At 34.7% G+C, this 144,179-nt stretch overlaps 1 protein-coding gene across 3 annotated transcripts; it reads left to right on the top strand.

Moving 5' to 3' along the window:
• Positions 1 to 63,639: 63,639 nt before the first annotated feature.
• toy (twin of eyeless) lies at positions 63,640 to 133,337 on the top strand. Of its 3 annotated transcripts, none has more exons than XM_036359234.2 (8): positions 63,640 to 65,316; positions 70,883 to 71,063; positions 99,081 to 99,306; positions 110,693 to 110,866; positions 111,648 to 111,730; positions 121,349 to 121,860; positions 121,985 to 122,193; positions 126,134 to 133,337. In XM_036359234.2, the coding sequence occupies exons 1-8, from the start codon at positions 65,066 to 65,068 to the stop codon at positions 126,244 to 126,246; spliced, it is 1,749 nt and encodes a 582-aa protein (XP_036215127.1). In that variant the 5' UTR covers positions 63,640 to 65,065; the 3' UTR covers positions 126,247 to 133,337. The 3 variants fall into 3 exon arrangements, with proteins under 3 accessions (XP_036215127.1, XP_036215129.1, XP_036215126.1); XM_036359236.2 differs by having other exon boundaries at positions 121,985 to 122,199; positions 126,152 to 133,337; XM_036359233.2 differs by having other exon boundaries at positions 121,985 to 122,199.
• Positions 133,338 to 144,179: the final 10,842 nt, after the last annotated feature.

Below are 144,179 nucleotides of genomic sequence, written 5' to 3'. Positions count from 1 at the left end.
AGTAAAAATTGAGATATCTTTATAAAGCATGTTTCTTGGTACCGTAAGACGGTTGGTATTGCAGATGGGCGTAATCGGACCAACGCCACGCCCAAAAAACGCCATTAATCAAATACAAATAAAATGCCATAACTAAGCTCCACAACACGATAAAAGACTCTTATTTGGTATACAGGATCACTTTTTGGAATTGCAGTTTAAAATTTTTTCAAAAGTGGGCGTGGTCCTGCCCTTTAATAGGTTTAATGTGCATATCTCCTAAACCGCTTAAGCTATAGTAACAAAATTCAATGGGAACAAATGTTTTTAGCATCTCTATCGACGGTGTGAAAATGGAAGAAATCGGGTGACAACCCCGCCCACTCCCATATAACGGTACTGTTAAAAACTACTAAAAACGCGATAAGTCAAGCACTAAACAAGCCAGAGACATTAAATTTTATCTCCACACTTTTAGGTGAAAGCCCATATCTTTGGATCTGCTTAACCGATTTCAACCAAATTCGGTATATAATATTCTTCTCATATTTCTATGTTATAGCACAAAAATGGGCGGATTACAACCACGCCTATATTCCATATAACATCATTTTAAATTCCATCTGATTTTTTCATTTTCCAGTATGCAAATAAAGCAACAATGATTATATCGGCGTAAAACTTTGCGGGAATGATACGTTTAAAGTGTGCCACCTTGTGACCAAAAATGATCAAAATTTAACCAAAACCAGAATGCTCAAGCCCCTAGGTACTGAATATATGAACCCCAGTGCCTATAGCTGACTTATTACCGAAAATATCGGTCAACATAGAACAAGGCGGCAAGATCCATAAAGAAATCTAAAACGAGTGTACCATTTGACTTTGCGAGGGTATAAAATATTCGGTTACATCCGAAATTACCCCCTCCTTACTTTTTTTTATTTTTTATTTTTTATATAATATTAACATCATAGTATGTCGCTCGAAACTAATTTATTCTAATGAAGATTGTGCGTCATTCAAATTTATCGCCGCCTGAATTCGTTCTCTGACTATTGAAACTATTACACGCTAGAAAAGAAGAAATACCCAACCCTAACCACCCAACCCTAACCACTTAAACCCTGAATCTTGGCACTAAATTGAACACCATAAATAACTGCAGAGAATAATTAATTTTATTATTAGTACTTAATTTAAGCAGTTAGGAGCCAGAGTCCTCACGATTTCTATGTAACTGTTTGCTTGAATAAGAAATGAGTTCTTAGATTCATTATACCCTGATCATGGTATATTAAATTTGCCACGAAGCTTGTAACACTAAAAAGGAAACGTTGGAGACCCTATAATATATATATATATATAAATGCTCAGCAAGACGAGCTGATTCGATTTAGCCATGTCCGTCTGTCTGTATATACGCGAACTAGTCCCTCAAATTTTGAGATATCGATCTAAAATTTTGCACACCTCCTTTTCTCCCCAAGAAGCTGCTCATTTGTTGAAACCACCGAAATCGAATCACTATATAATACACTCGCCAGAAAAATTATCCGTACACCTCGACATGAAAAAACAATAAACTGAGAAATTTGTGATCGAATAACTTATTATGTATAAAAATAGTATACAAAAGTTTTATTTAGTATTTTTACTACACATATAAGTTTGTTTTTTAGACATACACTTTAAAAAAAAATCCCAGAACAAAAACTAAACAAAGTTACTTAAATTCAACGGAAAAAGTATCCGTACATTTTGAAATTATAATTAAATATAGTGTATATGCTACCTCTCATACAAACACGCCGATCAAACTCAAGTACTCGTATCGAAAACTTTTTAATTTGCAAAGGAAGAAATTGCTAAGACCAGACAACTATAGCATATAGCTTCCATCCAAGCTAACCGATAAAAATTAAGAAAAAGAAAATAGGGTATAGCTTCGTTGCAGCCGGAGTTAATTTAAGTCAGGTCACTTTAACTACGACGGGCAAGATCACATACTTACATATTTGAGTTGCAGTAAGGTTCGTAAGTCTTGTCATCTGAGGCCAATGCAGATCAATATTCCTGAATAAAATAGAGCAATGTATTATTTGTCAAAAGGGACAATAATCCGTTCTATTCTTAGTTTATTGCACGTGTATAGATATATACATGCAAAGATCGCTCCTGGCTACTTAGTATGGAGCATACTCAAAATACTTAAGTATTAATTAACTATGAAACTTTTTAATAAATAATAAAAACAAATAGTTTAAGTTAGATAGCAATACGAGTATAAGTTCGTATAGTTATTATGGTGATCGAAGTTTCCTTTAGACTTAATCGAAGATCGCCTCGTACAGATTGTATTAGATTCATCATTTACTTCGGTCTTTTGTTGAGCTGTCTGGGTAAAAAGCAATTTCTTAAAGAAACAGGGCCAATAATAAAGATCGAGTACGCATTTTGTATGTTGAGCATTGTGACCGCTCTAATTTTGATGGTTACACGAATTCTGAAAATAGGAGATTGTTTATACAAAACGGCTCACATGAAACACAATATTTTGCAAGGGGAAAGTAAATGCTTTCAAAAAATAATTAGGATAAGGAACAAACAATACCGACACGTGGCAGCCAAGACCAATGCTACATTGTTTCTTTACCTATAGGTTTAATGTACACATAATACATAAATAGCAACAGATATGATACGTTACGAGCCGAAGAAACGCTAGTAATGTGTGCGCCATGGCTAGAGTAGACACAATACTTCTTATAAGTGTTTTGTTTTCCGAGGTTAAAATAATCCAAACTCCGCCTAAACCACTCTATTTATGTATGGGCACCTACCTAATCTGCAACCGAATTTGAGGCACCAATGCTCAAACGCACATATGTACATAGATTCAGGCTTATACATTTTAGATGCCATTTAGACATATCCTCTTCTGCTTGGCAAATATGCCGTTCAGGATTGCAGACTTAACAATGTACATACATATATCTCGTCATATTCTGAATTATTTGAGTGAAATGGACGAAATTATAAAAGACTTATATGATATGCCCGAAGATGTGCCTTCAATCAGAATATATGCTTATAGCAGAGGGAGAGCTCGTCTGATTTGCTATGCTATTTTGCGTTTCTAAATATAAAAATTATGTACACATATAAACATACATACTTATGTATGTTTGTATATGGACCAACCACAACAATAATACAACGTTTAATAACGGCAGTACGCCCTCCCGCTATTGTTCTGCATCACTGATTTTCTAAAAAACGTTTGTTAATTATATTCACTCATTCGTAGATATTCACAAACATGCAAAGTTGAACGCATTCGACCATAAAAAGCCTAGTCCCTGTTGAAAAGCGCAAATATGCGGGGTACTTCATCAGTCACTTTCAGCTACGCGCAAGCCTGATGCAGTGCTGATGTGTTAATTGTGAATGTGCCTGATGATGGAAATGGAATATTTATTCGTGTTGCTTAGCTGTAAACGCACGAAGGCTAATCCATTCGGATTGTCAAAAAATGTAAGCGTGTGTATGCAAATAGACATGTATATATAATGTAATGCGTAAATTAGAAAAAATGTACATGACGGAACTCTATAATGTTATATACGAGTTATCGGGTACCAAACGTATGCTACATCTCGCGGTTTTTAGAGTCCTTATTTTGCAATACCACAGTTGAAATTGATCGCTTTTTTAAACAACCTCATTTACAAAAACAAGAAAAATGGTTAACCTCGGCTGCAACGAAGCTTAATACCCTTCACAAATAAAGAAGTTTCCATATAAGAACATGATTTTGATCGTTCTGTTGTGTGGCATAAGCTTAGTAGTACGATCTGAAAAATTTCTTCAGTTATTAAAGCGTTGCCCTGAACAATAATACATGCCATAATTTGTGAAGACATCATCGTCAAAAAAAAGTCTTCCATACAAAGATAGGATTTTAATCGTTCATTTTGTATGACAGCTATATGCTATAGTGGTCCGATCTGAACAATTTTTTTGAGATTACCGTTGTCTTAAACGATAATATGTGCCGAATTTCGGGAAGATATCTTGCCATATAAAAAACTTTCCACACAATGGTAGCTATATGCTATAGTGATCCTTTATCGGCGGTTCCGACAAAAGAGCAGCTTCTTGAAAAGAAAAGGACGTGTGCGAAAATTGCAAAGCGATATCTCAAAAGCTGAAAGACTAATTCCCGTATATACAGACAGACGGACGGACATGGTTAAATTGATTCAGCTCGATTTACTGTTCATATATATACATATAAAAAATATATACACATATATATATTTTACAGGGTCTCCGACGTACACCGGCAACCTTGATACAGTATAAATGAGTTTCTTCAAAAACAGAATTTTTAACTTATTACAATCGCATATTTTCGCTTTAGGCATTGTCTTATTAAAATGGTTATTATACAGAATTATGTATATATATAATAAGTATATATAAAAATTCAAATCCCTCCATTTCTTCGATGTATATACTATAATATTGTATATCACATTAGAATTGGATTGGGACGCCTTTAATAACGTGTGGTCTGATACTCTTAAATGATTTTAGTTCGTTAGCTTATGTCATTAATATGAACGGATTTACACTATTTATGAAATTGTGAGATGGAAGGACAGTTAATGATAAAATTGCGAAACGTTATTTGTATTCACAGTGGCAATGCCGTCAGCACACAAGTACACACAAAATTCGAAAAAGAGCGGAGACATTTGTGCACACATGTAAGCTAGGAAAGACTTAATTATATATATAACAAATGTTTCCTTAATTTTTATTAATTCAAAATCATTGAAATGTAATAATGATAATCCTGAAAAACAATCAAAGGGCTACGCATGCATTGTTGGGAGGAATAAGAAATCCTATTGGCGACATTTTTTATTACTCATACATATGCATAAACCAACTATTCTATACACATGTACGCTTGTTCTTTCAAAATATGCTGTGAATGCAGTTTCGGATTTCTACATAAGTAAAGCACTCCGCGGGAATTGTGCGATACTACGAGTAAACTGTATCATGATTATATGTATGTTCAACATTGGATTAAGCTAGCGAAATAGTAAACATGTTAGAGAAAATTACAAGGGTGAGAATTGCTGCGCGATAAGGTGCTACGCTGTTGCTGACGGATTAAGGATTCAACAATGCCGCGTGTGCAAAACTTTCGTTTGTAGTTGACTTTGCCCGCCTGCTGATGCCTGAAGCAATGCAGTCAACTGTGAATATAAAATTAATTGCGGCCTGGCTTTTATTTCCACAAAATAAAATGCCGAACGCATTTTATATAGAAGGTTTGCAAGATGCAAGTTAAATTTTACACAGTTAAACAAGAATGTAAGGGAAGGCCAAGTGCGATCGGTTGCAACTACATACTTGATGCTATTTTTGTTATAATCTAGTTTCATTTAATATTTCATTTATTGATGACTTGAAGCTCAATCTTACGTATTTATCTATCAAACAAATTGTAAGCTCTAGTAAAAAGAATAACATTACTTTCCTTCTCAGACAGTTTTGTGATGGTTGGACCTAGTTTTGCTTGAGCACGTGTCTAAGATGGACAAAGCAAAGAAAAAATACGCCATATTTAACAATTTTTCTTCGATAAAGGTGGAAAAAGTGTTGCGACTAAAAAAATTCATAGTGTTTATGGTCTTGATACCGTAGCAGATAAATTCTCGCAATTTTGGTTTCGTCGATTCCATTCCGGTAATTTTGATGTCAAAGATGCATCACGCTCTGGAAAGCCACATGTGAAAAATATCGATAAAATAAGCGAAATCGTCGAGTCTGAACGTCTTGTTAGCACTACTCAAAAGCTAAACATTGCACAAAAATCCGTTTTAAATCGTTTAAATAAAACTAGATGCAAAGAGAACAACGATGTATAGGTGCCGCACGGGTTAAATATAAAAAAATTCATGGACCGAAATTCCATCTGCGAAGCGCAATAAAATGATTGCCGAGATATTTCAATCTCAGCCTAGCGAAAGCCCGGCAGTGGAGGAGAAAGTGCCGGGATGTTTCCATCTCGCCCTCCTCCATACAACTTTGGCAACTAGCATCGGGTAGTACTCTAAGCCGTACCGCATGAATGCCCATTGGACAGTGTCCAGTGAGAACTCCTTCCATAGTTGCTCAGGGCGAGAAGTCCCCGACCTCCTGCGATCCACTCTTGGCCAGAAGGATCTCGCGGTCGCACAGGAGTTGGTCGTCGACCAGCGTCTGCTGAGTGCACGCGAGGTACATTGATCCAAAGCTAGAATCTGCTCTTGCAAGCGATAACTTAAGTATGTTAAAAATTTAATGTAAAATAAGTTAAAGCGGCATTATACGACATACATACATGTGCGTAAGTGAAATTTACTCGTGTATGGGCCTGTGTGCATGGATATTATGATCCGAAACTCCTCTCTTTGTTTATTGAGAGAGACCATGAACTCGTGGTTTAATTTGGCAGCACTGAAAGTTCATGGTCTACTAAATTGTTTAGATCGGACCACAATAGCATATAACTCCTATAAAAACTGAACGATCGATATCAAGTTCTTGTACGGAAACTCTTTTCATTTGTGAAGGGTATTCTTGCTGCGACATTCGAATTTAACTATTCTTTACTTGTTAACTTTAATTTTGGAGTTGAAAGTTGTTATAACAATTAACCTTAATTTTTCAAAAATGTATTATTTAATTTGTACATGCCCTTCTAATACTCCCACTCTACACATTATTTGCTTCGAATAGCACTTTTATCGACTGTCTGCCAGCTTGTCTCTTGTTTTGCCTTTATCAACACACACACATGGCAGCAAACGCGTCAAAAGTTACTGCGGACATCACAACAAAGTTTCTAGTGTTGGCAGAAGGCTGGAGTAAGCGCACGAAGCAGCATCAATTGTGTTTCCCTTTTTCTTTTCCAATTCAATGCATAATTGTGCATGGATGTGTAAATATACGGATTTCTGTACGATTTCAAAGGTCCGGCTTAGCACGACCAAACTTGTTGTATGTTTGCTTAAGTATGTATTCTCAAGATTTGGTGGCTTCCTCGTACCTCGTCCTGCCATCCTATTGGGTATATATACTTTTCAATATTTCTTATAGAAATTGGAAAGCAGGGCAATATCAGACAATATTGAAGTTTAAAACAGTTGTTTACCTATTTGTTAAAATAATTGGACCCTTCAGGCTTCATATCAACATTGTAAATAGGTTCATCATCGTCCACTAAGATATCTAATATTTGGGTTTTCACATATCTGCAACATGTTTTTAACACTTAGTTCGGACCCCCTATTACATATTATACTTATATACTTTTATGCATGAATTCATACATAAGTATAGTTATATTGTATACATGTATAAAACATGCAAGTTCTTAATAGTAGGTGGGCCTTTCGATTTGTTGCACATGTAAAATTACTTTCCAATGGACGAGCTGAACTTTAAAACGCCTCAACAAATGCCAAATTTTGTTTTTACACCCTCAAAATTAATGTGTTTTGCCTTAAATCAGTTGCGTAGTCGTGCCTTATTGCACATATCCATATGTATACCTAAATTACTCGTATATATGCGCACGTCTATTCTCATACATAGCAGAATATTGTCCAATACGGAATTGGCACGAAAGTGTCTTCCAAAGCAAAATCAATTTGTGCTTATGATAAATTCAATTTAAAAATTTTTAATTTAAAAAAGTTCGTTGCTTCAATATGACCATAAAAATTATATTACTTCCAACTGACTTATTCCGTAATTCAGTTAGTGATGCTATCACTAAATGGATGCTGGTGAGGTAGTCGTCTCTTTAAAAGACGGATGACAATGGGGTTGCCAAAAAATTATGCTTGAAAGACGCACATGCATACATACCCATGACAATGCAATTTTACATATGCATATATAGTTATATATATTTTCTTGATTTTGGAATGTCCGGGAGATATACAAGTTCTAAAGATAATTTAATAACACTAATAATACATAGTTCGAAACTGAGAAAATACACTATGATTCAGACTCGTATTTTCTTTTCATTTTATTCTTCATATCATACATCAAATTGTTTGAAACCACTTCGTAAGATTTAAGTTCTGTGGACATCCTGGATAATGAAGATAACCACAACAATCCTTGTAAAAAAAAGATTCAGTTCAGTACTAATGCTTGTAAACTCAGTCAAGAATACGGATATTGATTCTTGCCGAAAGCAAAGGCATCAATGATATCTATTGAGAAGTTAACCAGAAACCTTTGAGTCCTCATAAGGAAATTATTCATATCCTTCATAATGGGTATATGAATTATTTAGATATCTCTCTTATTTTGAATCCAACCGAATGAAACGGGGTTCCAGTTTGCCGAAGTTGCAAACCGATTTATTCGATAACCTGCGCTTGCTTTCTCTCAAAATTATAAGGTGTCGTTTTCGTGTGGAGCCATAAGATGTAATCGTGTGTAGTGAGCGTACCCTTTTTATCTACAAAGGTCAATGGGTAAAGTCGTATTTGGGTCATCAAGGCCTAGGAAACTGAAAGGTACATTAATAAAGATCTAAAGTGTATGAAAAGATCTATATCTTGATTTCGATCGGCAAGTTTGTACGGCAGCTATAAGCTATAGTGGGCCGATATTGGTGTTTTCAACAAATTAACAGCTTTTTGGAGAGAAAAAGACGTTTGCAAAATTTCGGATCGATATCTTAAAAACTGAGGACTAGTTCGCGTATATATAGACAAACAGACGGACATGGCTAAATCAACTCAGCTTGTCATACTGATCATTTATATATATATTTTAAAGGGTCTCCGACGCTTCCTTCTAGGTGTTACAAACATCGTGACTAACTTCATATACCCTGTTCAGGGTATAATTATTCAGTTTATGTGATGGCACTGAATGCAATCGGATTATCTATATGAAGAATCAGTTGAGCATTATAACTAAACGTGATTAAATAATTCCACATTTGACATGTAGTTTCGTCATTCACACATGTTCATATATATCTGTACTTACACACACATACACTTGCCCATATGTCTGGATATATGCATAATGTGCACAAAGAAACGACTGGTGCATTGATTATTTATTTGGAACAGGAAATGAGTATTCTAGAATTGACCTGACCGACTGACGAAAGGGAACTATTGAAAACGGTTTGTAAAAATTTTTTCAAACAACTTTTTCTAATAGCGTTGGCATTGGAGGGTTTTTATTTCTACTTAGAAACAGAGGTTCACCCTTCAGAGTCGTATCTATCTAATATTCCGAATTTTTTGGGTCCGGAACGTTTTATAGGCTACTTTAGACATCCGCAGATTTGATCCGATGTGTTGTATTTTTACACTTTTAACACATGTATTTTGTGTTTGCACATACAATTGAATTAAAGTGGACATTTGCAATAGTTTGCACGTAAACTCATTTAAAAGAAATTTTCAAATACGCAAAAAGACTAGGTTTTTTTTTTTTTTTTCCGTCTCTCTTTATAACATTATTCTTCGTTGTCGAATTGTCAAATTTCGTCGTACTTTGCATTCGGTTCGAAACTGTGCTACGTATGTGAATTTCGGTTTTGAACGATTATAATCGTATGTGTAGAAAATAGTACACTAAGCAAAGTTTATAACATTATTCTTCGATGTCGAATTGTCAAATTTCGTCGTACTTTGCATTCGGTTCGAAACTGTGCTACGTATGTGAATTTCGGTTTTGAACGAGTATAATCGTATGTGTAGAAAATAGTACACAAAGCAAAGACCGCAATAAAGAGGTGTTAAGAAGAGTACACAAAGCGTGCGAATCGGATTTTGAACTGTGTGAAACTCGGCGAATAGACGTTACTCTATAATGGCGCCGAAATCCAGAAAGAAGAAGGCACAGGATGTATCTGACCTTGATCTTGATGAAGTATCAGCTCTAAAAATGGAAAATGAACTACTAAGACAGTTAAATTCAGAGCTACAGGAACGAAATAAATTACTGAACAACCTGGTGGAAAAAGGGAATTTATTAAGTGATGTAAGAATTTCATGTGCTGACATTGTTAAAGGACATACTAATATTAATGAAAGAGTACCTAAAATACTAGTTAAAGCTAAAAATAATGATAATGGTGAAACTCTGAAAAAAGTAAAAATGAAATTAACAAGTGATCTAACAATACCAATCAACAACGTTCGTAAAAATAATGATGGGCTTGTTTCTGTTAAATGTAAAAACACAAATGATATACAAAGAGTTAAATCGGTCTTAAGTGAAAAACTGGGTGGTGATTATTGTGTTGACTTGGAGCATCTTAATTTTCCTAAAATAAAGGTTTCTAATGTGGAAAATGAATTAAACAAAGAAGAATTATGCGAGGATATATGTAATAGGAATTTCCCAGATATTGATGGCGCTTTCAACATCATCGCGGACTACAGGAACAAAGCTGGAATCCGGTCATTGATACTCGAGCTAACCTCGGATTTAAATTATACATTGGTTATCAATGCTGCCAAGTATATGATTTTTTAAATTTTAATTTATGCTATAAATACGGAAGATCAAACCACAAACAGAAAAATTGTAAGAATGAGGTTAAATGTCTTAGGTGTGCGGGTGATCATTTAACTAACACCTGTAAAAGTACTAACATAAACTGTCTCAACTGCGTGTACTATAATGAAAAACATCGGAAAAACCGCCCAACTAATCATTGTGCTATGGATAGGTTAGGTTAGGTTAGGTTAGGAGGTCGATCCCAGAAGGGATCCCACTTGGACAGCTTAAGACGCCAGTCCGTTGTGATACCTACAAACTCCTATAATCCGGATCAAAAGACCCTTACAAGTCGACAAGACGTCTTGTGCTGACTACATACTTGTTAAGACGGCCAATATCCATTTCGGATAAGTATTCAGGTCCGCCAAACGTGTGATTTCCGAGATATTTCAATCGCAGCCTAGCGAATGCCGGACATTGGAGGAGAAAGTGCTGGGATGATTCCACCTCGGCCTCCTCCATACAACTTTGCCAACTGGCATCGGGAAGTACACCAAGCCGTACCGCATGAGTGCCCATTGGACAGTGTCCAGTGAGAACTCCTACAATAGCGGCGAGATGCACTTTGCTCAGGGCGAGAAGTTCCGCCGACCTCCTGCGATCCACTCTTCGCCAGAAGGATCTCGCGGTCGCACAGGACCTAGTCGTCGACCAGCGTCTGCTGAGTGCACGCGAGGTCCATTGATCCAACGTTAGAGCGCAAGACGCTAACGGAGATCCAACCCGATCCCATTCCGATGTGAGCGGGGCAAAGGTGCCCCCCCTGGCTAGCTCATCGGCTTTGCAGTTTCCAGCGATTCCGCTGTGACCAGGCACCCAAACGAGCCTGATGTTGAAATAGCCAGACGCTATCTCTAAAGAGGACAGACACTCCTTGACTAGCATTGATTGCACGGTACGCGCGCTCAAAGCTAGTATTGCTGCCGTACTATCAGAGTGAATGCTCACTTCTACTGCACTACGCCGCCTTAATAGCAGCCACTTCCGCCTGAAAAACACTACAGTGATCCGGTAGCCTGAAGCTAAGACTGACGGAGAGCCCCCCCTCCAACCTTCCCTCCTAGCCTCGATCCATCCGTAAAAAAGCTCACCGCGCCTCTTCTCCAACGGCTTCTTCCCATCCACATGTCCCTCGTTGGAATATGAGCGGAGAAGGAACCAAATATTGAGAAAATCAGATCCTTTACTTATGCCAATGTTTTTACAGATCATTATCCTATTTTTGTTGCTCTTGATTTGTTCCCTATAAAGTCTATGCTTAAAGAAACCTATTTCATTAACCACAATCTTATAAAAGTAAATAGTAGTTTACATGATTGGTCTCATATGCTCGATATAAAAGATCCAGAAGTTTTTTTTAAGCTTCTGATTGAAAATATAAAGAATATTATTGATGTTTCAAGATCCAAAGTAAATAAAACTAAAACCAATAACAAACCGAGGAGTAAATGGATAACTAAAGGTATTATAAAATCATGTAAAACAAAAGAAACTTTATACAGACTATGGAACTTGGATAGAAATAATGTAAAATTAAAATCTGAATATAACGCGTACTGTAAAATACTAAAGAGAGTTATAACACTTGCCAAAAATAACTACGAAAGTAAATATGTTAAAAAAAATATCCAAAGATAGTAAAAAAATGTGGCAATACGTTAACACGAAAATAGGTAAAACAAGTAAGGAAGGGCTAAGTTCGGATGTAACCGAACATTTTATACTCTCGCAAGGTCAAATGGTATACTCGTTTGAGATTTCTTTGTGGATTGACTGATATTTTCGGTAGAAGGTCAACTATAGGCACTGGGGTCCACATATTTAGTACTTAGGGGCTTGAACGGTTTTGGTTCGATTTAGAAAATTTTTGGTCACAAGGTGGCATACTTTAAACGTATTATTCACGCAAAGTTTTACGCCGATATAATCATTGTTGCTTGATTTGCATAGTGGAAAGTGAAAGAATCAAGTGGTATTTAAAATGGTGTCATATGGAAAATAGGCGTGGTTGTAATCCGATTTCGCCCATTTTCGCACTATGACATAGAAACATGAAAAGAACGTTATGCACCGAATTTGGTTGAAATTGGTTAAGCAGATCTCAAGATATGGGTTTTCACCTAAAAGTGGGCTGTGCCACGCCCACTGTCTAATTTTGAACGCGGTTCCTATAAAGTCATCTTATACCATCTCAGAGATAAAATTTAATGTCTCTGGCGTGTTTAGTGCTTGATTTATCGCGCTTTTAGTAGTTTTTAACAGTACCGTTATATGGGGAGTGGGCGGAGTTGCCACCCGATTTCAACTATTTTCACACCGTCAATAGAAGTGCTAAAAACATTTGCTTCCAGTGAATTTTGTTATTATAGCATTAGCGGTTTAGGAGATATGCACATTAAACCTATTAGAGGCGGGACCACGCCCACTTTTTAAAAAAAAATTTTAACTGCAGATGCCCCTCCCTAATGTGATCCTGTGTACCAAATAACAGTCTTGTATCTTATTGCGGAGCTTAGTTATGGCAAGTTATTTGTTTTTGATTAATGGCGTTTTGTGGGCGTGGCAGTGGTCCGATTACGCCCATCTGCAATACCAACCGTCTCACGGTACCATGAAACATGTCTACCAAGTTTCATAAAGATATCTCAATTTTTACTCAAGTTAGAGCTTGCACGGACGGACGGACAGACGGACAGACGGACAGACGGACGGACAGACGGACAGACAGTCACCCGGATTTCAACTCGTCTCTTCATCCTGATCATTTATATATACATAACCCTATATCTAACTCGATTAATTTTAGGTGATACAAACAACCGTTAGGTGAACAAAACTATTATACTCTGTAGCAACAGGTTGCGAGAGTATAAAAACTAAAGCAACGCCTATACTGGATTATCTAGTATGTAATGATGAAATCATATCCGATAACCAGGTTATTGCTGATGAGTATATAACTTTCTTTAGTAATATTGGAGTTGAATTAGCTAATAAAATTGATAAACTATCGATTGACATAAATAAAAATGTTAAGCATAACCCTAATAGTATGTTTCTTACTCCAACTAGTTATACTGAAATTGAAAAAATCATAAAAGAAATGAAAGATAAATCGGGTGGTGTAGACGGCATTAGCAGTAAGATTTTAAAAATTATAGCCAAAGATATTAGTATACCTTTAGAGCATATTTTCAATATATGTATAAATAAAGCTATTTGGCCCTCTATACTTAAAAAAGCTGATATTATACCTATACATAAATCCGGGGACAAACACTTAGCAAATAACTATCGGCCTATTTCTCTAATCTCAAACCTTGCTAAAATATTGGAGAAAATAATATATATCCGATTTTATGATTTCTGTAGGAAAAATAGTTTAATTTCTCCGAACCAATTTGGATTTATGAAAAGTAGAGGTACCAGTGATGCTTTAACTCTTACATCAGATTTTATTTATAAAAATATTGATAAAAATTTACCATCTGTCCTAGTCTTTCTAGACCTAGCAAAAGCGTTCGATACTGTAAATCACAAAATACTACTAGATAAGATCTGGAGGCTTGGGATTAGAGGAATACCTCACCAATTACTTAAAAACTACCTTTACGAAAGGGAACAATGTGTAAAAGTTAATAATTGTATTAGTACAACAACTAATGTAAAAGTTGGAGTGCCACAAGGCACAATATTGGGTCCTTTGCTGTTTATCATGTATATAAATGACATCTTCAATACTCTACCGGAAATGGCTCTCGTAGCCTATGCTGATGATACTGCAGTGTTTTGCTCTGGTAAAAATTGGAATGAAGTTAAAACACGACTGAATAGATGGTTGGAGATACTAAATAAATGGCTACGAAGTAATCAATTATCTCTTAACATAGACAAGTCAACATACATCACTTTTGGCAGTTATTGTGATAGTATACCTGTCAATTATATACTAAATATAAACAACAGAGCAAATATCTGGGTCTGTACTTTGATACACATATGAAATGGAATTTTCATGTGAACGAGCTGGCCAAAAAAGTCAGATACTTTGCTTTCCTCTTTTTCAAATTGAGTAAATGAGTTGACATAAAAATCTTAAAATTCTATATACTATGGACTTTTCGAAAGTGTAATCAATTACGGAATAATTGCCTGGGGTGGAGCCTACAAAAATGCTCTGCAGCCTATAACAAATATGCAAAACCGTTTATTAAAGTTCTTTGAAAACAATTATGAAACTAATTTGCCACTTGACATCAAGAAAACTTTTATTGTTAAGGCTATAATACAATACTATGAAAAGTGTAAACCAAAATATCTTACTAAACAAGTACAAACTAGAGCTAACACTATAACATTACCAAAAATTAAAAAGTCAATTAGCACTAAAAATGCATATTATATAGCAATTAAGTACTTTAACATGCTTCCTAATAAATTGAAGATTCTAACATGTAATAAAAAATCTCTTAACAAAAATCTAAAATCCTGGATAAATAACTTATCAATATAGTAAATTTTAGCTATATATTAAGTGATTAATTTTTGCTCTTTTTTGGTATAATTTATAATTTATATGTATAACTTTGTCACGCAATACTTAGTGTAATATACTATTATCCATGCTAGAATATTTATAATATTAGGAAATAAGCTGTTAAATATATTGTATTTGTAATGCCCTGGTTCTATGCACAGATGTTAAACATCTCTATAGACTTGTACCAGATGAAATAAATAAAAATAAATTTAAAAAAATACAGTAATAGGAAGCTTACGTTAAATAAAAACATTATTACTAGTCACTTGAGGATCTCAGCACTATTGCCACATCATTTTTAAGAAACCTTTAATTTTTAAAAAATCTAATTAGGCACTGATCCGCATTCAAACTTTCTGTATCACTGCTTTTATTTAATTTGATGCTTCTGATTTTATTCGTTAAACTGTTGGTAATACAGGTGGGTGAAGCCGGACAATTAAGACGCTCACAAAGTACCGTTGCCCGAAAAAAACATAAAGTGTAATAACTTGCTTGATTGGCCACAGAACATAAGACACTCAAATTTGTACAGGGGTGGGCATGGCATACAGGGAAAGGCATGTGTGGAACGAAGTATAATAATGAATTCATTGTATAGAGTCCACCGACAAGAACCACGTCATGTTAAAATGAAATAAAATACTCAAATTTGGTCAAAGTGGTTTCTGTTTTTTTTGGTATGCATATATATAGAGCTACACAAGCGTTGCTGGTTGATAGGCGTAAATCTTTAATTTAACATAAGCCCCGAAAAAATAATCTAGAGGCGTACAATCGCATGATCTTGGCGGCCATTTCTCGAAATTAACGTGTCGCCAAACTTTCCACGCAATATGTCAATGGTTAGACGTGAAACATGAGCGATGCACAATCTTGTTGGAAATAGATACCGCCCGCGTCAATTTCATCAAACACCGGGAAAAAGTCGGTAAACATCGCGTTATAATGGTCGCTATGATGATTTGATGGTAACAGCAATTCCGCCGATGCTGTTCCGATGATGTCGCCATACCACAACCCGCACTAAGCGGTTAATTTTTGGGGATGCAATTGCGTTTCCGGAACCACACGAAGATTTTGCTCACCCCAATAACGAAAATTCCGTTTGTTGACGAAGCCATTAATCCAGATATGGGCTACATCTGAGAAGAAGATTTTTCGATGAACGTGAATTTGTGAATTTTTCGCAGAACGTGAATTTGCGTAATAATCTTGGACAATTGCCAAGCGTTGAATTAAAGTGAAACGTGAAATGATGAAATGAAAAACCTTACTGAACGCACTGACAAAATTTTACATAAGTCCATTAACAAACCTGCCCGCCATGAGCTGTCAAATTCATACCATCCCTATTGGTAGACGCTGTTTGTATTACAAACTACCAAAGCTTTGTCAAGCTTGGTGGGAATACCATTATAACTATACTATTAAAACAAGCGAAATGGGAAATAACGACGTTCGCTTTGTTTTGCTATGTTTTGAATAACCTAAAATGCTTTTACTGTCTAACTAATCACACCAGGAAATTGAATTATACGATTAGAACCAATATGGTCTCATATTTATACCAGTAAAGAAATTTGACAATGGGCGTTTGCAATAAAGACTTTAGTAAGACATATGACCTTCTGTGGACTGTATAAGCATACCGATTCCCATAGCTCTGTTTGACTTTATACGCGATAATAACTTTGAGCAATTGCAAATCACTTTTCATAATCTGAATTGGTACACACTTTAATATGGCAAATATATCGCTAAGTACATAATGTAACGTAATTACATGACATATGGGATAAGTTTTTAAAATACATTTCACGGACCCTTTATATATCGAAAGATTTTATCGGAGGTGCCCCGATACTGTGCTGTTCTCGATATATGCTTAATGAGGATTTGTAAGGTCTTGGTATAAACTAAATAAATTGGAATATTTCCAGCTGTATATGCATATGCAAAACTTTGTTATAAATAAGTAAAAAGGTTAATTATAATAACCTTCAAAGGTGCCTTTTGTATTGCATAAAAGGGTATAAAAATATCTTTATTTTGATTTTGATCGATCAGTTTGAATAGTAGCTGTATGCTATAGAGGGCCAATCTGAAATTTTTTTTGGAGATTATAACGTTGTCTTGGAAAAATTTCGTGAGGATACCATTTAAAATTAAAAAGTTTTCCATACAGGGACTTGCGTTTGATCAATCAGTATGGCAGCTATTCCCTAGTGTGGTCCAATATCAGCGGTTACTACAAATGAGCAGCATATGGATACCTCGAAAACTGACTAGTTCGGTTATATACAGATGGCTAAATCGACTCAGTCCATCATGCTGACCATTTATATATTCTCTTTATATGGATATTTCCTTCTGGGTATTGCAAACTTCGTGGCAAACTTAATATATCCTGGTCAGGGTATCAAAAAAGGTCAGTCTTGGGTGCAATAAAACATTTAATTCAGAAATTAAAAAACCTTTATATTGAAAGATATTATGTTATGTAAAAGAATGCAATATTCATTATTGGACGAACTTGCGAATCGGCTACAACCATTTGTTGGTATCTTGTTAACTTATGTAGCTCCTAGACTTTTATAGCTTTTTTGACAAAAACTTTTTCTACCAAATTTTATTATGATAACTAAATTATTTACAGTATATACGGTATTAAGTCAATTAGAATAGCGAAAATCATTATATGTAGTATATGGGGGGTCAGCGGTAATTTATAGACGGATTTCACCCATTTTTGGCACTATACTACAGAATATCTATAAAACTATGTTCAATTAATTCTTAAATCTTACTATCTTATCAGGCAATAACATTCTATGTATACGATATAAAATCAACCCAAAGTTCGAAAATCGGAAGACAAAATTCGAACAAATGTGGAAGACATAGACTCATGTCATCTATTTTTAGCACGAAATCAAATGTTCATCTTATACTATGTTCGCACCGAATTGAAATCCTCTTGAAAACACAATTTGTGGATTGTGGAACCAAAGTCGTTCTGGCCGACATTGTGTCTTTTCGATGAGTTTTCATTGACAGTTCACACATCTACAAGTATTTGTTTACATTTGTTATGTACCCTACAAGAACAGTGACGGTCATCTGATGGGTAATATGACAGTCATAGCTGGAAAAATTGTGTAGGGTACGTTTAGGCCAATTATGGAATGTAAACAAATTGTCAACTGACATTTAGTGCTGGCAAAATATGTCTTCTAATAATATCGATTAAACTAGAGCAGTCACCGATTATAATAAGTGGAATGGAAGTTTTCAAGGGGTTTTCAGCGAAAACTGTGTTTTCGTTTGACAGATTTTGAATGAATGAAAACACAAGTTTTCGCGTGAAAACCTCTTTTGTCTATGAAAACACGAATTTTGTGTCGGTGCGAACATAGTATTGCATAAGTATGTACTGAATTACTTCAGTATTTTGTTGATTAACAACTCGTATTTGTATTTGTTAATAACAAGTGCTTCTGCCCAGTGATGGATTAGCGCCTAGGCTCGCGAGGTGCGGGCCGAGGGTGACATGATTTCGGGGTCGGACAAATTTTTAGACGTTAATATTTTAAAGCCGAAGAAATATACTAAACTTTTATTCTGAAAATTTGTTCTAATTTTTTTTATGTGAATCTATAGAAAATTTACCATGAACTATAATATAATTTCCATTGACTTCGTAATTCTTCGGTGCAATATTAATATTTCAATACATCAATCATAGTTTTTATCGAATATTATTATTTAAAAGAAATATATCGTATTAATAAGTTTTTTTGCTAAATGCTAGATACTTTTTTACTTTTGTATCATTGATGAGATTATTGTTGCATATTTAAAGCATTCGAAATCTTGTTTGAAAATAATTATAACCACTTAACTTTGAACGTGGAATGGAAATATGTACCCATGAACATTTGGTATTTATTTGACTTTCTCTAGTTGTGAGGTAAATCTCAATCAGTCAACGCAAAATAAATGTAGTTTGCTACGGACCCCTTCGAGAACTCTGGGCCCGGGAGGAATCACCTACCACATACCCACATATCAACATTAATGTTTATACGTGTTATAGTTGTGGAAATGCACAATTAAACGAGTCACTGACTATAAAGAATAAATCAAGTGTTTTATTAATTTAAGTTAACGATAATGGATGTTGGACTCTCTTAATTCGCAATAGATAAACAAAATATTTATTTAGAAACATTTTGAATGTTTTGAAGTTAGAGAATCTAAAAACAAGAAATAACGTTAACTTCGGTTGTGTGAAACTATAATTTCAAGAACTTGATTTTGATTGGTCAGTTTGTATGGCAGCTATATGTTATAGTGGTCTAAGTAATTACTACGGGTATTATATCGTTGCCTTGAACAACAATCTATATGAAATTTCATCTTCTAAGGACTTTATTTAGATCGTTCAGTTAGTATGGCAGCAATACGCTCGGCGGTTACGACAAATGAACAGCTCCTTGAGGATAAAAGGACATGTTCAAAATTTCAGATCGATATCTCAAAAATTGAGTAACTAGTTCACGTACAGACAGACGGACATGGCTAAATCGACTCAGCTCGTCACGCTGATCATTATATAAGTATATGCTTTGTAGGGTTACCGACGTTTCCTTCAAGATGTTACATGCTCGTGGCAAATTTAATATACCCTGTTCAGGGTATAAAAAGTGTGAGGAAAAGTCCCCAGTAATTAAAAGTTTCTAGTTGTGAGGTAAATCTCAAAATCCATATATGGTAGATAGGGTTAAGTATACCCTAATACTACCTATTATTGTTTAAATTATTATATTTTAAGAAAGTTATGATTGGCTTGTTATAACTTAATGTCCGATACATGAACTGCTATATAAAATAAAAAATGTTATTCTATATAGAATATTGCTATACGCAGCATCTGTATTATGCTTTTTTGCTCAATTAGTTTTCGAAAAATTTAATTAGAAAATTAAATATATTTTAATTAATGAAATTTTTCCTAAACTTATTTCAAAAACGACTGTATTTTAAACATTTGTTTAATTTTATTGCATTAAATTTCCTTAAGAAACAATTCTTAACCCTCTTAAATTTATTACACATTTGTGATTTCAGCTTAAGTTCCCGAGATTTCCGAGAATTATAGAAAACTAATCAGTTCAGTTGACTAAATTTGTTGGAATTGTTCATCGGTTACTGTAGTTATCAGCATACAAACGAAATTAGTGGATTTTTATGTCTAAACATTTGTTTGGAGAAATTTTTTATTTTATTGTTTTGTTGTATGGACCATACTACACTTACTTATATTCATAAGGTAAGATTTTTTTGTTGAATGGCGCGATACTTTAAAAATTGCATGTATATTTCTTTTCCACCAAATTGGTTACATCATTAACATTTCTGTGACAAATTAAAATTATAGACTATATGCGCAAGAACCACCCTCTCTAAATGTTGCAAGCCATCACGGTTATTTTCACAGCACATGCATGTGAGCATGTCACAGTTCTTGCAATGAGATTTTAAACAAAGCAAACAAAATTTATACTGTCAAAAGTAATACAACCATGCCGAATGGGTTTGAGACTTTCCACACTTGTCGCTTTATTCTTTATAGATACAGGAGGGTTGCGTTCGATTCCTTTATTAGCCTGCCAAAAATTTATGAACTTAAGTCTATCGTTACTGAGTTCAAAAATTCCTTTTCAAAAACTTAACATGCAATAACACAAAAATTAAATATAAATATGTATATAAAACAAGTAAGGAGGTTCTCAGTTCGGGTGTAACCGAATATTTTATACTTTCGCAACATGCAAGGGAAATTACGTCAGGTGTTGGAAAAATTGTATATTAAAGGAAGTATTGATCCGAGTCAACAAATTTTTGACACAAAAACATACTATTATCGAGAGTTTCATTTATTTTTTTTATTACATGAATTTCAATTACATATCTTACACATTGATCGATATTTTCGGTAAAAAGTCAACTATAAGCATTGGGGTCCACATATTCAGTACCTAGGGGCTTGAACCGTTTTGGTTCGATTTAGACAATTTTTGGTCACAAGGTGGCATACTTTAAACGTATTATTCACGCAAATTTAAAATGGTGTTATATGGGAAATAGACGTGGTTGTAATCCGATTTCGCCCATTTTCGCACTATAACATAGAAATATGAGAAAAATGTTTTGCACCGAATTTGGTTGAAATTCGTTAAGCAGATCCCAAGATATGGGGTTTCACCTAAAAGTGAGCGGTGCCACGCCCACTGTCTTATTTTGAACGCGCTTGCTATAAAGTTATCTCATACTATCCCAGAAATAAAATTTAATGTCTCTGGCGTGTTTAGGGCTTGATTTATCGCGATTTTAGTAGTCTATTTTCACACCGTCAATAGAAGTGATAAAAATATTTGTTCTCAGTGAATTTTGTTATTTTAGCTTTGGCGGCTTAGGAGATATGCACATTAAACCTATTAGGGGGCGAGACTACGCCCATACGCCCATGCTTCAGCCTAATGTGATCTTTTATACTAAATAACAGTCTTGTACCTTATTGTGTAGCTTAGTTATGGCAATTTATTTGTCTGCATCTGCAATACCAACCGTCTTACGGTACCAAGAAACATGTGTACCAAGTTTCATAAAGATATCTAAATTTTTACTCAAGTTACAGCTTGCACGGACGGATGGACAGACAGTCACCCGGATTTCAACTCGTCTCTTCATCCTGATCATTTATATATGTATGTATTGTATATATAACCCTATATCTAACTCGATTAGTTTAAGGTGATACAAACAACCGTTAGGTGAACAAAACTATTATACTCTGTAGCAACATGTTGCAAGAGTATAAAAATTAAATACACATTTTCACTGACTGGAGAAATTCTTATAAAAACCAACTAATGCTTCAAAACTTTATCAAACTATAATGGTATAATTCGTTCTCTGGCTAAAATGAATTGAGAAGTAGATTTCGTTAAAGAGATTCTTTGTATTAAAGCTGTACTTACAGTTATCAATATCGGCATTGCCGCTTTAATCTTTTAACATACATTTTGCAAGTGAAGAATGACTAAGTTTTGGTGAAGCCGAGTATCCTATACTCTAATATTTTGGGGAAATAAGCGCGGTTGTAGGACAATTTACAAAAAGTAAAAAATGTATACAAGAACTTGATTGTGACCGTTCAGTTTGTATGGCAGCTATATGCTTTAGTTGTCGGATATCGGCGGTTCCGACAAATCTGCAGCGTCTTGAGGAGTAAAGGTGTGTGCAAAATTTAGATCGAGATCTCAAAAACTGAGGGACTAGTTTGCGTACCATATATATAGGCGGACACACAGACAGACATGCTTAAATCGACTGAGTTTATCACGCTGATCATTTATATGTACATCTTATAGGGTCTCCGTCGAGTGTTACAAACTTCTGGGTGTTACAAATTTTGCGGCAAACTTAATATAAACTATTCAGGGTATATTAAATGCTCCGATGGTATTTAAATGGAATATTAAAAGTTGGGAACGCGCACTTCTGAGAATTAATATTAATTTCTCAAACTTTGGAGACCTTTTTTATCTTTTTGAAAGTTTTTAGCCTGTTTTTGATATAAAAAAGTCGCCTAAAAATATCTTAATTGATTAAATAAATATGCACTTTTAATTCTTTTTTGCGCGAAGTTTATTTTGGAAGAACTTGGACGCACCGATTATGCTACACATAAGGTCGCTTGTTCCACATAACAACCAACTTTTAGTATTTTGTTTTGGCGTTTATCCGAAATTAATTTATGGCTCTAAGCTTGGTATTCTCATTACAGGTTATCGCATAAAGCTGAATCTTCATTTCAACTTGCGCTTACGTATGGTTTTATCCTGTATTGATGTTCTTTAATCAATGCGCACATCAGATGGAGAGACAGACAGCGGTTCTTTTGTTGACACTGGCATCAGCATGCTGTCTACGGTCAAATAAACTATTCAAAATTGTTTGCTCATGCCGTCTGTTAGCCAACTTTTACTGTAATGCTTTAAAATCAATGTGATCGTCTCATTGATAATAAAAATAATTTCATACGAAGTTATTACACGCATTAACAACGTCAGCGCCATTAGAGTTGTATCGAAAGCAACAGTGACTGATGCGGTTAATCTGTCCATCAACGTCACCACTAGATCATTGCCTATTGAAAACAGTGCATGTACGAGTAGCATACTTATATTAGCATTGAGGGTATACATATGTACGTTACTTATACTCGTATAACCGTTTCCGATAGTTAGATATTATTATGGATGTAAATATGAAGTCAAATGTGCATATGTATCGACACACTTTTTTGTGTATACATATGTAGAATCGATTATAGATTTGATTTTTTTACACAAATTTGTTAATGTTATATAAGCGTAAATTTACGACTGTTTGTGAGTGAACAAACTCATTGACAACAAAACTATCTAGTAATTAAGAAATTTCATTAACACAGAGCTGTTCCTGACGTTATAGTAACCCAACCACACTTTGGCGATAGGTACGATCAATCATATTGCCTTTGACAACCACAGTCAACAGCAATGAAGTGACACCGTGAACGGCATCAAAATCGCCTTCAACATCGCCATCGACAGTCGCATTGTCGGTGTTAAGCAGCTGATTGCTATTGATATGCTGCAAAGCGACTTCGACGAACTAAAGGAAACGTGTAGCCGCCGGCAAGTGCATACAGAATCATATTCAAATTCATGTACAAATATTTGAAAAATATGAACAGTAACGCAGTGAAAAGTCGACGACGAAACGAAAAATATTCTTCTACTCAACCCATACAAATATGTACATACATAAGTAGCAAATTGAATGTGCGGGATAGTATCGACAGTTTTTGAAAAATGCCTCATGCAGGTGATACAAATTAGAGACAAAATCGTAAAACATGTGTAATGAAAACATCTGTTTTTACAATAATTTTACCACGGGTGACGCGTTGGAGCACAAATGTAATACTTTACACACAGTACATGATTCATGGGTTACAAAGAGTATATGCAAATATATTTAATAAGTACATATGTATAAGCATGGAAATGTACAAGTGTTACATATGTAGTTATTAACTTTACTATACTCTGAACGACAGCACATTTTATAGCGTCTCCGACGATTCCTTCTGGATGTTATAAACTTCATGGCAAACTTAATATACCCTGTTCAGTGTATAATGCTACAATTGATTCAAAGTGGTTGATGCCCGAATTTGCACATGAGCACATTATGTCGTTATATATAAACAAGTAGGGAAGTACTAAGATCGGGTGTAACCTAAAATTTTATGCTTCATAATTTGCAACTTGAAAGCCTGCGAAATATTTTCGGGTGTTGGCAAAACTTAAGGTATATTTAAGAATTGTTGTGTAAGAACTTAACATGCATTATCCGTAGAATCCGAATGGTTTACAATAAAATTTTGTATCTTTTAGGTCGTAGACTTACTTAGTTGCATAAACAAGTTTTGCTTGTCCGAAATATTTATATGAAAGAAATAAACCCACTTAATTTTTTAACATACAATTATCTCACATTTTGATCGACGGTTTAAAGTCAGTTGGAAAGTCAAAATGAATGGAAAGTTAAAGCACGTATACAAGGGCTATGGGAAGATCTGGACTGATTTTATTTCCTTTTATCAATACTCAAGTATACCCAGGAACATGTTTCGAAGCAATTTTAAGATTCGGCATAAAGCCTGCTAGAACAACCAAAATCATTATATATAGTATATGGTATTCGGGGTAATTCGTGTACCAAAATCAAACATTTTTAGAAATAAACTGAATATTTTATGTTCATTTAATTTTGTTAGGGCATCTGAAATATTGACAGATATATTCACAATAAATTCAATCGGAAGTTTGAAATTTGTAGATTAGGTACTTGGATGTTAGGGGTAGTATTGGCCTGATTTTTACTTTATTATTAGAGAAGTACGCTCTCTGAATTTATTTTCTTCGTCAAATAAAATTTTTTGTATGAGAGCTGTATGCTATGGTGGTTCGATCTGAACAAAGATTGTAGGCTGAGTTGATTTAGCAATGTTTGTCTGACTGTCCGACTGTCTGTATATAAGCAACTAGGCCCTCAGTATTCGAGAGATCAATCTGAAATTTTCTACATGCCTCTTCAAGAAGCTGCTCATTTGTGAGAACCGCCGATATCGGACCACCATAGGATATAGTTTCCATACAAACTGACCGATCAAAAGCAAGTTTTATAGCTTCGGTGCAACGTTTTTTCTAGTTTTTTGGTAATTTCCTCTCGGCTCAAGACGTAGGAGTTTTTGTTTGTTTAATATTAATGTTGTCATTTTTTTTCGTTGGCTGATATGCAATTAACTGGAAACGCGCGACGGGGTGCATATCAAAATTGCCACTAGCTGTGCCAGTTGCTCCTTGCAGCGCCCAATGCGCTATTACGTAGTCACATTGCTATGTGAGTACTGCAGTTAATTTTAAATAATTCTAAATTCGAGAACCACTTTGGATTTTTTATTTCGATATTTTAGCTAAGAATTTTTTTCTAATGAAATGTTTATGTATTCTTTCCTTTAAAACTTTAGTGATTTTCTTTAGTTTAAAACTTTAGTGATTTTCTAAATTTCAAGTTTCGTATCAATAAATTTAATAAAAATTTATTCCGCTTAATAGCAAATTTATATATTGTACATATACCCAATTAAAGTAAACATTTTAGACGGTTGCGCTGAAGAAATACATCTTTTTATTGGCAAATTATAGTTTGAAATCGTTATAAAATGTTGTTAGCTAAGTTCAAATCATATTTTCTGAAACTATGCTAAGCAGAATGAACATGTTTACACCTAGCTTCCTTGATTTGAGGGTGATTTAATCACGTCTGATTGAGCATCAATGGCGGTTGACTGTTAATTAAATTCTGATATCTATACTTTTATTAGAAAATTTTTTGTAATATAAACTAACCAAATTAGTTGGCATTCTGTACATTTCAGGATAGGATGAGATTCCAAAATTGTTTTGAAAAATGAAACTGTGGGGCAGTCCTTGGGCAGATAAAAATTGGAATCCATCTCTATTGACTAGACATCACTGTTAGGGAAGCCGTAACCAAAGCTTAACTCTTTCAAGACTACTAAGACAATGTATCATAACAATTTACAAACCTCTGTATTTATATTAGATTTAAAGTGATCGCCAATGTAAGTTAATCCAAAGGCAGATTGTAGTGTATATTTCACAATGTAAACAAAAAAATAACGGCAAAGATCAGCATGTATATGCAACTTGAATTGAAATTCGACAGTGCGATCGTAAATTTTGATAATAGCGCACTTGTAAGCTTCAAAGTGCACACTATTATTGTTCAGTGAGAAAAATAGTAAATTTATTAAAAAATGTATCTTTGGAGCGTTAAGCACTGACACAATATAAGTTATACATGACTTTATAAATATAATATAATACTTTAAATCCCAAAACGTTTTTTGGGGTTATATAATCCCAATAATATAATTTCATATATCGAAAAGGCAACTACATCTAATCTACACAATGTTAAGCGTATTTTGCTTGATAACTTGGACTTAGGTGACGATTTTGAAGACTTTCGAAGTTTTATTAGACATTACTGACGACTGCACTGAGTTTCAAATGTTTATCAAGCTGTTTCAATATATGAAAGCCAGTTCGAGGTAAATGACAAGGCATTTTGGCAGTTCGTTAGATAGATTCAAAGAATTGCTTTTTGTTTCAAATTGTCATGGGTCAAGTTTTGAAAAGGTTCAACCCAAAACAAATGATTGGACTAAAAAGCTTATTGATTGTCCGAAAAATATCAGTGATTATAACAAACTAACGGATGCAGTCGATCTTTCTGACCATTGGACAGGACTCTACGATTTCGATCGCAAATCTCAAAAGTGCTGGAGAAAGATCTTCTAAAAACTTTTAACGATTGCGGTAACCAATTCATGGATCATCTATAATTAACATAATATTATTAAGCTGTCTCTAAAAAATGTTTGGTGTCTTTGGCGGAAAACATGGTTTTCGAGAGCTGAAGGAGAATCACAAATCAACGACGGCGTCATGGAAGTAGAATTTCTAGGCGCCTGACATTCTCTGCAGATACTGCACGCGATTCACATCGTTTAGGCAGGAAAACTTCCAAAAATAATTTGTTCGGGATGCAATACATCATGGTGTTTCGAATACTTTGCACATTTTCACAAATTAAAGAAATAAATATTTCATTATAATCAAGAAATAAATAAACATTGATCTAAAATTCAACTTGATCCTAACATTCATCTTTACGACTTAAACACTTAGGAGGATAAAATGACCCAGGATAAAAGGACGATTTTAGCATTTTCAAGTATACACATTTTTTATGCAAAAAATTGCTATAATTATTTTGGATTTTTAAATAAAACTCCGTCCGGAAAGGGTTAAGACTGTCTCTATACACATGAAAATAAAATTCAAATAAAAAAAATTATATACATATGTTTTTATGCCTATTGGGCATTTCGGATATACATACATACATTTTGTTGAGTAAATTTTGTTGAACAGCTAGTGGATATCCACACAAGTGCACTAGTAAAAGAAGCGTATACGACAGATCAACAGCTTTCAGTTTAAAATCAATTTTAATAAGAAGCCCAAAATGACATAGAACTAAGGCGTGAATGATATTCATAAATTTAAATCTTCCACAGGTACATACAATAAAGTGCGGAATTAAGCTAAGGCCAACTACATAGTAATGTCATGAATTGGACAGGTTAACATTAATTAATGATTTTTTCCCTAGAATCAGCACATCTAATGTACACTTAAAGCTGTTCGCTGTGTGTATGAATTTTAACAAATTTTTTAATAGATACCATACCATGTTTGATCGACCTTTTCTCGACAATCAAAGCCATTTCATCTATAGATCGAAAAACACATGATAAAATAACAAGTAAAGAAGATTTAAGTTCGGGTGTAACCGACCATTTTATACTCTCGCAAGTTTATAACAAGATCCAATTTCATTTATATTCAGCGGTAAACTACATTTTTTTAAGAAAACTCGTCCAACTAATCCCATCAAACATCACCCATATTGACCGACATCAACCGTTAAAAGTATGGCGGAAAGTCGGAAATTAGTTTTTATTTTTTTATTTTAAGTAAAAGATCAGCCACAGGCACGCTCCAAAGAAACTCTTTGTTCAAAGTTTTATTCCGATATCTTTCTTGATACTTTATTTCTACACTGTAAAGTGAAAGAAATAGATGGAATTTAAAATTGTGATTTAAGGGAAGAAGGCGTGGTTTTTGTCTGATTTCACCCATTTTCATAATATAACTGGTGGAAATTCGTTAATTAGTTTTTGAGATATAGGATTTCACCTAAAGGCGGGGGGCGGTGCCACGCCCTCCGTTTAATATTTATACCGGCTCGTACGAAACCTTTTCATATAATTTTATTTGTGAAATTTAATATCTGTGATTTATTTATTTAGTTAGTTATCGCACTTTTTGTTGTTTTCAACAAAACCGTTGTATGGGGAGGTTACCATTCGATTTCACCTATTCCCACACTGTAGTAGAAGGTGTTAAAAAGATTTAGTCTCTGAAAATTTGGTTAACATAGTTTGAGAGGTTTGGGAGATATATATGTACATTAAACCTATTAAGAGGCGGGAACATGCTTACTTTTTATATAGGTGCCCCTCCCTAATATGATTCGTTGTACAGTTTTCTATATATTTGTGGCATAGTTATGGCACTTTATATATTAATGGCATTTGGTAGGCGTGGCGATGACCCGATTCCGCCCATCTACAATACCGAACATTTTATGATGCTAAGAAACACGTGTCCCAAGTTTTATTAAGCAATCTTCATTTTTATTCATGTTACTGTTTGCACTGACGGACGGACAAACACTCCCTCGGAATCCAACTCCTCTCGTCATCCTGAACATTAAACATGCATAACTTCATATCTATCTCGATTAGTTTGAGGTGTTACAAACAACCGTTAGGTGAGCAAAACTATAACATAATACTCTGTAGCAACATGTTGCGAGAGTATTAAAAAATTATATGTCGCAACTAAATACGCAACGGTGTCCAAAAACACTTAATACACGTATTTTATCGAATTAATCCGAATTAAAAAAAAAAGAGTTTCAGTTTAAATTGCCACGAACGGGCGGACCGACAGAAAGACAATTATCCGGATTTCAACACGTCTCGTCATCCTGTCATTTATATAAGTATATATACATATGTATCCACCTATCTCGATTAGTTTTAGCTGATTAGTTATAGCTGTTACATTATTTTTTACCTAACTATTATACTCTATAGCAACATTGCGAGAGTATAAAAATTGTGCAAATTTTGAGACTCAGCGACTACTTTTTTTCAAAGTTTGGTGTTGTTAGCAATTAAAAATTTATAATATGAAAATAATATATTTGGTCCGTCACTTTTATTAAAGGACGCCTCCATTGCCATAGGTTAACCATACATAATACATATGTACATGTATATTTGCGTGGCATTATGAGGTAAACAGGCGTATCAAATATCTCATTTTCGGAGGATAAATTCACACGTGTGGGACGTGTTTGCGTTTGCCATAGCTTAAACGACGCTCAATTGATCAGCGTAGAATCGAAAGCAAATAAAATCAGCAGCTTTGTGCTCCGATTAGATACGTACAAACATAACCTGTTCATGCTTATGGGGAATGTGAACCATGTAAACATATGTAAGAGCAGTTAATACGTTGATGACTATAGTAAATGTAAAACTACTCGAAGCTTGAGTTAATAACCTTGCTGTGCTTCATGTTGTGTTTTGTTGTACTAATAATATAAGTTAAAAAATCTTCATAGAATACATTGAAACATTCAAAGAATATGTTATATATCAACTTGTTTTTTTGTTTACATATGAGAACTTTCTTCAACTTGTTTAAGTGAATGAGACATACTTTAAACGTATGCATGTGTGTGTTGCACTTTTAGATGCCGTGTGATTTAAATTTAGTTCCATTCGACAAACGGTTATCCAAATAATGCAGGCAACCTAGTGATAATGAGTTTAGGGTGCCTTTCCTGTAAACTCAACCCAGGAATAAGCGCAGAGTTTATAAGGGAGTAAAAGTTGCTAAGGATTGCAGGACCCATAGCTCAATATAGCAGGATTGATAGCTCAATATTTTCTGATTTTCTGAGCCGGATAGTAACCTCTTAGGCATAGTAAGAGAAGCCATCCATTGAGGTGAGTGTCGCCTCCGGAATTTTGTATGTTCTCGTGAATACAACTAGATGAGACATACATGAATTGATGGTCAAACATATTTAGTCGCCCCCAAGTACATGCACTCTTGAATTAGCTCATATACTGTATTATCATTCAGCTTAATAATGGAATCAGTATATTCACCCGTCCGACTCCTATCTTCCTTTAATTTCTCCTGCATATTATTTATCTTCATAATCCAGAGTATATGGGAAAGAGGTCAGCCTTGCAGAGTGTCCTTAATTACCATTCCTACGACAATCGAGTCTACGTAACCGGAACGGACCGACAAGGACTGTCAACTTAGCATTCCTCTAAATTACTTCAGGAATATTTTCGTCCGCTACAACAACAACAAAAATAGTGCCCTGATGTATCCTTACACGTGCGTATTCACTATTCAACTCTTTTGTGATGGTTCTGTGGTTATTAAATGTCATAGTCGCTTTTATCAGCACTGGATGTCCTTCAATCTTCACTTTTACTAAAAGTATATTGAGCCTTTGCGAGCGCTTCGTATTTTAACCTGACTCCAAGCTTTACCTCTGTGTCCGAATATCAGTAAGAAATACTTTAGAAAACTATTGAATCAATTTATTTCAAGATATCTCCCACTCCAACCAATATGTACGGTGAAAAGTTAGTTTTTATAACAAGGTTTTAAGCACGTGAGGACCAAGGTAAAGGGCCCTAATTGTATTGAGATATCACCACATCTAACCGAATTTTATTAACATGTCCACATATTTTCATCTAGATTAAAAAACTTTTGAAAATCATAAGTATGTGTTCAAAAATCATGTAAGAATCGTGTGACCCCAAACCCACATGATTTTGTAATTATAAATATACAAAATTCATGGACCGTGAAGCGCCATCAATCCCCAACCTCCTTACATGGTCGACAGCAAATGTCCCAAACGATATCCACGGAAATTAACGGCAGAGACCGTCACTGACAACGATGGTTGTCCACTGTATCGCCGTCGATCACCAAGTAAGTAACAAAACGTTCAAGACTCATTGCAAAGTTAAGTATTGCAATTCAGTAAAGTCTATAAAACACATTTGCAAATATGTCACGAAAGGCAGCGATATGGCGGAAGGTCAACGAGTATATTTCACTGCTTTGAATATTGTTCAACGTGTTGAAACACCTCCAGCGACAACAATGACCAGTTTATTTGCGATCTGCCAAAGCGATCCGTTTGCTCGAACTTTACGTTGCTTTACTCGGAGTCGCCACATTTTTATACTCTCGCAACCTGTTGCTACAGAGTATAATAGTTTTGTTCACCTAACGGTTGTTTGTATCACCTAAAACTAATCGAGCTAGATATAGGGTTATATATATATAAATGATCAGGATGAAGAAACGAATTGAAATCCGGGTGACTGTCTGTCCGTCCGTCCGTGCAAGCTTTAACTTGTGTAAAAATTAAGATATCTCTATGAAACTTGGTACACATGTTTCTTGGTACCGTAGACCGGTTGGTATTGCAGATGGGCGTAATCGGACCACTGCCACGCCCACAAAACGCCATTAATCAAAAACAAATAAATTACCATAACTAACCTCCGCAATAAGATACAAGACTGTTTTTTGGTACACAGGATCACATTAGGGAGGGGCATCTGCAATTAAATTTTTTTTTTAAGTGGGCGTGGTCCCGCCCTTAATAGGTTTAATGTGCATATCGCCTAAACCGCTAAAGCTATAATAACAAAATTCACTGAACGCAATTTTTTTAAAACCTCTACCTACAGTGTAAAAATAGTTGAAATCGGGTGGCAACTCTGCCCACTCCCCATATAACGGTACTGTTAAAAAATACTAAAAGCGCGATAAACCAAGCACTAAACACGCCAGAGACATTAAATTTTATCTTTGGGATGGTATGAGATGACTTTATAGGAACCGTGTTCAAAATTAGTCAGTGGGCGTGGCACCGCCCACTTTTAGGTGAAAACCCATATCTTGGGATCTGCTTACCCGATTTCAACCAAATTCGGTGCATAACGTTCTTTTCATAATTTTATGTTATAGAGCGGAAATAGGCTATCGGACTACAACCACGCCTATTTCCCATATAACACCATTTTCAATTCCATCTGATTCTTTCACTTTCCACTATGCATATCAAGCAACAATGATTATATCGGGGTAAAACTTTGCGTGAATAATACGTTTAAAGTATGCCACCTTGTGACCAAAAATTCTCTAAATCGAACCAAAAATGTTCAAGCCCCTAAGTACTAAATATGTGGACCCCAGTGCCTATAGTAGACCTTCTACGGAAAATATCAGTCAATCCACAAAGAAATCTCAAACGAGTATACCATTTGACTTTGCGAGAGTATAAAATGTTCGGTTACATCCGAACTTAGCCCTTCCCTACTTAGCCCTTCCGACGGAAGCAAGGTGATGCGGGTCCTGATTATCCAGATGCTCTAAGTCGTATGTATAAAATTTATTCAAGGAATGATAAATGTTTCTATTTGCGGTTGTTGCTGGTAAATTTGCGTGGGCCAACATCATTTGAGACAATATGAACTGTTAATGGTATAATATTCCCAACATATCGTGCTGCATGTGAAGAAAAAAAAAAAACGATATCTATTGGGATACGACAATCGCTGATGCCATAATCTCCGTAACTCTAAGTCAGATACACACATTATTTTCTATCATCATTTGGGCATGCTTTCCATCGAAGCCATCTAACCTGTTGCACAAATAAAAGGATATTTAAGAAATATTAGTCAGATATTTCACATCAAATTCGTGTCAGCTCCAGAAATCACGATGTTGAGATGAAGACTCATGGGCGGTAGTTTATTAGTCACGTTAGGAATGAAAATGCCAAATCGTGAAATGATTGACGCATTCAAGCGAGAATTGGAACTAGAACTTGGATATAATCACCAGAAATTAGATTTAGTAATTTCAACGAATGAACCCCTCTGGAATCCACAACAAAAGGAATTCATGATACATTAATGAAGTCAATTGATGATGGAAATTGTGGTTTGTATTTCCTGGATGCCCCTGGTGGAATTGAAAAGACATTCCTCATGTCAGTAGTTTTAGCCAATGTTCGTGCGAAATCCAACATTGCAATTGAAGTTGCTTCTTGAAGGATGTTAGAAGGCTGCCATACGGCTCATTCAGCATTAAAATTGTCGTTATATCTTCAAATTATTGAAGAAGCAACATGTAATATTGCAAAAAATCCAGAAATCAGCAATCATCATCTGGGACGAACGCACAATGGCACATAAACTTGCACGAAAGAACATGAGAACCGAACATTGAAGGATGACTCGAGATGTTTTGGAAGAGCAATGATTTTACTGTCTGGGGACTTACGCCAATACATCTGCTGAAGATTTGTCTGAGCAATTGCTGACTATCGGTAATGGTCGAATACCTGTCGACGAACCGAGCGGATTGATTTCATTTGCTCATAATTTCTGTAACTTTGTCTCAACGAAAGATGAAGTTATCAACCAAATATTCCCAAACATCATTACATACTACAAAAATAACGAATGGTTGAGTGAGCGAGCAATTTTAGCAGCGAAGAATAAACATGTAAGCTTTATAATTCAGAATGAACTCATTGGAACAATGCATTCATTCAAACCTATTGACTGTATAACTGGCTTAACTACACACAGCTTGGTGGGTTGATGAACAATGTGATGCACCAAATACATGAACAATAAAGAATCATTAAAATACTTAATTTTTTTATTTGTATTTCCTAATAAAAAATTGAACTTAATAAAATCCAAAATCTACTTATTTATTTCCTTTAAGGCGGAAAAGAGTTCGCCGGGTCTTCTAGTTATTTAATAAAATGGGCACTGTTGCTTTTTGAGTTTGGGGATATTAATTTTACGTATTTTTTTCTATAGGGAATTTTGTGTTTGGGTAATAAATTTTTGGGGGTTTCGAGCCTCTCCCAACCGTAAATTTATATAGATTAGTATTACTTATTGTAAACAACCGATAGATAAACAATGCTATTACACGCTGAGTAAAATGTTGTGAGAGTAAAAAATTGTATTTACAATTGCATATGGTATTATACTACCTAAACATAATAAAAGAAATGTTGTATAAAATAGTTGAATGCGTTGACAGTGCGGGTTGTATTATAATTGAAGCGAAAGTAAAGAATAACAAGATTTTTTTCGGAATTCCAAATAGAATTTTCACTTTCAGAGAAAAATGGCTGGACTGTGAATTTCATCACCGTTAAATGGCGGAGCGAACGTGCACACGTGTGTCAGCTACGACCTTTGCGGAAATCACGATTTCCTTGTCTGATTCTAAAGCAATTCGACTACAAAAAAAAGGACATCAAAGCCGAAAGGGCGCAGCGGCAAAGGTATATGTATTATTGACGAATTGAAGCGTTTTGAAACTTCTACATAGGAAGTGATGTGATTCAACCATTCAACACCAACAACCGTCACTTACACCGCCATTATTCCCACCTTCCATCGACATAATCATAAGCAGCATCATCGCAACGAGGGACGATTTAACCTGCTGCACTATAGCCAACAACACCAGCAACTTGCCATGTGGCACGTTTTTAGGATTTGTTTAGACTTCAATGGCTTTGGCATCGAAAGTTCCCCAGCTATCATTTAGGAATATTTGTATGTTGTTGCCGCTAGACGCTTGCTGAAACATGTCTAGCGCACTAGTGCGCAGTGATTTTATTTTTTACTGGTTGCAATAAAATAAGTTAGGCGCTATGAGGTTTAGCTAAGAGCGTAATGATATTAGTATCACACTATTTTAGTAACTTACATTATATAAAAGGGGTGTGGTAAGAACTTGAAAATATATAACTAATTTTAACTATATTTCTTAAGATTTTTACACAAAGCTAAACAATTTGTAGTAAAAATTGTATGTCGTAATGTTGGCGCATCGTTGTCGATGCGGACATTTGGCAGCCATTCATTTCTTTTATCCAATAACCAAATCGAGAATCCCATGCCGGCAATATCAAAGGGAATAGCTGACGGTTTGAAAATATTTTTGCGTGTGACAAAAATTTAACGGAGAATTCGTTAGACATAATGGAGCGAATCAGATTTTCTTTGCTGGACTATGCGGAAAATAAGCAATAGTATTTATGCTATAAGAAATGTACTGTGAATAGTATTATGACTTCAGTGCAGCCGAAGTTAGCGTTTTTGCTTGTTATATGTGTATTAAAATCTGTCTTGAGATATCGAAACCCGTCAGACACACATCACTTGTCGGTTAGCATTTCTCTGCTAGGTAATATCCAGAGGTCTGCTATTCAGAATAACAATAAAATAATAAGTCCTTTATAACATATAATATGTACATTCATCATTCACGAATAAAACGCAGCGAATACGACATGCGTATAATCGGCAATAACAACTCAATTTTAAGCGTTCAAATCAAGGGTGGGAGAGGATTTGAAGCAACACGCAGTGTATTGGCACTTTTTGTTAATTTCCTGTTGTACAGGCGTTTATGAATTTGCCACATGCCGCATACACCCGCCACCCAGCAGTCTAATTATCCGACATCTCTTGATATTCCCCAGTCTCATTGTTGGTATTGTTTATATCTGCGACGCACGCACTCGTTGGAAACAGATCAGCAGCATGCCGCAGTGCGTTGGCGATTATAGGACAGCTAGCTGATTTAGCTATTTAAAATAATATTTCCGTATCCGGTCGGTAATATAAGACGCATGCTGCATGCGAACGTGTGCTCGCACCCCCTACTGTTTTTTACATTTCATATAGCAATTCGCACCCACCCACACAAATGCTACTTTAAACTAAAACTTCTTAAATTTTCAAAATTAATGTAAATGTATTATATCATATGTAAGTATATGACAACAGGCAACTTTTTATCATAGTATATTCTCAAAATAGTGTACCTTTTTGTAGTACGAAAATCCCTTTTGCACCTTGTACACCGAAAAAGGAGATTTCTGTTCTTCTAAGCAAATTTTCATCCAATTGTGAATAGTTAGCTTTTTTCACCATTGTTACAGTGTGATATAGTTTAAGCCCAACAACAGGGCATGGTGCGTCCATTTGCTACGAATTTTGACGAATGATATGGTACTTATGAGTTTGTAGACATTATAGACGGATGCTTATGAAGACAAAATCTGTAACTGCGGCTCATCAGTATCAATTTTCCCAGTACACCTACAATGTATTTTATAGCACAACTGGTCTCATACAAGCGTATCGCACAGTGTATTAAAATAATGTTACTACTAAAAGAGACAAAAGAGCACTACTCTTAACTATCGGTATGCTAAAAGAACTATGTCAACGCAGCTATTTTACTATGCGAATGACTAATGAAGATTCAACTAAGGCTTATGATTAATAACACTCATAATTATTATACTTTTGAATATAAATATTAATTTAAAAATTATTCACCCACTGTACATTTGCGCAGGCTTTGCGCTGGCTGAAGAGGGTACGTCAACTTCGCGGCAATCGTCAACGCTGCCGTCGCCACTGACTATCGGGCATTCCACTCCCTTTTGGCTATTGTATAAGTTAGTTGAAGCGTGATCACTCTTAATTGAAAGCACGTGATCAATTTCGAAAGAGTTTATTAGGAAATTTGTGGACTTAACAATTTGGTACAGAATCGCATCGATGAGCAGCACACTCAGTACTAAAGTGGGTCGTAGTACAGCAACAAAGGACCTGCAATGAAACGTGGCACAAACACTAAACTAAATCGGCCAAACGCGCAGTCACAATCGATATCGGCACTCAATAACAACATCTCCTTCAAACGCCTCACTGCCATGCATGTTGAGAGTAGTTACGGCAGGAGAAGCACCGCACCAGCCAAACCCGCTTGCGTATCTATAACTTTTATTGACTGCATAATATGTAGATATGTATGTATTAAAATACTATAAAATTATCCCAAACCAGTAAATTAGCGAATAAAACAATTTGCTTTATAACAGTTTGTATTGAACATAAGTAAAAATAACAAGTAAGGAAGGGCTAAGTTCGGATGTAACCGAACATTTTATACTCTCGCAAAGTCAAATGGTATACTCGTTTTAGATTTCTTTGTGGATCTTGCCGCTTTGTTCTATGTTGACCGATATTTTCGGTAAAAAGTCAACTATAGGCACTGGGGTCCACATATTCAGTACCTAGGGGCTTGAACAGTTTTAGTTCAATTTAAAGAATTTTTGGTCACAAGGTGGCATACTTTAAACGTATTATTCACGCAAAGTTTTACCCCGATACAATCATTGTTGCTTGATTGCATACTGGAAAGTGAAAGAATCAAATGGAATTTAAAATGGTGTTATATGGGAAATAGGCGTGGTTGTAGTGCGATTTCGCCCATTTTCATCTCATCTCACTATTACATAGAAATATGAAAAGAATGTTATGTACCAAATTTGGTTGAAATGGGTTAACCTAAAAGTGGGCGGTGCCACGGCCACTGACTAATTTTGAACGCCTTCGAACTTCCTATAAAGTCATCTCATACCATCCTAGAGATAAAAATAAATGTCTCTGACTTGTTTAGTACTTGGTTTATTGCGCTTTTAGTATTTTTTAAAAGTACCGTTATATGGGGAGTGGGGGGAGTGTCACCCGATTTCAACTATTTTCACACTGTAGGTAGAGGTTTTAAAAAAATTGCGTTCAGTGAATTTTGTTATTATAGCTTTAGCGGTTTAGGCGATATGCACATTAAACCTATTAAGGGCGGGACCACGCCCACTTAAAAAAAAAATTTAATTGCAGATGCCCCTCCCTAATGTGATCCTGTGTACTAAATAACAGTCTTGTATCTTATTGCGGAGCTTAGTTATGGCAGTGGTCGTATTACGCCCATCTGCAACACCAACCGTCTTACGGTACCAAGAAACATGTGTACGAAGTTTCATAAAGATATCTCAACTTTTACTCAAGTTACAGCTTGCACGGACGGACGGACAGACAGCCACCCGGATTTCAACTCGTCTCTTCATCCATATACCTATGTATATATAACTTTATATCTATCTCGAACAGTTTTAGGTGATACAAACAACCGTAAGGTGAACAAAACTATTATACTCTCTCTGTAGCAACAAGTTGCGAGAGTATAACAAGACAAAACGGAAGAATACCCTTCAAAAATAAAGAAGTTTCCATACAAGAACTTGATTTTAATCGGTCAGTTCGTAGGCAGCTATAAGATACATATATTGGTACGATCTGAAATTTTTTTTGGAGATTGTAATATTCTATGCCAAATTTCGATATCTTGTCAAATGAACACGTTTTGCATACAAAGGCTAGATTTTGATTGATCAGTTTGTATGGCAGTAATATGCTATAGTTGTATAATATCGGCAGTTCCGATAAATAAGCAACTTTTAAGTGAAAACAGGATGTGTGCGAAATTTTAGATCGTTACCTTAAAAACAGAGGGAATAGTTCGCGTATATACAGATAGCCATACAGACAAATGTCGAACGCAGCTTGTCATGCTGATCATTTATATACATACATACATATGTATATGCATTATACGGTCTCCGACGTTTGCTTTTGGGTGTTACAAACTTTGTGGGAAACATAAAATTATACTTTGGTCATAAAAAAGACCTAAAGGGCACTTGGCATTAAACCATTTGTTGACATTATAATTTTCAAAAAGAACTAAATCTAGCGCTTAAAGCACTAAGTTGGCAACTAATATATGTGTATGCGCATTGATGTATGTGTTAGTAAATTTCCAAATATTTAATATTAGGGTATAGTGCGCAAACACTTTGGCATGTAAATGGTATTTAAGCAGCGTGCCACGCTCCGCGATTGATATCAAGAATTTATGAATTATCGCTTTTTGTTGATTGGTGCTACCGCCGTTCTTGTGGTAGGAGGTGACAAAGGCGTGGCATTTGCATTCAGCGTGCTGCTGTTGCTCATACAGTGAGTATCCCGTGGTGAGCACGAGGCGACGACAGGGAATTTTTGCAAATTGCTTGCAATTATATTTGAGCAGAACAAAATTTGTTGCCGTCGCCAACAAGAATGCCGCTGGACCAGGCATTCTAACCACTGGTTGTGGCGCAACAACCGCGATTTGTTCGTTTAACCCTCTCCACAATTAAAACTCAACGGTGTGCACGTGCGCCAACTCAAACGCGTCAAGTTGAATGGATGAAGCAAACGACTCAATGACTGCCCCCAACAATATAACGATATGGGCGAATTCATTTCTACTATATAAATGTTATAGAGATCCCCAGGGTCATTATTGACCGGAGTCACTATGATATTTAATGATATGACAATGCAGTGTCAACTTGACATATAATGCGAATGTTAGGTTTACACTTCATGCGAAAAATTTTCCCTTATATCATAAAAAGTTATAAAAAAAACTTTAATTTGAGTTTGATCGGTCAGTTTCTATGGCAACGGCGGGTCCGACAAATGAGCAGCTTCTTAGAGAGAAAAGGACATGTACAACTTTCAGTTCAATATCTCAAAAACTGAGTTCCTCAGTTAGCGAGTCACGGTGATAATTTATGGGTTTATTGTGTTTAGGGTATAATTAAATTACTGTGATTTGAGTTCTTTTGTGTAATGGTCCTAGCGCTTTTCCTTGCGTTCATGTCGTTCTCAAAGACCAAGTTATTTGTGAGTTTTCTGTGAACCATACGCCCATTTTATGCAAAGGAGCCTGCAGTCGACGGTATATATAGCCAATGCTGTGTAACCTTTCAGTTGTTACATTATATGTACAAGTATGTATATTGCAAACAAGCAGGCTTACTTTTCATTTTGATAGTATAATTAGCTGTTTAATCTTATCAGGCTCTTACCGCTTGATCTAGTTTTTCTTGGCGCTGGACAAGACTTTAAAGCTACTTAATACCTTTATCCTTCCATCCTCTCCACTTTCCGCAGCTTTCTGTTGGTGGTATGTGTAACGATTGCATAAAATGGTTGCAAAACTATCGCTCTCGTGGGCGCCACTTATCTAGCTCCACAGTCTGCCAACTCATTCACATTTAAGCCTTTGTAACTTGGTACTCAGATGAGATTGACGCGATTGCTTGCTAAAAAACAGTAAGCCGTGTCATACTATCAGTAACCATTTGGACGAAATGCTGGTTGATCTCTGCGCACGAACTACGGAAAAGTAATGCTTCAGAAATGGTCGAAAACTTCACAGAGATAAGGAGGTCTGGGTTCAGGGATCTACTTCTACCTTTAATACCTTATAATGTTTTAATGTCATGAGTGTACCAGACTAAAGTTACAAAAAAATTGCATTCTTCCAATAAAAGCAACAACATAACTAGCTTAGGGGAAATACCCACTGCGTTTATGCACATGCATTCGTACTCTCATGAATATTTAATAAAATGAGCAAACAAGTATATGTCTGCATAGTCTTTACATATGTAAATATGAATTGCTCTTACATGGGCTTTATAATTACGAAATGGCTTAATTTGTGTAATCCGCCAGTTGGCTTGCAAATGCGCAGCGGGTTACCATAGACATCTTTAATAGTACAAACAGAAACAATAACAACTACTTCTACTTTCGCAACAACTGAGGGTGCCTGCAGAGTAGACGATCAAAGTCGAGCCGAACGCAAAACTTATTCCGATCAGCCCTGATCGAATTTAGGTACCTCAGAGTGTTTGCGAGAATCTGCAGCGAATTTCGCGCGTACTTTGCTATTATACTGTTCTGTTCTGTTTCTTTTTCGTAACAGTTAATTTTAACTGCAAAGGATTAAGTCGAATATCACTTTATTTTTAACAAAATATGTAATTAATTGTTAAATGTTTTGTGAAAAAAAATATGACAATTATTACTTGAAAATATTAATAATGGGTATTTAATATATTCTGATGAATTAGGGAATTTCCGTTAAAAGTTTTCCTTTGAAAATATTAATAGCTGGTATTCTAAATATTGTTCTACCATGTTCATTGTAGTTCCTCGTAAGCAAAATATGAGACCACCATACAAATGAACTATGTAACACGCGAGTCGGTTCCGAAAAACGCTTCAAAACTGGTTTTCTTGAATTGATCAGCTCTACGCTCGGCTTCCTCTTTGCGGCGCCTGTACGATTTCGTATGAAAATGTACGTGCACAGTTTTAAAACTCATTTACCGCATTTGTCAGCTTTGCGCACGGCTCGGCTCGGCTTTGAGTGGCCACTCTGCAGGCACCCTAAGGCCCCCGCTAATCTCTCTTCTTCCCAGCTGCATATGTAAGATATGCAAGCTCGTATTCGTATGTACTTAATTAAATTGAAATAATAACGAGGTTAGTAGTTATATACGAATTTACATACATTTAAAATTTTTGTTAGGAAATTTGCACGACACGATAATGCACCGATTCACACTACCCGGGGTTTAAGGTCTGGAATTGAAGGAAAAAAGTCGAATAAATGCAGTGGCCGCCATACTCCCCATACATCCATATAATCGAACAGGTGTTGGAATAGTTGGCATGCAAAGTATTCTTGTCTGGCCGACTATTTTCGCCTAAATAGAAATTAGTTAATATTAAAAGTGCTTGCTCAATAATTTCTTTAAATTAGATTTTAAATTGTACGAGGCGCTACCCAATCGGATCCTTGAGATCATTCTCAACAAGGCGGGATCGACTAATTATTAAAATAACACACAAATGATTTAATTGATTAATATAACGGCTGTTTTTTCGAGGTCTAGAACTTTAAGTTGGCAATACTGTTTATTCTCAGTTTGGTTTGGCAATTCATCATGAATAGACTCACGTCTGAACAACGCTTGCAAATAGTGCAATTTTATTTCCAAAATAATGGTTACATATGTATATGTTTAAAAATATGATCCTGTCTAAAAATGTTAAATAATACTGAAAAAAGGGGTATGTGCTAACCTGATGACCTAATGTAAATTGTTAATTTTTCTGTTGATTTCGGAAAAAAAATATTAAAAACAAGTAAGGAAGTTCTAAGTTTGGGTGTAACCGAACATTTTATACTCCCGCAACTTGCAAGGATCAAAACACGGGAAATTACTTCAGGAGTTGGCAAAATTTAATATTAAAGGAAGTATTGATCTGATTCAACCCATTTTTGGCAAAAAATATACTCTTAGCAAGAGTTTCATTTATTTACTTAATTATATGAATTTAAATTATATATCTAACACATTGACCGATATTTTCGGTAAAAAGTCAACATATTCAGTACCTAGGGGTTTGAACTGTTTTGGTTCGATTTGGGGAATTTTTGGTCACAAGGTGGCACACTTTAAAAGCATTATTCACGCAATGTTTTATCCCGATACAATCATTATTGGTTGATTTTCATAGTGGAAAGTGAAAGAATCAGATCGAATTTAAAATAGTGTTATATGGGAAATTGGTGTGATTATAGGCGCACTATAACATAGAAATATGAGAAGAATGTTATGTACCGAATTTGGTTGAAATCGGTTAAGCAGATCCCAATACATGGGTTTTCACCTAATAGTGGGCGGTGCCACGCCCATTGTCTAATTTTGAACCCGCTTCCTATAAAGTCACCTCATGCCATCCCAGAAATAAAATTTAATGTCTCTGGCGTGTTTAGGGCTTGATTTATCGCGTTTTTAGTAGCTTTTAACAGTATCGTTATATGGAGAGTAGGTGAGATTGCCACCCGATTTCCCATTTTCACACCGTCTATAGAAGTGCTAAAAGCATTGGTTCTGACAAAATTTTGTTATTATAGCTTTAGCGGTTTAGGCGATATGCACATTAAACCTATTAGATGCGGGACCACACCCACTTTTAAAAAAAAAATTAAAATGGAGATGCCTCTTCCTAATGTTATCCTGTATACCAAATAACAGTCTTGTATCTTATTGCGGAGCTTAGTTATGGCAATTTTTTTCGTTTTGATTAATGGCGTTTTGTGGGCTTGGCAGTGGTGTACCAAGTTTCATAAAGATATCTCAACTTTTACTCAAGTTACAGCTTGCACGGACGGACGGACAGACAGTCACCCGGATTTCAACTCGTCTCTTCATCCTGATCATTTATATATGTATGTATTGTATATATAACCCTATATCTAACTCGATTAGTTTTACGTGATACAATCAACCGTTAGGTGAACAAAACTATTATACTCTGTAGCAACATGTTGCGAGAGTATGAATATAGAAAAAACAGGTTAAACACTAATGGTTGTTTTATTTAGTAGAAAACTGATTCGCTAATAATTTTAGAATTATAGCTTCTTTAGTTTTGATAGAAATTAACTAAAACTTTTTAATCCTGAGGCCTGCTAACTTGATGAAGCGCAGTGTATAATACATTGTTTTACTATAAACAAATTAAGAATTTTGCGGGCTAGTGGCAAGTATGAAGAGCGTTATCATCGGAAAAACCAAGTTGTTGCGCAAGTATTATAAATATTATATAGAAGTATATTATATATTTGAATTGTGTGCGATTAGCTGCAGTTGCTCAGCTGTATCACACGGTAATACTGACCTGAAACGCGCCCGCGCCCGATTACGAGAAAACGTACTTATAAGCCTATCTGAAATGCATTCTCACGCTGGTGCTGCTGCATCAGATACTCCACCGATGAAAGGCGACAATGTGCCGCACCCTGAGGTTACAACTACTCAAAGCGTTATGCATACAAGTTTACAAATAAGCGTGCGCAATTTCGGCAAATTAAAGTTTGTACCCCTGTGCATTCACGAATGCGTACATATACATACATACATCGTATGCACGTGCATGGATTGCCGTTGCTAACTAGCATGAAGCTATTGATGAAGTGTATTAAGAACAGATTTAAACGCCTTGCCACGTTGCCACGCAGCCATGTGTCATTAGCCACTTAAGTGGCAAAGAATCGCCTAATTTATTTTTTAAATCACAATGACGCTTCGCTTTTTCCCGACAAGTCGTGAATGTGAGATTATGCGAGTACCGCCGTACCGTATTATGGGTACCGACGTTACTATTGGTCACCTTTAATATTAAATTCCAAGAAAACAGGTGTACATTAAGAAATGAATGTACATCTGTACATATATCAGAACATGTTATTAATATCTCATTAATCGTCGTCACCAGCGTAAGTGATGCGATATCTGACTAATAGGTATCTTTTGTATCTCTTGGTATAGTATGTTGTAAATTAAAGTTAAATTAAGTGATAAAGGGTATCATAATATAATCAATATTATTGGGGTGGGCTTTAGTTTAGCATCCCACGATTTCAGGGTTAAGAGGGGTATGGTTGGATAGAGGAGATTCTCCAGATCACGAATATATATAATTATTTCCGCCGGAAACTTATAGTTTTCGAGATATTTGCATTTTAAGTTCAAAATTTCATAAATTTCATTTTACAATTTCTCGATTTATGGTTATCTTTTCTTTTATATTATGCACTTATTATACACTAACTTTTCACTTCAATGTTTCTACATATTTATTTTATATTAAATATTTAAGTATTTGCTTTAAATAAGCATTTAATTTTTACACAATTTTTGTAATATGAACAATAACAAATGGGTTCCATGTTGTCAGATAATAAGTGTTGCCATATCTTCCATAATCCATTGGCCAGAAAGGAGTTTGACGCGATTGAATTATGAACACCCCGGTGTTGGACCGACCAGGGTTATTTTTTTGAAGCGCGGCCGAAGGCCGCCAGTGCAGAAAGAAGTTTGACGCGATTGAATTATGAACACCCCGGTGTTGGACCGACCAGGGTTATTTTTTTGAAGCGCGGCCGAAGGCCGCCAGTACGGAAAGAAGTTTGACGCGATTGAATTATGAACACCCCGGTGTTGGACCGACCGGGGTTATTTTTTTGAAGCGCGGCCGAAGGCCGCCAGTGCAAATAAAAAATCTTAACAAAAAAAAAGTAATGTTAAAGAGAATATATCACTCTCTATAAACTTCAATTTTTATTAAGGATAATTATAATGTGAAGATTTTGAAAATTTGATATATGAATACATATGGCTTAAAAATATAGTAAATCAGCATAATGATCCATTTGTGAAATTATCAGATGCAATAAAACATACGTTTAAGCCATAAAACCTTTTTCTTTTATTAAAAGGGAAAATTAAGTTCATAATATTTTGTAGAGGGTGATTAGGTTTTTTTATTAATTTTGATTGCTTTCATCCGTTTGGATATGGAAACACTTATTATCTGACAACATGGAACCCAATTGTTATTGTTCATATTACGAAAATTGTGTAAAAATTAAATGCTTATTTAAAGCAAATACTTAAATATTTAATATAAAATAAATGTGTAGAAACATTGTAGTGAAGTGTTAGTGTGTAATAAGTGCATAATATAAAAGAAAAGATAACCATAAATCGAGAAATTGTAAAACGAAATTTTTGAAATTTTCAACTTAAAATGCAAATATCTCGAAAACTATAAGTTTCCGGCGGCAATCTGGAGAATCTCCTCTATCCAACCATACCCCTCTTAACCCTGAAATCGTGGGATGCTAAACTAAAGTTTTCCCTCTTATTGAATGGTGATAGAAAAATCTTCATGGTAACTATATACATATATATGTATATAATAATTTTATATATTTATGTAACAAGTAACCAAAAATTTGCTTTCTAAAACAACAAAAAAGTTATCTAGTTAACATTTTTTTATTCTGTAATTATTAGTTATTTAGTACATCGGGCTTTCAAATAGGCATGATATGATTTCTAAGTATCGTTTCGGCCTTTTTTAATATGTCATGATTTTGCTTCATTGTATTCAGTACAATACAGTTTACAATTTCATCATGAAATGTTATACGCAAAAACAACGTTTACAAGTTATTAAATTTTGTTATCAAAATAATCGTTCTCCAATTGCAACTTTTCGTGCGCTTTTGTAATTTTATGGTCGTAATAATCGTCCACCTGTGCTCGGTAAATAAACAAAACTGTCGATTCTGGTGCAAGGAAAATCCACAAATTCAAATATTCATGAACAACCATTACATTCACCTTAATTGACAGTTTGGTGTGGTTTTTGGTCTGGTGGAATCATCGGTCCGTAGTTCTTTCCAAACGAAGGTGGCGGCACCGTTAATGTCAATGGAAGAAGTTGATATTGACAACATCTGGTTCCAACAACACGTGCAATAACCGAATTATTGCGAAAAAAGTTTAGAGATTCGATACTTTTAAGAAATTGTCACATTGAATGGCTTCCACAAAGTTGTGATTTAACACCATTAGACTACTTATTGCGAAGTTATTTGAAGTTGTTGGTCTTTAGCAATAAATGAGACTCTTTCCAAGCTTTAAAAGTCAATAATCTTTAGATGTTATAATCGTAACTTAATTGTATTGACTGTATGATTGTGATTAAATAAAAAACATTTGAATTTCCTTATAAATTAGTGTATTTTAATTAAGAAAAATCATATAACTCTTATTGGAGAACCCTATATTTTATTTATAATAATTCTTTGATCGAATCGACTCTCATGAACGTTTGGTGAACCAAAGCTAGAGCTGGTATAACCAGAGTCGCCGAGGGAAAAACCGGGCCCAGGGGTAAAAAGATGGGGCCCCCTCTTAACAGGAATGTTTCTAATACTCTAAAAATTTTATTAACTATCTTCCCACTTACTACTTCAATGTTTTTGAAGAATAAGTCAAATACGACGTTGTGTTTTATGCTTTCATGACAAATTTGTTTCATACGATTTTTAAAATGTATAACGTATAAATCAGTTAATGCATAGACTTACAGTTAAAAATATTTTTTCAGACTATACCGAAATATATGAAAATAGGGAAAGCAAGACTTGACAGTTAATAGGAAGACATTTATTTAACGCTCTAATTAATGAAAAAACGGTTTTTTGGAAATCTGTTGACTATCATGATTAAATTTCTGAACATGCAGTTTAAAATCCTCCAGTCTTCAATTATTTAGAACTTAGAAGTGAGCTTTTCGAGCTTTGGCGGATTAAACGAATGTTCACCAATTGAAACAGAAACGGGTAAAGCGCAAAATATTCTCAAAACGATACAAATATTTGGAAAAAATCTTCATAATTTTTGAGCACTAATGGTATTCAATATGTTGTACGGAGTAAGACGGGTTTCAAAATTTGCATCGTAAACGTGTTTGAGGTCAATAGCTTAATTGGACAATTCATCAGATACATCAACGAAATATTTTTTTGTAAAATTTTTTGCATGAACTGGCATAGAAATGAGACCGACTCGTTTATGTCACTTACTGCGGCGAATCTTCTCTTTATTTCTCAGATAACACTGTCAAATGTGACGTAGTGTTTTTTTAACTTCTCGCTAAGAAAATGGAAAATTTTCTAAAAATCGGGAAGATATTGGTTTCACCCCATTTTGCAAAAATCGAGTTCTCAACAGATCTCGACGTTTTGAGGGTCGAGGAAGCTTCCCCGAACATTTCTACGATGATGTCCGTATGTCTGTATGTATGTGTGGATGTATGTGTGTGTGTGTGGATGTATGTGACCCTCTTATAAATTTAAACGGCTCAACCGATTTGAATAAACTAAACGGCATTCCAAAGGGTTTTATTGCACTTGAATTTCGTGTGAGTTTGGACCCAATCGGACCAGTAGACTTTGAGAAATCTCAAAAATAAAAATTTTGAAAAATCGTTTTTTCGAATTTCTTCCAAACGACTTGACCGATCGACACCAAAAACTAATCAGTTCTAAACCTTGAAAAAACACATCGTTTGCCGCAAACCGGGTCGAAATCGGTTGATTTACTTGCGAAAAATTTCGAAGAGCTCAAAAGCAGTGAAAAAAGCGAAATTTGAACGTTAGCGTATGAAATTAGAGGGAAGTTGCAGGGATGGCCTTTGGGCCAACCGTTTTCCACATTTTTTTAATTCAATTTCTTCATTACTACAATTTCATTCACTTCTTCATGTATGTAGATCGTTTTCGTAATTTTTCACGTCTTCAGCGTCGATGGTGGCGTTGATCTCTTCAAGTATATTTCATTGATTGACTGAAGGATTTTAAACCATATAGAGGCCATCAAAACGAACTCAAATTTGCTCATATATTTCATAATTGCCTTATCGTTTCGACGAGTTTCTGTCGTAAGATTGAGTTTTAACTTTTTCCAAAGCGTTTATCAATCCGGAAAGATTTCTCGCCAATGGCTTGACACCGACGATTCTGGCAGACTTCCTTGTTTTGGAAAACCGTGAAGTGTATTGGGTATTTTGGATGCCAGAATATTTTTTACGTTGGGTGTGATTTCGCGCTCCTTCAAACATTCCAAAGGAAGTTTGTAGTTTTGCAATACTTTGCAAATTAAAGCGGCAATAGCTTTGTCGTTTTTTCGTGACAATCTACAAAAGCGAGAAAACGTTCCCCTATATAGTAGACTTTTTTTTCAGCATCGAGGCGAATGTAACTCAAAATAAATGTAGTTTGCAACGGGCTTCGAGAACTCAGGGTTCGGGGAAAATCACGCCCAAAAACCGGAAAATTTATGCCAAAAACCGGAAAATTTATGCCAAATTTCGTGAAGTTATTTCGACAAATAAAAAAGTTTTCCCCTTATTGGGGAGAAATGGACGAACACAAAATTTCAGATTTATATCTCAACTGTGGGACTAGTTTGCGTATATATAAACGGACCGACAGACGGACATTGCTAATCAGTCCATCACGCTGATTATTTATACAAGTACATATATATATTTTATACAAAAATCGTATGATACCAAGAAAGCTGGCAAAGCAAATTTTTATAAATTAGCTATCTTTAACAAAAGTGGTGAATATAGTGGTTTAGACATATCTGGAAATATCAACTCCAAATATAATATATCTTGCTTTCATACATCTTTATTTGTGTTAATTGATATTGCGATATTTATCCGTTCCATTCTTACAATTTTTGCAACCAATATTGTTCAAAAGTAAAAATTACCTGGCTCACATTTTGATTGTCTTTAATGACTTTACTAGATACAGCGAAACTCATAATAGTATGAAATGTGTAAAACAAAATCAATACTTGATGTACATAGGTTTGTGTTGAATGGAAGGCAGAAATAGCATCTGAATTTTAATGAGCGGGGCATAGCGTCTTTGTAAAAAATACAACCTTTAAGTAACTAACAACAGTGAGCAAAAAATGGTGCAGCCAAAGGAAGAATCAAACAGTCGACCACACCCAAACAATGTGACAGCCGGATAAAGACCGGTTCGAATGAAGAGAAATTTAATTTGATGAAAAAAGTACCCTGACCCACATGATCGTTGTAATGTCCGTCTGTGGAATTATAGTTTTTATTTTCTACTTTAAAGCCACAATTGCAGTTTACGAAGGCCTGCGTTTAAGGAAAAAGGAAGGTAATGCACGGATTGACTATTGAGAAATATACTCTTTGTACACGCACAGATACAAGTATTCATGCACGGGTGTAACATACATTTATTTATAATAGCCGAATGGAATGGTTCCGATCGTGTGTGAAATAATTCAAAAAAAGATGATATATTATAGTAGTGGTTTCCTTAATTTGAAGGCCCTAGTTAAAATCTTTATGAACACATTTTTTAAATTTATTATTCGGTAGTGTGGAAAAAATACGAATTTTGCTGTAGCTCGCGTTTTCTTCTTCTAAATTAGTGGGGTAAAGTGAAGGTACTGGCAAAACAAATGGATGTAATATTAAATTTTGTTCGTCATTTCATTGAAAATATCAACAATTTAGTAACAATTAATGGTATTGTGGGTTCTCAGTGTATAATTACACATTTTAATATTTACTTGATTCGCATCAAACACTAATAAAAATTTCCTAATACATATGTATCTAAGCATTTGAAAATTTGCAGGTATGAATATCCTTAGCGGTTCAAAAGTCTTACATTCTGCAGATGACATGGCGCCAAAAAAGCAAAAGACCGAGAAAAAAAAATCGCCTCGTTCCAATTACGAAGTCACGATTGTCGTCAAATCGTGAAACTAACTGTCAATACCATATAGCATATCTATGTTAACCCTCCGGGTTGTTATTGTAGCAGTAAAGTCTGGATCTGCATGCCCAGACACAAATTAAACTTGTATCTTTATACTTATAATATATCCCATAGGGTATATCCATTTATTATACATACATATAACACACAAACTTGATGAGTTCCCTTAATATTGAATAGGTATATTCTCCCAACATTATCAATAAGCTCTGAACAGATTATTGGAATGAAAGGCGTCTGAATGGTTCTCCTGGTATACTTGAAGTTATCTCTATGTATTTAATGCTTACATATGCGAGTTTGTATGTGTGTATGCATGTGTAAATGTATAAATACTGGAGGTATTATATACAAGCAAACAAGAGAAAGTATAGACACCCTCCAAATGTTCATTGGTACGCACATATATATATTTGAAATATTTTGTGTGATTTGATGAGTTTAAATCAATATGAGCGTAAAACACAAACACTGAAACCGAATTACTCAGAGTAACAACAGAAAATACAACATAGGGCAACTTAAGCCTACTTAACACTTTTGGTAATAATGCCATTGAGTATCGGATCTCAGCAATGGATCACAAATGGATCGGATTTGATCAGTGTTTGCGGTGCGCTGCGGCATTCATTGTGGTAAAAATGCGTTTATTGTCTTTAAGTAACGTACCTATATTAATTCAATGACATAAAAGGGTGCCGATTAAATTTAAGTAAAATAGAAATATTGCAATGTTTCAGCTAAGGTTTCTCTTGAGATGTTTATATACAAACACACAAATGTATCTGAGTACAGTGAAGGCAAGAAAATTTACTAGTTTATATTTGTCTGAAATCTGAAATGAAAACCAATACTAAACGAGATTTATAAAGATTTATAACGGGTGTTTTTTTAGAGGTATATAACTTTAAATTGCAATAAAACAACGATGGATTATTCCATTGACATGAATTTTATTTATCCGAAAGATAATCTTGTGGCATTACATTTTAAATATAATATGATTTCTCGCATATGACCGCCACGGCTGGCTCGGATGTAGTCCAATCTGGACGTCCAATTTTCGATGACTTTTTCCAGCATTTGTGGCCGTATATCGGCAATACCACGGCGAATATTGTCTTCCAAATGCTTAAGCGTTTGTGGCTTATGCGCAATATACCAATGACTTTACATAACTTCACAGAAAGTAGTCTAGCGGTGTTAAATCACAAGATCTTGGAAGCCAATTCACAGGTCCAAAACGTGAAATTAGGCGGTCACCAAACGTGTCTTTCCATAAGTCGATTGTGGCACGAGCTGTGTAACATGTTACGGTGCCTTGTTGGAACCAAAGCTCCTGAACATCATGGTTGTTCAATTCAGGAATGAAAAAGTTAATAATCATGGCTCTATACCGATCACCATTGACTGTAACGTTCTGGCCATCATCGTTTTTGAAGAAGTACGAATCAATGATTCCACCAGCCCATAAAGCGCACCAAACAGTCAGTAACGGTATTTCGACATACACTTGAGGATTAGCTTCACTCCAAATGCGGCAGTTTTGTTTGTTGACGCAGCCATTCAACCAGAAGTGCGCTCGACCATAAAATGAGCGTAGTGCGCGATATGTATTCCGCACAGAACCATTATTTTCGAAATAAAATTGCACTATTTGCAAGCGTTGTTCAGGCGTAAGTCTATTCATGATAAATTGCCAAACCAAACTGAGAATAAATCACTTGGCAGTTGTTAAATCGGTCGCCATCTTGAACAGTAATGCCAACTTAAAGTTCTATACCTCGAAAAAACACCCGTTATAAGTATGTTATATACCATAATTGTTTAATTCCGGATGTCTGTCCGCCCTACCGTCTTTTCCTTGGCACTCTGGGGAGGTTGACATTGCAGATTAGCGAAAGCGGTCCATCAGCACGCTCACAAAATACCGTTAAGCTAAAAACTATATAGTGATGGTACAAAGGTTCATAGTAATAACCCAACGATTACCCTCCTCCTGCCCGAGTCATGAAAGGCAAGAGAGTTTTTTAAACGTCGTGATCTAAAACTGTACAGCTACAGAAACAAAAATTTCAACAGCTAAGAATTTAAAATTACGTTGCAGTAAATTGTTACGATTTTATATATTACGAGAAACCATTACAGTCTTTTTAATTTTGAAAAGTGAGTCAGATACATCAAATGTGCAGGAACGAGAAAGATGGGCAAATTAAGTAAGCGTCGCTTCGCTTCCTAATAAGTTTTGAAGGTATGCCAAAACAAATAAAATCTGTGCCGTAATTCTTATAGCCCCCATATACCTAATATAAGGACTTTTAAATATCCGCTTTAACAAGTTTTTTACGAGTGCACCGTATGTAACCGTCTATATATACGGTATTTCAGCTAAATTAAGTGAATGTATAATCTTGCATATACTACAGTTTACTGCCGAAAATGAGTGCATTCAATCCCTGAATTACTCCAGTCCCCATATACTACAGATAACGATTTTCAATATTCCAGTAGGCTTTTCGCCGACAGTATCTGTGTGTGTGTGAAATTTGATTATAAAACTGTTTGGAAAATGAAGTTCGAAAATCTTTAAGTTTTGGCCCGGTTTTACCTATTTTTGACACAAAGACGCGCTATTATCAGAAAAAGTGTTTCTTTAAATATCAGTAACATCTCAGACATATTTTATATATTTTATGTAAAATTTCAGTTATGTGTACTGAGGTTAACATATACAGTACCTGGGTCCTTGATAAGTTATGGTCCGATTTCGATAATTTTTAGACGTAAGATGCCATGCTCCAAAGAAACTCATTGTACAAAGTTTTATTCCGGTACTTGATTTCTATACTGTAAAGAAAGAAATCAGATGGAATTCAAAATTGTCATAGTATATAGGAAGTAAGCGTGGTTGTTGTATTATTTCGTTAGAATAATATTATACACTGAAGTTGGTGGAAAGTGGTTGAGTATTTCTTGAGATATAGGATTTCACCTAAAGCTGAACGGTGCCACGTCTATCGTCCAATTTTTATACCGACTCCTTAGAGTCTTTCCCTACTATTTTATTTGTGAAATTTAATGTCTCTGACTTGTTTAGCTAGTGAGTTATGGAACTTTTAGTAGTTTCCAACTGAACCGTTATATGGGGAGTGGGCAGGGTTATCCGATTGCACCAATTTTTACACTGTCGATGGTGTTGAAAAGATTTTCTTTGTGAAAATTTGGTTGCTATTTGGTAGTTTGAGGGGCTCCTAAAAGGAATAATATATATCCCATACATTAAAAATTTTAGGAGGTTGGACCATGCCCACTTTTTTAAGAGGTGCCCTCCCTAATACCATTCGTTGTACCAAATAACAGTTTCGTATTTAAATTTGCGGCTTAGTTATTGCACTTTATAAATTTATTTTTATTAATGACGTTTTGTGAGCGTGGCAGTTATCCGATTCTTCAAGACATTTTAATCTTCAAGTTTACTTGTACGGTCACCTGGATTTCAACTCATCTGTTAGCCTGTGATTTATATAAATGTATATATCTGTCTTAATTATGGTTAGATGTTACAAACAGTTAGGTCAATAAAACTATTATACTCTGTATAGCGAGAGTATTAAGATTATGTGTAATGTTTTTGTCCGGGATGAAGTCATAAACTACTGAACGAGTTAATTTCCGAGTGACTGTCTGACTGTCCGTCCGTGAAAGCTATAACTTCCTTGGCACCCAAGGGGTGGTATTGCAGATGGGCGGAATCGGACCATTGGCACACCCACAAATTTCCGCTAATCTAAAATGTATGAGGTGCTCTAACTAAGCTCCAAATTAAGGGAAAATACCGTTATTTGGTACAAGGTATCAAAGTAGAAAGGGGCCTTTGTATGACTTCAATGAATCGTAAAAACAAATAGTGGTTATAATACAGCTCCACTCCTTTTTAACAATAAACAATCGTTGGCTATATCAATGTTTGCTCATTTGCCCATAATTCCGCTCCAGGACAAATATCGCTAAATTCAGTATTCAGTTATAAAAATCCGTAAGAAAATAGAAAAGTTCTTAAAAATATTAACTCCTTTGTATGCGTAGTTGGAATCAATTGGCATCGCGAGAAAATCACACCGTGTCTCAATCTAAGAGCCAACTTCTTTGTTATTCACGTTACAGCCGTTCAATGCAACCCAAACCTTTAGGCAATAAATGCCCATGCAATATTACGAATAAGGGTTCCATTCATAGTCAGTGATTGCTAAGCACACATACATTTATATGTACATATTGTTGGGCGTGTGTAAGTAAGTATGTAGGTACTGTGTGTGTTTGGTGGTCGAACTACACATCAGTATCCACCTTTTGTTGTTACTGGTCTTCGCATTTACAACTGTATCAAGAGATATACATGTACTTAGCATATACACATGTAGAGGTTATTTGTATGCGTGTATGCATTATATAGGCATGCAGGAAAACTCAATGATGGATACACAGATGCTATTATACTGACTTTGTTTTTACCCTTCAACTTTTATTTGCATTGTGTAGATATTATTATGTTTTATAAATACTTATATTCACATACATATATACATATATACGTGTATATAATTACCCGTACACAGTGAACGTTTAAAGGTTTATTTATTTACTATATTGTACATATTGTTATGATTTGAACAAAAAACGACTGCACGACAGCGAAATTTTCTTGTTGGCATATGTCGACTTGAAGCCAGCTTCTTGGACATTTTGAAGACGTCAGCGACATATTAAACAGCTGATGTACAGAATTTCGTTGTTGCCGTATGTTAATAACACCTTTCACTTCAATGAAATTTAAATACAGGGTGGCTCACGAATCGTGCTACAAAAACAAACCGTAATAACTCTTTTTCTGTGTGAGTAATTGACTTAGTTTCTTTTCTTTAATTTGGCAGATTATTATTTCGGTTTTTTAAAAACGAATGCTTGGGATACCGAAAAGAGGGTTTGGATAGGAAGGGAAATTCAGACGGGATTTTGGCGGTACTTCCCCGAGTAGATGGACCATATGGTAAACATGTTTGCCGAGCTTGGAAGTATCGCAAGAAGACCATACCATCGAGATCCGTATGTTCGTGTTCAAGAAACAATTGCGGCTGTTGCAACATCAATTCAGGCAAATCAAAGAGTTTCGACTCGCAACTTATCGGCGCAACATGGAGTTAGCAGACGGTCATTACAACTGATGACTTAAACCTGTTTTGTACAAAGTTCAAATAACAAGCCGGTTAAACGCTCTAGATTTGCCTATTCGCCTGGAATTTGCCAAAAAATTATTGTAATGGCCGAAGAAGACAATAACTTGATAAATTGCCTGTTTATGTCTGATGAGGCCCATTTTGATCTAATCGGAAATGTAAACAAGCAAAATTGCCGTATATGGAGTGAATCAAATCCAGAAATAACCCACGAGATGAAACTTCACCCAGAACGAGTCACTGTATGGTGCGCAGGTTTATTAAGATGTATTTTCGGGCCATACTTCTTTGAAGAAAACGGTGTAACAGTAACTATCAATGGGCACCGTTATTTAAAGATCTTGAATAAGTTATTTTACCCAGAACTGCGCCGAAGACGTATCTCTTTCAATAGCGCGTGGTTCCAGCAAGACAAAGCAACTGCACACATAGACCGGTTATTGCGGAGCTCCAGCGAAAATTTTAAATCAAATTAGTATCAAGAAACTCCACCTTCCGCTGGCCCCCAAGGTCACCTGACCTGTCTGCACCAGACTTTTTTTATGGGGTTGTGTCAAGCACGAGATGTGCTGACTGAATTGAAGCATTGAAGCAATCCATTAAATCGATAACTGAGGCAATCCCGACTTCAACCCTTCAGGGCGCAATCAATAATTTTTTAATTTGCTGTCGCATTTGCGTGGCTGAGCATGGAGGCCATTTACTGTCCCTTATTCAGACAATTTGCTATACAATACAAGAAAAAGATGTATTTTGCTTAAAGTGAAATTTTGTGTGCAAAAAAAAAAAGGTAAGTAGTTCGATTTATTGTTTTAAATTATTAATTCTTATTACAAATGATATATCATAGCTATTTTCTGCTTCTGTTGGTAAAATAACATTTACTTGTTAGAGCTTTGATTAACTTTACATTTCACATATTAGTGGCAACACTACTACTACAGCTACCCATTGTCGTCGGCAAAATTTGAAATGGTTTTAATTTAGCGACAGCGACAACTGTAACCTTGCTGCCGTGAAGTCGTGCTGCTGTCTAAATAACTTGACAGATGATGCCCGTCGCTTGCCGTCATCTATGTGTTCAGCGTTTAAGGGATAATGTTTGCGCACTCTTTGAATTTTCTGTATTCAGTTAAGCCACTGTTTTTATCTAACAATTATTTGCACCCCTATTGCGGAAGGCTAGTTAATTATAGTTGCCGTTATGCTTGCATTGGATACTATAACATAATTGTTATTTGCGGATGATACACAAGCCAGTCTTCTTGAAAACGCAGATAACAACACGGATTATTGGCAGCATTGCGTGAATTTTTTACAGAAATCGTAAAATGAAATAAAAATAAATCAAAAGCAATGACGTTCATTACAATTTAAAATAGTTACGTTTAGTAGAATTTCATTAATTTCTACCATCGTTAATCGAAAACAATTAAAGTGCTGTAACTAAACTCTAAGTTAAGATTCAATACTGTGATTTAGTACAAGAAATAGAAAGGGGCATTTGTGGTTAAAAAGACTTAATAAGATGTTCGTGGCCTCGCCTTCCAATAGGTTTAATGTGCATATCTCTCAAATAACTAAATCTAGTTTAACCAAAGCTCTTTACACTATGTAAAAATGGATGATTTCAGCTGATAAGAATTCCCACTCACCACATAACGGTTTTGTTAAGAACTACCAAAAGGAATATTAAATTTTATATCCAAGACGACAGCTTTATAGGAGGCGGTATAATAATTGGACAATGGGCATGGCACCGCTCACCCTTGGATGAAATACTATATCCTAGGATCTACTCGACCAATACCAAAGAAGTTTGGTGCGTTTTTCATATACAATATTACAATTTTCAATTCCATATGGTTTTTTCACTTTGTCACATTGTCGACATATTGTCCGATATATGTTTTCAAGTCCTCAGATACCGAATATGTGGACCTCAATTCCTATAGCTGATTTTTTACCGAATATACTGATAACAGTCTTAGATATATCTTAGAAATTCATCATTTCCTGATAACAGTGTGCCCTTGTGTTAAAAAATTGCTAAATTCAGGTCGATACTTATCCTAGCGCCCACATAACAAATATAAGAATTTCAAACGTCGGCTTTATACCGTAATCAGGCAATGTGTAAGATATTTTAGCAAAATTAAGTAATCGTATAATTGTGGATGGACAATACTTTAATGAGTAAAAGGTGTGAAATCGGTTCACGAACTATATTTGGGTATATGGTATACTGTGTGTAGCTTCTTCAAGAACTAAGTTTTCGAGAAAATTTTCATTATTGAAGATTTTTTAAGGAAATATTACTTGAAATAATAAAATATTCTCAACGCCAATAGAATTTTTTTGCCGATTTAAAAGCCGTCGTTCTACTTACAGGATAAAAAGGAGAATACACCAATTTTTTGTGTTTATGCTTATGGGATAGGCGTCAAGTCATTATAAAATTTAATTTTTTTATGAAATAATATAATATAAGTATTTTTAGAACTTGTGACTATAAAATTATCATTTGTCACGGTAAAACTTGGTACTTGAGATTCTGGTAAGTTTTACAGTTAAAAACGTTCGTAAATAAATAAAAAAATTAAGTATACACATTTTCTTTAAAGGTATTTATTGCAGCCAAACACCAAAATTTGCAAAATATTGTATGCAAGTGCTTCTGAACACTTTCCTGATTTTGTCATTTCAACCCACCAGAATCAGGGCTGACAGCATTCGATAATTAACACAAAATGGCAAGAGACGACTCAATTACCTACAGTACTTAGTCGCTTTTCACTCGTAAAGTACATTTTGGTATTCTGTTACCGGACTATTATATTAGCACAGGTGCGGAATTAGCCGAGTCATGAAAGGTAAGAGCGTTTTTTGAGTGTCGTGTTTTTAAAATGGTTCAGCCACAGAAATTTCAACAGCTAAGATTTTAAAAGTTACAATAAATTGTTACGATTTTATTTATTAAGAAAAAATAATATAGTCTTTTTAATTTTGACAAGTGAGCCAGATAAATCAAAGGTGCCGGAATGAGAATTTAAAGTCATGACATATGCGACGGAAAGGTTTGCTTTGTTCACAATTTTACCCACAAGATTTTAACGGTAAGGGACTAAACTGAGTCGAAAAGTGAGCCGGAATATTAAATTTAGCTTCAGACAAGATAAAAAAACTGCAAACTGTTCCATTCAGAATTCCCCCAAGCCCGGAGTTTTCGCAGAGGCCCGTATTTTCGCTAAAAGCCAACTTAATTTTGTGACTTACAGTTTGAAGGCTGTACTTAAGCTGAGTTGAAATATTCAATTTGCAAACAACTTTGCATAGCTTTCAGAGCCCGTATGCCGTACAAGCAGCTGGAAATTTCCCAAATTTGTAAGAAAAACTGAGTTTCTGTCACGGTATTATCGTATCCGTAGAATCTTCAGCAACACTCAAATGAAATACTTGTATCAATGAGAAAAAAACGGGTCTGTTAAAAAATTACAGTCCATGCTAATAAATCTTGTAGTGTGCTAATAATAAATAAGTAGGAAATGTGTGTTAAATAATGTTATAAAGAGGCAATCGATACAAGATCGCGCGATTTGAAGAAATGGATGAAAATTGTGGTAAAGAAGAAATTGCGGTAAAGAAGAAATTATATTCAAAAGAAACACTTTCTATGTCATACTTGTCAGCGTTATCTGTGGAATAAAGAGACGAGTCGCCGCAGTGAGTGATATAAAATAATCGTTCTGAACTCAACGCAACTGAAAAGTTGTCCAATGAAGCTATTCACTTCAGACTCGTTTACAATGCAAATAGGAAACCCGTCTTACTCCATGCAACTTATTGAATGCCATTAATTAAATTAGGAAGACTTTTCCCAAATATATGCCTTCTTTAAGAATATTTTACATTTTACCCGTTCTGTTTTAAGTGGTGAACGTTCGTTTAATGCTTTGACAATTTTTATCGATCATACTCGTTACAGGGAAAGATTTCGGGACTAGCTACACTGCGCCTAAAAGTAGAATTAGCCAAAAAGTTGGATTTCCAGACTATTATCGACGCATTCGATGCCGCTAAAGCTCGAAAAGCTCATTTCTAAGTTCTAAATAATTTAATATTGGAGAAGTTTAAGCAGCTTATTCAAAAACTTATTCATAATAGTCAACAGATTTCAAAAGAACCGTTCTTTCATTAATTAGATCGATAAATACATATTTGAATGAGATCTTTCTGTTTTCTTGTTAACTGTCTAGTTTTGCTATCCCTACAAGTATATTCATATATTCCGGTATAATCTGAAAAAGTACTTTTGACTGAAAATCTATGTATGGACTGATTTATACATTATTGATTTTCAAAATCGTACAAAATAAATTTGTTCCACCCAACATCAACAAGAAAGCAAACTTAATACAGATGTGATGAGAGCAAACATTACATCATATTTGATATTCTTTAAAAACATTGAAGTAGTAAATAAGAAGATAAATAATATATTATAATTTATCAAGTATTAGAAGTATTTACTCCTGAGTCCGGTTTTTTTCATAGCGGCTCTGGCCATTAAAATGCTCCCCCCTTCTGTCATGGATTTTTCCCTTGCCCCGGGACCACTTTCGCATTACTTCGGCGCATGGTTTCCAAAATGGACCTATTGCAGATCCGTTTTTTCTCTTCCTGCCTCCACGGATGCCTACGCTGACTGACAGTTTTCGTCGCTTGTTATCAACTCTCGCAACTTGTTGCTACAGAGTATAATAGTATTGTTCACCTAACGGTTGTTTTTATCACCTAAAACTAATCGAGTTAGATATAGAGTTATATGTATATAAATGATCAGGATGAAGAGACGAGTTGAAATCCGGGTGACTGTCTGTCCGTCCGTCCGACCGTGCAAGCTGTAACTTGAGTAAAAATTGAGATATCTTTATGAAACTTGGTACACATGTTTCTTGGTACCGTAAGTGGTTGGTATTGCAGATGGGCGTAATTGGACCACAAAACGCCATTAATCAAAACAAAAAAAATTGCCATAACTAAGCTCCGCAATAAAATACAAGACTGTTATTTAGTACACAGGATAACATTAAGGAGAGGCATCTGTAGTTAAAAAAAAAATTTTTAAATGGGCGTGGTCCCGCCCCTAATAGGTTTAATGTACATATCTCCTTAACTGCTAAAGCTATAATAACAAAATTCACTGATACATGGAACCAATTTGTTATTGTTCATATAACGAAAATTGTGTAAGAATAAAATGCTTATTTAAAGCAAATACTTAAATATTTAATATAAAATAAATATGTAGAAACATTGAAGTGAAGTGTTAGTGTATAATAAGTGCATAATATAAAAGAAAAGTTAACCATAAATCGAGAAATTGTAAAATAAAATTTGTGAAATTTTCAACTTAAAATGCAAATATCTCGAAAACTATAAGTTTCCGGCGACAATAATTCGTGATCAGGAGAATCTCCTCTATCCAGCCATACCCCTCTTGACCCTGAAATCGTGGGATGCTAAACTAAAGCCGACCCGAAAATAGAATAGGAACCACCCTCAAGCAACTGTAAAAATGTTTGAAGTTACTACAAATTTACAATTTAAGTGAAAATGAAACGATGCTAAATAATCATCGTATAACACCGTTCAATTTGGTTTTTTAATGCATATTTATGTGGTTTAGTTTTTTAATAAATTTATTTAGAAACTTATTTTTATTATCAATGAACAGATTTTCACTTGTACAGAGAAAGAAATTTGCACCCTAGTGTAATATATAATCTTAAGTAAAGCGTCCTTTACGTTGCCCAACATTCATATATACATACATACATATATATATATATATATATTATATATGTTATATATATATATATTCGAATGATGTATAAAACCACTCACATTAGTCGAAAACATCTGAGTCCTCAGACCACTGACGGTTGCGGCCAACAGCCATCTCCTAACAAGTCAGATTTCGCGTTCGGCTATCGACTCTTTGGCTCTCATGGCCATTCGGTGAGTTATTCATTTTCTGTTTCATGCGTGCTTATATTGGTGCAGTTTTTTTTTAAGATTTTAGTTTTATATATTTCACTCTCTTCCTCGCATATATCGTCTACCTTTTCCGTCCACGACAATTCGAAATATCTGTCTTTCTTTCTGTTAGATTTTTGTTGGGGCTGCAACCGAAATGCTTTTTATGTTTGTTTCATTTTTCCTCCCTTTTTGTTCTGATACGTGTGTATAAGTGTATATGGCTGTTCGATACGTGAGAGGTACACGTTTATGTATCTTAATACTTTAGTGTTTACAGTTAGTACGGCAGCTGTTGACTTGTTATCAACGTTGTGTGTTTTATTGTGGCGGTAACGAATTACCCAGCAGCCATCAAGCTCATTTTGTATATTTCTTTCTTTTCGAACATTTTTATGACGTTGGTCCTCTGGTTGGCTAACATTTGCGCACATTAACAAACGTACATACATACATTTATATATTTATGTATATAATGCGTATAAGGGGTCTACCGACTAAAATTTTTAAATTAAATGTAATATAAACTACGTATATGTATGTTTATAAATCGTATTTTGATTTAGTATATTAAAATATGGTTTTCCGTAAATTCTACATATGTTAAGAAGACTTTTATGTACAATATATATTTACAATTCGTATGGTAGGTAATATTTCGCTACATAATTTTAGTAATTTAAATTAACAGTAGTAGGATTGACCTAATAGCAATAGTAGTGCTTAGTTGATAGTAAAAAGCAATAGTTTACATACATATATATGTATGGATATTGCGGAGTGGATTTGATTTGTATTATTTCATTATGTGTACAAAGTGTGGTCTAATTTATTACAGTGTGGGTACATTTGTTCCTTAACTCTGCTTTTACGGATGAATTTATAAACCCGTAACTTTCGCTCGCTTTGGTTATAGATATGTGCATATTGGTGACAATAAATGTTTCACAAATCGAAGTCATGAATTCAAGTTTCAAAAAAAATTTGTTGTTGGTTTGCGTTTAAATTCAACTGGCAATAACGGTCACACGAATCGAGGTTTCAACGAAATTTTTTTTGTTGAATTGCGTTTGAACTCAAAAACGGACAATCAAGGTTTTACGAATCGAGGTTTCTATGAAAATTCTGTTGTTCGATTGCGTTCTGTTTCTTCAAAATAGTTACCTGAAATTCGTGTATTTAGCAATAATTTTGGATGTGAGTTTAAACAGTCGGCTCGATCTCTATGTAAACGGAGCAGATCATGGCTGAAATGTTAATTTTCAAATGTTACAATATACCCATAATTAATTTATACCCTTATTATTAAAATTGTATGTACCCCATAACTTATGTAACTGGATGTGCGCATATTCCTATTTGATATTCTTAATGTGTTTTCATCCAATTTAAAATTGTTTAAAGTTTTGCTGACGCATTCAGCTAAGACGTCTGCGTTATTAAGGCATATATATAAGAGTATTTTAAATACGAAAGTAGAAGTTACAACAAATGTGCAACGTAATTAAAAATATTTGGCAGCTCTGTACACATTTGCAAAGGTGGTCGGGACTAACTGTGCTAGAGAGGTTCGCGCTTTGTTACTAACATATCAGATTTTCAAATTGTTTACGGATACATATGTATATGTATGTGTTTGAGTTTGTACAACCATGCATATACATATGTATGAACATACGTGCACTTGTATTTTGCCAACTCATATGACTGAGTTTGCTGCGTGGCAGTTGTTGTCGCCGCAGTCACTGAAGCAACTGCCGAGGTTTCAGTCATTTCGCTTCGTTTGATGCGGCTTTCATTGTAGCATCGGGCTTGGCCACACGATTTTTGAAGCGCATTGCTGTCGTCTGTTGAACGATTTCGGTCCCAAAAGCGTTCACAAATAGTAAACAAGCGCACATTTTTCTATACTTACAATATATACATAGGTCCATATTTGTATACACTTATGTAATTATGTACATGCTTTGTTGAGTGCGTCCATACTACATAGTTCGTGTGCTCCGACCTCGTCATCTTATCGTTTATGCACGTTCGTGCTTGTTGATTTGTTGGTTCTTCGGTTCGTTGGTTTGTTGGTGTATTTTTTCGCTTGAGAGCTCATTAACGTTTCGCTTCGCTAAGTGCGCTGTATCGCCTGGGAGACAGCAACGCGTCAACCCAAGTAAACCGAACATCGCCAAGGGAAGTTGAGCCAAACCAAGCCAAACAGCCAAAATCAAAATTCATTAAGCTGTGAAAAAGTCTCGAACTTATATTTTTTGCTAATGTTTTTCTTCACCCGTGTCTATGCGCGCGTGTCATAGCTGCGCGTACAGGTGTTTGGCTGTGTGTAAGCCAATGAAATAATGTATCTGATTATCTAAAACCACTAAAATATCACACTTGGAAATTAGTGAATTATATATATATTATAAAAAATTCCATTGAAAAAAGCAAATAATCAAGAAAAACGTGACAAATAGTTAAATTTAAAGTTCAAAATAAAGTAAAAGTGAAATTTTTAAAATTTTGCTGGACACAACGAGAAAAATTATACTTAATCAGTTTATCTAAAAGCGAAATTTTTGTGCAAAAAAATACCCACCGTTATATATATTTATATAATATAAATTATATGTATATATGATATATTTAAAAAAGGATCAACGCCTGAAGAAATCTTGCCATCGAAAATCTCACAGAGTAATTAATTGCGCTCCAACAAATACAGCTACGGCATTTCCCATATATCAACCTTAAACAGTATGTGTAATAATAAATAAAACATAATAAAATTTGTATACCTATTTTTAAAATTGCCGCATCATAATAACAACAATTGAACTCTATTCTAAATATTTGTAAATTCAATGAATGATAAAAAATTCATAACGGGTATGTTGCAAACTTAGCTAATAAAAGTAAAACAAAAAGTGTTGAAATTATAATTTATATTGATATCTTAAACAATACATCGAACTAAAACGTGTTGGAATGTATAATATAGATCATAATTAAAAATTAAAGTTATACGTACGCTCATTTCTCCTTTGCTACAAAAAATGTGTTAATGACAAACATGACCAATTATTTTCAACAACAATAAGCAAACTCGCTTTAAATGTGCGGTTCTTAACGACATTTTTATTGTTATTCACACTCATAACCCACGATATAAGTATAGTCAAAAATAAAAACTTCCGATGATGATGCTAACTACAGAACACCTCATGCATGGCCATGCATCTTCGGTCAGTCAGAGCGCACTTTTTGGCTGCTCGACGGCAGGGCATAGCGGCATTAATCAGCTTGGTGGCGTCTATGTCAACGGACGACCGCTGCCAGATTCGACGCGCCAGAAGATCGTCGAGTTAGCGCATTCAGGTGCGCGTCCCTGTGATATATCGCGCATTCTGCAAGTGTCCAACGGATGTGTTAGCAAAATTCTAGGCAGGTAAGAGCGCCAACTAACAAACTGCCTTGACCAATGACATAAAAAGATATGCGTGTATATATATATATATATATACGTTAAACCCCACAGATAAAAGATTAATAACAAATATTAATTTATTTATAAATAATATTAATTATCTAATTTAATCATAAAATTTTGTAAACTCACAAGTTTAAGTTATTATCTAATAAGTTAAGAAATAAATGAGCATTAAATTGATTTAAATACTTTGAACGAATTGTCCAATTTAATGCATAACTGTAATATTTTCGTAGTAGCATAAACATTATGTAGTCAATTATGAGGTTTAATATATAGTTGTAGACAGATATGTACCTCATATTCATACACACATATGCAAGGCCCGATCTAGCTACCTATAATATTCACGTCAGTCTATTGGGCCTTCTGAAGAAGTACCTATACGAAAGTTGATGAGTTTTTTTATGTTAGTCTTTACAATGTATGTCTTTATAAGGAATTTCACAGAAATTGATATATTTTTTTATCGACATAGTTATGGACCTTTCAACTTTATCATCATCATCAACCTATTGCGACTCACTGCTGCGTATGGGCCTCTTTTCCCTTGTGCTATTTTCCCTGTTTCGGGCTAATGTTGTATATTTATTTCTAATGTTGCCCTTTAGCTAAAGGAACAATAAAAATTTTTCACCAAAATCGTTTCAGAAGTTAAAAAGATTAGGCTGTTTAATTGTTTATTATAGTCAATCAGTTCATATAATTTAAGTTAAGGCTCATACGGTACGTATAAAAAAGGCACAACAAAAGATTTGTTTTAAAATTTAATACTGATAAATAAACAATTATGTTACTACAAAACAAATCAGTCACAATTCATCAATAAAATTAAACAGTTTTTCAGAGAATATTTAATCCTACCTCGTAATTATAGTACTTTTCTACGCACTTTTCGTTCTGCAAAATCTTTAATAACATCTGATAAACTTATACTGTCGCAAATCTTGTGTTGTATTGAAATCTACTACTTCAAAAATATCGAACAAAAAGTTTAAAGATAGGAAAAAGTAAATTCCCTCATATTTTGCCGCCCTGGGCAAATACCCGGCTTGCCCTCCTTAGATCGGGCCCCGCACATATGTACACAGTGTTTAAGGAGGGAGTAGGAATTATTCGTGTTAAACAAGACCCATATTTATATGTTTATTTTTGATGAAACAGTTAAAATATACTTTTAAAAACCGATTGTTAATTTAGTATGCCTTTTGTAGAATATTCTGTTAAATTTTCATGACGAAATATTAACAAATACGGCACCGGCAGCAAATTCTCTGCAGCGTCTCGGAAAAAAATTAAATTGCAGTGCCCCTCATAACTCATTACTGGATCATCAAAAACTCAAAATTATATCGTAAAAATTTCGAAATTAAAACTTTTCACTTTTTGGGAACACTTTGAAAGAAAAAACGCCATTTTTTGCGAAAAAATTTCAAAACGATCCGCTATTTTGTTCATTAGTTTTGAAGTTATGATACTTTGAAAACGTAACTTGTGGAGACAACGCTTTAAAGTTTTGATATCTGATGTCGACTTGAAATTTAGGCACACAATTTTTGAGATATTATGCATTCATTTATAATAAAAAGATAAAATTAAAAGCCTTATTCTTCCCCTCCTTAAAGTCTGGATCTCGTTTAATTAGCACGACAAAAATCAAATTTCCCCCCAAAAAGTCTTTGTAAACGTTTCTGCAATGTAACATATGTTTATTATCATGGTCTGCACAAAGTATATGAGGTTTGCCACGAAGTTTTTAACACCCAGAAGGAAACGTTGAAGACCCTATAAAAAATGTATATAAATGATCATCATGACGAGTTGAGTCGATTTAACCATGGCCGTTTTTCTGTTTGTCTGTCGTATATACGCGAACTAGTCCCTCAGTTTTAGAGATATCGATATCGTTAAAATTTTGCGCATGTCCTTTTCTACTCAAGAAGCTGCTCATTTATCGGAACCGATATCGGAAAACTATAGCATATAGCTGCCATACAAACTGACCGATCAAACTCAAATCCTCATATGGAAAACTTTTTTATTTGGCATAGTATATATGTAGCTGTCATATAATATAAAATAAGCGATCGAGCTCAAGTCCTTGTATGAAAAATTATCCGAAAAAAATGTTCAAATCGGACATTTATAGCATATAAACACCTGCCATACAAACTGATAGATCAGAATCAAGTTAATGTTACCATTTTATGCTATAACAAGTAAGGAAGGGATGTAACCGAACATTTTATACACTCGCAAAGTGAAATGGTATACTCGTTTGAGATTTCTTTGTGGATTGGCTGATATTTTCGGTAGAAGGTCAACTATAGGCACTGGGGTCCACATATTAGGACTTAGGGGCTTCAACAGTTTTGGTTCGATTAAGACAATTTTTGGTCACAAGGTGGCATACATTAAACGTATTATTCACGCAAAGTTTTACCCCGATATAATCATTGTTGCTTGATATGCACAGTGGAAAGTGAGAGAATCAGATGGAATTGAAAATGGTGTTATATGGGAAATAGGCGTGGCTGTAGTCCGATTTCGCCCATTTTCGCAATATAACATAGAAATATGAAAAGAACGTTATGCACCGAATTTGGTTGAAATGGGTTAAGCAGATCCCAAGATATGGGTTTTCACCTAAAAGTGGGCTGTGCCACACCCACTGACTAATTTTGAACGCGGTTCCTATAAAGTCATATCATACTATTCCAGAGATAAAATTTAATGTCTCTGGCGTGTTTAGTGCTTGATTTATCGCGCTTTTAGTAGTTTTTAACAGTACCGTTATATGGGGAGTGGGCGGAGTTGCCACCCGATTTCAACTATTTTCTCACCGTCAATAGAAGTGCTAAAAACATTTGCTTTTAGTGAATTTTGTTATTATAGCATTAGCGGTTTAGAAGATATGCACATTAAACCTATTAGAGGCGGGACCACGCCCACTTAAAAAAAAAAAATTTAACTGCAGATGCCCCTCCCTAATGTGATCCTGTGTACCAAATAACAGTCTTGTATCTTATTGCGGAGCTTAGTTATGGCAATTTATTTGTTTTTGATTAATGGCGTTTTGTGGGCGTGGCAGTGGTCTGATTACGCCCATCTGCAATACCAACCGTCTCACGGTACCAAGAAACATGTCTACCAAGTTCCATAAAGATATCTCAATTTTTACTCATGTTAGAGCTTGCACGGACGGACAGACGGACGGACGGACAGACAGTCACCCGGATTTTAACTCGTCTCTTCATCCTGATCATTTATATATAAATAACCCTATATCTAACTCGATTAGTTTTAGGTGATACAAACAACCGTTAGGTGAACAAAACTATTATACTCTGTAGCAACAGGTTGCGAGAGTATAAAAAATGCAGCTGTGAAGGGTATTATAGCTTCAGTGTAGCCTAGTTTAACGTTGTTTTCTTGTTTTTAAATAATTCATGCTTATTTGCCTCACGAAATTATGTAAAAAACTATATTTCGCAAAGAAATATGTGTAATATATTTTATACAAATAGCAATCTAAAGTAATGAAATTAGATATTTTATTGGTAGCCCTACATTATTAAGGCACAAGCGAGTTGATCATTGGAGCTACTATGTTAACATAATTTTTATTATGTATTAAATATTATATTATTATATTAAGTACCAAAATTAAGTACTTTTATTAAGTATAAATAAATATTATAAATGCAAATTATGAAATTTTGAGATGTAGCTCTTCATGAACACAATAACTCAGTATTTTTTATTAAACTAATATAATGTATCTAATAACAACCTAAACAAATTATATTTTTAGTTATAACACTATTGAAGTAAATGGACGGTATATAATACCTTCGTAAAAGAGTTATATGTGCAATACATCAACTTCAATTTAAAGTATCGAGAACACATTATTTATTTTGATAGTATATATTTTTATTTATGGCTTCATAGGATGTAGTAAACAAAAACAAAATTAAAATTATATTTGCATTTTTTTTCATTACATAAGTTCCATAGAAAATAATTATATGTGCAAATTCATCTATTTGTGTTCTGGCAGCTGTACAGGCGACAAATAAATTTAGTTTTTACCTAAAGTAAAAAAATTGGAGAAGAAGAAAATTAAAGGTATTAAATCTAGTGCATAGAAATATAATTTATTACAATTAATTTTAATTATATAGTAAGAATGCCACGTGGTATACAACTTTCGGATAGGTAGCGGGGTAGGATAATTGGAATGAATGAAGCCGGCATAAAAATTGGTCTAAATGCTGCTTTAGTGAACCGACATCGTAATACGGTTGCACATTTTTTGAAAGATCCTCAAAACTATCGTGTCATCTAGCGAACTGGTCAGTTACCAGTTGATTTGCGCACCAAGAGACGCATTCATCACTTACCAACTAGCGAAGGACTGAGTTGCAGGCAGATACAAGTAGAATTTGGCCTACCAATCACTAGACAGCGTGTTCAGCAAATTATGAAACATGAAATGGCACTTAACTTTGAATCAAAACTAACCCAGACGCGAATGAAGAAGCGACATAAAAATGGCCGTGTTTTATTATGCGACAAATAAAGGTTTTGGAAGCACGAGTTTGAAAACCTAATTTTTACTGATGAGAAAATATTAAATTCGGATGGTCCAGATGGTCATCACAAATATTGACGATATTCACGGCATCCAAGAGAGACTTGCCTTAAGCGAAACCATGGTGGGGGATCTTTAATGGTATGGGCTGCCTTTAGCGCTAAAAGTATATCTCATATGTGCTTTTAACGAGTAAAGTGAATGCCGAAGTATACATTGATCTATTAGATAGTTCGCTCATTCCTTTTGTTGAGAACTTTCATGACAAAAATTGGATATTTCAGCAAGACAACACCTCCATTCTTGTGGCTCGCGCTACAAAAGACTTTTTTCAGTCCCGGAATATCCAATTATTGGATTGGCCAGCTTTGAGTCCTGATCTCAACCCAATAGAGGATCTTCGGGGTATACTTTCTGCTAAAGTATATGCACATGCCATGCAGTATGATACTATGAAGCAGTTAAAAAGTGCCAAACCTAGTAGAGTCCATGCCACGAAAACTGTGTTTGGTAAAAGTACATAAAGGTAATACTATTAGGTACTGAAAATATTTAACATTTCAATGACTTAAAGTTAGTTTTATCATATACTTGCTATAATAATATTTTATATTAATTGCAAGGAGATCTCTATGGAACTATCTTCTATGAAACTTAAGTAATATATAAGTATAATGTTTGACATAAAAAATGCAAATATAATTTGAATTTTGTTTTGGTTTACTACATCCTATGAAGCCATAAATAAAAATATATACTATCAAAATATATAATGTGTTTTCGATACTTTAAATTGAAGATGATGTATTGCACATATAATTCTTTTACGAAGGTAAATAGAATTCACAAAGATTGAAGTGTACTCAGTATACTTTTAAAATATTTTCCTTACAAAGACCTTTTGACTGTTAACATTTTTGTTTACAGATATTACGAGACGGGATCCATTAAGCCGCGGGCGATAGGGGGTTCCAAACCACGTGTTGCTACAACGCCTGTGGTACAAAAAATCGCGGATTACAAACGAGAATGTCCGAGCATTTTCGCGTGGGAAATAAGAGATCGATTATTGTCGGAGCAAGTTTGCAATAGTGATAATATACCAAGCGTAAGTATATATTGAAACAATTTGCCCTTTTTTTTTAACGACTACTGCAGTCACTATATAGAGGTGATAGTAAGATAAAAAAAACTCTCAGAGTCCCACACAAATATCTAAATTTTTAACAATTGTGAGACACTTATTAAATTGTTATATAATGAACCAACCTTTTTACACAGTTGAGACTTTGTAAATTTTAATGCTTTTAATGCTAATTATTTTGGTTAAAAATATATGCAACAATACACAATTATACATATGCATTCATTATAAATAGGCAGAAAAAATATGCCATGGAGGAAAGAGACCATTGAAATTAAAATTTGAGAGTACCTCTGCAAACCGAGTAATTCTGATTGCTTATTTTCTCTCAGACAGCTGTTACTCTCGGTACTGTTGTCATTGCATGGAATTTTGTCTGTTATCGCCCATTGGCTGTTGTGTGATGAACCAATCACGAATGTCTGCACATGAGAGAGTACCAAAACATCCGTTGCAACATGTCGTCCTGTACTTACATTACTAAACGCCATTGTATTGTAACACCACACACCAACTTATTAAAAGAGAAGTATTTTGTTTCGGCAAATACTAAACTATAATGTTGAATAATAGATATATGTACAATATGTACATACATACATATCTACATATACCAACCAAGGTTTTTTTTACGAGGAGGAAGCATCGAAACCCAGAAACCCGTGTCAGTGTGGAACTTTAATCCAAACTAAACCACCTACCGTCATGTACCGATCCCCCCGGTGCCACCGTCAAGTATTACGTCGGGAGGATGTTTGAGCAATGCTCACATGATTGTAATAATCTGAATGCATTCAGTTACAAGTTGCAGTTACTTAATCACACCTCTGTTGGTCCCTGATCCCGCCCCGTCCAATGTTTGTAGCCAAACCCTTTCCATATTCTTTTTACTTTTGGTATGCGTTTGTTTGGTCCACGTTCTAGTGGTTCGTTTAGTTTTGGAGTTGTCTTCTTCTCTACTGTTGTCGGGCTCTTTCAGTTTTTAGGAATTTGGCGGCTATTTCGCACACTGCATTCCACTTGTCTTTTGAATCAACCATTTGGTCTAGTAAAATTTCTGGGGTTGGGTCTATACCGAATGCACTCTTAAGGTATCACCTATCGTGCTCGTATTGCAGGAAATGGAACAACGTATGCTCCACATTCTGAATTGTCTCGCCTCCGCAAATATCGCATATATAATCATTTTCGTGCTTGAATCGTTTCAAATATGCTTTGAAACATCTATACCCTGTAAGAATTTTGGTTAAGTAAAAATCTACCTCGCCGTGTGGTTTTTTTAGCCATGAGTCCATGTTGGGAATAAGTCGGAACGTCCAACATCCATTTCGACTGACTTCCCTCCGCCTTTGCCACCTCTTCAACGTCTCTGCTCGAGCATTTTTTCTTAGGGTGCCTGCAGAGTGGCGTTGAAACGGTACATATATTATATATTAAAAAAATTAGCGGTTGACGTCTAAAATCTTAATACAAGTGGTGATATTCGCCAAATTTATTCCGTTTTGTATTTATCGATGTTTCCCAAACTTTTTTTTAATATTTAGCACAGAGCTGGAAGCAAAATATTCTTTATCTGAGAACCTCATTTCTTTTTGTATCACTGGCATAAGCACAAATAAAATTTCCAGATAAAAAAGCTAATATATACCAGCATTATAGAAAAGTACGCGCGAAAATCAGCGCTAAATCTCGCATCCACTCCGCGGTATCTTAAATTGATCAGCGCTGATCAAAATCAGCTTTACGCTCGGTTCGGCTCTCAGCGTCCACTCTTCAGGCACCCTTAGGGTTCTGGGTGGTAAGGCCGTTAATCTCTTTGGCTAAGAGGTCTAATGGGTGCAAGCCCGCGATTACAAGGGCAGCATCTTCCGACACCGTACGAAACGCGGAGCATACTCTGAGTGCGCAAATGGCAAATGTCAGGAGCCTTCTCCTATTTTGCTTTGGTCCTCGGTTGTTAAGCATCATTCGGGTTGAAGCTCGACATGCTTTTGAAGCTTTTTCTTTAATGCTGAATGTAGCAGTCTCCCGGATTTTCCTGCCAGTAATAAGTACGGCTTCCGTTTTGCTCTCTGCCAACAGAGGTGATTTGAGGCTTTTGCATTAAAAGATATTTCACAAGTTTTAGCTAAGAACAAGATATAGTAGAGTAACAAATTATTATTGCATTAAACATATAAAAATTCACAATACTAGTGAAAGTTAGAAAATAAACTGAACTTAGAAGAAAATCCAAATCAGTTTTTCTTAATACGAGAATTGTCTTTAACACTAGAACTACGAAGATTTACCATATACCTATTTCAAATAGCTCTCTCTCTCTCTCTGAAAATTAAAAGAGTAAGAACAAAATAATCTATAATATTATTCTATACACAAATTCAATAACAATCAAGACATTATCGTGAAATATTAAATAGGAATAAAGAGGAAATGGTGTAAATAAATAATGCAACCGGTCATTTTGAACGGTTCGTAGTTCTAGTGTTAATATTTTATGATTATAGAACAAAAACAAATATTAATCATCTAAAATCGCTTTATTGTTTTGCAAAATATTCTCCATTAAGATCTACATATATATTTTTGCATTAGTTCGAACCAATTGTTGAAGCCTTTTTGCTACTCTGATTGAGGTATCTCCAAAACATGCATTCTAAACGCATTACCCGCCTTCAGGTGTAGAAAAACGTTGACATCTTAGTTTATTTTTTACGTACGGGAAAAAGTCATTCGGTGCCCATTCAAAACTATACGGTGGATGACTCATCAAATAGATGATTTGAGTGCTCAAAATGCAGTTGTTTCAGTCGATGAGTGAGAGCTCGCATCGTTGTGATGAAGAGTGATCCGTCTTCGGCGGTTGGTTTTCCTGATTTCTTGAAAGTCAACTGGCAAACAAATGCTTGTGTATCACTCAGAATTTACTGCTTTGCGTTGTTCTAGTGGTATGGTTGCGACATGTTCAGTTTTTCCAAAAAAACAGGCAACCATTTGCTTCGAAATGCTTTGTGCGTGAAAAACTTTTGTTGGATTCGGCTCATCTGGAAACATCCATAAAGTCGACTGCTGTTTACTTTCGGGTTCATACGGGTAAATAAATCGGAGCACCGCTATCGTACTTTTTTAACATTTCTTTCGACCAATCGACACGACTCAGTTTTTGAGTGACTGACAAATTGTGTGGGATCCAACGTGATAAAATTTTTTTTACAGTCAAATTTTCATGTAATATTGAATCTTTGCCGGTCCCACTAATGCCTATAGTTGTCTCAATCTCACGATAGGTCACAAGACGATCTTGCAATATCAGTTTGCGCACAAAATCAGTTGTTTCCGAAACAACAACTGATTTTGGACGACCTTCACGAAATTCGTCATGAAGTGATCTACGACCTCGATTAAATTCACCATTCCATCGATAAGCACTGGTCCTTAATGAAGCTTCATCGGCAAAATTGAATTGAGTTCATCGATGCTCTGTTGCTGAGTTAATTCACATCGAAAGTTGTAAAAAATAATAGTGCGAAAGTGTTCGCGATTGAATTCCATTTTTTGGCCGAGATGAAAATTTTAAGTTACTGTAAATAACACAAATAGCGCTCGTATGCCAAAACGTTCTGAGTATGTATAACATCAAAAATGTCAAACTTTACGATAAAGTTGTGAATTTCCAGATTGCAACAAGAGGGTTGCCAAATCCTGAAATATAAAAGGCAACCTACGTAATTTTAAATAATAAGACTTATTTTCAAAAAACTGAAAAACACTTTTTTAATATTTTTTATAACAACAACATAACCCTAGAGTGTTTTTTATAACCTCAATATTCTAATGAGGAAACATCATATCTTCACAGTTTGTGTCTAAAAATATTCGCATTCTATAAATAATGTACATCCCTTAATATATGTACATCGAAAGCTTCAAAAATTGTGAGCACCGAATTTTATTTCTGTATCAGTATTTCGAATCAGCAAAATTAATTTGCGAAACGTAAAATATGTAATTGACAAACCAAAACGCTGTTAATTACAATTAGATATCGAAGCAGTTATGGATTGGCGATGAATTTAAACAACACGATCAAACAAAAGAACAATATACAGCTCGCCGAACATTACAAAATAAAACAAGAGCGTTCGTTTGGAGTTGTAGTTAAAAATCTTAATTTTTCTACACCAATCGAAACAATTAAAAGTGAAATTGAAGAGTTAGGTTTTTGCGTAAGGAATATTAGCAATATCAGATGTCGTATTACCAGAGAACGTAAATGAATAGAGAAGGACCAAATGTTAAATGAAATCTTTTTGAGTACTAATTTGTAATTCCAGATGAGGGAACATCGAAAAATATAACTGCGAAAAAGAAAAATACACCACGCAATGTGCGAAATGCTATAAATAGACACAACGAATATTCCTAAATGAAAAATCGTTGCGCATACCTATTTAGATTTATGTTTTCAATTTCTATGATATAACAAATTTATAATTATGAAAAGCCTTCTTAATTAAAAATCTGTATTACCGGTAAAAACCCCAGAATTCATAATAAAATAAACATTTAATAGGCAATTTTTCCAACTCATGTATGTGCGTTGCGTGAGCAATTGCTTATTGAGCAAAGGATAACAATAAAACGATGGCTAAGCGGCCGCGTTTCCACTTTGAGGTGGCTGAGGTCGTAAGCGGGAAGGGGTTAAGCACTATCCGAATACGAGCCTATACGTTAGAATCCTAAAACTCATGAAACTGTAATTTTATTTAATTTTTTATTGTATATATTAATTGGAATCTATGCATATCTCAATTGAATTACTTTATTGGCATATTTTACTTCCTGAGATAATTAAAATATTTCAGGAAAATATGTTCATATGTTTAGGTTTATTGAATATTTCCTTATTATGCGTATTTACACAAATGTGATAATCACACATACATTCTTAAATACACGTACGCTGATGCTTGCTTCTTCTTGCCCCGCACAAGCAATGACTTTTGTCCATACTTTTTGCTTTTTGCGTGAAGCAAGTTGAACGATCGCAAGCAAGAAGGGGTCAGGGGCGCACTGCCACATAATTATTTCATATAGTTTTTATTAATCGATTTTATTTTAAAAACGATTATAAGTATGAATTTATGTGTATTTATATGTTTACGTTTATTATTATTATATTACGAAAAAAAGTCATAAATGCATCAGTATTTTTCAATACTCATTAAGCAACATATTAATATACTAGCTTTTGCCCGCGACTTCGTCCACGTGGAATAGTGACTTCCGGCAGATTTTTGGTTCTTCCCACATAGTTCCCGTTCTTGCGGGATTTTCGGAATGGTCAAGTTCCCGCAGAATTTTCAGGATAAAACCTATGTTTTTTTTCGAGTTCCAAACTATATCTGTACAATTTTTAAAGTAAATTTAATTATTTTAAAGAACTTCTGCATATACTACATTTTTTGTTTTATTATCTTGTGTCAGAAGAACATATTGATTTTCGCCACAACCCGATCTTGATAACGCGACATATAACTGGCCGTGCGAAAAACAGTCTTGGCGTAAATCGATCCCCACGTGTTTGAATGTTTGCCCCTGTGATTTATTTATTGTGACTGCGAAAGATAATTTAAGCGGAAATTGTATTCTTTTAAAATTGAAAGGTAAGTCGGTGGGTATCATTGGGATGCGGGGTATGAGGACTGTTTGACCAACTGCTGGACCAGTCAAAACTATTGCAACGATGACGTTATTGCGCAGAAATTTTACTTGAAGTCGGGCCCCGTTGCATAAATTTTGTGGTTTGAGATTTCTTAGTAAAATTATTGGGGCACCTATTTTTAACTTAAGAGAATGTGGGGGAAGGCCGTTTGGGTTCAAGGAATTGAGGAACTCCTGTGGGTAATGAACTACATCTTCTTGATCCATCACGGTATCAATGGATGTGTAGGTTACAATATCTCCTGGGAGTTTACTCAAAATGATATCATTTATTTCGTCAACGCTACTATTTCTTGCCGCCAATATTGCTCTTTGACACATCCATTTTTTCTATTTGGCTGATGTCAGGGTATACCTTAGTTACTAATTCCTCGATGTTACCCACTTTTACTCCTAAATCGCAATCAATTTCAATTTTATTATTAGAATGAGGTATTTTCCCGTCTCCTACAGAAAGTAATTTTGAAGGGAAAGTTATACTACCTCCCCCCAAATGTGCTCTCATGTTTGTCGATAATTTTAAAATATTTACAAATTTCCATTATGGAGAACTTTTAAGGCAAGCCTTCACAATGTCTGCTCTAGTTCCCCTTACTATTACCGGTAAAGTTTGGCGAAAGTCCCCAGCAAACATAACAGTAATCCCACCCATGATTTTATCACAGCTTCTAAGATCTCTAAGAGTTCTGTCTAGAGCTTCTACGTGAGCTCTATGTATCATGGTACATTCGTCCCAGATTATTAGACTGACGTCTTGTAAAATTTTCCCCATAAGGTTGCAGCAATACCTGACGACGATACTGCCAAGGCTAGCTTTCCTAGAGACCTTACTTTTGCTAATATAAGATTAGTGATAAACGTCTAGCCGGTCCCACCGGGAGCATCCAAAAAGAAAATTCTTCCCTCATTAAAACGAACACTTTTCATGACACAATTATACGTTGTCATCTGGTCATTAACTAATCTTGGTTCATTTTGTGTGATATACTCATTTAATTCATTTAGTTTTCGCAACGCTACTTCTAACGGGTCCAGAAGAGAATTATTTCTTTTTGCTGCAGGAAGCCCAAAGTCGGTTAGGGATTTATCTGAAATCTCATGAATTTTATCTTCAATTATGATTAGTCCATCATTGTATATATCATCATTATATGCTAATGTCATATCCTGATTCTCATTACGCATTCTGTTTAATATATCTTCACATAAAGCATCACGAAATTTATTCCATAAGTCTAAGGGGTCAGATGGTTGGCAAAATATAAGGATAGTGGTAAATAATTCTCTTAATTTTGTAGCTGGCTCGGATATGATAGCATCGGACATGGTATTTTGCCAATGTTCATCTACCTCCAGTAAGCCTAATTCCTTGCAAGCGCCTTGGTACGTTTGGAAAATAACACCATTCACGGTTCTTAGATGTTGAAATGACATTGGACCGCGAACATATTGCAATAACATTCTTAAATAAAAACATTCAGTTTGAGTTGGATGAATGTTATAAACACGGCCTAAAGTTGTGTCTTTTTTTACACCGGGATATCCCTCAACATCTTGCCCGCGTCTTCTTCTAGAAAATTAATTTCTTTGCCACACGTAATACTGGGGAACTTCGTGATATAAAAGGGTTTTTGCAAAATCGTCGCTTTTGCAGAGATCAAAGAACGCTGTAAGTGTCGTTGATGAAGGATTGTTCACACGATTTTGGAGATTTTTATTATTATAAAAATATACTCTTTGTCCATTTTCCAAATGAACGGCTAAATGAACTACTGCCGGAAAACGTTCATGAATAGAAAATTGGAAAATTCTCCAAAACGCCTCCGAGGAACTTATATAGCGACCATTTAGATATTTTTCTACTTCATCGTTATTACTTTGTAACGAAAATGTGGCTTGATCAGAACCTTTATGAATATACTTACAGATGTATTTAATAGCTTTGACCGATTGACAAAACTCTACGTTAATGTGTGCATTGAAAATTCGTGATAGCAGTGGATTATAGGGACCCAACGACTATCCACGCTCATTTCTGTACCTTTTACACGAATTATAGCTGTGTTTCCACCATTATCTGGAGACCTGCGTCTGTAGGTTGGATAACCGTCATTCCCCGTTTGTGTTTCCGAAATAAAATGCCTAGGGAACTTTTTAGATTCTTTCTTTCATACATGGTGATGTAGGATTATGAAATCCGCAAGGACCATGTATCATATTTTTTATGACAATATTATGAAGAATCGGATTTTGTTGTATGTCAGGTATTTCAGCCGATATTATTGCATCTCTAGAATCTGGTTGAACTTTGTTAGCCAGCTACAATAAAATGTGGGCGTGAGGTAAACCTCTTTTTTGCCATTCTACACTGTAAACAAAGGCTTTCAATGGGCCAAAAATATTTTTCTTCGTTAATAGGTCTATCATTTTCTTGAGTTTTAAATGAAATACCTTAGAAATTAAATCATGTCTATCATAAGAATGTTGATTGGGCAATAACTCACTTTTTTTCTGGCCATTCGGGGTTACATGTAAATGTAATGAAGAGGTCAGGTCTTCCAAATTTCCTGACATATGTCATGGCATCTTGACTTTTTTCATTCATGAATCTGGGGGATCCTGTAAATGATGACGGCAATATAACGTGCTGGCCAATATTAGAAGCGTTTATATGACCATCATTTACGACGGCATCTCTTAAATGAATGTACTCTTCTGCTCTAAATTTTTTTTGATTTCTTTTGATGAAGTCTAGCCTCTCAGAGATCATTTTTGCCACCATATCAACACAATAATCCTTTGAAATAATGTATACTGTTAAAGTCATTTATTCTCACCATGAATCTAAATGCATAAAACTGTATACATGAAACAGTTTTAGATGTAGCCGTAGTATTCTGCTGTGGAATATTAATACAGTATCCGTCGTTTCCAAAGGGAAACAGTAAGGGATATTGAAGCGGGTCATAAGATCTATGAATTTCAGAAACTCGTTGAAGTCGACCGTCTCTCGCAGTCAATACAATATCACGGAGACCTTTGTCTTCATCTATCATAAGAACAGCTACCACAATTTCGTTTCAAAGAACAAGATTACTAAAAATTTTTTAGAAAACTTGGCTGTAAATTTGTTGCTGGTGGAGATTATAATGCGAAACACCCTAGGTGGGGATCAAGGTTGGCTAATCCCAAAGGAAGGAAACTATATAAATGAAGCAACTGCAGAGTTTTTAAAAAGTCTGGATCCTAACACGAAGGATTATGAATACAGCCTTTGGAGAGCCACCAAATATTTAAAACGACCTCCAGAACGAAATGTTGCCATACGTAATCATAATCGAGAATGGTGTAAACCGCCAAAGCAAAGGTTTAGGCATTTGCACAACATTGGCAGTCAACATTTAAACCAAACTCAAATCTTACGCCTGTAGATAATGAACAATCAATCATAATTAATTTAACTACAAAGAGTTTATTTTATAGTAGTAGCAGATCAAACAATCAATCATAATTAATTACTTTAAAATAAAATTATAATAAAACAAGTTAGGAAATACTAAGTTCGGATGTAACCGAATACTTTATACTCTCGCAAAGTCAGAAGGTATACCCGTTTGAGATTTATTTCTATATATTGCTTGATTTGCATAGTGGAAAGTGAAAGAATCAGATGGAATTTAAAATGGGGTTTTATGAGAAATAGGCGTGGTTGTAATCCGATTTCGCCCATTTTCGCACAATAACATAGAAATATGAGAAGAATGTAATGCATCGAATTTTGAAAGTGGATAAGCAGATCCCAAGATATGAGTTTTCACCTAAAAGTGGGCGGTGCCACGCCCACTGTCTAATTTTGAACGCGCTTCCTATAAAGTCATCTCATACCATCCCAGAAATAAAATTTAATGCCTCTGGCGTGTTTAGTGCTTGATTTATCGTTCTTCTAGTAGTTTTTAACAGTACCGTTATATGGGGAGTGAGTTGTCATCCGATTTCTCCCATTGTCGATAGAAGTGCCAAAAACATTTGTTCCCAATGCATTTTGTTACTATAGCTTTAGCGGTTTAGGAGATATGCACATTAAACCTATTAGGGGACAGGACCACGCCCACTTTTGAAAAAACTTTAAACTGCAAATTCCTATCCTTAAAGTGATCCTGTATACCAAATAACAGTATTGTATCTTATTGCGGAGCTTAGTTATTGCAATTTATTTGTTTTTGATTACCTTGGTTGATTGCAATACCAACCGTCTTACGGGACCACGAAACATGTGTACCAAGTTTCATAAAGATACCTCAATTTTTACTCAAGTTACAGCTTGCACGGGCGGACGGACAGACAGTCACCCGGATTTCAACTCGTATATTCATCCTGATCATTTATATATACATAACCCTATATCTAACTCGATTAGTTTTAGGTGATACAATACAAACAACCGGTAGGTGAACAAAAATAGTATACTCTGTAGCAACATGTTGCGAGGGTATGATTAAAGTTATTAAGAGAATAATTCAATTCATTGTAAAAACATGTGGTGCCTTTTACTATATTTTCCTAACTTTTTACTAGATTTTTATAACTCTCCTCTCATAAAAAGTTGCAAATAGAATGATTGTCACAGTAAATATATCAAGCACCCCATGAAGTAAATGGAGTGAAATTTATCTTCTGATTATTTTGAGTTGTCGACAACTTATTACTTAGCCACGTTTGCCTGCAAATTGCTGAAAATCTACCACCGGAAATTGCATCGAAATTGTCAACAACACTTGTGCTAAAATGTTGCGTGAAATTTACCAACAATAACTTCTACTCAACGATTTATAGTTAAGTTGTCCTCAAATAGTAAGAAATTTACCGCCGACAGTATTTCTTGATATACAACAGGCATTTGTCCGAGTGTGGCATCCAGGTATGCTATGTAAAATAAAGAAACTGCTTCATGCTCCATATATTAAAATCATATTTAAACAATCGACACTTTGCTGATGATATAGCTATAATTGCATCTAAAGATACTGCGGCAGAAGTATCTCAAGTTATGCAAAATAAAATAGTTAAAACGAAGCGATGGCTTAGGAAGTGGAAAATGAAGGTTAATACTGCGAAGTCGAAACATGTCACACTTGCTCTGAGAAGAGGAGACTGTCCGGCAGTATTTTTAAATAATACACAAATTCCTCATTGTGATTCTGCAAAATATTTTGGACTTCACATAAATCGAAGATTAACCTAGAAAAGTCTTGTTAAAAGCATGACAAGAAAACTCAATATAAAAACCAAAAAAACGTATTGGCTGCCTGGGAGAACATCGCAGCTTAGTTTGGAGAACAGATTTCGGCTTTAAAAGGCTATTTTAAAGCTTGTATGGACATATGCTATCCAATTGTGGGGTACCGCAAGCCAATCAAATATTGAAACTCTTCAACGATATCAGCCCAAACCGCTTAGACTTATTTTTAACGCGCCCTGGTTTGTGGCCAATCGAAATTCAAAAAGTTTTAAACATTCCATAGGTTAAAGATGAAATTCGCAGAATAAGCACAAAGTATGTTGAGAGACTACATGATCATACAAATATTCCGGCTTTAGCCCTACGAGATAATATTGATACAGCCTGAGGACTTAAAAAAATCACATGTTAGGGGTACCTTTTAGAAAATAAGTTTTGTATAAGTTAAATTAATTTATTTACTTCGTTTTTTTTACTTTATAATATGTGACGTACTTTATATTATGAGATGTACTTTATATTATGAGATGTATTTATTTGTCTGACGTTCCGTCAGAGAATGTTAATGAATAGAGAAGGCGCAAATGTTAGCTGTACTAAAGTTAGAGAATGTTAATGAATAGAGAAGGAGCAAATGTTAGCTGTTCTAAAATGTTAATTACGATGAATGAACATCGAAAACGCGCAAGTTCGAAAATAAAATTTCACCACAACTATCAGGGTACGAAACGAACTACACCACTCTATAAGCAAAATGTATACACATACATATGCACAGATGTTCTTTGATATGCGCATAAACAAAAATTGAAATAATAAAAATGAAAGTAATTGACTTCCGACAAGAAAATATAAATAATGAGGGAAATAATATGAAAGTAATTGACTTCCGACAAGAAAATATAAATAATGAAGGAAATAATATGAAAATAGAATTAAAATATCATTTAATAAAAAAGAGTTATAAAAATAAAAAAAAGAGTATATAAAAATATGTGATGGGATATGAACTTAGGCAAAATATTTTACATTGCCATAAAGAAGTGTGCTAAACAACCAGCACCACAGACGATATTCGAGTAATTTTGTCTAATCTGTGAACTCAAACAGCTATTGCTGTTTACTTGCTTCAAATATTCATATGTCTATATGTGAATATTCTTGATATTGCCTTCCTTCATTCGCATGTCCAAATATATTTGCATATATGTACACATATGTACATATGTATGTCCCTCAATATGCCTTTCGCAAAAAATCAAACATTCGCGCAAGTGACAAAAAAACGTAGACGCCATCATCGGCCAATAATATTCAAGCGAACTCGCGGCATATTTTCTAAGTATTTCATATTACAACGACAACAAACTCATTCATAAGGAACGTGCGTCTGCTTCAAAGCAAAGTGCGTTCGTTCATAACTCTGCACCGCGCTATTTTTTCTGTGCGCCTGGTAAACCACATTTAGTTTTCATATAGAATTCCTACGCAAATGCGAAATTAAGTTTATAAAATAAAATTAATGAATGAAATTGAATTTGAATGGTTTCAGTAAAACGAGAAAAATTCATTCATTTGACAATTCGACAGCCACCACTGAAAATCCTACCTATCCCCCCGCGTTTTATGTTGCCCACAAGCTGCTTCCTCACGACGATGCTTAAAATCAGAAATTGAAGAATTTGTCTGATGTTCCCTTCAGAAAGGAGAATTGACAACATGACCTATTAGCGAGTTAAAATAATATTTTAATTTTTTTTATATTATGCACTTTGTATGGCATCAAATTATAAAATTTATATAAAATTGCCATTCATAAGAGATTTTTAACTACTTCTATATATTCTAAGCACACTGCATATAGTACTTTTATATGTTTACTTATTATCATTGTTTCATAGTTTCTTAATTTAGCCCATTTTATCTAAACACGACGTTATGGAAATGCAAGCCAATTGGTAATCGTAGTATTTCAAAAGAGCGTAAGTCAATTTTCAATAGCAAAGCGCTGCAAAAAGGACAAACGAGACAACATAGCCGACCGACATTGTCGTAAAATTCTGGATTGAAACAAATTTTGTCAACTCCGCGACGATGCGCAAAATTTGGCGTCAATATGTATGTGAGCTCGTTTGTATATATGTAAATATGTATATTTGTCGACAAAGTCGTCTTTTCGTTTTTTTCAACAACACAATGTCCGCGCGAACTCGCCGGTATTTCGCTGGTTGCACCCATACACAGAGGCGTTTCAACTGAGGACCCCTAGTAATTATTATGTTGCTTAATTTGTATTAAAAACAAGTAAGGAAAGGCTAAAATCAAGTGTAACCGAACATTTTATACTCTCGCAAAGTTAAATGGTATATTCGCTTAAGACTTCTTTATATATTTTAATAATTAGAAGTAGGAACTGTTGCCTTAGTTATTTACTTTTCACTCACAGTGAAAATAATTTGAGCAATTTGTAAACTAAATTTACTCAAATTATGAGAAATCGTTCTTGTGCTTTTTGTATACGCTTATAATTGATTTTATATAGAATGCATTACAACTGTATTGAGAAGTATAAAAAGAAATCGTTTTTGGACAATGAATAACATTTTTTATTTATTATATCGATATTATTATACATGTTTAGCTTAAAAATAATAAATATTAACAACTTTAAAAATGATATAATATTATTATATTAACTTGTATATAATATTTACAGTATTAAACATAAATTTTTGTAGAGATTCTTATACATATATCCAAATTATATTTCTTTTTTTCTTATACTATTAAATTTCTATCATATATTTATACAATAATGTCATATATAACAACAAATTATGTATATAATTTAAATTTTCTTAATTAGATTATTTACATATTTTTCTTATAATTGTCTTAAAAACGACTGTCAAAATTCCTATACCATTCCAATTCGATTATATTTGGAAAAAAAAATGAAGAACTATTGCACTAAGTCTGAAAACCTTAGTTCGAAATTGAGACACAAATACTGTGATGATAGCTGTGTACTGTCTCAAAAGTAATTGCATTTACACCCAATCAATTTGTGTACCGGCGGGTGTAGTTGAATATTCTGCACCAAGCAGGGAACTAAAGTTTTTTTCTTGGAGCAGATTTGTTATTGCAGTCCCTGTAGACATTAAACAAATGTTAAAATCTCCAACATTAGCACATTTTGATTGCTTAACTCAGAAGTAAGGACTTCCTGAAGTTCTACAATTGATTGTCTGACAGAGAAAGCTGAATTTCTATATAGAACCAGAGTATTAATATTAAAAACATTTAAACAGAACCGCTTCTAAAACTTTGCGGCCTGAATAAATTTTCTTTACAGCCTTTGATTCTATAGAGCAAGCAATACTAGGCTTTGCATTTATTATAATGCCCCGTTTATTTCTGTTGGATGTTTCCGTGCTATCTATCCTCAGCTCGTTAATTGGAGTAAATCCTGGTATATCAAAACTTTCGCAAGGATAACTCCAAGTTTCTACAAATCATAAAATATATGAAGATAGCATCAAACAGTCGCTTTTTATATCATTAATGTGAGTGTGAAGACTCTGAACATTATGGAATAACATTTGATGTCCTGATGTTCGGGAAATCATAAAATTGAAACTTGTTGTCAAAGCTTTATTTGTGTTCAATTCCCTCAGTTCCCTAAAAACGGGATCCGATTCAGAAAATTTGTTAGGAGGAATAAAATTTCCTATGATGAATAGACCTTCTGCAGAAGTAGCTCGACTACAAGCGACATATATTGAAGCTCTAGGCATTCTGGGTCGAGTATGAACTACAACTTTATGAATAGTTATTCCCTCAGCCGGAACAACTGGAAACTGATTTCTTTCAATTGAAATTTGTTCATTTCTTTTATATTGAAAAGATTTTAAAACTTTTTCAATTGGTGTCCAAGAACTTTCTAGAGGATGAGGCTTGTTTGATCGTGCTATCAAACCAACAGAAGGTTCCAAAAATTTAATCCACAGAATTGTTGAAAAATAACAATGGAAATCAATTTGCATAAGTTGTCCAGCTGCCCCATTAACCAAGCCATCACACGTGTTTTTTTCATTGTAATCATATATTTAACGGATGTTTTTAGTGTCAATTTATAGGGCAGTTCCTGCGTTTCAGAAGTTTTGAAAAGTTTAACCTTTTCCAAAATATTCTCATTTTCACTTATACCAATTCCTTTAACTGAGTCTTTTGCAGTTGAAAGGATAGCTTCAGTTGGAATTCGACTGAGCTTAAGGGCATTGAAATTATTTGTCTCTTCATTAGACCAAAATAAATGTATGGCATCATCGGGAACTTCTTCGAAATTAACTACTCGAGTTTCAATGAGTGATATGTCCTCATTTGTCATAGTACCAGATGCCTAATGATTTAATGCAATTGCAAAGACCTGATCCTCCCTTTGTCTCATTATCTGTGTTAATTCAAAGTATTTAAATAACTCCCACAAAGGGGAACCAACTAAAGTGCTGTATGCATCATTGGGATTAGGATAGAATATCCACCTATCTCCAACAGGTGAGAGTTGCTTCAAATCACCAAACACTATGATCGGTATACCACTGTTTTGAAAATTTGTTTTAATCTCGTATCAACAGAGCTAAACATACGAGCACCTACTAGCGATATTTCATCAATTATGATTAATTTTAAATCGATAAATCTGGAATACAATGAATTAACTGTGTCATTGCTAAGTGGCCTCAACTCTCTATTCAACTGATTAACAGGTAAAGAGAATATTGAATGAAGGGTCATTCCACCTATTCCGAATGCTGCTTTAACCGTAGATGCGCAAAGAAGAACTTTTAAGGAACTTGGATTGGATCCAGGTGTGAATTGTAATGATGGTTAAGAGCTTGATATATTGCAGATATCAAACGACTCTTTCCTACACCTGCACCGCCGCCAATGAACTCATAAAATGGGAGATTTGTTTTTAGGTGGTGCATCAAATGTGTCAAATAGGTTCTTTGCTTAGTATTTAGACTTTGAACTAAAGAAAATAATTCCTCAACTGGAATTAAAGGGGGTATTTAATAAGTCTAATATTGCAATCAGATTCAGTGCCATTATCTGTTGAATCTTCACCATGCAAGTCCAGCAAATTTATATTTGGGTTTATTTCTGGAAGTGCCAACACTCTGAACTCATTTTCCACGATAGGTAGTTCATTTTGAGCACCTTCGTCCAAGTCTATTTCATTATAAAGACTTTCTAGAACATTTTCAAGTTCTCTTTGCTCAAAACCATCATATTTTCTTTGATTTTCCTCAATCATAATACGATGTGTTATGCAAGTCTGCTCATTATCGTTTTCAATGAGATCTTGCTGTTCATTCCGCCAAGAATAACAAAGCATTTACATTTCGCGGAAATACTCAACTCTGGCCAAATCTGGGTTAAACCTTCTATACCATATAAAACAAGGTTTGGTACGATTTTTCACAAAACCGCTTTACGTCTTTACGTCTTTACGAGGCACGACAACCCCGCTTTCTGGTAAATTATCGTTTTCCCTCTCTTCTTCTTCATGATCACTATCTTGTGCTCTTCTACTAGATTTAAAATATTTATACCTAGATGCGAAATCAGCTAAACAAAGAGTTTCTAACTGATCGGATCTTTGAACATAACGGTCTAAAATACCGGCTACGAATATTTCAGTCGAACCTGAAGAAAGGTTCTGAAGTTCTGCTCTAGGTTTCACCACTCGAACACGTTCCTCAGGTCGAGAGGTATTTATAAATATTTCTGCATTACTTGCTTCCGAAAGATGGAGCCCAATGCAGCAATATACTGCTTCTTGTACAGATATTTCTGTGCCTGATATAAATTTGTGACCTATATGTTTAAGTTTTTGCTCAATAGTATAATTTCCAGCATTTACCTCTGATATAGCTTCATTTCAGAGCCTAGAAACTCCCCTGTTAGACTTTTTAATATAATTAATTATATATGACCAGCAAGCATATGCATCCAGTATATATTGGATATCCATATTTGCTCTATGGAGTTCCAAAATCAGAGGATTACAAGCGTTTATAAAACGATCCTGTAATTTTCTTTGCAGAAAAATTTTGGGTTTTGTTAAACTTGATCTAAGGGCTAACAAATAGTCATCAAAAGACATATTTATTCTACTATCCGACAGGAAATGTTCAAAATCTCTTGAATTAGAAATGTCTTCTGTAGTCATATTTGAATTCAAAAGGTTTTGAATTTTGAAAAAGTTTTCCTTGTGTCTTTCTGAGTTTTGACTTGTTTCTGTAAGAGGTAACAGTATTTGTGTTGAAGGCATTGGTGGATGTGGTATACCAAAACGAGAAAACTGTTGTCCTCTTATTTCCCTAGCAAAAGACCGACCGGGGTTATGCTTTTGATAAACCAAATAATTTTTTAAGTGGCTAACCGAACCATCTGTAGAAATATAATTGTCAATAAAACTAATGATATCAGGGAATGTCTGAGGATCTTGAAGGTTGATCCTGGGAGCATTATTAAGCCAATACATGCCATGTACATGCGGGGAACTTCTCTGTTAAAACTCCACTTTCCAGTAGAAATTTGTGACAAAATGCTATCAAAAAATGCCGGCATTATCTTTAAAAAGCTTAAGAATTTGTCGATAGCGGTAGTCCAAATATCTAGCACAAGTAACCGCGTCTGAACGAATTAAGCGGAATTTATCTTGGGTTGTTAAACTGTTGGCTTCCTCTTTCGAAATATCTTTAGAATCAACAGTTTTAGAAAGGATGACCAAAAGCTCAACCCACTGAGATTCTGCAGCCGATAAAGTGATAAAGAAGGTTGGAAGCCCAAATTGGCGAATTATAGCGATTGCCTTTTTCTTCTCAGCTTCCCAGTGCGCAGGTGAGGATCTAACGCCTTTCAAAACCTTGTAACCATCATCGTGTTGAATCAGGTTTTGAACAAAGTTTTCGTTTAATAGATTTTGGGCCGTAACTCGGTTGCGACCTGAAAACTTTCTAAGGCAAATGGATGTACTATTCTTAATTTGTAGCAGTTCTAATTTTTTGTAATCATAGAACAACTTTGGAATGGTACACGCTCTTCTGTCAAAACGGCGAATTTCAGAACGTATTATCTTGCTATACGTTTCAGAGCATGTACGCTTCTGCCCAACGTATATTGTTCCAAATGACAACTCTTCTGAATTATTATCTTAAACCTTTTGAGAGATGTCACAATATTGTTAACAGAAATTGGTATATTAACAACAGCACCTTTGAGCAAACTCTGACCTTGATATCCTAACGGACGGATTGTCATAAAAGGCAATCTAGGCATTATGAGACGTTCTTCAATTGGGGTTAAACCTTTCAAACAATCCGGTATTTCAGGAAAGTCTAGACCGTTAGCTAAACATATTTTTGGAACGTTCTTTTTAACAATCGCATTTTTGCATGTAGCACAAAAATTGTAATTTCCATCTTCTGAATGAAATTTTTGCATTAAAAAGAAGGCGGATGCAGCATTCGGGTGACTTTGCGCAATAGTTTCGAAATTTAATTTGCGAACTTGGTGTGAAAACCATAAGCCGCCGCAGCAAATACATATTTCAGTAGGGCTCTTATTTATATTTTGGAAATAAATGTTTTTGAAATCTGTTAAATTGCCACTATTATCAGTTTCTATAACATTATTTTCTCTTGTTAATCGGATTCGTTGGGACTGAATTTGGTTTTCAATTTGAGTATTGAGTGGGTTATCTCTACGAAGGCGAACTTGACCTTGTCTAAGACGTCTCTGATCCAAAATTTCTTCCCTCATACCCCTCCTACTAAGCTGTCGACGTTGTGTTTCTCTATCACGCTCCTCTCTCCTTATTTCAGGATTTCTTCTTGCATGTTCCCTTTGCATTTGATCACGAATGCGCTCTAAATTCCTATACTCAGGATTTCTTGCGCGAAGTTCTCTATGATCCCTAGTGTTCCTACTTTGTTCATCATAACGTACCTCAGGATTTTCTCGACGAGTCTATGACCTCGAGTATTTCTTATTTGCTCTTCAGAGCGAATTTGGGGATCTTGCCGCCTTGTTCTATGTTGAACAGTATTTGCAACTTGCTCAACAGATCGAACCTCGGGGTCTTCACGCCGTGACCTATTACCTCGAGTATCTTTTATTTGCTCTTCAGAGCGAATTTGCGGATCTTGCCGCCTTGTTCTATGTTGAACAGTATTTAAATTTTGTTCAAAAGACCGTACCTCGAGATTTTCCCGCCTGGTTCTATGTTGATTTGTATTGATAATTTGTTCGGACAGACGTACATCGGAATCTAATCTACGATTAGCGTGACTTACAGTATTTTGTGACTGATCACTATCTCTTTATAAAGAGTTTGCACGAAGAACTCTCATACGTCTTCTATTCTGAAGAGGACTCAGTAATATAGATTTTCTACTTAATCTAGGCATAATTAATTAATAATAAATGGATTAATATATGAAATACTTATAGATAATACTTATGTAATTCAGTCCGTCCGGGTGTTAAAAGTTGGATTCTAGGTGCTGCTCTCTTTCATAGCAATTCCTTGTAAGTCCTTGCTATGACTCCTTTCGTGTTCCGTGTATACGTACTATGGTATACTGGTGCACATATGTATAGGTGTTTGCTCGCCACTGTATATAATACGGTTTTGCTCGTCACTGTATATAATAATACTTTAAACACTATATAACTAATATACTAAAATTAGTTTGAATAAAGCACTTTGCTGGTAAAGACATCTAGTGAAACTGAAACTACAAACACAGTGTACTGATATTTATTATGCTCTTGCAACATGTTGGTACAGCTTACGTACTTTTGTATACCTATATATTACTTAGCTATTCACTAACATAATAATACATAATATTTAGTTATATTTATATTTTAGAAATTAGTAGTTTATTTCATTGTATTGAAATTAAGTTCTCGGAAAACCCCTCCGTAAATTACTTTTGTTAAACGCTTTCTAAAACAGGGGGATCTATGGTACCTATTTTGAAGGGTCTATCAATGAAGGCTTAATTAACAATAACTTTCATATAATTAAGTATGGTATACACATATGTAGAGCAGGTATGTAGATTTTCTTCATTCTGTCTTAATATCTAAACCTTTCATAAGCTGCCAACGGCGCTAGGTAAAAATGTAATTTTCTTGAGTATACAGTTCACCTCATGACCTTCATATTAAAATGTGTCGCAAAACTGAAATAATAGACAGCAGCATGTAAACCGATGGGGTCGCAGTTTATCTATAACCACATAAAAAGGGTCTTTGATACTACATTACTAATATTTATTTCATGCAATTTTTTCTAGAAAGATTTTTTTGCTCCATACAAAGTCCAGCACTCTAAGAAACTTTTTTAGCATTGTTGTCTGGTATATTTTATAATAAGTTCAACATGATGACTGAGAAAATATACCTAACCACTGATTATCACCAAATATTAGAAGAAATATATGTATATAGAAATCTATATCTATCACTTTAGGTGATGCAAACAACTCTTTGGTGAACAAAACTATACTCTGTTGCAACATGTTGCGAAAGTATAAAAATGTTGCGAAAGAATTCAACATTCATTACTCGATTATTATTTGGTATCTTATTAACTTATGTTATTGATCATAGATTTATTTTGTGTCAATACTATTTTTTTCTCCGAAATGTTAACTTTTACAAAAAGAAGCTATTTAACTCAAACATGGTATATGTGATATAAACTGAACCAAAGGGGTTAGATTTAATATGTGGGGTATATGAGGTTGCTGTTGTACCAGAGGAGCGGAAATCAGTATATTAGGGGTATAAGGTAAGTCTAGACCAATTTCATTCTTATGCAGCGATATACATTATTTTTAAGAAAAACTGTCCATTTAATTTCATTAAATTATCAAATTGACGAAAAAAATTATACCATAAGTAGTACATGTGTGCTGGGAACATCAAAGACCAGAAAATTCCTCCAAACCGTATATTAAAAAATGTTGAATTAAACATCCATTATTAAATGATATCGTGATTAAATTACAATCAAATTTGGTATCTTCTTGACTTATATTAAAGGCCATAAATTTAGTCTCAGTTTTATTGCTTGAAGTGAGATACACATAAGTATGAATGTGATATTAACTCCACCAAAGTGGCTAAATTTTATATTATAAGCTTAGGTGGAAACGTCAACCAGAGGATCGGAATTCATTATATGAAGGTGTGAGGTTTAGACTTAGTATATACTAATTTCATTCTAATTCAGCGTCAAACCACATAATTTTTAAGAAATCTTTTCCACTTAATTTCGTTAAAATATCACGTTGATCAATCGGAACGGTGTAAAGTCAGGTGGAAAGACGGAAATCTTATATATATTGTGGATAGAGAAATATATTAATTTTGACATTGCTCAGCTATACTCGAGAACATATTTTGAAGCAATTTTATATATAAAAAAAATATTAATACTCACTGACCGACATATTCGGCATAAAACTGGTTAGAATAACGAAAAGCATTATAAGTAGTATATGGAATTTGAGGGTAGTATTAAAACGATTTTATTAATTTTTTCCAATACCACATACTACTAACATGCCACAGACTAATAAAATGCTCCCACTGTTTCATTAAGGTACCTCACATACCATCACCAATCAAATCTAGTAAAGTCAGACGAATGCTCGAAAATCCTGATATTAGTTACATGGGGGCTAAGCAAAATTTTCACCCGCTTTGATCTTGTTATGAGTAAAACACGCTCTCTCATTTTCATTGAGATAACTCACATATGCGGTATAAAGTCACGCGGAAGTTCAAAGATATTTATATTAGATATATGAGGATACAATATATACAAGAACTATTGATCCGATTCAACCCATTTTTGAAACAAAGACATATTACGATCGATAGTTTCATTTATTTATTCTATTATATGAATTTCAATTATATATCTTACACAATGGCCGATATTTGCGGTAAAAAGTCAACTATAGGTACTGGGGTCCACATATTCAGTACCTAGGGGCTTGAACAGTATGGTTCGATTTAGAGAATTTTTTGTCACAAAGTGGCATACTTTAAACGTTTTATTCACGCAAAGCTTTACGCCGATATAATCATTGTTGCTTGATTTGCATAGTGGAAAGTGAAAGAATCAAGTGGAATTTAAAATGGTGTCATATGGAAAATAGGCGTGGTTGTAATCCGATTTCGCCTATTTTCACACCATAACATAGAAATATAAAAAGAATGTTATGTACCAAATTTGGTTGAAATCGGTTAAAAAGATCCCAAGATATGGGTTTTCACCTAACAGTGGGGGGTGTCACGCCCACTGTCTAATTTTGAACACGGTTCCTATAAAGTCATCTCCTACCATCCCTGAGATAAAATTTAATGTCTCTGGCATGTTTAGTGCTTCATTTATCGCGCTTTTAGTAGTTTTTAACAGTACCGTTATGTGGGGAGTGGGCGGGGTTGTCTCCCGATTTCACCCATTTTCACACCGTAGGTAGAGATTCTAAAAACATTTGCTACCAGTGAATTTTGTTATTAAAGCTTTAGTAGTTTAGGAGATATACACATTAAACCTATTAGGGGCGGGACCACACCCACTTAAAAAAAAAAGTTTAACTGCAGATGCTCCTCCCTAATATGATCTCATGTACCAAATAACAGTCTTGTATCTTATTGCGGAGTTTAGTTATGATAATTTATTTGTTTTTGATTAATGGCGTTTTGTGGGCGTGGCAGTGGTCCGATTACGCCCATCTGCAATACCAACCGTCTTACTGTACCAAGAAACATGTGTACCAAGTTTCATAAAGATATCTCATTTTTACTCAAGTTACAGCTTGCACGGACGGACGGACAGACAGTCACCCGGATTTCAACTCGTCTTTTCATCCTGATCATTTATATATACATAACCCTATATCCAACTCGATTAGTTTTAGGTGGTACAAACAACCGTTAGGTGAATAAAACTATTATACTCTGTAGCAACATGTTGCGAGAGTATCAATACTGATTATTGACAGTAATGACTTATTTTCGTAATCTAATTAATATATTATATGTATACGTAAAAATATAAATACACGTATATTCATACTTATAATCTTTTTTAAAATAAATTCGATTAATAAAAACTATCTGAAATAATTATGTGGCAGTGCGCCCCAACCCCCTTCTGGCCCGCGATCGTTCAACTCGCAAAAAGCAAAAAGTGTGGACAAAAGTCATTGTTTGTGCGGGAGTTAAGGAGCGTTTACTTATCCTAAACAAACAAACGTCAAAACAACCTTATCTCTGAATGAACAGAATGTATGAAAACAACATTAAACAAAACAACCTTATCTAAGAACAATGCAAATGTATTTAAACAAACAATATGTTATATGTAAAGAAACTATCAACTAGTAATAAGTAACACTAGTTAGTATAAATAGCAGTAAGATCTATGTAACAAGTTAGTCTTAAGAATATCAATAAAGAGTACACATTCCGGTGCAGCTCAAAAGTATATTTCTTTCGACTCATATCGTGTAAACGATATTAACTCGGGGCAAGAAGAAGCAAGCATCAGTGTACGTGTACTTATGAATGTTGTGTGATTATCACATTTGTGAAAATACGCATAAAAAGGGAATATTCAATAAACCTAAACATATGAACATATTTCCTTGAAATATTTTAATTATCTCAGGAAGAAATATATGCTATTCAAGTAATTAAATTGAGATATGCTTAATTCCAATTAATAAAATGAAAAATTAAATATAATTTAAGTTTCATGAATTTTTGGATTCGAATGTATAGGCTCGTATTCGGATTGATCTTAACTCCTTCACGCTTACGACCTAAGCCACCACAAAAGTGGAAACGCGGCCGCTTAACCACCGTTTTATTGTTATCCTTTGCTCAATAAGCAATTTCTGACGCAACGCACATACATAAGTTGGAAAAATTGCCTATTAAATGTTTATTTTATTATGAATTCTGGGGTTTTTATCGGTTATACAGCGTTTTAATTCAGAAGACTTTTCATAATTATAAATTTTGTCATATCATAGAAATTGAAAACATAAATATAAATACTTAGGTATGCGCAACGATTATTCATTTAGGAATATTCGTTGTGTCCATTTATAGCATTTCGCACATTGCGTGGTGCATTTTTCTTTTTCGAATATTACACATTGTAAATAAAATCTGAGTTATAAAATTTAGAATCCAATAGCTGTTCTCACTGGAGTTCCAATATTTCTGTTATAATATTAATATGTTCACTTAAATTACTTGATATCTTACTGATAAACTGTAAATAATTAAGTTTATAAAAAAAATAGAAAAAAAAATTTCAATTAAGCACATCAATTCTTTTCGTTTCCGTTAATTTTGAACAAATCGAAATTCCGAGCGATTTTAGGGCAGTAATCTTTAGAAAAAGTTAGATAAATAAAAACATGTATTCCAGCTTTACCTAAAGGTGATTTGCATATAAAGTCTATCCATCAGTCCTTCCATCTTATTGCACACACGAAAATGGAAAAATGACTAAAAAACTCAGTTCACGTAAACATAATGTAAGCAATTACGTTACCTACCTGCTAAAACAAAACCAAAATCAAATCGAAACATTTTTTATTAACAAAAGGGGAGGTTAACCTTTCCGGCGCCACACCTACTGCTTCCCATCTGATGCAAATCGATTTATTTTGATCTCGTCAGATCAGATCACTTTCTTCCAATCCTCGATTGTAAAATTTTTATGCTTTTTTGCGAAACTGAGCCTTAATTTTTTATGGAATTTTAATAAAAGAGGTTTCTTCACCTTGGAACGATCCTTTAAGCCATTTTCGCGTGATACGTTGCAAATTGTTTCATTACAAACGTTAAGCTGATTATTTTTCCGAAGCTGCTTATTGATTTCTACCGCATTATCACATGCATCTGTCCTGATATGCCTAATTATTTTGCTTTTCAGTGACTGAGACAGAAGACATTTTCGTCCTGGCGGCCGTTTCTTTAGTAAATTTTTTATTTTTTTACATGTAATGCTAATGGTGGAGGTAGAGCAATGAACCCTGCGTGCTACCTCATGGTGGGAATATCCTTTTCGCAAGAGATTCTCTATCAGGCTTGTTGCTTCCTTTGATATCGGTTTCATCTCAAAACAATCAATTTTATGAGAAAAATGGAACTTTATGAAAAAAAGTCAAGAATAATAAAAAATTAAGTGTCATAAATTTCTAAATAATGCTGACAAAACACGTGCAAGTCCAAAATTCGATTCTGTACTCAAACAATTGATAGAATGAGTTTTCGCGCCCAGCTACCCGCAATGAACTCAGCGAAGCAAGTGAGTTCGATGGCACGCTAGTTACAAAGAATGGAAATAATAGTTATAATATTACAGGACTCTTAGCGAAGTACAACATTTTATTAATCATCAGCAAAGATTTATTTAAAAAGCTGTGTACATTCGACAATGCATAAAATATGTTAAAAAAAGATAGTAGATTTTAAAAGTTGTAGCAGAGTGAAGTCATTTTAAGCGTTTTACGACGTGAGGGGATCCGCAACCGTGCGGATTTAGCCGACTCATGAAAGGCAAGAGACTTTTTAAGCGTCGCAATTTAAAATTTCTCAGCTACAGAAATAAAAATTCCAACAGTTAAGGTTTAACGTTATAATAAATTTGTAAATTAAAAGGTATTTTTCTATTTTTTATTATACACAATCATATATTTATTTTAAACCATTCAGCATATCAAAAATAGATATTTAAACAGTATTTTGTAAAAATTTTATTTAAAAATTCCGAAAACGTAGCCGTTGGTACATTGTCTCCGTTAGCGCCTCAAAAATATGTTCTTATCATAACTCATTATAGGTTCATCTAAAAACAAAAAACAAAAAATATTTGACAATTTGAATTTTTGACAGACTTTGAACAAATGAAAAAAGATCCTTCGTGCAATGACTAGATAGTATTATTTCGAAGATGCGCTGCACTGACGTGGTCTGATGGGTAAAACTTTCGAAGAGTCTATCTCTTAGAATTTTATTTGGATCAATTTGAAATTTGGGGAGAATATTTCAAAAATAGTGTTGTATTTAATAAGACCTAACTCTTTAAGAGAAAGGGATATAGTTTTTTTTAATTTTGAAAAATGATTCAGATAAATCAAATGTGCAGGAATGAGAATTAAAGTCATTACATATGCGCCGGAGAGGTTTATTTAGTTTAAAAATGTATCTACGAGATTTTAACAGTGAAGACCTAAACTGCCTCGAAAAGCAAGAATGGGATATAAACTTAACTTCAAACAAGAGAAAAGATCTGCAAACTGTTCCATTCAGGATTTTCACTAAGAATATTATGCCAAACAATTCCCTACGATTAGTAAGTGTAGGTAGATTTAAAACTTTTTAAAGACTAGTGGGTGGAGGAAGGCTTAAAGACTTAACCTAGAATACTGTCAGTAAAGCCCTAAGGCTAAAAACAAAAATATACCAGACTTTGACTTGTCAGAATGGATTTAACTAGGATTCCATACCACAGAGCCATATTTCAATATAGGTCAAACCAGATTTGTAAAAAGAATTTAAGTAACATACGGATTTCTATAAGACCAGCGTTTATCAAAACTAAGAACACCTTTTGCTTTCAAAACCATGGTATCAATATGAAGACTAAAAGGAAGCTAAGAGTCCATAGTGACGCCTAAATCAACAAAGTTAAACACGTGCTATAGCTTATTGTTTTTCATTACTTAGAGAGAGGCTTAGAGTATTTTTATTATTGTACAAATATCTGAGCTATAATAACATGGTATGCGCTTATGTAATATATGTAGGAACAAGTATATGTATGTTAAGCATAACTTCGAATAGTACCCGTGGATCAGCTTTAGCTTTTTCTATTGCATATAACGGTATATGCAATTAAGACAAATTAGAGCCGCTTTGAGTAATCAAACTTTGCTTGAGTGGCAACATGCGGCTCACGCCGCAGTTTATTTGATCTGACTTACCACCTTCGCCATTCCATTGATATATTTTTTCTTGACATGGTGCTCTGTAGAACTCGCATCCGTGCGCCACGTGACTTCACTCGCACTGTACATCAACCTCAAAGCAAGCGCGCTCATATATATGTATACTTAGTGGCCAAAAGTGTCACTTCCCTTGTTAATTAAATGTTCGACATATTAAATCAAACAGACGAACGTCGTTCTATCGTTTCATACGTATGACTACGTGTATTAAAGTGTTTATACGCAGAAGTGAAATTATGTCGCTTTGATGCGTTAATTATGTGGCTGCCATAATTAAACTTCTTGATAAAAAAAAGTATGTGCAAATGAAAAAGAGATGTTGAAAGGCTGAATTTGGTAGCAATGTCCACATTAAAGGGCAAAATATTTCCTTAGCTATCACCCACTAGAAAAACTCAGAAACTAATTGATCAATCTCAAACCGTAACAGTAGACTCTATTCTAACGACAGTCGAGCCTACGTAACTGGAACGGACCCGGGCTTCAAATTACTTCAGGGATGTTTTCTCGCCACAACAACAACGCATATTAATGTATAAAAGGCCAATAGGTTAAAATATGATTTTGTTGGACCAACCTTTTGAACATCTATGTTTCTATCCAGTTTGTAGCTAACTGTTGCAGCAGAAGAGTGTATTAGATAAGTGAACGTATTTTGCATACCCATCAATCGTTCGCAGACTGCATCATACTTTCAGAGGTTTCTTGTTTCATGCGCAAATTATGCAGTGAATGTTCAAACGATTTTTTTTCTGAGTTGCACCAACGGCTAGAGAGTTTTCTATGCACGTACAATAGTTCTAAAGAAAATTTTAATATTTTATTAGCCTATTAATACATAAAAATTATTTATAATTTTGTTCTAAACTAATTGTTATATATTATTTAAAGGTTTCTTCAATAAATCGGGTTCTACGAAATTTGGCTTCACAAAAAGAGCAGCAAGCACAACAACAAAACGAATCGGTATACGAGAAATTACGTATGTTTAATGGACAATCAGGAGGCTGGGCTTGGTACCCCAGTAATACAACACCAGCCCACTTGACCTTGCCACCCACGCCGACAGCAACGAATTTAACGGGGCAAATAGTGCGCGATGATTTGCCAAAACGCGGTAAGTATACTTACATAAGCCCTTCACTTAAAACAGGTAGTGCTTTCGAACTTCGTGAAAATATTTCTATATTTTGAGTAAAATTTTTTGTAATTTTGTTAGGAAGGGATAAGCTCCTAAACTTTATACTCCCTCTTATACTTATTTTTAAAGATCATAGGCGTATACATTTTTGGTTGCTGACAAGATTTATATTAAACAACAGACTTGATTTTGATCGTTCAATTTGATTAGCAGCTATATGTTATGCTATAGTGGTCCCATATCAGCGATTCCAACACATAAGCAGCTTCTTAGGGAGAAAAGAACGTGTGCAAAATTATCGATATCTCAAAATTGAGCGACTAGTATATGTATTTATTTATATATGTATGTATACTCTATCTTCAATATTTCCTTTTGGGTGTTACAAACTTTGTGGCAAATTTAATATATATAATATATTTCAGGGTAGAAAAATGTTGCATATGATTAAAAAATTCGTCCTTGTGTATACTATGATACTAGATTTAGCTTCAGGTCTGAGATAATTACATATATCAAACTAACAGAAATCCTAAAAACTATCTTATTAGTTTTTGAGAAAATATACACTAGCCATAATTTTTACAACCGAATGACAGAACTTCACTCAATTTTACTAAGATATTCTATGTTAACACCAATATATAGTTATGAAGTTAACCATAATGACAAAAATAATTATATTCAGCTAGAGGAAAGTCTAGACTGATTCTATTTATGTTTGGAAATAAAACAAGGGTTGCTTGAGAAAATTTGTCCATTTAATTTAATATAGGGAAAGTACTGAATAAACCACATTACTATCAGGGAAGCATGCGATTTCATTAATATACAAGTATCTTTCATATTGACTGTTCCTTTCTATTAGCAATAGTATCTGAGCACATACAAATGTAAAGTTCGATTTCGACTATATTTAGATGAGGATATGATAGGATGTGGAGGATATGTAATATTCAAAACATTTTACTCAAATATAACGACATTAATAAATAGCTTAAATCTATATAAAAACAAGAAAAAGCGTTAACTTCGGTTGAACCGAAGCTGTACTATCCTTCACAATACAAAATATTCCATAGGATATGATTTTGATTGTTCAGTTTGCAACGTTATAGTACGAACAATCGCGTGCTCGAAGCACGGATGTTGAAAATTAAAAATTTATTGCGGACGGGACCATATTGAAAAAAAAATTATTTGTTTGTAAAAATGTACCCTTTGTTTATAAAAATTGTCGAAAAAATTTAACATTTATCTCATTGGAAAGCTGAGAAAGAATAGACCGGCTAGTTATTTTTATTTGGAAGTCTTCGTATACGCAAATGTTTAAAGGTACTTTTTTCAAAAGTTGAAATTTTGAAAATTTATAATTCCAAATTTTTTTATATTGAGTCGAAATAAGAAAATACGTGTCCAATATTTTGCCCCAAAGAACACAAAAACAAATGTTTTGTACGATCAAAAATTGTTGAATGTAAATTTTCGATGGAATGACCCATATATATATTTATAGGGTCTCCGACGTTCTCTTTTGGGTGTTACAAATTTCGTGGCAAACTTAATATACCATATTCAGCGTATAACATCTTGTTGTGCGTGAGTATATCTTAAAATCAAAAACAGCTTGACAGATTTCGAAAATTTGTTTGTTTCGTTCGTTATAGTTCAAGGTTGGTCGAAAAATAAAAAATTCTTAAATTTGGGTGCAAATACTATGACATTGTTGGCATTACTGTTCCGAATGCAAACGAAGAGATTACGAAATTTCAACTTGGGTGTTACATGAGTTAATTTGACGGCTAATTTCTTTTCCGATTCTTAAACGTCGCCCGAATGGCAGCACACTTGAAAAAACAATAATTGTGTATATTTTATGAAAACAAATGAAGCGAAAAATCAGAATGGCTATCTGCGTCAACAATGGCTTATTCCGTTTTGTCATGCGAAACCGATGCGTTCGCAGGGCCAATTCCACTCTGTCATACATAAAACACTGCGTTGAAGAAGATTCAAGCCCGGAAGAAAGTTGATGCAGTTGCTATAGTTTTGCTATAGTTTCTCTTCAAATGATGCCCTAGGACGAATACACGCAGTTCATTCACGTGATACATTGCTAAATCTTCGCTTGCTTTTGACTAACACTAGAAATCCTCTTTCGATTTCCTGCGTACTGATAAATTGATGCGTGCTCGAAAACAATTCCAATCTATAGAGCTCAACGCTCGCCGATGGGACTATTTCTGCTCGTGCAATTTAAATTTCTATATTGTTTGCAAACATCATATGTGGAACATGTACAATTCGTTGATGCAGTTTATTGACGAAGGAATGGAACTTTATGATACCGGACGGACCTACAAAATATTCCTTATTTCGATGATCCAAACTGATTGTAATTCAAGCAACGATCATCAATCGATAATTCAAATGATAAAAGTGATTATCCCACAAATTCCGATCGCTCCAACTGATATTACATTACTATTCAAGCAGAATAAGTTCTCCATTAGTTTGGATTTTGCGATTACAATTATTAAATCGCAAGGCCAAAGGTTTTAAGTCTGTGGAATTAATCTCGAATTTAACCGTTTTTTGCCCGGTCAGTTATACATTGTCCGATTTTCATCGTTTTCGTTGAATTAAAAATCGGAGACCCTATAAAAAATATCTATAAATGATTAAGTGACGAGCTGTAATGATTTAGACATGAGATATCGATCTGAAATTTTGCAGACGTTCTTTTCTCCTCAAGAAACTACTCATTTGTTGGAACCGTCGATATCGGGTCTTTAAAGCATATACATATATAGCTGGCATACAAATTGAACGATCAAATCTTGTATAGAAACTTTTTTATTTAAAAGATATTTTTACGAAATTTGGTATTGATTATTTTCCAAGGCAACGGCACAATCTTCAAAGAAATTGTTCAGACCGGACCACTATATCATATAGCTGTCATACAAATTGAGCGATCAAAATCAACTTTTTGTATGAAATCTTTTGTATTGTGAAAGATATTATATCGCTGATTGCGATTCCATTCATGTGCCTCCATTAATATCCCAATAGAAATAACAGTGACTGTAACTTTATTTCAATCCTCTACGCACTTTTTTTTGTAGTATTTATGTACAGAACTAACGACATAAAAGTAACAAAGTTTTTTTTCCCCCCAATGTTTGTTAGCAGCATTTCACTTGTGGAAGGCGAAATGGCCATCGGAAAAGGGGTTTTCCACTGAGAAACCCACAATGTGGTGTAATCTATTAACTTTATATATAATTTGCGAAAATGTACCCTTCCTTTCAACTTTAAGCACATATGTACATATATATATGTGTTGCTGAATTTGCTTCTCATGCTCAAATATCACTTCGCCCCGCCCAGCTGGGCAAAAATCCAAAAATCCTTCACTGCCCCTTGCAAAGAAATCTGATTTTGAGGTTTTGTAAGATATTAATGTAACAAATTGTTTTTGCCAAACGTTTCAAGCATTTGTATGTGTATATATACATATGTAACTGAGGGTGTTTGCGAAACCACCGCGAAAAGTATCCTTTTCGTTCAGCCCATGCATATTATACTATGTTTCCATACCTATGACTTGCAAGAGTTTTTTATGTACTCGGCAAATCGTGCCCATATAAATAGGAATATACATAAGTATGTATCTTTGCATCAGAGGGGCACGCTACAAAAATGTGTGATTATAATAATAAATTTTCCAATTCTAATACTATTCTTGGTAGAAACCGTATTTTATTCAAGCATAAATAATGAAGAATTTCAACAACAAAAACTTCAACTATTTTTTTAATTAAAAAAAACTTCAGAATAAAAAGAAATTTATTTTAAAGACTTAATTTTATTTATTTTTTTTAATAAATAAACACACTTACATTCACAAATACGTAAGCAAATACTAATAAGATTTTATTATAAATATGTTTACTGAGTACAAATGTTAGAGTAATGTAATTAATTTGCAAAGCCATAAACCAACAGGAATCTAAAAATTTACAGCCTCTCCATGCGCTCAACAAGTAGCGGTAACAGTGGCATATGTCACCGTCAGTTTTAATATCGGAAACAATATTGCGAATGAACGACAAAAGTTGGGCTATCAATGCCGATATCAAAATTGAGATCGCTCTCGGCAATGGCACTATTTTGTTAGGCAATTGGCGTTTATGACAAACAACAAATGACCATCAAATTAACTACTTGTCCATTTCATTATATTTATTTGTGCGATTGTAAGTTTGTTTATCTAATAGGGTACACAACTGTGTGTTTGATTATTAGCCCCAATGTTTGATCATCTGTGACAAAACAGTTGTGAACAAAATGAAAAGGGATGTCGCAAAGCATTTGCGAGGGTAAAAGTCTTCTGGTGATTGTAGCGGTAATTGCATACGTATAAACATTAATACAATTATACACATGTACTCGTATCTGAACATTGCAAAGGGATGAATGAAATCAACAAATACTCATGCTGGGGCAAAGAAATCGGGTTCCTGAAATCAATTATTTGTTTAAATGAAGGGAAAAGCAAATCGAAAGTCCCAAACATATAATGGTAGGTATTCACAATTAAATGTTTTGGTACGATTTCTGCACAGAGGTAATAATCCCCATTGCTGAAAAATTATTGCTAATTTTGTGGTATTTGCGATTGAAGATTTAAGCAAAAGTATACTTCACCTCTATTAATAAAAAATAATCTTTATTACACCAAGTACATTAAGGACGATACGCTTTACAAGGTTGGATTCACTATTCATTCTTATTTGTATCACATTAAGAGAAGAGAATATAATGAGATATAGGGTTATATATATAGATGTATATAAATGATCAGGATGATGAGACGAGTTGAAATCCGAGTGACTGTCTGTCTGTCCGCCCCTCCATCTGTCCGTCAGTGCAAGCGATAACTTCAGTAAAAATTAAGATGTCTTAATGAATCTTGGTACACGTGTTTATTGGCAAAAAAAAAGTGTGGACGAGTTTGTAGATGAGTATAATCGAACCACTGCCACCCCCACAAACCGCCATTAATCTAAAACCTATAAAATGTCATAACTAAGCACTAAATTAAGATATAAAACTGTAATTTGGTACAGGGGATTGCAGTAGCAAAGAGGAACCTGTGGGTTCAATGTACATATCTCCTAAACAATTCAAGCTATATACCAGATTTGCACAGGGTTAACACAGGACTTTTAACACCTTTTATGAGAGTGTGAAAATATGTGAAATCGCATGATAACCCTTACTCACTTATACACCATATAACAGTTTTCTTAAAAATTACTTAATTCTTTCACTTTCCATATCACCAATCAAGCACTAATGAATTTATTTGGATAAAGCTTTGCACAAATAAAGCCTTTGAGTTATGCCATCTCGAGTCTAAAAATTGTCAAAATCGGCCTATAACTGTTCAAGCCCCCATGTACCGAATATGTGGACCCCAGTTTGTATGGTGTTTTTTTGCCGAAAATATCGAACAATTTGTGAGATATATTTTTGAAATTCGGGGAAAATGTTTCTTTGATAATAATAAACTCTTGTGTCAAAAATGGGTTGAATCGGGTCCCTTAGCCCTCATATACCTAACATAAAGATTTTCGAACTTCCAATTGACTATATACCACATACTACATCGGACAATGTGGAAAATATTTACATGAAATTGAGTGAGTGTATTTTTCTAATAACAGTGTATCTCTGCGCCTAAATTGGAAAAAATTGGGTGAATACGTGCCTTACTCCCAAATAACTGATTTTCAGGATTTCGAAACATCCCGATGACTTTAGTCCACATATATGTTTATATTGTTGTATATGTTTATATCACATATATCTCATTTGATGATGATTTTATTATAATTTTCTCTAAAGGGAAGTAAAATATAGTAATAAAACTAAGTGAGTCTATGACCTTCAATATTAATATGTTAAAATGATGCCGAATTTAATTGTAATACATTCACAATTTCGTCAAACAATGAAGTTGAACTATTTCGCAAAATTTTTTAATATTAAGTTTGGCAACACCTGAAGGTATTTAGCCGGCTTTGATCTTCGCAAGTTGCAAGAGTATAAAATGTTCTGTTACACCCGAACTTAGCCCCTCCATACTTGTTATTTTCTAAATTTCCCCAGTCTAATGAAGCAATAAACGAGAAAGTGCAATTGCATCTCATGGCCACCAAACCTTTGGCACTCATTTGACGTTTGAACGTGGTTATTATCGCATGCAGAAGTTTTGTACATTTTAATACCGAGTATGTTCACTATTTATTTTACCTTTAACACGGTATTATGTTTGCCACGAAGTTTGTATCACCCAGAAAGAAACATCGGAGACTCTATAAAAAATATTCATATATAAATGAACAGAGGACGAGCTGAGTCGATTTAGCCATATCCGTTTGTCTGTTCGTCTGTATATACGCAACCTAGTCCCTCAGTTCTTGATATATCGTTCTGAAATTTTGAGGACGTTCTTTTCTCCTTAAGAAGCTGCTCATTTGGCGGTACCGCCGATATTGCACCACTATAGCATATAGCTGCAATTCAAACTATTTTTATGGTTTAGGAGGACAAGAGGAAAACTTTTTATTTTTTTAATTTAGTATAAATTATTGTCTAAGGCAATGTAGAACCTCCGAAAAAATTGTTGAAATCAGATCACTATAGCATATAGCTGCCATACAACCTGAACGATCCAAATCATGTCCTTGTATAGAAAACTTGTTTGTTTGTCGAGATATCTTCACGTAATTTTACATAGATATTTACACAATGCATTGCTACAAACACCGAACATATTATTCAGATCGGACCACTAAAAGATATAGCTACCATTTAAACTGACCGATCAAAATCAAGATGCTTTTATGCTATAAAAAATGCACCTGTGAAATGTATTATACAGATACTAAGAGTCATTATGGTATACGAAAAGACGCAATTGCATCTCATGGAAGTCAAACCCTCGGCAGTCATTTGATGTTTGAACGTTAGTAGTATCGCATGCTGAAATTTTGTACTTTTTAGTATGGAGTATGTTCACTGCTTATTTTAACTCGGTAAATGGGTACTTATCGACCACCTACATAAATACTGTATATTTTTGCGTATTTCGTCACTTACCCTATGAAAACCCACGAATTGGAATCGATCTACAAATATCTGAAATTGAAATTATATCAGAAATCGAATTTCTACATCATTACATTTATAGTTTATGCGAAATTAATTTATATCTACCCGCATTTAAGCATTGCCGCAATCGAGCACCAACTAACCCTCATACATAATTTTGCCAGTGCACGCAGCAAACATATTGTATTAATGAAATCTTTCCAACTGCTAACAACATAGTCGATCTAATAAATTGAAAAATTAATTCAAATAACACAAATGTCCATCAAATTAGTCTGAAAGGAATTTTCCGCACAGTTGCAGATGGAAAGATGCTAAAATAGCGATAAGTATAAGAGGAAAGTTTAACGCGTTGTTATAATGTATCTTATGATAGTGATCAACTTGGCAATCTCGTCATCTTGCCAAATGTTCGAAAACTAAAATTAACTATTGCATACATAAAAGGACGCACCAAATAAAAATAATGTCATTCAACATACTATATATACATATGTATATTAGGGTGGGTCAAAAAACGAACGTTTTATGTGGCTTCGTACTCTGAAAAATTGGTTGATAAAGACTTCTAAGAAAGTCTCTCCAAGTATGCACTCTTAGTTGTAACGGGAAGGTCCTCCGCCTTACAGTTTTCTAACTTTTTTTTATTACCAGAAAAAAAGCACTACTCGCTTCCAACTATTTGAAAAAATATCGCAAATATAGAAATATACAATATATTTGTAGGAAATTAATTAGACTTCACCCTATGTCAATTCTGGCACAACTGAGATGTGTTGTTGCTGTGGTTAACTAAAAAATAATACAACATAACAAGTGAAATAACGTAATATTTTCTCCAGTGTTTATTTTTCTACGATTCACTATGAAATTTTTACATTTGCACATTTCTGAATACTCAACTTAAAAATCGTGTTTTTAGAATTATGACACTATTCATATAAATGTGCAATATGTACGTACATACGCATGTTTTGGGAGTTATGGAATACATACATACACTAGGTAGAAAAAGTCTCCGCTCACTGGATACAAAATCTTTTGAACTAAAATAAAAGTTTGACCAATTAAGAATTTTTGTGTTATTAAATAATATCTTTTCGCTTAAAAAAATTTCCTTTTTTTTCAAATTATTCAACAAACAGAAAAAGTCTCCGCTCATCAACCAGAACACAATAATATCAAGTAATTATAAAAAGTTTAATAGCTGGTGGGGTAGCCTCGAAATTTTAGAGCTTCTGCTAGACGTTTAGGCATGGAATGTACTAATTTTCTCGTATCTTGGGCTGACATTTTACTCCATTCATCCAATATAACGGTCTTGAGTATTTCTTTGCTGGTAGTCGTATGTGCGGTCCAATAGAGCCCATAAATGCTCAACCGTACCAGTTTTTCGCCACACCATCTGTCTTCGTTTTATTCCAAATACACAATATTTGGTCTCATCCGACCATAAAACCGATTCCCAGAAAGATATAGGCTTGGTTATATGTTCGTTTGCAAATGCAATGCGCTTCTACGATTTTTTAAGGAATTGAATGGCTTTTTGTGTGACACTCGCCCATGACAACCAGCCCTTTTTAATGTTTGTCTTGCTGTGGCGCTGCATATTGTTTTTTTAAATCGTATTTTTACATCTTCTGCTATTTGGGAAGCGGTTAAATGCGGATTAACCTTTACAAGAGATACAACTTAGCGTCTGTTGACAACTCGTCCAATTTCACGAAAGCTTTTACCGCCCTCCCTTAATTTTAATATTATTTTCCGCTCATCAACACTTATTTCTTTGCCTTTTGCACTCATTTCGATTAAAGCTGAATAATTTGAAAAATTTACTCACAAATTGCAAATTTTTCCTTCGATTATCTAAATCTTTAGTATTGACAACAACGAACAAAAAATGATCAGGCCTTAAACGCGTAGAAACTACAATAAACTACAATAATTTAATAAGCAGTGAGTGGATACTTTTTCTGCTTATTCTCCATTAGTAGAATTCAAAAAATGCCGTTAACTTTGCAAACGCACATAGAAATTCCATGAAATTTAGCGACTGTAATGCTATTCTAATATTCTGAAAATAACTTCAAAAACGCATATATTAATATTTTTATTGAAACACATTCCACGGATTGGTGAGCGGAGACTTTTTCTACCTAGTGTATGTACATACAGAATAAAAATAAGTCGTGCTCATATCTGCATTACATCGGACACAAATATTTTTAACTTCTATTTTCTAACGAAGTGTTAAGTTTTAAAAATATTAAATTGAGTGAAGTAAGTGAAGTGAATAATATTAAAGCAATTCTATGAGATCGACCTGTTTGATAATTTGAATGCTGTTGCATAAAATGATTGGTTTTTTTATATTAGGGGGAAGCATCGAAAACCGGAGTGCAGAACTGTAATCCGTTAAACCAAACTTACTCCAAACGCATATTTTCTACGGAACCATCGGGTTAAGTATTACTTCGTGGGAAAGAAAAAGACTTTCAAATATCCTCTATACTACGGACTGACTACACCTATTCTACTGTATATGCCTTAGTTTTGTCATAATTTGAGCTAACGCTTCGCTGACAGCTTTCCATTTATCAGAGGATTGACAGATAAGTGCTGTGAAATTTTCCACCAAAAAATTACCTCCAAGTGTAGTTTTCAACTTTTTTCTTATATTTAAAAAACGAGGGCATTAAAAAAATACGTGTTCAGAGTCTTCTATGTACTCTGTACACGTCGGATTGTACGGGTTATAGTACTGATGCAATCAGAACTGATAGCTTCTAAAGTATCCATGTCCATTCAGTATTTGGGTTATGTGGAAATCTAGGTCTCCGTGTTGTCTATCTAACCACATGTAGATGTCCGGAATCAGTCTGTTGGTCCACCGTCTTTTGGTTGAGGTTCGCCACCGTTGCTTCAGCAGCGAGTTAGATATGGTTCCGAAAGTACTGGTTAGTCGTAAAGCAGAAATCCTATGCAGTGTATTAATTTGTTAAGCATATGATTTTATGTCTAGTGCCTGTCTCCATAGTGGTGCCGCATACAATATTATAAAACTCATTTATTTTGCTATTAAAAATCGCTGGATGGCGATGCATTCGGGAAAGAGCATTATAGATTTTGTCTTTACTGAAAGTGTGTGCCAGGTATTTTCTAAATTGTAGTTTGGAGTCCAATAATAGTCCCAGATACTTCTGCGGCTGTGAAGTAATCTCGCACCTTCCTATGGTGAGTGATACTCTTTCTTACACTGTCCTTGTGCTTATGAGCAAGACTTCTGTTTTCTGTCAGCCAGCTCTAAACTCATGGGAGCCACTGCAATCACTATGAGGTCATCCGCATATGCGATTGTTTTCACTGTTTTGGATTGATGTATTTTTAGCACCCATCATACATCAGATAGTAGTAACCTTGCGGTACTCCAGCCGAAATAGAGTGGATCTGAGTGCAAATAACAATATTCTGTTTTCAAAATAGCTAATTTTAATATTAATGAGGTATTGGGGAGGTCGTTTTTTATAAAGAGCTTTGATTATATTTTCCTATTTCGCTAAGTTGAACGCATTCTTCAACTCCAGGGTAATTGCGTGCAATTTTTTTTGGGCCCCCTTTCACCAGATCGGGGAATACTTCTTCTATTATACACGCATTGCAAGTTTTAACAAACAAACAGGATCTTAAAATCATGCTTTTTTTAAGGCTCTATTCGGTATACCATCTATTTTAGGCCCTTTGGTATTTTTGATTTTTTTCGCATTCGCCAATAATTTTTCTAGCAAAGGAGATGCGGTTATGTGTCGGAAAGTGCTTCCACGACTAAGGTCAGCAGCTGTGACTAATTTTTGATTTTCGATATACATATTTTGTGAACAGTCTTCCAAGGGTCTAGAACGTTTGTGAACAATAAATATTGTCGAATCTATATTATATTATCACTCGCTGCTGGTGCGTAATGTTTTGGAGTAAGTGATATGATTTTGGTAAAGTGGTATAACATATTTCTTTTCGTAAGCCCTGCCTAGTTACCTCTTCAATTTGTTACTTTCTGAAATTTGACAAATTAAGAGATATTCAATTACATTTATAGTAGTAGCAGTTTACATACATATAAGTAGTAAGTGTATCTATAACGATGCAACAGTTACGAATAAAAGTTATTTCGTTTTCCTAGATCTATTCTCAGGTGAAGCGTCGCATCCCAATTCTCATGAAAGTACTTCCGACGGTAATTCAGATCACAATTCATCCGGTGATGAGGACTCCCAAATGAGATTGCGTCTTAAACGAAAACTGCAACGAAATCGCACTTCTTTTACAAATGAGCAAATCGACAGCCTGGAAAAAGGTAAGTGAGCCCAAAAAGCAAGAAAAAATAGAATATAATTATTTTCTTAAATTATTCCTAACATTTAACGTTCTTTTCATATTTCTTTGTTATAGTGGGCGAAATCGGACTACAACCACGCCTATTTCCCATATAACACCATTTTCAATTCCATCTGATTCTTTCACTTTCCACTATGCATGTCAAGCAACAATGATTATATCGGGGTAAAACTTTGCGTGAATAATACGTTTAAAGTATGCCACCTTGTGACCAAAAATTCTCTAAATCGAACCAAAACTGTTCAAGCCCCTAAGTACTAAATATGTGGACCCCAGTGCCTATAGTTAACCTTTTACCGAGAATATCAGTCAATCCACAAAGAAATCTCAAACGAGTATACCATTTGACTTTGCGAGAGTATAAAATGTTCGGTTACATCCGAACTTAGCCCTTCCTTACTTGTTTATATTGCACATAACTATATCAAGAAATATAATATTTCGTAAAATGTGAATGTCTCACCAAGTAAATAAGAATATCAGCTTATAGTTATTACGTTCAGTAACTTTCGGTGCAACTTTGTATACTAGAAACAAAGAAACACAATTTCGGGATTTATGGATGTGAGTTTTTTAATATACTACTTTTTACTAAAGCTTCCTAAAATAAAAGTTATTTAGTCTTAATTTTAAAGATATAAAATATGTTTTTCTATAAATGTTGATTTTTTTTCATTTTCTGTAACGAAAACTATGCATTTACAATAATGTTATTTCTTACTATATTTCTAATTTTGCAGAATTCGAGAGAACACATTATCCAGATGTATTTGCACGTGAAAGGCTTGCGGAAAAAATTGGTTTACCCGAGGCACGTATTCAGGTTTGTCTTTTCATTTTTATTTTGAGTTTTAGTTACTACTAGTTTTTGCTTCTGGCTTTTAGTTTGATTTAGTTTTTTTAAAAATCATAAAGTCGTAAAGTGGGCTAAAATAGCTGTAATGTAAAATTTAACTAGCACAAATATTTCATCATAACTTTGTCCTATGAAAGTGTTACTTTTATGACTGGATCATTTAATAATTTTTATTCACTTGAGAGTGATGGAAGAAAGGTATCAAGGTTGATGCGATCGTCCCATTATGGCAGATTGTTGCTGATATTTAAAAACAGTTTGTCAACGGGAATATTATAAAGGAAAAGCTCACGAAAGAATTTTTTTGAAAACATACGTTTTAGACAATTTTCTCTCTGTATGCTTCGACGTATCCGTATTTTGCAAAACAAGACAGACATTATAAATATATCCGTTGTGTCATGTTTTCTGATTTTTGTAATGTAATGTAAATAAGTCTCACAAAATCATTGATAGCTTCATGAATTGTAAGCATAAATATATCCAAAATCGATTTTATATATAGGGCAACAAAACCACTCATAAAATGTACAAAACATTCTGAAATGGAAAATATGGTACAATCTGGAAATTGTTCAGATCGGACAATTATAGCATATAGCTGCCATACAAATCGACCGATCAAATTTAGGCATTTGTATGGAAAACTTTTTTATTTGACAAGATATCTTCACGAAATTTGGCATGGATAATTGTTTAAAGTAATGATAAAAGCCAAATAAGTAACTATCATTTGAAATTTTAATCAAAACGTTATTCCGTAATAACTTTCGACTCCCCGTCCCAGAGCTAATGCTATTTCACAAAAAATTATCGGAAATTTACGACTAGTTGATCGTCAAGTGTCAAGCGCTTCAAGTTCGTCAAGTGTATCAAGTGCGGGCAATTCAGTTTGCTGTTGTACTTACATATGTGCATGCTTGTCAAGAATCGAAAGTTAAGTAAACAGTTGAAAGGGACAATGAGCGACAGAATGAAATGAAATAAAATGACGTCCCATCAAAAAACATTTATTTATGCTGTCTTATTTAGGAATTGTATCGTAATACCATCAACATCGTTATGAACAACTACAAAAACGAATAAACACTAAAACTGCAAATAAAGTTCTACAAAAGAGTTATTACAATAGCTATAATAGCGTGAAAAAATAATAAATTCTCAAGTGTCACAAATGTTTACTTCGGGGGAGGCGCATTGGCAAAGACCTTTATGCAGTATTTTTAATGCGTACACATCCTTACAAATGCATACATAGGCCTCGATTTGTGTGTACTTACGCACAATATGCCGAACATCCACCACAGCGCATGTGAAAGGTGGGCACGGCACAAAGACCGAAATGGCAACAGTAAAATACCGTGAAAGTCATTGTTGAAAGGGAGCAAAATTAAATGAGGATATGTCATCGTGTAACTGTAAGGTTTTTTCATGTACACTTGAAAGGACATAAATCATAGCAATATCCACATATTCTTTTCTTTTTCACTATAAAATGCAACAATTATGTGATTTGGCGTAAACGAGTTAACTTGCACAATTGTGCGCATTGTGGAAGTCCTAATAGAGGGGTTGATAGCATTCTGTAAATATCAAACAAAAATTTCTATGTTTAAATGCCCCAACAAAGTGTACGCGAATATGTTCCCGAAAAATTATGTTTTACATTTTTCAACTTACATCCTGCTAATAGTTATAAATATGGCAGGTGAAACATTTTTATATCCAGAACAGGATATATACGCGAATTAGTCCCTCAGTTTTTTGAGGTATCAATCTGAAATTTTTCACACGCTCTTTTCTCGCAAAGAAACTGCTCATTTGTCGGAAGCGCCGATATAGGACCGCTACATCATATAGTTGCAATACAAACTGAACGCTCAAATACAGTTCCTTGTATGAAAAACTGTTTTATTTGACAAGATATCTTCACGAAATTAGAAACGAATTATTGTCCAAGGCAACAGTACAACTTTGGATAACTATAGCATATAGCTGCCATATAAACCGACCGCTTAAAATCAAGTTAAAGATCTTTTTTACCCATTTATGCCATGAAAAATGTACCTGTGAAGGATATTATAGCTTCAGTGCAACCCACGTGTTTTCTTGTTATACTCTCGCAACCTGTTGCTACAGAGTATAATAGTTTTGTTTACCTAACCAAAACTGTACATGCCCAGAACGCAGAAATCAGTTTTTCTCTTTTGTTTTCATTTCATTACTGTTGCCATTGCTCTATTTGTATACACAATTTTTCACACATTTTTAAAAATATAAAAGCTAAAAACTAAGATCCAACAATTAAAAATAGTCTACCTATATATAAATAAATGTATTCGACTGTGATTTTGAATTATTTTAAGAATATTTCAAATATATTCAAGTTTATTTTTTAATTACTACAAAATATCGAGACTGGAAAATCTGCGTTGCAAGAGATTGCTCTCTAACTCTCAGCTCACTCGTTTCTACTGGAAAAATCCAATTTTCGCGGATATCCTAACGTATGGTCTGTAAAAGCGGACGGTAGAAGCCGTGGTGAGTGTCCATTTACATTGCGCTCTCATAAGATAGGTTTTGCGTCGGTGACTGTTTGAAGCATGACTTTTTATTTATTATTTTTAAAGTTTTTTTACAATATGTTAATTTATTCTTACTATTAATTTATTCCTAGATAATTCAAAAAATCCTTTGACATATGTACATATGTATATACTAAATTACAGCTTATAGTATTACCTACATATAAAATTAATATAGATTTGATGCATAATGAAGTATGTTTGTTATACTTACATATATGCTTTGGTCATTAAAAGTCATCTGACATCTGAAAAGACCAAGCGGTCGCACATATACTCATACATATATAATTATGTGTGCATGTAAATAATTACGAAAGAACGCATAATGTTTGTAAATTTTTCTACAAACAACATATGAATGTACATTTTACACTCATTGCTTCATGTGAATTCTCCCTTGACACGGTCAACCAATGACCGAATCCCATGGTTTTTGTTTTCATGTCAATGTTTTACATTGTGTTGTTGGTAGAAAATCCGAAATGTGCCGAAAAAAATAAACAAAGGCTACCCGATTGCCACCGCTTCCTTTGCCGCTCTAACAGCTTTGCCTACAAATCATTGTAAATATGTATGTTTATATATGAGCATGCATACATATTGACGCAGATTTTTGTGAACAACAAAGAAATATTTTAAATCGACAAAAGCTTTGTTGCCACTTTTTTCTGTGTTTTGTGGGTTTGCGGGGTTGTCACTTTTCCCTTCAAGAGGGAACATCAGAAGTTATTTAATATATGGTTTCTAGCCATCGTCGCGAAAAGACGCTTGTAGGCAAACACATGCCCGGGGAGTATGAATGAAGCGAGTTTGCTTGTTCAAAGTGCGCCTGCGTTCATCAATGAAAATATTGTTGTTGTGTGATTTACAACAAATTTAGGATTTGTCAATTTGGCTGAGATATTGATTTCTGATGCTGCTCATGCTATTTGAGACAATTGTAGTTTTTGTACAACAACGTTTGTGTTTTTTTCTATTGGCCATCAGCCCCCCCAAACTTACATTTGCTGGCATGTATGTATGTAGGTTTGTGTATGCATTACTTATTTTGCAATGTATACGCATATTGCACGCACATGCACAAGTGGTAATATCATAAGTTCTATTCCTCCATGTGTACATACATACATACACACAAATTACATCGAAATTGCCGACGGCAAATCAATATTTGTTCGACTCCATATTGATCTACATACATACATACTTATGTACATAGATAAATTATTAATTTTGTACTAACTGAAATTAGAAAACGATTTAAAAATATATAATTTTTTTGTATAACCTTTCCCATTTTATCATGCCGCATTTGTGCAAAAAAATCTATTTTGTTCAAGTTTTATCATAAAAATAAATTTATCACGCATATGTGTAGAGGCATTTGTATTTCATTTTTCTCTTTATGTTGGTAGATACGTATTTCTACCAGAGAACGTTTTTATAAGTTCTCATTTCTGCTAAATAGTAGCAAATACATTCGAAAATGGTAAATTCCCTACTCGGTGTTATTCAGCTCTGTTAGCCGTCCAATCGAGCATCATACAAAATTCGATTTGCACCTTTGCGTTCTTCTAAGTTCTTCGGTTTAAGCGCATTCCAAAAAAGGTTCTGAATCGTTTCATAATCATCGGCGAAATATGGTCTACTTTGTAAATCTCCAGAAAACGTGTTTTTTAAATGTGTTCAGAAGTTGAGCTGGCGCAAGTGTGTATAAATAAAAGAAGACTTAGCTAGTGCATTTTCTATATGAAACAAAACGTTGCGAAGGAATTCAATATTCGCTATTCTACGAAATTATGAATGAATTACAATCATACAGCGTGGCTACTAATCGTGCTACAAAACAAACTGTAATCACTGTTTTTTTAACCAATGCATAACGGTTATTTTTATACTCTCGTAACATGTTGCTACAGAGTATAATAGTTTTGTTCACCTAACGGTTGTTTGTATCACCTAAAACGAATCGAGTTAGATATAGGGTTATATATACAATACATATATAAATGATCAGGATGAAGAGACGAGTTGAAATCCGAGTGACTGTCTGTCCGTCCGTCCGTGCAAGCTGTAACTTGAATAAAAATTTAGATATCTTTATGAAACTTACACATATTTCTTGGTACCGTAAGACGGTTGGTATTGCAGATGGGCATAATCGGACCAAAGCCACGCCCAAAAAACGCCATTAATCAAAAACAAATAAATTGCCATAACTAAGCTCCACAATAAGATACAAGACTGGTAAACAGGATCACATTAGGGAGCGGCTTCTGCGGTTTAAACTTTTTTTAAAAAGTGGGCGTGGTCCTACCCCTAACATATTAATTGTGCATGTCTCCTAAACCACTGAAGCTACAATAAAAAAATTCTTTTAGCACCTCTATCGACAGTCAGGACGAAATGGGTGAAATCAATCGGATTACAACCACGGATTACAACCACGCCTATTTCTCATATAACTCCATTTTAAATTCCATCAGATTCTTTCACTTTCTACTATGCAAATCAAGCAGTAATCTTTGTATCGGAGTAAAACTTTGTGTGAATAATGCGTTTAAAGTATGCCACCTTGTGACCAAAAATTGTCTACATTGAACTAAAATTGTTCAAGCCCCTAGATACTGAATTTCTGGACCCCAGTGCCTATAGTGGACCTTTCATCGAAAATAACGGTCAATGTGTAAGATATACCATTGAAATTCATATAATAAAATAAATAAATTAAACTTTCGATAATAGTATGTCTTTGTGTCAAAAATGGGATGAATCGGGTCAATACTTCCTTTAATATAAAGTTTTGCCAACACCTGAAGTAATTTCTCGGTCTTTAATCTTTGCAATTTGCGAGAGTATAAAATGTTCGGTTACTCGCAACTTTATTTTATTATATATAATTAACTATTTTTGAAAATTATGGACCGTAAATGACCTCCATGCTCAGCCACGTATATGCGACACAAACTAGAAAATTATTCATTGCGGCCTTAAGGGTTGAATTCGGGATTACCTCAATTATCGATTTAATGGACTGTTTCATTCAGTCAGGTTTCTGGGTTTTATTTTGTACACCTTTTGCTTGACATAACCCTATCAAAAAGTCTGATGCAGACAGGTCAAGTGACCTTGGGGGCCAGCGGAAAGTGGAGTTTCTTAATATAAATTTCTGGTTTTAAAATTTTCGTTGGAGCTCCGCAATAACCGATCTTTATGTGCAGTTGCTCCGTCTTGCTGGTACCAAACACTCTTGAAAGTGTTTTTTTTTTTAGTTTTATAGTTTATTACTATTTTTACTGTCACTCGAAGTTGGAACCTCAAAAAAAATGCACGTGGGTGGCCCGGGTGATTTTGGCTCTTGATGTTATCTGAAATGAAATATTCTTGATTATTCTCAATCTATAGACATGTCGTTCTGATCAGAACTACTGAAGTTAAATTTCAAGGGTAAATAACAAAATAGCGGACTTTGAAAAAAAAGTCCTTTTATTTTAGAAAAGAAAGGGTTGTAAAATAAAAAGTTAGGGGTTTCGTTAGTACCGACGAGAACTGTATGTGTGAAGAACAGGCTGTTAAAATTTAAAAGCAATCGGTTCAGTAGAAAAGTTAGGACCCGGGCCGACCCGAAAAACAATGTTTTGAGAAAAACGCGTTTAAAGTTCAACAACCGTAAAGGTTGGACTCCGAGGCGCTCTAGGAAACTCGTTATAACTCCCGAAATATTTCGAATTTCTGTCTGAAATATTTACAATATACTTGTATTCTCAAGACATTGTACTTTCAAACCAAGCAAAAAAAAAGTTTCGATTTTTTAAACCCAAGTTACCAGACTACTACCTTAATGAACCTGCGCACCACACAGTGGCTCGTTCTGGGTGAAGTTCCGTCTCGTGGGTTATTTCTAGATTTGATTCACTCCATATACGGCAAATATGCTTGTTTACATTTCATAGTAGATCAAAATGGTCCTCATCAGACATAAACAGGCAATTTATCAAGTTATTTTCTTCCTCCATTCCAATAATTTTTTGGCAAAATTCCAGCCGAATAGGCAAATCTAGAGGGTTTAACCGGCTTGTTATTTGAACTTTGTACAGGTTTAAGTCATCATAAATTATCAGTTGTAATGACCGTCTGCTAACTCCAAGTTGCGCCGATAAGTTGCGAGTCGAAACTCTTGGATTTGCCTGAATTGATGATGCAACAGGCGCAATTGTTTCTTGAACACGAACATACGGATCTCGATGGTATGGTCTTCTTGCAATACTTCCAGATTCGGCAAACATGTTTACCAACCTCATAATGGTCCATCTACTCAGAGGAGTGCCGCCAAAATCCCGTCTGAATTCCCTTTGGACGGAAATGACGGACTGCAAAACATGGTACCACTGCACTATCCAAACCCTCTTTTCGGTATCCCAAGCATTAATTTTTGAAAACCTTGAATAATAACCTGTCAAATAAGAAAAAAACTATGTCGATTACTCACATAGAAAAAAAGTTAATACGGTTTGTTTTGGTAGCACGATACGTGAGCCACCCTGTATTTGATATCTTATAGCCTTGACAGACGGCAGCATTAAACCCAATTGACTGGATTAATCGGGGTTCATTCAGGAGTTACTAAAGCTAACTCCGCTGCTAAATGCAAACAAAATTTTAGGGAGTTAGTGTCATTTTCGTTGCCGACGTTGTTTAAAATTGACAGCTGTACTCTATTGTGAATGAAAAATTACCAACACTGAAACTTGTTTTTCAAAAATAATTGTAATCGTAAACAAGAAAACACGAATAAAAAGAATAATTAAGCAACTTTAGTATATAGTATATTTCTTTTAAATCAAGATTATTACCTTTGTTTTAATTTGAGATGGCATTAAGAAAGAAACGTTCAAAACAAACTTCACGATGAAATGAAGCTGCTTGGAATTGCTTCAAATTTCAATCAGCTGTTCATTAACTCCCAATGCTGGTGTCTGTTACCTAAACATTTAGATCTGATTAAGTGCGCAGTTAATCGGCGTTTTCTTTTCCTACAAAAGTGTTGCATTTATTCCGCTCTATACTCGGACTGTCAAACATGCGTGCATTTTTATCAAAATTCTTTCAGGTTTAGGCTTTCCCAAATTATGCAAAGTAGCTTTCAAATGCTTTCAAATTGCTACATTAGGTTCATCCGAACGTCTGTTTCCGAAAAGAAGTCAAACAGTTAAAAGAAACAGAATAAAACCTAAAGGGTTGAACAAAATTCTAGTGGCACAAATCCTAGGAAAAGAATATTTATTGCAGTAAAAACTAACTTAAATGTATGTGGAGTTGGCTTTGACTTAATTTGTTTATATTATTTATGTTTTATTAAAAATTGTTACACTTAAAATTGAGTAGCAATATTATTTATAAGGACAACAAAGAAGGTTTCCTTAATTTGCTGTTTTATGGTTTTTAAAACAATTTTTGTTACATACTGTAAAAGTGATGCTTCGATTTGTCGCATTTTTATTCGATACATCGATATCAACTTTTGATGCGTCTTATTGAATAAAACATCGATGTTTTCTTCTTTGTAGCTAATTCCACTAGATTCCGAAATGAAGTTATCAAAATAGAAACTAATAATCCCTTGAAACATTTCATTCATATAAAACTTCAAGCAAGATGAAAAGTTATACTAGCTTAAACTTATTAAAATTGTGCTCATTACGATTATGTAAAAAATAGCTCGGTCTCATCAGAGATAACCTAGTTCATTTCTTACAGACCTATGTACTTTAAATAAGTAAGGAAGAGCTGGTGTAACCGAACATTTTATACTCTCGCATTTTTCAAAGATCAAAGACGGGGCATATTTTCATTTCAATACTCTTCTTACATATTAAAGAAGTACGGAAGGACAATGTTCGGTGGTAATAGATCATTTTATACTCTTCTTATACAAGTATATTAAAGAAGTATGGAAGGACTATGTTCGGTGGTAACGGATCATTTTATACTCTCTCAATTTGCAAGGATCAAAGACGGGGAAATATTGTAAGGTGTTGGCAAAACTTTATTTTAGAAAACGTTGCGAAAAAAAAACATTCATTATTCAGGGAAAGCTTGAATGGATTGTATTTGTATTTGGTATCTTATTAACTTATATGGATTATAGGTCATAGCCTCACTTAGTTTTATTGCTATATTTTACCTCGTGATAACTATTATAAGAGCAAATTTATTTGTCATTTGAGCCATTCAAAATAGTAAAACTGATCTTAAATATGCAAAACAAAAAATTGTAGCATTGAAGATAGCGGTTATACCATTTTAATGAGGTATCCGCATACTCTGTTGTACGAATTTAACTCGATATCTTTATTACTGGTTTAACATATAATTTTTTTGGCAGGAGAGCAGAAGCGAGCAGTGAAATGGCGAATCGAAGACAGCTATAATTTCAACCGAAGAGGCTAAACTTAATATATAGGAATTTTATCAATTTTTGGCTTTACGGCATATTATTACCAGTCAAAGATGCTCTATGAGTTGAATTAAAAACCTCGCAGATTGACCGAAGTCAAGCTGAAGATCGAAAATCTTCATATACGGTATATAGGAGTTACGGGAAGTTTTGACTCGATTACGATATATAAAAAGCTTTACATTATACAATTTTTCCAACGAGCACAGAAACAGTTTTCTTTTAAGCAAGTCCCTAGACGATGAAACGAATGTACAGTTTTATTGACGTTAACTCGACAATATTTCTCCTAGAAAATCGAAAGTTCGAATTCTTTTATAGAACTAAATATAACCTATATCCAATGCTAGGATATTTTCTTAAATGGATTTACACCCCGTAATACATTTGCTTATTTCGTTATTAATATTACTTCTTTCAAAGTATTTATTATGATTGTTTTTTTATTATTTGTTTTGGTTTTTTGTTTAAATTTATGTTCGAAATCCTTTTAAACAGTAAACACATCAAATTTAATTTACCACAATCCTTCCACACTAGGTATGGTTTTCGAACCGACGGGCAAAATGGAGACGCGAAGAAAAACTACGAACTCAACGGCGCTCAGTCGACCATGTCAGCAATAATGGCGGTTCTGTCGGTAGCCGGTCGAGCACCGGCAATACAGCTGCAATTGCCGCCGCCGGAGTGGTCAGCAACCAAAGTGGATCTGGTATTAATGGAGTTGGTGGCGTCGGAGTGGGCGGTGGTGCAACCGCCGACAACAATTCCGCTACCAACAATGGTAGCGCCGCAGAAGGTTCTAATGGAGGTGGAACAAGCGCTTCGGCAGCGGCGGCATTACCAGGAACAAGTGATGGTGGTGGTGCAGCCATTTCGACACTGGGTGATGCAGCAGCCGCAGCTGCGACAGCTGTTGTGGTTGGTGGCCATGGCAGCTCAGTTAGTCCACCTTTGCAATCTGTTGCGCCCCGCCTTCCTCTGAATACTGGTTTCAACACGATGTATTCTTCGATACCACAGCCCATCGCTACAATGGCGGAGAACTACAAGTAGGTAACCTATATTATATATTGCTTATCTCACATTGCACTAAAATTAGAGTATCTTAAGAAATATTGAGGTAATTTTTGCTAACAATGCAATATTTTGCTGATATAAATTTCTATATTTCAGTTCTATGACTTCGTCGCTGAGCTCAATGACGTCAACTTGTTTACAGCAACGCGATGGCTATCCATACATGTTTCACGATCCACTTACGTTGGGTTCTGTGCCCTATGCAGCTCACGCACGACCATCTTGCAATCCCGCCGCAGCCCATCAGCAGCCCCCACCACAGCATACATCGGCATACGGAGGCGGTTCAGCAAGTGCATCTAGCGGTACAGGTAGAAATAGTCGACAGCATACCTATGTGTATGTTTACGTACCTATTCCAGATATATATTCACTGCTAATCATCAGATTAGCACACTTCAGGTTTAAATAGTTTTGTTTAATTTCTTTCAAAACTAAAGAAGCTATAATTCTAAAATTATTAGCGATTATTAACGAGTAATTTTTCTACTAAATAAAACAACAATTAGGCTTTCACCTTTTTTCGCAACCTGTTCCTACAGAGTATACTAGTTTAGTTCACTTAAACGGTTGTTTGTATCACCTAATACTATCGATCTCATAGATATAGGGTTATATATATAAAAGATCAGGATGAAAAGACGAGTTGAAATCCGGGTGACTGTCTGTCCGGCTGGGCTAGCTGTAGCTTGAGTAAAAATTGAGATATCTTTATGAAGCTTGTTTTTTGGTACCGTAAGACGGTTGGTATTGCAGATGGGCGTAATCGGACCAACGCCACGCCCAAAAAACGCCATTAATCAAAAACAAATAAGTTGCCATAACTAAGCTCCACAATAAGATACAAGACTGTTATTTGGTATACGGGATCAAATTAGGGAGCGTCATCTGCGGTTTAAAAGCTTTTAAAAAAGTGGGTGTGGTTCCGTCCCCTAATAGGTTTAATGTGCATATATCCTAAGCCACTAAAGCTATGATAACAAAATTCACTGAAAATAAATGCTTTTAGCACATCTATCGATAGTGTGAAAATGGGTGAAATAACGGTACTGTTAAAAACTACTAAAAGCGCGATTAATCAAGCACGAAACACGCCAGAGGCATTAAATTTTATCTCTCGGATAGTATAAGATGACTTTATAGAAACCGATTTCCAAATTAGACAGTGGGCGTGGCACCGCCCACTTTTAAGTGAAACACCATATCTTTGTATCTGCTCAACCAAATTCGGTACGTAACATTCTTCTTATATTTCTATATTATAGTGCGAAAATGGGCGTAATCGGATTACAACCACGCCTATTTCCCATATAACACCATTTTAAATATCATCTGATTCTTTTACTTTCCACTATGGAAATCAAGCAACAATGATGCTTGCTTTTCGTGAATAATGCGTTTAAAGTATGCCGCCTTGTGAATTAAAATTGTCTAAATCGAACAAAAACTGTTCAAGCCCGTAGGTACTGAATATGTGGACCCCAGTGCCTATAGTGGACCTTTCATCGAAAATAACGGTCAATGTGTAAGATATATCATTGAAATTCATATAATAAAATAAATAAATGAAACTCTCGATAATAGTATGTCTTTGTGTCAAAAATGGGATGAATCGGGTCAATACTTCCTTTAATATAAAATTTTGCCAACACCTGAAGTAATTTCCCGAGCTTTGATCCTTGCAAGTTGCGAGAGTATAAAATGTTCGGTTACACCTGAGCTTAGAACTTCCTTACTTGTATTATATATTATTTAGAAATCAAAAAAAAATTAACAATTTAAATTAGGTCATTAAGTTAGCACATATCACTTTTTATAGAATTCTTTAACATTTTTAGACAAAAACATATTTGTAAACTTATGTATTAACTAATTTAAACATTTGTAGATTATTTTAATAATGAGTCGACCGCTCCTTGCTGAAAATGATTTCAAAGGTTCGATTGGAAAGCGATTCGTACAATTTTTAATCTAATTTAAGGAAATTGGTGATTAAGCCATTTTAATCATTTCAACTAATTTTTCTTTAATATAATACTGCCGACTAGACTAGAAAACTTTGTAAGCCATCCATTCCCACACCTTTTTTATTACATTGATGTCGGGTGAGTAAGGCACCCAATGCATTAAATCGACGTTTTGTCCTTTAATCCCGGACTTAAACACCCGGGTAGTGTAAATCGGTGTTTTATCGCATCGTGAAGAAAAGCAGTTTCAGTTTCATATTCATTCATATTTGAATTCAAAAATTACAGTACTATATGAGAAGATGGCTGCACACCGCTCACACGACTATGTAGTCGTTCCAACTGATGTTCCTCCTTCCGAAGATAATAATTGGATCCATCGTTCCTTCCAAATTAGTTTTTTTTTCATCTGAAAAAACAACATAGTGCCAATCTGACTTTAAGGATATGTGCTCCGGTGCAAAATGTGATCGTGTTTTTTTTCGGGGAACCTTAAGTGGTGTTTTTTGGTTAGTTTTAATAAATATGGGGCATTTCTTGGCCCAATTGATAAGCTCACTTTAACGCCAGCATTTGCCCTGATCTTGGCAATCGATTCATGAGAGTTGGATGTTTTTCTCAAAATTGCCCTCGTGTTAACTTTTTTCTGATAACCCAAAAATAAAGCACACTTTTCGGCTAAAAAGAACAGAAAACAACAATATAACGGGACATTCTTATAGCATGTTTTCTTTACCAGTGATTATTCATACAAAGATAAGAGAATAAGCAAATAATAAAGTAGCTGCAAATAAATAACCAAAAAATCTGAAGAAATTGTATTAGGCTGCTAACCTGGTGACGCGCAGTGTACATATATAAATATTTACGACTACTCTTCCTTAGACTGAACTGCTTTCCATATATTCGCCATGAGACTTGAGTTTATCCAATAATAATCAACAAATGCTAAAGGTGGTTGCTAAAACTAGACCACAATAATACAGCTTGGGGCTTATAATTGTATCTAGATTTAAACAAAGATTATGATTCCATCTCATATATTTATACTCTCGCAACCTGTTGCTACAGAGTATAATAGTTTTGTTCACCTAACGGTTGTTTGTATCACCTAAAACTAATCGAGTTAGATATAGGGTTATATATATATAAATGATCAGGATGAAGAGACGAGTTGAAATCCGGGTGACTGTCTGTCCGTCCGTCCGTCTGTCCGTCCGTCCGTGCAAGCTCTAACTTGAGTAAAAATTTAGCTATCTTTATGAAACTTGGTAGACATGTTTCTTGGTACCGTGAGACGGTTGGTATTGCAGATGGGCGTAATCGGACCACTGCCACGCCCACAAAACGCCATTAATCAAAAACAAATAAATTGCCATAACTAAGCTCCGCAATAAGATACAAGACTATTAATTAGTACACAGGATCACATTAGGGAGGGGCATCTGCAGTTAAATTTGTTTTTTAAGTGGGCGTGGTCCCGCCTCTAATAGGTTTAATGTGCATATCTCCTAAACCGCTAATGCTATAATAACAAAATTCATTGGAAGCAAATGTTTTTAGCACCTCTATTGACGGTGTGAAAATAGTTGAAATCGGGTGGCAACTCCGCCCACTCCCCATATAACGGTACTGTTAAAAACTACTAAAAGCGCGATAAATCAAGCACTAAACACGCCAGAGACATTAAATTTTATCTCAGGGATGGTATAAGATGACTTTATAGGAACTGCGTTCAAAATTAGACAGTGGGCGTAGCACCGCCCACTTTTAGGTGAAAACCCATATCTTGGAATATGGTTAACCGATTTCAACCAAATTCGGTGCATAACGTTCTTTTCATGTTTCTATGTCATAGTGCGAAAATGGGCGAAATCGGACTACAATCACGCCTACTTCCCATATAACACCATTTTAAATTCCATCTGATTCTTTCACTTTCCACTATGCAAATCAGGCAACAATGACTGTATCGGGATAAAACTTTGCGTGAATAATGCGATTAAAGTATGCCACCTTGTGGCCAAAAATTGTCTAAATCGAACCAAAACTGTTTAAGCCCCTAAGTACTAAATATGTGGACCCCAGTGCCTATAGTTGACCTTCTACCGAAAATATCAGCCAATCCACAAATAAATCTCAAACGGGTATACTATTTGACTTTGCGAGAGTATAAAATGTTCGGTTACTTAGCCCTTCCTTACTTGTTTTAATTATTTATTTACATACAATTTATTAATTTAACTTTGAATACTATATGAGCTCATTTATATTTCAGATAACCATACATTTGCAGGTGTCATCTCGGCAGGTGTGTCTGTACCTGTGCAAATACCAGCACAAAGTGCAAGCGATTTAACCAGCACTAATTACTGGCCCCGTCTCCAGTGATCTACACTGTTACTTACTCAGTCGTCAGCCGCATCAGTAGCCAACGTCGGAACAGGTCAGTCGTCAGTTGGTTCTCTATCCGGTTCGCCTCGCCCAGACATTACTGTTTCTGCTGCGGCTGCCGCAGCAGCTGCGGTGGCAAACGCAGCCGCCGCAACGTCCGTTGCTGCAGCAGCAGCCGCGGCAGCTGTTGCTTCTGCGGCTATAACCGCGAGCGCTAATGCAGTAAGCGGCAGCAGTGGTGGCTTTGTCAGCATAGGCACACCTTCACCTGTCGGCAGCAATGCAAGCAGCAGTCATAGTACGTTCAGTGGTTGCAACACCGGCGGCGGACTAGAAGTCAATGCAAGAGCAGCAATAGTAGAAGCGACAAATAACACAATTGACGAGTTCAATGAGAACGAAACTATCGGCCCGGGTACAAGAACATCGGCAGAAACCATTTTGGCAACACCACCACCTACACTGATGCTAACTGTTCAACAACAACAACAGCAAGACATACAAAGAGTAATGCAGCAACAACAACACCATCACTATTCACATCCCCATTACAGCCATCATGTGCATGGTCACCACCACCAATATCAACAGTTACACCATTTGCATCAACATCAGCAATATCTAAGCGTTCATGCAGCACAACAGCAACGACACCCACAAATGCAGTCCCACAAGCAGCAGCAAAATCAAATGCAAACGGTTTTACAACATCACCCACATTCGCTGCTGCATGCACATCCACAACAGCAGAATGAACCGCACTCTTACCACTAGCGATAAATGAACAATTATAAAAAACAGGATACGTGAACCTCTTACTTATACATATTTTGTCGGCCTTCGATTCGCCAAAACTTAGATAGTGGCGAATCGATCAAACGACTAGTATAATCAAATATAGATAGTAAGAAGGAGATTATACCACATAAAGAGCTATCGACATACTAGCTGCTAATAAATTCTTGGCTTGAGAACTTTGTTATTGCATTCACTGAGCAAAAAAGTTTACGTACAAGGCGTTTTTGTGAAGAAACTCAATGAAGTCTATCCTTTCTTATTCATAAAAAAAACGGAAATTGATTATATTAAATTTTAATCATACATACTCGTATATTCACAAACATAAGTCTTTTCTTATTTTCTAAAGTAATAAAAAAGACAAGGATAAAAAACAAAAAAAAAAAAGGAACTTCAATTTTCAATACAAAAAAGTTTACGTACATTTTTATACTCTCGCAACATGTTGCTACAGAGTTTAATAGTTTTGTTCACCTAACGGTAGTTTGTATCACCTTAAACTAATCGAGTTAGATATATGATCAGGATGAAGAGACGAGCTGAAATCCGGGTGACTGTCTGTCCGTCCGTCTGAGCACGCTGGAACTTGAGTAAAAATTGAGATATCTTTATAAAACTTGGTACACATATTTCTTGGTACCGTAAGACGGTTGGTATTGCAGATGGGCGTAATCGGACCAAAGCCACGCCCAAAAAACGCCATTAATCAAAAACAAATAAATTGCCATAACTAAGCTCCACAATAAGATACAAGACTGGTAAACAGGATCACATTAGGGAGCGGCTTCTGCGGTTTTAAAGTGGGCGTGGTCCTACCCCTAACATATTAATTGTGCATGTCTCCTAAACCACTAAAGCTACAATAACAAAATTCTTTTAGCACCTCTATCGACAGTCAGGACGAAATGGGTGAAATCAAGTGACAACCCCGCCCACTCCCCATATAACGGTACTGTTAAAAACTACTAAAAGCGCGATAAATCAAGCACTAAACAAGCCAGAGACATTACATTTTATCTCTGGGATGGTATAAGATGATTCTATAGGAACCACGTTCAAAATTAGATAGTGGGCGTGGCACCGTCCACTTTTAGGTGAAAACCCATATCTTGGGATCTGCTTAACCGATTTCAACAAAATTCGGTACATAACATTCCTCTCATATTTCTATGGTATAGTACGAAAATGGGCGAAATCGGATTACAACCACGCCTATTTCCCATATAACATCCTTTTATATTCCATCTGATTTTTTTACTTTTCAGTATGCAAATCAAGCAACAATGATTATATCGGCGTAAAACTTTGCGTGAATAATAAGTATGCCCCCTTGTGACCAAAAATTAAACTCCAACCAAAACCAAAACTCTTCAAGCCCCTAGGTACAGAATATGTGGACCTCAGTGCCCATAGTTGACTTTTTACCGAAAATATCGGTCAACAAGGCGGCAAGATCCACAAAGAAATCTAAAACGAGTATACCATTTGACTTTGCGAGAGTATAAAATGTTCGGTTACATCCGAACTTAGCCTTGTTTTTTTTTTTTTGTTTTTTTGACAATATTCATTGTACGAAAAAAATCTTGCGATCACGGTTTCTTTTAGTTGGATTTTCAGACCATGAATATTTGAGGAAGTTGAATACGTAAGCTTATTTTGCTCACTTTATATTACTTGAGAAGAGGACAGAGCTGAAACTCGAAGACGGCTGTAATATCATGACAGGATGTAAAATGTTTAGTATAAATATCGTAAATCGAAAGTGTACAGTTATATTCATTTGTACATATGTATGGGTATTTGTACTTGCAGACAGACACTTTGAAGTATAGGTAAAACATAAAAAACATCTTCGTGTAAAACACAAGACCGAATAGAGCTGAATTGCAGGAAGGGGGAATAGGGTTTATTTGTGTAAAACAAGGCAAATTTTTAAGATTTTTTATTGATGAAACAATTAAAATCTATTTTTAAAACCAATAGTACAATGTAGTATGACATTTGAATGATATTCTGTTAAATTTTCATGAGAAAATATTAAAAAATACGACACTCGATGCTAGATCTTGAAATAAAAAAATTAAAATTATGTCATTAGATAATAGCTTTGCCCAGGCAATGCTGGGAAGGTTTTCGAAATTTCAAATTTTCACTTTTGAAGGAAAAAGACGATTTTTTGCGAAAAAATCGACTAATTTGTTTTTGTAAAATGAAAAATATTAACAAATTTTACAAAAAATAACCCTCCAGCGCTATCTCGTAATTTATGTATCGAAATAGTGTGCAAAATTTCAAAACGATCGGTGCAGTGGCTTTGAAGTAGTGACTGGCATCGACTTTGAAATCGTGAGCTGTTGAGAAAACGCTTTAAAATTTTGAAACCTGATGTAAACCGTTTATAAGACCGGCATCAAAACATTCGTAACTTTGTCAATTTTGCTCCAATCGACTTTGACACATTCTCTGGGCTGCCGAGAGAAAAACCGGGCCCAGGGGTAAATACCTCTGGTGCCTTAAAAACTTTATTAACTATCTTCCCACTTACTACATTAATTTTTTGAAGAATAAGTCAAATACGACGTAGTGTTTCATGCTCTGATTACATTTTCAATCAATTTGATTTCTTGTTGATGTTGGGTGGAACAAATTTGTTTGGTACGATTTTGAAAATCAATAATCTAGAAATCAGTACATACATAAACTTTTAGTCTATGTTTTCAGATTATACCGGAATATATGAATATTGGGAAAGTAAAACTTAACAGTTAATGGGAAGACAGAAACAAGTCATTCAAACATGTATTTATCGATCTAATTAATGAAAGAACGGTTCTTTTGAAATTTGTTGACTGTCGTGACTAAGTTTTTGAACATGCAGTTTAAAATCCTCCAACATTCGATTATTTGGAACTTAGAAGTGAGTTTTTCAAGTTATGGCGGCAGCGAATACGTCGTTAATACAGTGTAGCTAGTCCTGAAATCCTTCCTTGTGACTTGGAATGATCGATGTCAATTTTGTTCCTTGCTAAAGCACTAAATGAACGTTCACGACTTGAAACAGAAACGGGTAAAGTGCAAAATATTCTCAAAACGATATTATTTGGGAAAAATCAAATTCAATAAGTTGCATGGAGTAAGACGGGTTTCAAAATTTGCATCGTAAACGTGTTTGAGGTCAATAGCTTAATTGGACAACTTATCAGACACATCAACAAAATATTTTTTTGTAAAATTTTTTGCAGCTGCGTTGAGCTCATCTTTTTTCATATCATGGAACTGTCATAGAAATGAGACCGATTCGTTTATGTCACTCACTGCGGTGAATCTTCTCTTTATTCCACAGATAGCATATTTCTAACTTCAGCGTCGATGGTGGCGTTGATCTCTTCAAATTTCTTTCATTGATTGACTGAACGATTTTAAACCATATAGAGGCCATCAAAACATATTCATATTTGCTCATATATTTCAAAATTCCATTAACGTTTCGACGAGTTTCTGTCGTAAAATTGAGTTTTAACTTTTTTCAAAGCGTTTATCAATAAGGAAAGATTTTTCGCGAATGGCTTGATGGTTCTGGCAGACCTCCTTGTTTTAAAAAGACTGTTAAGTGAATTAGATATTTTGGATGTCAGAATTTTTCAACGTTGCGTGCTGCTACTGAAAATATTGATACATTTTTGAACGACACCTAAAACAGTTATTGGTCGAAGACAGAATTAAGCCGAGTCGACTGCAACCAAATTCAGCCTGTGGGCACCACAGGGCGAAAGAACTGCATACTTATTTTTACGTTGGTTGTGACTTTGCGCTCCTTAATATTTACAGCTCATATTACTACCATTACTGTAGCCATGTCTACGGCAATCTTCCAATGTTTTGCAAATTAAAGCGGCAATAGCTTTTTTAGCGTTCCTACACATTCTTAAGGTATTATGCATTCATTTAAAAAAAAAATCAAACATAAATTTTAAACTCTATTCCACTTAAAATGAGGTAGAAAGGTTATTGCGATTAAAAAACTTCCGTTGTAAAATACTTCTAATTATGCCATAATTTTGCGTTAAATCGCCGCCGTTATCACACATCGTTTTGAATTAAATTATGGGTGTCCCTGTTTAAGCGAAAAAACCTTAGTATAGTGGCGGAGTTGTATTTCTCTACTCTGAACTTGGAGAACTTATATAATAATGAGGCTTTGAATCGATTTTTCCAGCCAAAGCTGCCTGTGATACAGGCTTAGAACTTAAGAGTCATTTCCTTAATCGATTGTGTGGATAACCAAAACATTAATCACCTTGTAAGTGCTTTCGCGAAACAACGAGTTAACTAAAGCTAGTTAGCAGAAGAATTTTTATGTCGCAAAGGTTTAATACAATTGTATTTTTTGTATTTTGGCAAATTTTAGAAGTTCTGAACTTTCAAAAGTATACCAGTGGCCTTTCCTCAACGCTAGTAAAATGCTGTTGCTGCAAACTGAACCTTTAGTTTAAAAACTCGTCCAATTAGCATTCGATTCAGTTTATGTAACACTTTTTGCATATTAAAATCCTCAAAACATTGTACAACATATTCACATAAGAACATACATAAATACGTATAGATATATAATACTTGCATAAATCCATTCTAGAATAGAATGGGTAATTTCTGTTTTTGTTGGGAGACACTTGACGGAGGAATTTGCAATTCGTTAATAAGTAGAAAAAAATAATTGCAGCATAGCCGACAACGAAACTTAATATGTTATACAATTCATTTAATTAACATCCGCAATTGTGTAATTATTGATGCATAGTAAATATGTAGAGAATTAGTTTAAGTATAGATATAAGGTCAGTAGGAAATGAATGAGACATGTAAAACTGATACATCCCTTCACATTAGGATGTCCATTTTCCCAAGTTAATTGTGTTTCGGCACAAAAATATGGGTCCAGCGTAAATAACATGGGATTTATTGATATTTTGCATTAAAGAAGAAAACCGACAACCTTGGAAAAATGATATTTTAGTACAAAATTTTCCACTCTACAAAACTGGTCCGAATGATTTTTTCGTAAAAACATTCTTTTAAATATTATACGCAGTTAAAGTTATACATCAAATGATCTAAGCGTTCATACAAGTGATTTGTACATTCTGTGTTGCTCATACGACATGGTGTAACGTATATGTACTTGTATATATATGAATACAGTACATTTGATGCATAATCTTAAATATGTATAACTTTCAAAGCCTTATTTGTATGAAAAAAATCATTCCGACCTTTTTTGTGGATTGGAAAATTTTATATTCTAATATCACTGTTTTAAATTGTGGATTAATTTGCTTTGGAGATAAAAACTTTATTGCAAAGGATCAAAAAATCCCATATAAATATATATAAAATATATAGTAAACGTAATTGGTAATTTGGAACGGTTTAAATTAAAAATAAAGAGCTTGTTTACATTGGACCCTTCCCTTTAGGGCAAAAACGGAAACTTCAGAGGGACGTATTAAAAAACAAATCAACTTGGGAAATAACTGACACCCTACTTCCCATGAACGTTAAAAATATTATAGAGCTACAATGTAGATACTAGTACATCTCTTACATCACGTACATATTTACACATGCATGGTATTTGATTTATTTGCATTTAAGGATCTACATATGGAATTATTCTACGAATTATTTATAATTGTCATTTTCGAATTAAGTGTAATCATGTAAGAAACATTACATTATTTACATTACTTTGTATCTACATATACATATATATATATATATATATACATAAATGGCTCCATTCACTAGTAAATACATTTATGTGTACACACATGTTATGTGAATAGGTAGAGTTCATAAAATTTATATTTATATTACCCTGGATGTATATGTAGACAATTACATACATACACACATGTATAAATGCGCAAAAATATAAATTCATATATTTTCTGTACGAAATAGCCATCTAACATATAAATACAGGTATGTGTATTATAGTATAAGTAGTAAATGGATTAACAATTGAATATAACATATATATAAATATATATATATATATTTGTATATATATATATAATATACATTGTATATTTACTTACATATATGTATATACATATTGCACTTGCAAGTGCGGGTTTTGTTGTAAAACAATAATAACAAATAAACAAATGCAATATTTCCCTTGATGTGTGAAATATATTGGTTGTGGTATTTGCTATATGAGACGATTAAGCATAAATTTTTTCCTGAAGAACTTATTAATAAATACCAGCTGAGCCCCCAAATTAAAATTGGCATTGTTTTATAATTTAATATTGACCATCCCCAAACACAAGTGCCGGCAACATCTCCCTTCCCATTTCTTTTTTTGGTGCCTGTAGTAAACTGCTGAATTCTTGTAAGCGCGAACAACATTAAACCCACCTCAAAAAATCGCAGTGCTCATGCAAATTGAAATGAATTGAAATATTTGTTGTTGTCTAACCACTGGAAAAGCTACTCAAAAATAAGAGTTACACCTCAGCACTGACATAATTAAATTTAAGTAACAACCATATAATACAAATTTTCTTGAGTAAAAAATAATGTGCTGAAAAAATTAAATTTTGAAACAATTATGTGTAGTTTGACCTTCATTAAAGGCATATAAATTAGATCTCATACTGAACCAAAGTTAAATACACGCATACAAATGTTGATAACAACCCCTCACATGCCACTAATGAAAAATGGTACATGGAACTGTGTAATGTTATACAAAGTAGAAATGTAAGGCGCATACAAATTTTGTTCAAGTGTCAAATTATTGTGCGTATACATACATGTTTAAATACCAGATATTTAAACACAACAATACATCGACATATACTATATAAAACGGGTGCGTCAGTTAACTAAGGAGCTCAAAACACAAATAAGTATTGAAATATTTCCAATATTATTGTATAATGCATTGATTAACAACATGAGGTCGATTCAGCTACAAAGTTAAAAGTAACATTGCGTTTAATATGCCGTATCTTTGCAAAAGTAACAAAGGCGTCTACATCTCTACTGACGTATCGAGAGGAAGTTTACATATAGCCTTTCTATTATGCAAGCCATGACTGTTACCGAAAATTGCGTAGGCTGGGGTATTCTTGATTGTCGTAAAAAGTTGCATAGATGAAAGGGAGTATAATTAAGAAACTGAAAAGACGTGTTCAAATTCTCTTTGTACGGCTGGTGTATAGCATTTATTGAATAACATGTGATGAATCTTTGCTATAATAATCTCTGTACGTCATTGAATGCTTTCACCTTCCAGCAAACTTCAAAAAACCATCGGCAATCGGCTTGGTACAACCTTTTTTATGTTCAGGTGAAGTTTGATCTCCAGGTATCAATTAGTGTGGTATGACGCCAAAAAATTTCCTAGCGATCTTTATATTATATATTATTATTTATTGGGTCAATGGACTCATAGCATATTCCCCAAAACATAAACAATTGCCATCTGGCGAATGCGGTGTCAATTAGTCTGTGTTAGGTAGCTGTTTGTTTGTCTGGGTCAACGGACTCATAACGCGTTCTCTGAAGCTGATTTTCAGTCAAAAATCTGACGAATACGCATACGGTAGCCATGACTTTGGTATCGTGTTTGGCCAACAAGTCACTCACAATCATGCTAGAATGTGAAGGCTCATTCAGGTCTTTTGGTACTAGTCTAGCATAATTTCATGCCCAAAATATTTTCCAGAATGGTTCAGTCGATACATAAGCGATATTGAGTTCCTCTGCCATTTTTTTTGCCAACACTGCAATTTTCAAGCATTGTTTCTTTGACTTTTTCGATGTTATCGTCCTTAACAGAGGTGAATGGCCGACTTGCATGAGACAAGTTTTCGATAACTTCATGACCTTAATAGAATGCTTTATGCCACTTAAATATTTATGCTCGTAATAAAGTAGACTCCCCAAAACACTCCTGCAACGTTTTCTACGATTCCGTGGCCGGCATTTTATTGAAAACAAAAAATTTCAAGCACACTGGTTGTTAATTTTTTTTTTTTTATTGTAGAAAAAATCCGCCGTAAACAAACAGTTGCTAAGCACACACTAATTGACATATGGAGATCAAACTACACAAAAAAAATATTGTATCAATCTATTTCATACTCTTGCAACTTGCAAGGAACAATGGTAGAGGAACACCTTCAGGTTTTGGCAAAACTTTATATTAAACTAGGGAATGTACCGCCTTGACTTCATCTATTTTTGGCGAGAGATTTCATTAAAATTTCTTACATATTGAGCGATAGATACGATATAAAGTGAACCCGAAGTTTGAACATATTTATGTTAGGTTTATGGGGGGTATGGAAAGTGTTGACCTGCTTTTACCCACTATTGGCACAAGTTATAGTTCGACAATTTTTTGACGTAAATGAAATATCGTGAGGGCATTCGTGTAAAGTTTTATTCTGATAACTTTATTGATGTTTGATTTATATATATACTGTAAAGTGAAAGAATCAGATGTAAATTAAACGTTCGATATATGGGATCGTTTATATACTGTAAAGTGAAATAATCAGATGTAATTTAAACGTTCGTTATATGGAAAATAGGCGTGGTTATCATCCGATTTCGCCCATTTTCGCACTATCTGATAGGAATGTTTGGGTAACCACACCAAATTTGATTGTAATCGGTCAAGTAGTTCTTGAGGTATAGAATTTCACCTCAAGATGTTTGGTGCCACGCCCATTGTCCAATTTTCACACTAGCTCCTATAAAGGCCCTCTCTATCATCCTGGTTGTGAAATTTAATGTTTGTGGCTCATTTATTCAGTGAATTATCGTACTTTTAGTAGTTTTCAACATAACCGTTATATGGTGAGTGGGTGTGGTTATTATCTGATTTTACCAATGTGCACAAAATTTGAAGAGGTGATAAAATGACTTCTTCTCAGCAAATTTGGTTGAAATAGCTTAAGCGGATTGGAAGATATGTATATTAAACCATTTAGGTGGCGGACTTCAAGAAAAATTTTTACCCCACAGGTGTCCCCAGCTACTGCGATCTCTTATACCAAATTATAGTTTTGTATCTTAATTTTCATCTTAGTTATAACTTGTTAAAAGTTTTCCGCTTTTGGGTGCCAAGGAAGATGTGCATCAAGTTTCATCAAAGTATATTAACTTTTACTCAAGTCGGACAGACGGACGGATAGACACAGACAGTCACTCGGAATTCAACTCGTCTCGTCATCCTGATCATTTGTATAGATATATAACTCGATATCTATTAGTTTAAAGTGATACAAACAACCGTTAGGTCAACAAAACTATTATACTCTATAGGAGCATGTTGCAAGAGTCTAAAAATTATCGATTTGGTTTGCACGTGCAGTTTAAATGTACCAGTTCGAGGCAAATTTGATCGCGAGTTTATATCAAAATTATCAGGATACAGAGACGAATTAAATTCTTCTAACAGGTTTTATATACAAATCTCAACATAAAACTTGCTGGAAACATTCTCGTTTAGTACTTCATCATAAAGTCAAAACGTATAATTGTACGCGAGAAGCATTAAATTTGAAGAAGTAAAAGTAAAAGTAGAAATGCACACGAACTTTGTCATGATCGATGTTTATGTAGGTGTAACCTTAATAACAATATATAATATTTTATTTTAACCACGTCCACTCTCGCAACTTGTTGCTACAAAGTATAATAGTTTTGTTCACCTAGATTAATTTTGAGGTATGCACCGCGACCTATGGTCTATTGTGCCCTTTGTTCACCTAACGGTTGTTTGTATCACCTAACTACTAATCGAGTTAGATATAGGTTTATATATACAATACATATATAAATGATCAGGATGAAGATACGAGTTGAAATCCGGGTGACTGTCTGTCCGTCCGTCCGACCGTGCAAGCTGTAACTTGAGTAAAAATTGAGATATCTTTATGAAACTTGGTACACATGTTTCTCGGTATCGTAAGTGGTTGGTATTGCAGATGGGCGTATCGGACCACTGCCACGCCCACAAAACGCCATTAATCAAAAACAAATAAATTGCCATCACTAAGCTCCACAACAATATACAAGACTCTTATTTGGTATACAGGATCACATTAGGGAGGGGCATCTGCAGTTAAAATTTTTTTTTTAAGTTAAGTTTAATGTGCATATATTCTATAGCACTGAAGCTATAAGAATAAAATTCACTGGGAACAAATGCTTTTAGCATCTCTATCGACGGTGTGAAAATGGATGAAACTAAAAGCGCGATAAATCAAGCACTAAACAAGCCAGAGATATTAAATTTTATCTCTGGGATGGTATAAGATGATTTTGTAGGAACCACGTTCAAAATTAGATAGTGGGCGTGGCACCGCCTACTTTTAAGTGAAAACCCATATCTTGGGATTTGCTTAACCGATTTCAACCAAATTCGCTACATAATATTCTTCTCATATTTCTATATTATAGTACGAAAATGGCGAAATCGGATTACAACTACGCCGATTTCCCACATCATTTTAAATTCCATCTGATTTTTTCACTTTCCAGTATGCAAATCAAGCAACAATGATTATATCGGCGTAAAACTTTGCGTGAATAATACGTTTAAAGTATGCCATCTTGTGATCAAAAATTATCTAAATTGAACCAAAACTGTTCAAGCCCTTAGGTACTGAATATGTGGACCCCAGTGCCTATAGTTGAATATTTACCGAAAATATCCGTCAACATAGAAAAAGGCGGCAAGATCCACAAAGAAATCTAAAACGAGTATACCATTTGACTTTGCGAGAGTGTAAAATATTCGGTTACATCCGAACTTAATCCCTTCCTTACTTGTTTTAAATAAGTTGGTTTAGGTATATGACTGAACCATATAACTATTGCATCATACATCGTACATCGCTATTTACATCGTGAACAGTATTTATTATGTTTGTGGAGAATTAACTTTTAAATCTCAGCGTCGAACTTTCACGCCATTAATTGAGCAGTGATATTTAGGCTATTTTGAGTTTCATGTGAGGAATCATGATAAAGCCTGGTTTCACATAAATTTTGTATAACGTGTGTGAGACTGCTATTAGGTTAGGCTACGCAAGAACCCAGATATATGACATTTGCTATACCAATGATTTGAACCGAAACAAAGGATCTGTAAGTGGTTGTTATTTTTATTTGAATCAAATAAATGGCATTACAGCCAAGTCCAAACACACTACCCCGTATCCAAACTTGCCTTCGGCTAACAGATCTATCCTACATAGTGCCGAACTGCACGTGCCAAACGTTCCGAATCGATCTAGAAATCAGGATTCTTTAGAACTTGTTCTTGAATCATTCTTGATGAATGAACTTAAAATGTCATATAAAACTTTGGCGTGTAATATGTTCTTAAAAATACATATGCTGGACTCTCGTCTAGATTTCTTTCCGGCAAATTCGGGTGAACTAACAAGACGAGAGGTACCATCAGGATATTTTCTTGATAGAGAAGCGATATCAAGAGAAATGGAGCGCAGAAATGCTAGCAGATAATTGTTGAAGTCTTCAAAAGCGAAATATTCACGAAAATCGTAAGTATTTTTTCTATATTAAGCAATAATTTCTTTAAATATTGCTGATATTTGTACTTATTAAGAAAATATATATGTATGTGATGTCCCAAGAAAACCTGACGTGTTAATTTTATACATTTTATTTATTTTACATATTATTGTTTAGTGGCCCTAGTATATTCAAAATTCAAATTTTGTTAACCAGTGTTATATAATATAAACGTGAAATTGTGTTACAGACAATCAATATCGTAGTGATTATGGAACTCGGCCCTTCCTGGCGTAAATCGTACTCGATTTCGTTGTAGGACTCCAGTTCTGGACAATTTCTACACCACAATTTCATTTAAATAGAGGCATATACTGAACAGAGCTTATTCTGGGTTATCTTATACCCTAGGTTATCTACAAATAAGTTGGGATTGTTACCCGAATATCAGCTGGAATCCTGGAATTTTGATGACGTTGATCGAATTTCTGCTTCCATTTTTCACGTTAATCGGATATGTTGGCTGTGGCTTGCTTGCGTTTTTCTTCTGAAGATAACGTAGAATGGGCGTTGTGATTCGTTACTATGTCTTGCAACGGGAAGTCGAAAACAAGTTCACTCGGGCTGAAACCTGTAGTGGTTTTATAGCGAAAACTCATGGACAATTGGAGATCTTTTAATTTGAGATCCTAATCCTGTCGTTGTTCTGATAAATGTTAAAATGCTTTGGTTTGCGCCTTAGCGCGTGGTGTTCGTACGGCGGCTTTCGTATCTTCAATAGGGTGGGCCAAATAAAATTTTAATAATTTTTTCTTAGTTAATATTATATTAAAATCTCATCCGAAATGGGAATGGGAAATCGATAATATCAATTAGGCACCTCTTAATATTAATATAATATCAGGAGCTCAAACTTTACCAGAATTTTTTTTCATCATTTCGGATTAGATTTTTATGGTAACTAAGAAAAAAAAATTTTTTTTGGCCCACCCCAATGTTCAATATTGAGGAGGTTATAGCAAAATTCTTCAAAAGATTTTGATGTAATAGACGTTCTATCTATTATTATTTGAACGGTAGACCAAAAATGGATGTCAATTCATTAAGCCCTTTGAGAACGTGACTGGTTTTTGTATCGCGTTCGGCTTTAACTGTTATAAATTTACTGAAAGCATCGGATATAGCTAATACGTAGAAATTTCCGTGCTTGCCATATGGTCCAGATGAATGCGATGAAATGGAATTGACTTGATCGAATCAAAATGCTTAGTACCTTCGTCTTTACCGTGTCTCTGAGAAAGTAACGAATTTATAAATGATGATGTTGGAAGGTTCCAAGAAGGCAATCGAGGTACTCTGACCAGAGTTAGTTTTAACGGAATCTCGACGTCTTTGGATAACTAAGCGGCTCTACATATTGTTGGTGGCCGGCTTAGGATTCTTTTCCTGTTCAGGGTCCTTTTTATATCGCTGTTCAATATCGGGTTATTTGACACTAAAAGCTTTGGAATAAGTCGGACGGTACCATGGGTGATCCGATCTTTAATCTAAATTTCCGAAATGTTTGCGAGGGCACTTTTTGCCCCGTAGCCGTATAAGGGTAGACAATAGTCGATAACCGAAAGAATTAAGGACTTAGTTATATTAATTAAGATAGTTTGATTACAATTACTATGTTATATTTTATAATATTTAACATTTTGTGGAGTTTTTCGTATAGAAAATTACAATGTTCCTTAAAACTAAGAGTTTTATCAATTATTATTCCTAAAATTTTTAAATTAGAAACATTTTCTATATTTTTATGCATATAAGATAAACTAAAATTTGAACAATTTCTCTATATTCGCCCCGGTGCTATGAGCCCATTCTGAGATATCGTTAAGGATGTTAGAAAAAGTATTTTTAACCTGGTTCAGGTTATTATTTTTTGAAAATATTAAAACATTGTCTGCATAAATAGCGTGTTCTACTCAATAGTTAGCTATAACTTTGCTCACTTCGTCGAAAGCTATAATGAAAAACACTACCGATATAGGGAAACCTTGAGCAATACCATTTGATAAAGGAACTTTATAAGAATATTTATTATTAATATATATATATATAGGTAATAATATATATACTCTAAATGTTCGATTTGACAGAAAACTTTTTACAAAATTGAATATATAATATTTTCGCCAACGTTCCATTTTATTAGCTGGCGAAAAACAACGTGTATACCTATTTGATCAAAAGTTCTTTCGAAGTCTAGCCCAAGTGTAGTAATATGGTTTCGACTTCAGATGGCAGTTGAAAGAACGTGTTCGAAATGTAAAAGCACGTCTGATGTACACTGACCAGGTTTAAAAGCTACTTGGTTAGGGCTTATATGGTTCCCTCTTTGCGCAAACCACATTAATCGTTTGGCGATAATCTTCTCTAATACTTTACTCAAACATGAAAATCAGGGGATCGGACAATAACTATGAATCTCGGCGAGAGGCTTTTAAATTGGAACGTTGTTAGCATTTTTTTCAGGATTGTGAAAATATACTCTCTGCCATATGTACAATTTTTTTATAATTTGATAGTAAATTCTGTCAAAACCAGGTGTTTTTCCTATTGAACTATACATGGTTGATAGGCTTTTCAATCTCCAATGCAGCAGATGAGACCTTGTATGGGCTATAGACTTTTCTGTTTATTGTGTGCTTTTCAGAGATGAATGCCTATTCAAAACTAGAATCTTTTGAATGCTCTGACCAAGTGTGGAAAAAATAATTTGCATTTCATTTGCACTACATATGGTGCCTCTATCAGTATTCGTAGCTAAAATGTGACTTTGCTTGACCATTCCTGTAAGTAATCTTATGTTATGCCAAATTTGCCTTGGAGACGAGGAAGGATTAATGGCGCTGATTATTTGCTGAAAACACTCTTTACATTGCTTGGAGTGATATTTAAACAAGGCCTTTGCTTTTTCATCAAATTGCTTTCGGTGCGGTGTTTTTTGACATGCGTCCAAGCCTTCGTCTTTATGCTCCTAGCAATGAAATGTTCTTATTCCACCAAGGTACAGATGGTTTACGGGTAAAGTTTTTTGCTTGGGGCATATGCAGATGAGATGACAAACGAAAGATATTTTTTATACTTGCTGCTTCTTTGTTTATATTTTCAGAAACGGGGACTTACGAAGACATGACATCGCAGCAAGCTTGAAATTGTCTGTGTTAAACTTTGGGGATTTTTTGATTTTTTCTTTATTTAAGATAGCTTCAGTAGTGGTTATGATCGGAAAATGGTCACTTCCGGTTTTTTAGGATCTTCCATGAGCATTTTGAGGCTACGTTTGCTGAACAAAATGTTACGTTCACATTTGAGAAACTTTGGTGAAACGAGGAGAAATAGGTAGGTGAGCCATCATTGAGGACTACCAAATTTGACGTTAAGAGCACGTCTTCTATTATATTTCCCTTTGATTTTCTGTAGTAGAGCCCCAGAGAGGGCTCCATGAGTTCTACTCACCTAGTAAAATCATTGGTGTAAAAATATTTCTTAATATTGCTCAATTGCATTAGATTTAAAACTTTGATTAGAAGGTATATAAAGGGTGATCCATTTCGAAGTTCCCTACTTATTTAAAGAAAAAAACACAGAAAATTCAAATTTAATGGGAAATATTCGATATCGATGATGGTCCATCCGTTGAGTACAATTTTCGATGACTCGTTCGAGCAATTCGGCTGGTAACTGGCGAATGAAACGCGTGATATATTGCTCCAAGTCCAGAATCGAAGCAAGGTTGTCCGCATAGACTTTAGGCTTTACATATCTCCACATGAAAAAGTCTAACGGTGTGATATCAAACGATCTTGGTGGCCAATCAACCGGACCAAAACGTGAAATTATCTTATTTCAGGTATCAAATAGTCGGTTATCATGGCGCAATAACGGTCGTCATTGACGGGTACGTTCTCACCGGCATAATTTTTTAAGAAATATGGGCCATGCTTCCACCGGCAGCTCTTTAATCTCTTCAGGTTGCTCTTAGTTCCAAATGCGGTAATTTTGCTTGTTTACATACCTTTTGAGCCAGCAATGAGTCTCATCTCTGAGCAAAATTTGGTTCGAAAACGTCGGATCTTCTTGGAACTTGTCAAGAGTCCAAAGAGTGAAGCGATGTCGCTTGGCAAGGTCGAATTTAAGATCTCGACGCAAAATGCGCTAAGTCGCTTCATACGTCAGTCCGAGTTGCTGCGAACGGCACAGAATCGACTCTCCACGGTCTTCGTGTACACTCTCAGCTACGGCCGCTATATTTTCCTTCACTGCTTGCGGGACGTGGTCTATTTGGTCGAATATTATCCAATAATGAATGCTGGGTCTCAAAATCGGTGATGGTGTTGCGAATAACACATAAAGTTGAACAATTTGTAATCGTTGTTCAAGCGTAAGTATTTCCATGATGAAATGCCAAACAATACTGAACAAAAATAACACGTACAGCGTGACACGACTTACGCGTGATCTGTCAAAAAAGGCTATTGAAAAAAGTACCTTTACTTGGATCACCCGTAGAAGATGATTGATTTGATGTAGCGAATCCCTTTTTTATTGAATACACTTATGCCTTGCCTATTTGTCGTAATATGCGTATGATTGTGAAAGCTGGGTACGTAGGCGTGGGGTGGAGCGGGGGTGCTGTTTAAAGAAGTTTGAATTTCATGCAAGGAGTAATGGTATTTTAAAAGTAGTTGTAACTCGTGGAAACTGTTTCAATATCAAGATTCCATTGCAAAAAAGTGGTAATTTTGACTTATGAAGATGGAGGGTAATAATACAATGTAATTTTAAAATATATAATATATTAATTCTAGAGAACCCCGTCCATGCGTTGCTGTGGATGTAGACTATGCAATACAGTAAAACTGTCTTTGAGAATAAAAACGAAAACGTTATTTCCGGTGTAAGAATAACCCAGTGGATTACCTCCAAATTAGAAAATATTTGATAAATTTTCTTCAATTTGTAATTAAGCAAAAATAAGTATAAAATATATGTTTTATGTTCATTTTTTTATTTTATAAATTTAATATTCAAGTTTGTAACAAACGAGTAATTTTTAAAATTGTAAGTTGAAAAGGGGTAATATTTAAAGTTTTTAATTATAAACATTTTAAAATTCAATTTTATTCACCTCTTTCGTATCGCAAATCTGACAGTATCTTTGGAAAACGTGGCAAGAGGATAATTTCTCTATTAAATTTTCCAGTCAAAGTGGGTGCTACAATAATATATCTTCTTAATTATCAAACGGGTACCGTTGCATAATTGAGTTGGATGGAAATTACGCTAAATAATAATACTTTTCAACCGAAGATCATGTGATGTCATTCCGAGTATATCTAGATATTTGTTCGCCCATAATCTAGCAAAGTAGCCGCAATGCCTTGGTGATGCTACAGTCAATGCGATTAGCTATTGTGATGTTAAAAATACCTTACCGGTTCCACATGGTGTATCCTAAAACAATCCACCTTGTTCAGTAGCAACAATCAGTATAATCCATATACATACGTATG

Source organism: Bactrocera oleae, chromosome X (assembly GCF_042242935.1).
Source record: "Bactrocera oleae isolate idBacOlea1 chromosome X, idBacOlea1, whole genome shotgun sequence".
Classification (NCBI taxonomy): domain Eukaryota; kingdom Metazoa; phylum Arthropoda; class Insecta; order Diptera; family Tephritidae; genus Bactrocera; species Bactrocera oleae.
This window is presented reverse-complemented; position numbering and strand designations above follow the sequence as displayed.

Coding starts and splice junctions, on each gene's coding strand:
- toy (XM_036359233.2), top strand. CDS start 65,066: ATGATGATGCTAACTACAGAACACCTCATGCATGGCCATGCATCTTCG. Junction 110,867..111,647: donor AATCGACAGCCTGGAAAAAG/GTAAGTGAGCCC, acceptor CTAATTTTGCAG/AATTCGAGAGAACACATTAT. Junction 111,731..121,348: donor TACCCGAGGCACGTATTCAG/GTTTGTCTTTTC, acceptor CTTCCACACTAG/GTATGGTTTTCGAACCGACG.